Below are 106061 nucleotides of genomic sequence, written 5' to 3' on the forward strand. Positions count from 1 at the left end.
TCAAACCCTTTAAAGAACTGTTATGCTAGTCTGTATTAAGCTCAAGATAAATGAAAATTTTCCACCTGATCATTTGTTTTCACAGTTTAGAGGGCAGATAAAGAGCATGCTCTTTAGATGCATGTGAGTACATCAGCACTACAAAATATTCCTGCTAATACCTGTGGGACTGTTTATTGAAAAAAAAAATTCCAGAGGTAGAGCTTCCAAGAAGTTTAATATGTGGCTATATGTAAACACAAATATGCTTCTGCTAAGAACAACCCTTGAAATTGCCTCCACTCTGTAGGTAATTGGTGTGGATATGCAGATAACACAGAAAAAAAATCAGTGGCAGAGAAGATTTTTCAATGTCTGTTTGTGCAAGCTAAAACAGAGAGTAACCCAACAGAAGAGCAAATCCAGGAAGCAATCTTTGGTGTAAAGCTGAATATTTTTTGCTTTGTTACTCTGAAATTTAGTGCATAAGATTTAAAAGAAGAGACTAACCTAAACATCCAGATCAGGGGTTTTATGGTATTTTCATAAAGAACTATCAGGTGTTTCATGGCCAGTTCTTGTTGTGCAAAAATCAAGAGGTGATAAGTACCAGAAAATGAAGACAAATATATTCAACTTATGTAAAATAAATGTCTGCATCATAATAAGAGGACAGGGGAGTTCTGTACTTTCAAGGTGTGCTTTGGTGGGTGGAGTATTGTGGGGATTACCCAAGTGTGTATGGGTTAATATTGAGTCTGTTAACTCTTGGTAGTCTGGGATTGGAGAGGAACCAAAAATATGTTTTGCAACAATGCTAAGAGACAACACTTTCAGTCTGGATTAATTCAAGAGGTAATCTACTGGTGAACTCCTGCAGTAATTTTCTAGAACTGGTGAGTTTTGCACCACAAAACAGTGCAGGACTTCAATTCTTTCCATAGCTAGAACAGTGTACAATTGCTAATTAATATAATGTTACTTGTTATGTAAGAAATATTAATCTCCATGTACATAGTGTGCTTTGAGAGAGGAAAAGGGAATAGCACAGGCAGCACCATGTTTTCTTGAGTTATCTTGCAAACAACCACATTGAAAGGACTCAACAGTAATATTTTCTAAAATTATAGGGAAAGAAGAGATGTCCTTAACTTAAAGGAAATAACTTACAAGGCTTATATGACCACCTGTTTTTCATGGGGAGAATAAAATTTTAAAAAGAGAAGTTTGAAAATCTCTCAGTGGAGAACTTCTACCCTGTATCACAGAGATGCATTGCAGAAGGCTGGAGACAAAACAAAGGATTTTGAAGCCTCCAAGTACAAGACACTGTTTAGTCAGTACTTAATAGTGGAGCATGATCCCACAGCCCCATTTACCACAAATTCTTCTGACTGTATTTAGCAGCACAAGGCCTTTGGGGTCAGGGTGCTCACTTTACAGTTTTGCCCTTGGAGTCTCAGAAGTAAGGAAGCATTTCAAACCTTGAGCTTCAGAAAGAATTTAAGAAATGCACAAGAGAGCCAACTTTTAAATGAACTGGAAAGATTTTATGAGGACAGAAGATCAACAAGTGACCAGAACTCCAACTGTGAAAGAAAATGTGAGAAACAAGCACCTCTTCTAGTGTGAAATTGGTCTAATTCTTGGGGCCTTTAGAGTGGCAGTATCAAACAACTGGCCAATATCGTGTACACTTTCTGCCATCACATGGCATCAAATCCATTACCACACTCTGTGAAGCAGTCCAGTCTGCCACAGGTTTGTTTAACCCCTCATTTCAAAGAGGAGATGGAGATTTTTTTCCCCCTCAGCCAGAGCTGAATTTGTCTTTCTTAATGCACCTGGAAGCCAGTCTTAGCATGCACCTAAGTGCTGCACACAAGCAACTGCAGAAAAAACCTCATCCAGCCAGGGGCTGAATGAAGTGGGGTTGCAGGAGCTCCTGATCTTAAAGGGGGTTTAAAAGAGAGGTGAGGAACAGACCTTTTCATAGTGCTGGTAGAGATACAGCAAGGGGTAATTATTTTAAATATACTGAATACATTTTTTACAATGAGGGTGGCCAAACATTCAATGCCAGGTTGGATGAGACTTTGAGCAACCTGGTCCAATGGAAAGTGTTCCTGCTTATTCCAAGGGGGTTGAGCTAGATGGCTTTTAAAGAGCCCTCCCAACCCAAATCAGTCTGTGATTTTATGGCTGCTGGTGCATTGGTGGACAGGAACTACAGCTGAGCCTTGAAAGAGGCACCTACCTCAACACAGCTCCGAGCAAGCTGCTGAGCTGCTGATCACCAACAAGGGGCTCACAAAAGGGGTGAAGGCTGCCACACCATTTTGGATATTTAGACATCAGATGTATTTGCTGGTTTTCATTTGGAACATCTGACAATGCATTTTTACAGTTTTGAGGGGTTTCTAGGTGTGATTAATGAAACAAACCAGAGTTTTGTCAAACCCAGCTGTGCATGGTGCTTTGCAGATCTATCATGCTTTTAACCCTGCCCTGCTTTGCACCATCACCTGGAGGAATAGGTGTCATGGGTCTGCTTGCTGGATCTGCCAGTGCTCCCAGCCTGTGCTTGTGTCGTTAAGAATTCAAACAAATCTGCTACTGCAAGATACCTTGATAGTGAAAAATGCAGTCTGTAGAATAACTCCTCCCAGCTCCTTCTAGTCCAGCTGCTTTTACTGCTTCAGTGGCAGCATGCAGGAGGAGCACTTTGAGGTGTGAGTGAGTGACTGTGCCTCTCTCTGCTGGGCAGGGCAGGTAACACTGCTCCTCAGTAAACAGAGACATAGATTTGCTAAACCACTGCTCTGATGCCCTTGCCAACACCAATTCCTATCAGATCCCAGTCCACAAAGCAATATTAATCATCTTTCTAAAGGGTGGAATTTCCACACTGACATTGTTGAAGGAAGGAGGAACATTTTTTTGAGAAGAGGTATTTCAAGGCAAATAACACTCCAAGGAGCATTCATTTTCAAATCAGTAACACACAAGTATGGCTAACTCACAAAACAGCAGCCAGTTATATATACAGATTTCAATGAGGCTTTTAGGAGAAACAATGGGGCTGGTTTTAAGGGTGGTTGGCCTGCTGAAGTGCATTTCTCTGAACAGATACAATGCTGTAGTGCTGAATGGATTCAATAGTGCTGTCTCAAACATGGCCAGGAGAGTCTGGAAGTGGGTGGAGGTAGAAAGAGCTAGTGGGACTCTTCTTATGGTTGGCTCAGGCTGCCTCCTCCAACCTTTTCTTTGCCCTGGCAGGGGCCATGGTTTCCTTCCCCTTTCCCTCTGTGACAAGTGTCCTACTCTGCATGAACAATCCCCATCTGGAAATAATAGAATGAAATTTTTAAAAATGTGGGCTTAAAAAATGCAGGCGTAACTTTGTCTGAACAAGATGTCTGGGCTGCAGAAGACTCTCCTAAGGGAAGTGAGTATATCTTGGTACCGTGGCTGTTTGAAACTGGGAAGGAAAAATACATACACGGATAGAATATAATGTAGGAATCAATCCTGCCTTGGCCTCTGTAAGGAAAACAAGTGACCTTAATGATCTATTCTCTCTCTAGAGCACTCACAGAGAAAGCCGTGCTCGCTCCAATTCAGCTGTGTGCCCAGCACATAACACAATGGACCTCACTCCTCGGGAAGCTCTAAGTGCCACTGAAATAAAAATAAACAAGTCCTGCACAAGATGGTGAGGGCACCAGCAGCCTACAAAAAGCAGCTCTTGGGGGCCACACAAAGTCTTGGAGTGGGGGGTTGTGCAGCAGGAGAATTTACGCAAGGAAATTCACTTCCCTCGTTGAAAGATACACTTCAATTCAAAATGCATGCCTCCTTTTTGCCATTACAAATTTCACATGCACATTCCTATCTATGTCAAAATAGAGACACAATGGCTGCAAGCTTATGGGTGACACCACTGAACAATGCCATAAAATGCAAGACGTGAGACAGAAATACACAAATAGCTGCAGGCCATGATCTGCTCTCAACTGTTTATGTGCTGCTCCATTAATACTAATAGGAGTTAAGTGTGCAGAATAAAGTGACAGCTATTGCCCCTCAGCTGTGCCAATGGTCCTTAAGGTCCAGCCAGCACTTCTTGGTGCTGCACTGCCACTGGGCTCTGGGGAACAGCACAGTCCATCTGCTCTAACACTGTGTAGGCTGTTTTTAAGATTCCTGTCTCCAGTCTCACAATGAGCTGTTGTAATGTGAAAGCAACAAACAACAGTAATAGTGCAATCCTGGTGTGCTCATACATTTTTCAGGAGAGGAGTACTTTGGCAGAGCTTTGGTACTGAAAATGGTGCTAAAAGGTGGATTTGGGTGTCCTGAACAATGTCTTTGAAATTTTTCAGCTGAGAAAGCCTCAGACAATACAGGCACAGGTAGCATTATATCCCAGCCATCTCATGGTTTAGGGGTTTTCTGGGGGAGGGATGGTAATATTGTTTTTCTTTTTGGTGACATTGTCCATTACCTCTCTGGGTTCTGAGAGGAAATTACAAACCCTGCAGGAACAGCCTTGGGATAGTCTGCTCTCCAGGCAGTAAAATGAACGACAATGATCTACAGTACTGGATAGTTCTCATGATGTGCCACTCTCTCCTTACCAAATTTCTGAAAGCCAGGAAGCTAAAATACTCCCAGTGGCACAGAGATGATGTTCAGCTAACCTCTCCTTCTAGTTACTCCTCTGTTCCTAGTCCACATTTTCCAAACAATTTTCCAATGTGTGTTGAAATAAATTTTTAAATATAGCTCACCTAAACCTCACTTCAGCCTCCACTGCTGGCAGCAGAAAGTTTCTATCAACTTCAGATGCATGGAATCAGGCCAACTGCAAGAAGTTACCACCATGTGAACCACCTGAAGCTTTTATTCCTCCTAAGGTTTGAAACACATAAGTGTGTGTTCACACATGCAGAAAAAAGTATCTTTTGCCTGATCCATCTTAGAACAGATTTGGATTTTTTGCACACTGGGCTATCCTTGCTCTGCTGCAAGCTCAGAGCTGAAGCAGTGTGGGAAGGATGTTTCCCTGCTGCTCTCTTTGCTGGTTCTATGCTTTGCTAGCCCCAGCTCAGCCCCACACCATCACAGTCCTTGCAACCTTGTAGAGCCTGGATTTTTATGTAAAAGCAAACAGAAACACTCATGGGCTTGGGGCACTGTGCACACTAGCACTCCTTGAGGGGTTCTCAGGGACCTTAAAGGAGACAGACACTGAGACAAAGCACTTACTGCTAAATGAAAACTAAAGTCAGACCTGCAAGGTAGATTTGCTTTTAATCCACAATTTAAAGGGAGTGATTTCTCTCTCTTGCCCTACTGTGCTGCCCACTGTGCAAGCTGGGCTCTAGAAGCAGAACTTGAAGCTTACTGTGCCTTTTGAAAGAAAATATCTGAGGGCCTCTTTTATCTCTTTATTAATAGGTTTTGACTAATCCTCTATTCATTGATGTCCATTATAAGATTATACAGCTAAAATTAAGTTAGTGCATACAGTATGTCTACAATGAATTCGATAATTGTGTGTTTCCAAAGCAAAAAAAAATTGTTCAACAATTATGGCTGAGATCAGCAACTGGCATGACGGTCTTTGTTGCTGAAATGTGGCAGCATTTCTTTGCCTGCACAAGTTAAACCCCCAAATCAAGGTGGTTGTGCTCTCTGGCAAGCAAGAGTGAGAAGTGAGTAGCATGCACAGGGTGCAAACGTGTATTTTGAGGAGGAATCAAAAGCCCCAAGCTGGCACCAGTGATAAGTGTGGTGTCAGGAGCCATTCTCAGAGAAGAGATGTATTAGCAGCTCTATTCAAGATTTATTTCTATCAATAGGATTTGATAGATGGCAGCAGGTCAGGAAGGCCAAGTGGTCCAGGGCACTGCTGCTTTTTTATGAGGAGGTACACTGGATGATGCTGAGTTAGTTACTTCTGTTTATTTTGTATTCAGAGCCTATTATCAGGCTTGACAGATACAGGAGTCTCCCATGCTTCAGACATGAGAAGATGAAAACAGCATGCCTAGTGTATTCTTCCTGCCTGGTCATTACACAGGTAGGTAAAATCTGGTTACAAGTGCTCACGTGAGGAATTTCCAGGAAAGGCAAAAGTTCAGCATAAAAATTGGCAGCTAAATACAAAAGGGGAGTTATTTTTTCCAAGAAAAGTCAATACATTATACTTCAACTAGTTACATACTGTGCTGAGCAGGTAAATTTTAAGAGCTTTACAGGACACCTGTTTATAACTAAAATAGCTTTTTGTTTTTAAAAAAATCTCCCCTGTTTTCACAAGTTTTCCAAAGTTTTTCCCTGGTCCTGACTGGCTGGTCCTGCTCTGCCTACCTTTGCTGCCTATAAAACAATTCTCTTGGGGCTGGTTTGTCAAAGCACAGGGTCACATCTGCGGCCCCTACTCAAGCAAAACTCACATTGGCTCACCCACACTTCACAGAAATCAGGTCTGCAGAACCTGGCCTTCCCTCACAGCCAGAGTAATATGTCTCATTAAAAGGGGAATCACTGAAGGAGCTGCTCCAAAGAAGCCAACAATGAGACCTTCTGTCCTTCTGTGTTTATAGGGAGTGAAACTCTGCCCTCCTCAAAGCCAGGGACATAATTGACTCTGACGTAAAGAACCAGAAATTTCACATTTTAGATAGATTTGATATGATCTCTGCAGATGCCTAGAAGAGCTGCAGGACCATCACAAATGATTTCCCTCTCTGAATATGATATATTGAGCAGACTCATGCCACTCACATTAGCTGTGCTTCTTCACAAATCCAATCTTCCCATTTCATGTCCCTGGTATATATATCAGACCTGAATGGGTCTGGATTTTATCATCTGTTCCTCCATCTATCCTTGCACTTAGAATAGAGACTGATAACTCCCAGACCAAAGGATGGCTTTGAGACAGTGCTTCCAGACTTTAAGCTGGGGGTTCTGTTTAAACACTAGCTACATTTTTCTCAGTTACATTCTGCTACACAATATTTTGCTTTCATTCTGGATTTTTTTGCTGGCAATTCAGGGCATGCAGAGCACCACAATCTGTCTAAAGAGCCCCTTAAAGAGAGAAATTCCCTCCCAAACTCATACAGCCTCTGAGCTGTCAAAGCCTCCTAAAAACCAGGGAAGAGCAAACAAGGAAGGAGTGGATCAGACCAGGCAGCTCACTGGCAGGGCAGGTCTGGGTCCTGCTCTGCATGGCCTGGAGGATATTTCCCTTTCACTCAACTCCTCCATGACAGTGATATCTGCCCCATCCAAAGATCAATGCTTTTCTGTGGGTGAATTTTACACTTTCTGAATTAAATAAAAAAAAAGGAAAAACATACCAAAAAAAAAAAAAAAAACCAAAAAAAAAAAAAAAAAAAAAAACCCCCAAAAAAACAAACCAAACAAAAAAAAAAATAAAAAAACCAACCCAAAAACAAACCAAAGCAAAAAATACCAAAACCAAAACAAAAAAAAAAAAAAACAACAAACCAAAGCAAAAAATATCCAAACCAAAACAAAAAACCCCAACAAAACAAACAAAACAAACAAACAAAAAAAAAAAAACCAACAGAAAATTCTCTCAGAACCAATACTAAATGATATGAGATTTAAATAAGAACTAACCATTTGGTTCTTTGTGGCCTGTGTTTTAGGAATATAGGGAAAGGGACATTGAGTTCAGTAACAAGGCTGCCTGGAGCCAGCATTTCACCCCCTGTCCCCGTGCTGGTGCTGGCAGTGCCTTGAGACAGCCTGCCAAGGTAAGGCTGCACAATTACTGGAGCTTAACTTTTACAGCCATAAAGTGTCAGATGGTGATTTGCAGTTCCAGGATTGCTCTAAATATTCTTTATTCTTGTCCTACCACTCCAAAATCTGGAGCAATTCAAAGCATAGCAGGTAGCTGGAGCTCCCAGTTTCCTTCCTTATGATTGCACTGACTCAATGAGATGTGGTGGCACTGTGTTTAACAGTGCTGGTGAACACTAAATCCCTGCCACATGCAGTATCTGGAGTGACATTCATGCAATAGCCACTCTGAACAGCAGATTAACTTGAAAAATAGAAAGGCAAGTACTTTCTTTCCTGTATCCATGCAAAGAAAGAGAGATGAGGTCCTTTTATTTCATGTTACTGGCTATAAACTGGCCCAGCCTTCATAATCACACACACACAGACAGAGCAGAGAGGGATAAACACAAGTGATGTGTGTCTCTGTTTGTAGCAAAGGGGGAGTACCAGAAAAACAACTAGGAAAAAATCCATTATGAAAATATTTTACATTCTGTCAGCTTTTGCCTTTGTCAGGGAAGAAGTAAAAAGGCAGGAGAGCATGATATTAAGATGCCACTACCTAATAATTTCTTGATAATTGCCCTTCAAGAGCAAATGACAATGAAATGAGTAAGGTAGAGCTTTCACCCACTCTATCCTGATTTAGGCAGCATGCTTTGGTACACACTTCCTTTGAGTAAACAGTACCTATAGTTATACAGGATCTATTCTCCCATTGATGTGCCAGGGATTTATGTAGGTGAGCCCCATTAATGTTAATGGAAGTTATGTGTGTAATTCCCCTTTTTCAGCAATGAGAGAATAGACCTTTATGTTTCTAAGGTAATTACAGCCTTAGCTCTGGCTAGGCTGTTCTGCCCACCCTCCCCCCTTTGATAACTTCCTTGCTTCCCTCCCCAGCATTGACTCTGGGAGAAAAAAAAAGGGATAAATTCCTCCATTCAGAAAGGAAAATTGGAGAAATAGCTGAAAGGTGAAACAAATGTAACTAGATCCACTCATTGTGTGAAGGAAATGCAAATACAGGAAGCCAATCACATCCGCTACCTTTGCTGTGCTTTTGGGGACAGATGTAGATTGATTTTCCCTAAATTGTGTATTCACTGGGTATTCACTTTTTCTAGGCATGTAGGTTATTTAGAGAGAACAAGGGTGGGTTTTTTGGTACGGCATTGTTAAGCAGTTTTAGAAAAACTCCACAGTTTGATACTGCCAGACTTCTGCAGAAAATGGTAAAGTGAATAGAGATTTTCGGAGAAGGAATTAATTGATTCACAAAACCACTGTTATCATCTGAATCCAAGCTGGAGGATGGTGTATCCCATGTGTGAGGCTAAACATTCTGGAGTTTGGTAAGACCCCCTTTAGGAGGTTTCTTAGCCCTGGGTTCAAGGCCAGCAGGTTTCAGAGGGTGTGCTGTAGGGTCAAGCCCCCCCAACACCTCTCTGAGATTTTAAACGTTATATTTGTGATTATGTGACACATTATCTCTGAAAGCCATGTGCCAGCTTTTGTATTGAACCTCCCCATTTCTAAAACACAGATACCAGTGTTTTCCATTTGGAGTAGAATGGTAGATGTTTATCTTGCTGGTACACCCAGAGTGTGCAGAGAACACCTGTAATATTTGCTTCATCTTTCTAGGCATTTCTGACAATAAAATCATGGAATATTCTGCATCCTTCTGAGGAGATCAGGTTAGCTTTGCAGTCCTGCTGCCTCTGTTTTGGCCCCTGCCACTGCTCTCCAAAGCTGGCCGCAGGTCTCTCACAGGGGATGGGGGCACTGGGGGTCCCAGCATACCTGGCTGGGGCTGGGGCAGGACCCTGGGGGCTCTGAGCTCGCTGGTTCTCTGCCTGCTGCTGCTGGTGTGCCTTTCTTCCCCCAGCACAGCAGCTGGCACCACGCACAGCACGGCCCCTCCTTCCCAGCCCAGCGTTTGCTGGTTGCTGACATTGACAAAAAGAGGAACAAGGACATTTTTTACACCCTGGAAATGCGCTGCCCTCCCCAGCTCTGCTCTGCCGGTGCCTCCAGCCAGCCTCGATGCCAGAGAGGTGTTTAGATGAGCAGCATCCTTTGAGTGCTGATGTAGAGAGGGGTGAGTGTGCCTGTGATTTCCACCAACGCCCCTCTAAAGCCTCAGATGCAAATTCAAAAGCAAAAGCTGCAACTTTGGAAGTTCCTGGAAGCTCTGCAGCAGACAGCTCAAAGTTTTGTGGGTGCAGCAACAGGGGCAAGGAATGCCACTGCATGCTCTCACTCATTTTTAATTTTTCTCCCTTTTGTTAAAATTCTTTTCTTCATCTTTTTTTTTCCCCAGTTATTACAGAATTCAAGGGGGACAGACAGGTGCCCATCAGGATCAGGCCCTCATTTAGGAATCCTTCTATTTTACTAATCTCCTGCAAAAAGGAGTTGTATACTCTTGTGGTTCTCTGCCACCTGGCAGGGATAACAGAAAATATCCAACAGTGTCTTATAGGCTCACCCAGAGTTTAATATCCCTCCTGCCACATCAGGAAAAGAAAGGAGGAGTGGGTGGAAACTTTTTTTAAAGTATCAAATCAGTGAAAATGCTGATTTATTTTCTTAAAAGCTTGGTGGAGATTAACCCCTGTGACATTTACAACACTGGATTACAACATTAACTGGATTGAAATACCACTAGAGCTGTAAATGTGAGGGGGAGTGGAGGGAAATGATTGGAATGGGGAGAAAAAAAAGTTTGACATATTCACCATACGCTCACCTCCCAAAAGAGGAAGGAGTGGTTTTCAGAGGCTGCTTCTCTCCCTTTTTTTTTTTTTTTTTTAGTGCAGGAATACTGAGGGGAAAGTACAGATTCACACACACCAACAGCAACTCATAAGCAAGGCTTCATCTGAAAGCTTTCTCTGAGCAGTCCAGTGAAAAACGAAAACCATTTGGTGCCCTGGAGCAGTTAATTTTCAATCCCCTTGAAAATAAATACTATTTTTTAACGTTTCTAATGACCTTCTCTGGTTTCCCTTGCTATGAGGTAAGGTTTGTCTTCTGCTCTGACCCTGTGCAGTGCCAGAGAAGCCTGCAGAGCTGGGGGAGACAGAGTGGGGTTTGTAGCAGGATTTTTTGGGTTAGTTTGTCCAATCACTTCTGCTGCCTCAGTTCAGGGCTGTTCTATAATGAGGACTCACATGGATGACCCTGGAACAAGCCCTGCTCACCTTACTCATGTGAATAATCAGTTCGGGTCAGGAGACAGAGCATGATTCACCTGCAGATCACTCACAGACTGAGGTCTAGGTCTGACTCTGATTTTTTAAATTAAAGCTCCTCAGAAATGCCACCTTTTCAACCAGCAGATGCTCTGTGCTTGCTGAGCAGCTCCTGCAGCACATCTTAGGGGGTGCACATGGGAACACTCACCCAAATCCTGTTTCCCTGTGTCCCTTTGAGTTCCTTCCTGTCTTTGCTTTCATTGCAAAGAAGTTATTTGAAGCAGAAACAAACCCATGAAACATCCAAAATTATTAAAATATGTCTGTATACTTTAAAAAGACAAATATATTTCGGGAAAATGAATGTTATCAGCATTTTTACTCTGCATTGAGGTTTTAACATTTCCCTTCATTTAACTTTTCAGCTTCCAAGGGAAATTTTTTTTTATCTTGATCATCTTAATTTTCATCCATTTTTGAGGTGCTTTTGTGGTCCCACCTTATTTCTGAGATACACTTTATCATAACATTTTTAAGCAGCTGACCCAGAAAATGCCATGCCAGAGACAGACTAATTTTATCATGATGAGAGCAGTGAATCAGGCATTCAAATCAAAAAGGCACCTTGGGATAACTGACCAAGATTAAATTCTGATAGCTGCCCTTTCCTAATTTGGCATTAAAATATACTCATATTTTTAGATGAGTCTGGAAAATGCTAACAGTGTGATTTGCAAACTTTAGCTGCCCAGAAGTGCTTTAAGAAGTCAGCAGGAGAATGCAGCACTTTTTGCTGCTCTCTCCAAATGGATACTCCACATTTCTTAGGCGCTTTGTGTTCGGGGGCTTGGTTTGTTTGTTTTACAATAATTGTGCAAGAATCGTGGCTTTGTCTTACCTTCCAACTCTAACCATGGGCCCCTGTTCTTTGAGCAGAAAATCTCTGCTGATTAAGGAATCCAACATTTTATATGCCCTTTTTTTCCCCTTGTACTGCAAAGGCTCATGAAAAAGTACATCTGAGTAGTTGTTCTTTGGTGAAAGAATTGCTACTGTAGCTTTTTTTCTGTGTACATTAGTGTGCTATGGAAGCTTTTATAACTGGGTTTTTGCATTCAACACCTTGAAACACTTCCATGAAAAGAGTCTCCTAAGTGTTTTGTCCTTGCCTAGAGCAGTGTCTAATGAAACATAATCGTTATGAACAAATTCGGAGATGAAAATATACCAAATATATCCTACCCAAAAACTTGCATTCAGCAAGATTATAATAATACACACAGACTGTATATCTCTCTACTTTATCAGGCTGTGGGAGGCAAACTCCTTTGACCTATGAAGTTGATCTGTGAACTGTGTCAAAAAATTCAACACCTCACGGTTGAGGTTTGTGCATTCTATTAGCATAATTTACCACCCAAGCTGTAAATGTACATTTTGCACAATGGCATGCTGAACAGATAGCATTTTACAACTTCCTAAGGGGGAGTGTTTATATCTAACGTTTCTTGTGTACATTTGATTATAAGTTTGCCATAATAGCTGCCTTTTTTCCCTTCCCCTGTCCTTCCCGTCCTCCCCCTCCGCCCCTGCCCCCGCCCCGGTTGCTCTGGAAGTACCTAATAAAAAATGTCCTCTCTGCTTCAGGTCCTGGATGCTTATTTGTGCCACATAATGGGCCAGCAGAATCCATAGGGAAACTAACTTTGGGCTGGATTTACCCAGCTCCTCCCGAGGAGGAGGACAGAAAAAGGAATGTCAGACCCTTGGGTTGCATTTGGGTTCCTTCAGCTCTCCAAAACAGAGTTAGTGCATTGGGAACAACAAAATGGAAGAAAGATCCAAACCTGAAGCTGAAATATAAGAATATCTTGGCTTTTTTTTTTTTTTAAATCTTTTTGCATATGTGTGTGTGTGTGTGTATATAAAGGGTGTTTGTAGAGCTTACTTCATGGTTACTAAAGCTTTGTATGACCAATTCAGAATCAGCAAGATGATGTGTGCCATCCCCCCCTCTGCCCTAACCCCTCTGGCTACACCCTCCCCTCCCCTTGCTTTTTCTTTTTTTTTTTTCTTTTTTTTTTTTTTTTAATTCCTGAAATTAAAATGTGTTGGAATGCTCAGTGCTGCTTTTCACTCTCTTTTCAATGGGCCCTTTAGTTTTTCACACCAAGGTGTCCTTTGGGGTGCCAGGTCAGGCTACCAAAACAGCTTCTAGGAGGGGATTAGGACCAATTAACATCTTTGTACACAAAAGCCACTGGCAGCTGAACAGGCGGCCTGGTGGCCTGCTCGGGAGCTGCATTTTAAATAGGGGCCTTCTGTACTTGAGCTCAAGTGGGAAGAGGCGGAGAAAGTTTTTATTTATAATTGAAAATGCTGCTCCTGGATAAAGTCTAATGAAAGGCAGAGTGGTGTTCAAAAGTATCTAACAAATACCATTTGAATATTGGCCTTTATTGTATGATTTCCATCAAGGATAGCATAACAATATAGTCATTTCTCCTACATATTGAGATGAAGTGATTTTTCTTGTAGAGGAAAACAGCTTCATCCACACATAGTGTCGGCCCTTCTGGTTTTCATTTCATGTTTTAAATTCAGCTTTATATTGAAGATGCCTGGTAGGATGGCTACTCAGGAGTGATATAATTCCATAAATCTGTTTTTGAAGGGAATTCTGTCCTTCATTTACCTGATCCAACAAAGCTCAAGTGCATGGAAGAAAAAAAAAAAAAAAGAGAGAATTTAAGTATATGCATCAGGATGGAGGGGGAGGGAGTTCTACAGGGAATCACAGTGCTTCATATGAGTAAATTTGCATTTATAACCCTTGGGTTTGTGCAAAGAGGGAAAAAAAATAAAGAGCTCCAAGTCTGAAGTGCTGAATTCAGCTGAGTCAGACCCTTAGCAAAGGTAATGGCCTCAGCAGCTTGGCTCTGGGTGCTTTGCACCTGACTTAATATCTTTACTTCTGCTCTGCTTTGTTTTCAGTGGATATCACTTCCAAATCATCACTCCTGCAATCTGATCAGGCATTAAAGCAAAGGGAAAGGGAAAGAAATATATGGTGTGAGAATTACTATGGTACAAAACCTAGCAATTTACAAGGGCTTGTAAGTGGGAGTTGTGTGAGCTCACAGCAATGCCACAATGCTTGTAATAAAACTGATTTCTGTGTTTTGGGGATGAGCTGCTTTCAAACACAATATTTCTAATCACTGCATAAGCATTCCTCCTCCCACTTTCATAACAGTAATAACAGGACACTTCTGTGTACTTTTATCACTCAGATAGAAAAGTAATTTCTAGGAGTTTTTTAACTGTGTGTATGGTAGGGGAAAGATTCATGGCAGGAAGTAACAGCACAAATGTGATGAGTTCACCGGGCAAATGGGTACTGACATCCTGATTGATATGATTTCAAATGAAAGAATTGTAAGGTGGAAGGATGGTGCACAGAAGCTTTAGAGAGGCTTGCAACTGGCTGGCTGAAAGCAAATGAAAGGGAGATGAGAACTTCAGTCAGCCTGTGCTGGCTTGGCTGCACTGCTGCACATGAAGGATGCAGTCTGCTAGAACAGCACTGGAGGAGTCATTTGCCACTGGTTTTTATTCACATATTTTTGGTAAGCAACAAAAATATGGATTTCTTTCTGGGCTGACGTGAACAGAAAAACCCTAATCACGATCATTTTCAACCTCCTGGTTTATACAAATAAAGGGAGATTCCACTTAGCGCGATGTTCTGCAGCAAACATTAATACACTCGCTATGTGTGGCTTTGCTCCTTCCTACCCCCTCTTTAGTTTCAGATACTGTATTGTATTTCTTCCGACATGTTGATTCTACCTAATGTTAAATGGTAATTGGCAGTAGTATAGGTGGGGAGAGAAACATTGTTATATTTTGTTCATTTTTCACACTTCAGCAGTTATTCCTTTCTCTCCACGGCTGTACGCTTATTAGTGTATGAAATGCAGGTGTGTGGGAAATGGCAAGCACACATTGACAGGTTATTTTGTTGGCCACTGCCTAATTAGTAGCATAGTGGATGCACCCTGCTAAGCTTTAGTGTGGTGCAGTAGAGCTGGTCTGTTCTAATTTCCTCACAGCTTTGATATTCAGCAAGAGATTGACGGTTAGCACAAAGAGCCAAAGCGCGACGGAGGCCTGCAGAAACAATGGCCCTTCTTGCTTGTAGACACCACAGATGTGAGAGAAAGCTGACTAAAAACAATTGGCCGACACTGTCTAATTGTCTCCAATGTCAGCATCATTAATGTTTTCCCATGTAAAAAGTAAAAGGCCAAGGTTGTATCCTCCCTTTATTTTGAGTCACATGATTATGTAACTTACTGAGATTCAGATTAAGTGTTAATTGTATTTGTGCAATAAAGAAACTGAAGCTACCTTGAATTTAATGAATATGTACTTAATTAATTTTGACAGCCTTTATCTTTATTATCTATTGAATAATCACAATCAGAATTAATAACATTTATAGGCAATTAAAATTACAGCCTATTTAATGATAATATATGTTTACATCTTTTGCTGAGATACAAATTATGAATACTTATTAGCAAAGAAGTTGTTTCCCTGCCAGGAGGGTTTCTTGTCTGTGTTAACAGCAACAAACAACAATAATCAGTTCAATGTGTAATAGTGCCTTTCACATCAGACAATCTCCCAAAGCACTGCACAAGGGCACATGAGAAAAGGCTTCGTGGAATTTAAAGGTAATCACTAAATGGCAAAAATTGTAGTGTGCCTGGAACAAATGCTTCAAAATTACATGCAATAAGGCAAGGCCAACAACATTTGAGTAGTTTCAAAGCTTTATTTTCTCGCAGAAAAAAATAATGAGGATAAAAAGGGTCCATTGAGGACGCAACATCAAACTCTTTGCTGACCCAATAATATCAGACCAAAGATTCAATATCTCCACTGGTACCAGCATGGCTAAAAGCCTTTTGGCTCTGAGATCTTACATAGAGATCCTACAGAAGAAGCACAGACACAGCTCTGATTCTACCAGTGCCCACAAGAGCAGGCAGCTTGATAGGAAAGAGAGTAAATCATACAAATAAAGATGCTTTGGAACAGTGAGTCCTCTCTGCCACTGTCCAGAACTAGTAGGGGGTTTTTTTGCAAAATTAAAAGAAAAAGGAAATAGACGTCCAAAGAAAGAAGGAGGTTCAGGCCTGGGGTTTGACAGGTATGACTCAAACCACCAAATGCAACAGAGAGAACCCAAGTGGTGCATGTGCCCACAGAGGTGCTGCACACATCTGCACACACATGCTCACTGTGTCTGCACAAGCCATTTTATTCCTTGGATGTTTGTTTTCTTAACATCTCTCCCTTGTCTTTTTCTCCCACCACACAGCCATTATCCTCAAAGAGCTGCACAACTTTCACCACGTGCTGGGACCTTGCAGAACCCAGCTCGGGGGAGAACTGGGTCTGATACCCATGAGAATCAAGCAGCTACCTCACCGGGCCTGAACACACAGCAGTGTGGTAAATCCCTGTGAAGGATTCAAAAGATGCATGTCCAGACTCTTGTGCTCATAATGAGCTTTGCTTTGCTTTCCCAATCTGCTGTCCCTGGTGCCCACCTTGATTTTGCAGGGAGAAACTTTCTCACTTCTGGCCCCAAATCATCAGGCACAGCCACTTGAAAAACCTGTGTCAGCAAAGTAACACTGAGTGCTTAAAATCTCAGTGCAGGAGAGAGCAGGGGGCTGGGTGATAGCTGGGTGACACCCATGACTCAGTCCCACTGCCCAACACATAGGCTGGTTTATGCTAATTAAAAAAAACCAAACCAAACCAAACCAAACCAATAAAACCCCAAAACCACCAAACTAGCGAGGTGCACCACAGCCCTTATGTTATTTCATGTATTTTGAAAGTTAAAGAGAAGCCCTAAAACTACAATTATTTCTGTCTCAAGGCACAGTGTACCTAAGAAATACCAAGGGCCACCTCCATGGCTCATCAAGATGACCTAGCGCAGAGCAGCAAGATTACAAGCCAGGCTGAGCCTGCTGACCCTGGGGACAGTGATTTATTCCTGGACTTCCTTTGTTTCTCAGCACAGATTCAGCCTTTGTAACACCTTCTGAATGGCCAACCACTAGAAACCAGCATTGCCTTCAAGGTAAGATTCTGCCAACTCCCTTCTTGCACAGGGAGACAAATAACCAGTTACTGCTGGGCACTGACAGAACAAATAAACAATACATCACTTTATAACAGCTACTGTGCATGAAATCATTATATTATATTATTTTATATTATAAAATCAATCTCTATATATTGTTATGTTATTTGTTAAGCTGTGAAGTGCATAAATAGTAGTTTCACAACACCAATTGCCTGCTGCATTCTCTTTATTCCAATGCAAGATCTGCCTCTTAAAGCCCATAATTCATCAACTTTATTACACTTAAGACATTGACTTCTCTTTTTCATCAGGCATAAGGAAGTGAATCATTCATCCTTTCATGCATCTGTGTGCTTTTAAAGCATCTTTTTTTAAAAAAATGTGTACTTGGTTATATTTAAGAAAATTGAGAGCTCAAAGCCAGATTCCTTCAATCTAGGGTTGAACATAACCTTTCCTGCACTGCAAAGATGCAAAGACACTGTGCTTCTCACAGAGCTACTCAGAAAGTGCAAACCCAGAGCAGATCCTGCCTGTAGCAGTAAGTGACCAGTGAGTCCAGGGCTTGTTTGACTTCTGATGGAATGACAGCCAAAGGTGAGACCTTGGGGGTGGTTCTACAACTGATTATATTCAGGAATTTGGGGGTTTTTACTCATTATAATGTACTGGAGTTCAGTCCTAGCCAAGTAGTTAATTTTCAGTTATTGGCTGCATGATGCTTTTCTCTACACACCCAGCAGGGTAACGTGCTGCAGGGTGAGCATGCCTGAAAGCAAACCCAGAGTGTCCAGGGGGGCTGAGGCCGTGCCCCTGCATCTGTCAGTGAGCACAAGGCTCCCATGGATAAGTTTGCTGCAGTTGGAACTACAGGGATGAGAGCTGGAACTTGTCACACAGCAGAGGTACTGGCCCATGTGGAGGGATGTGCCTTGCTGGCCAGCCATGGGACATCCCCAGTGCTCCCTGTGTGGCACAGCAAGCACGGGATAAGCAAGGTCTGCAGCACAAATGCACTGCTCAAAGCACAGCAGTGGGCACCGGCTCACTGAGCAGAGCTGCCCAGCATTACTAGCCCAGACACAACTTTTGTTCTTGCTGCAGAAGACATTCCAATTATTCTTTTCTCAGACACCACCTGCCTTGGAAGCCAGGACTCCTTTAATTGTGGTTTATATTAACAAATATGAGGTATCAGCTTAGTTTTCCTCAATTCATTTACTGGCAAAAGATAAACTCCAGGACTTTGCAAATTCCAGAGCATTTTCTCTCCCTTGTCGTGGCAATGTACTACTGAATGACTTGTTTGAAGTGAAATTATGCCCTTATAAACTACCTTTGCATTCCTCAGAGACATTCAGTGGCTGCACAACACACCCTGCTGTAGCCATACCTGACAACAAAATGACAGGGGGTGAGCACTTGGAAAAAAGGTCGTCATAAAAAAAGAAAAATCACAGGTTTTGCCTGAAGTGTACATCTACAGGAAAAAGGTCCTGATTAGTGCAGGACATTTTAAAGAAGTCTTTAACAGTGTCTTCACCATCTGCTTTGGGAGGCTCTGATCCTCAGATGTTGCTGCAGGACACAGAAACTAGGAGCTTTTGTACCTAAAAAATTCTAATGTTCTCCTTAAAAAAAATCATTGGGATATTTACAAGGTACAGATTACACTGAATTTCCTACCAAAATAACAAACTTTAAGCTATGTTTCAAAACCCAACCCTCCACAAATACTCCCCTTACCTGTTTTCAGTGCCTATTTTATCTTTCAATTCAATTTTCACATGAATGCATTTTGTTTAACTTAATAAAAGGAAGTTTCAATAAAAGGCTCTGTTTCATCCATTGCTATGGTACCCATCAGGGAGATCAATAAATGAAGCAAATCCTAGTAGAAATAAGGAGGCCAAGGAACAAAAAGTAGGTGAGTTTTGCAGTTTCATTCACTCAGATAATGGCAGTCTGCAGTAATGTATGCAAGAACAACAGTATCGACTTGTAATCCATTATGAACCAAGGTGTTCGTTTTGCTGCACGGTCTTGCTTTCATTTTTTAAGATTTCCCAGTGGCTTTTAGTACTTTACATCTTCATTAAGGATTTTAAAAGCAAAGATCCTTGCTTACATCTGAAATACTTTCCTGGTGCTGTGATGAAGCACAGCTAATGGATTTCTGAATGCCATTTTCATTATAATATTTTTATAAGACCCCTTTTTTTCTCTATTATTACATTTGCTTTTGTAAAATGATTGAGACTGCTCATCATGTACTTTAGGTCCTTTAAATATTGTTCCTGTTTACCATCACGGGAGAGAGTTGGTATTTTATTCATATAAGAATAAATATTCCAGTTTGTATTTGGCAGCTAAGTGAGTTTTTGCAGAACCTACATTTATCTCTGGGGATGGGCTAGGCCATCCTTCAGTAAGAATCAGTAATGCAGTTAACTTTAAACTATTTTCATGTAATATTGGCTGAGGCATTAGTCAATGCAGTCTTCATATTTGTAAGTGTCCAGGGTTCCATAATTCCATAATTCCATAACAGTAAATCGACCGCAGTGGGATAAATGATATTTAGGGCAGCTGAAGTATTGAGAACCTCACTGTGGTGTGTCTATGAGCAAAGGGAGGATGGAACACTGCAATGTCCTTGTCCAGCTAGAGACACCTGCTAAGAGGTGGATCCTGGTCTGAGCTCTGAGTTGCCAAGACACAGCTGTCTTAGTAAAGGTATTTTTGGGTAACTCCCTGTTCCCAGGTAGGAAGATCTCCCACTCAGACAGCCCTGCTGGTCTATAAACATAAAGATGCCCTTTATTTAATCAATCAGACCACAGATCTGACCCCAGTCCAGCAAGACTCCACCAGCCCAAAAGCCTCTCCTGGGGCTGCTTTGCTCCAGCCTCTTCAGGCAGCCCTGCAGCTCAGGGGCTGAGGGCTGAGAACCCAAACCTCCCTGATCCACACAGTGGCCAGGAACTGTGAACAGTCCCTCCACTACTGCTGGCTGTGTTGGACTTCTTGGCGGCTCCTCCAAGGTGTCCACTAACCCCTTGAAAACACAGTGTTGGATTCTCTCCTGAGAAAACAAAGTGGGAAGGCAATCGAGCTGGTTATAACACCACCATTTCAATGGCAGGCTCTCTGTCACTGTCCTTTACTGCACTAATCTCTCTTGATTTAATTTCATGGGAGGAAAGACCTGACTTTTGTTCCTTTGATATATTTCTCCAAATTTATGTCAATAGAGACATACTTTAATAACCTAAAATGAGTATGGTTCCTGGCTGCCCAGGACACTGAGCAAACCTATGAAGAATGACTGCTGTATTTATCAATAATGTTGAGTTAAGATATAGAGGTTTATTACAGAGCTTTTGCAATGTTTTTTTACAAGTGTTTTTCAGTCATTTCTGCCCCAGCATGTCAACAAGCTGACTCAGAGGCTCAGGATTTGCTCCAATGGGTAGAAGTCAAGGAAAGAAAAGCATTTCTTGAGACTGATGTGTGTTATATTCTGCCTTAATGCATCTTTTAGCTGACCTGTCAGAAATATTTCAGACCTATATATCGTGAAAATCTTATTTCAGTTCATCTGTGATATTTGTGCTGATAGCTCTCCTCTCTTGGACCAATGACAACAATGCTTTATAGAATTCCTGCACAGTTAAAAGCAGATGCTACCCTTATGAGGGTGATGAATCCCACATGTTGAATGTGCCAAAGCAAGGACAAAAGGGCCAGAGTCATGAGCTCAAGGTCTGCTGACAGGCAAAAGGAAATGGGAAAAACAGCAACAGAGGCAGTCTAATGACAGCACTGGTATTGCCTCCTTTATACCAGTCTCTGCATTATCTACTGAAGCTGACTATTTTTTGGGGGGATTAGGATGGTTTAGCTGGTATAGTGTCTGCAAGAGTTTTTTATAGCAGTTGGGATGATGAGCACAGTGTTCAGCTAGGGTTGGTCAGGTGCCATTGCAGTGCAAACAGACTGAATACAGCCCTGAGCTATTCCAGGTATGAAATCCCATAGCTCCAAAGGGTGGGTGGTGGGCTTTATGAGCAGAGGGAAACTGGAATCTGAAGGGACATGGAAAATACCTCATCAGAGCAATGTTTTCCATTGGCTGAGCAGCTGAAAGAAATGAAGAAGACAGAAATGCAGCGGAAGACAAAGTACACACCAGAATGTTGATTTCCTATGCTAAATTCTGCCCACCTCATTGTACTCTCACTCCTAGGATTTGACCTAGTCTTTGTTTGTTTGATATTTCCCTTGCTACTCCCTTTTTCATACATTTCTGTCCAACTTGCATTACTTGACCATTTCTACCCACCTTGAACTTAATGCAGCTCCACTGAGGCAGATGGCTTCCTCCCACACCAGAGAACTGGAAAGCAATTGGTATTTTCAAGATATTTCCTCCTGAGCTCCTGATGGGAGGATGATTTTCCACTGTTTGATAAAATCCACTTGGTTCTTAACCTGGAACACAAGGCTAAGATATATTTCAAAAGTATTACTGAGATACTAAGAGACCAGAGACAAAGACAGTAGAGCATTAGAAACAGCACAGTTAGAAAATTTATATTTACTGAAAGTGTGGCTTTCAGTAGTTCTGCACACACAGGAATTTGTTCTGGTGAGACTGCATAGGAGAGGAAATTGAAATTCAAAATGTTCATCTTTAGATTGCCAACTCAGACTGGCTCAAGATTTATTTGTTGATAAAATAAATCTAGCTTCTAGAAAGAGACAGAAAGGTATTAGCATCTGCCAGCATGGGTAAATTGTATGAATGACTTGTGAGTGGGACAATTTAGAGTGTTTTTTGACTGCAGTCTGTTCTTCAGCAGAAAGAACACAGACTAAATCGTCATTGGTGCCTGCCAAGGACTTTATCAGATCTGGATGGGCCTGAGACTCATTACTGACCCTGATGCTGGCACCAGAGCCAGGGCTGGAGATCTCATAGACCCACAGTGCCAGCTTTCCCCAGATGGGCAGCAATTCTCACTTCTGCAAGCTGCCTTCATTTTCAGACCCCTTCTACCATTGCATTTGGTCACCCTTACTTCCATAAAATAGGGCTGGTTCCTTTAGAGAAGTAAAATAGTTTTTCATAAATTATAGGGCAGAACAGGCTGTTGAGACAAGCTTGGCAAGCTGGACTGTCTCCCACACAAAACACAATTGCCCGTGTTTTTCACCAACCACACCAGAATGCTTTCCTTACCAGATTAATAAGCACATGCTAGTTAAACAGACACCATTCTGAGGCACCACAGGAAGCAAAAATGTAAAAGCATTTTTTTGCCAAGCATTTGTTCCAAAGAAATCTGCTGTTCAATACAGACTGCCTGGTTTTGGCTCTTCTGATGCCTCTGGAGTGGCTTGGAGACCTGTGAATGTGTTTGGTGGAAGGGAGGGTATCTTCAAATGCTGCTGTGGCTGTAGGTCAGTTCATTCAGGGCAAGGACCCAAAGCAAGGGTGGAAGTGTGTTGGTGTGACATATTTGCTACAAAGCCATTCTATACCTATTTTCAATACCTAAGCCATTCCACACCTATTTCAACAGCTAGTCTGGAAGCATCTTGGAGCTGGTGGTGTTGCACAAAGTGTAAGGATGAATCTCTTGTCTCACATGAGCAGTGCCATAGGCATGGGAGACTTGATTTCAATACCAGCAGAGAGAGAAATGGCTCTGTATCTTCCCCTCTCTGGAGGGGATGCAGCTGCTTGGACTTGCAGCTGTAATCCTGTCCTGAGACAGGAATGCGTGTTACAGCAGCCTGGCCTAATAGAGGGGTTAGTGCCCCCTTCACAGCATTCCCTTTTCCCTTCCTTCATCCTGCACCTGCAGCTGTAAATTCCTGCTCCAGCGAAGAATTGCCAAGATTAGAATCTTTGTTTAGGGCACACGTGCCAAAATCTTTTATTTGGAAAGTGGAACACCTGACAGGTCATCTTCAAAAGAGTAGCTGTTTTGGGTTTGTCTTATAACATCACCTAGAGGTATTTCCTAATTTACAGCATATTAATTTCCTAATTTTATAATTTTTTAGGTATTTCCTAATTTATAACATCCTCGCCTTAGGGAAGGGAAGGACAGGAGGCAGGTAAGGATAGTGTTCAGCTCCCTGCTACATGAGTGATCATTGAGGATGGATTTTCCAGAGCCCATCTCTGGGTTGCTCTGACTCAGGGCAGAGGCTGTGCTCCCCAGGATGCCCCTGCCCCATCTCTCCCAATGATCTGCCTTGACAAAACCAAACCGTGTGGCCAAGAAGTCTCCCAGCCACCACAGGGATCCCTGGCTGGGTTTTTAGAGCTGCCACAAGGTGGTGAGGTGCTACAGCTTCCCAACCAAGCAGCAATAATTTGTTTTGGTTTAGGCTTGATTTTTTTTCCCTTAAGGAATGAAAACTTAGTGGCAGTGTAACCACTGAAACAAATCCAAAATTTGGTTTTACTGAGAAACTTGCCACTGAATGCTTTAGTCCACATCATTAAATTTTGGCAATTCTATAAACAAAATTAACCTTATAAAGACATGTATGCAGCACAGCTTTACAGTTAGTCTAAAAACTTTTACAGCAGGTACAGAAGTGATTCTCATGCATCTGTATATAAATAAAAGGTCTGAATCTTTGTAGGGAGTGTGCAACAATTAGTTAATTATAGGTTTTGGGGTTTTAAAAATTGTTCTACGGCTCTCTATTTGAGGACAGCCTTGTCTAAAGACAAATTCACATATACCACCCATCAGCCCAACCTTTTCCAATGCCTGAGGCCTTTGGCATTATATACAAAATCATTCACTGAATGGTTTAGAAACTGTTTTTTTCTCAATTATCAGTGGCATTTGGCATCAGCACATCCCATTGGTATCAACACTTTGGGATTCAGGCCTTAAATGAAAATAACTAAGAAAAGAAACACCGTCTCTTCAGTTTCCTCATTTGAAGTGTAAAAATTTTAAGATCAAAGCCAACCTATTCTGTGTGAGCTCCTCTGCAGTATTTTGGCTCAGGAATGTAAAAGCAGGATTATTATTTTATTTTTTTTTAAGTATTTCGGCTGTATTTCTGCACAACTCCTGTAAGTGGCTTCTACTGCAGAACAGTCTGATCTCTTCTCTGGCACCTTTTCTCTAAAGCTTCATCAAGTGCTGCCAATCACAGCTCGGATGGATTCAGAACTTTGCCTGTGGAGGTGTGGGAATGGCAGGAGGGGTGTCTTTAGGGAATGTCAGGACCTCCAGCTATCCTGGTGGGCTGTGTGACACCCAGGACACAATGACACACACACAGCTTGGTCGCTGGACATGTGCTCCCCAGGCTGTGCTGAAGTGTGGGTCAGAAGTACTGCTTGGGTCACATTTTGCATATGCATTTTCTCTATGATAGCCTGATAAGATCTTCATTTTATCCGAATATGCTTGGTATAGCCAATGCAAATTACATACTCATCTTCTTGCAGCAACAGAAGGAGAAAATAAGAGAATAAGGGATTGGGTGTTTACTTTGGCTTCTAGTGCAAAGTGTAAGTGGCTACCATAGCAATGTGAAGCAGATTTTAATATTTCTTGTAGTTTAGCAGATAATCACCAATGGCAAACATTGCTGCTTCACATGTAAGGCAGAGTGGGGAGCAGATGAAAGCAGGGGTTGGGGATATCTCAGGCAATGACAGTGGAACAGCCTGATGCAAACATCCAGCAAGATGCCCCAAATCCCTGAGCCTTACCTAGGCAAGAACTTCTCATTCCCTGCAGAGCAGGGATGTGGCTCAGAGGCCAGAGCTGCGAGTCTGAATGAGGGAGTGAAGTCAAAAACACCCATCACAAATCAGATCACAAGCCTCTCATTCGGGGTTCCTCGGCTGAGTGCGAGGTGCAGGGAACAACACAAGATGGCTCTGCTGAAGGCTGCAGTGGCACTGCCACACTATTCACATCAGCTGCTTGCAGAATTTCTTGTCTCCTTTCCACCTTTTATCCTTGGGAATAGTGTTCTTAATGAATCTTTTCTTTTATAAATGTTCATCATTATCTAAATTGCTTTTTGTCTTTCAGCTATCGCTGCCTCTTCTTGTAGGTGGTGTTCATAGGAACTTCTTCCAGGGAGAGAAAAATGATGAGTAACCCTTTGTTTGCCTTTCCATCTTTTCTTGATTTTAATAAGACATGAAAGGCAAAAATCTGAGACATCTGTTGTTTCTTTCAGCCATTTCCACAGAGACATTAGATAGCATTTCAAGCACTCAACTGACAAAACAACTCACCTTGTGAGAACACTCTGATTTATTAGATTGTTTCACTGCACTAGTTCTGTACAATGTAGGAAATAGCTTTCTTCTCTGAGACTACCTCCATTTTTTTGCACAAAAGCAGTATTTTCACACATCTTTAGGGTATTTTATTATATTTATTGCATATTTGTTATATATTTATTATATATGAGTAATTATATGCTTGATATTTGGAACGTGAAACAAGTCAGTTAAAAGTAATGCAATTTAGCCAGCACATAACTGACTGATCAGACCCAGAGATGTGGCTAATGCCCGATTTGTCATCTATTTTAATTAAAAAACCTTAATGTAGAAAAATAATACAAATCAAGAGCACTGGAGGAGTGAAAATATCATATACACTACTTCTGGTGATAGAAATCGTATATACTCTCATCCAAGGAATTTGTTTTGATAAAATGGGTTGAACTGAGAATAATTTTAAACTCAAGATGGTTATTGGGAACCAGCATGACAAGCAGGATTTTTCTCCTCAATGTCACTCTTAGGAGGTATTGTATGACCTGCTTTGATAGAGAAGACACACTGGAGTGTCCTGTTGACCAAAAGGCTCTGTGGGAGCAATCCCTAGTGGGCACACTATATTCCATTTTCACTGTCTGTGATTCTTGGTTTCAAACTCTCGTGGGAACTTGCAGCTTTTCCAAAGGCCATTGTATCCTGAGAAGCCACAGGGCAAAGCAGGGAGTTCTCTTAAATTTTAACATTCTGGGCCAAGTTTAGTACCAGTAAGCCTTTACTGGGAGCAGTTTTTTATCCTTCCTGAACAGCCCTTTATAATCTGCTCAGACTTTATAATTCAAGGTTCATTACAGAATTTCTTTATCTCTGTTTATAGCACAGCCAGGAGCAGTGCTGGTGTGAGATGTAGGAGCTGGCCTGTGGTACTGCACATCAGCAAAATCAAGTGTTGCAAAGGATGTATTTTCTGCTACCTGATGATGTACAGTTGGGCAAGTGGCAGGAACGTTGTGGGCTATTTTTATGGAAATAAATTTGCTTATTCCTTGGTGCCTTTACTTCTGCGTTGTTGAAGGACTTCCAGAAATGCTGGTTAAGCTGGTGAGAATCCTTATGGCAACTTTGAGATTTGTCCCTAAATTCTTATAAAGAACCCAATTTTCTTCTGACATGAACTGATAGAGTTCCACAGCACACAATAACGCCATGCTGATTTTTATCAGCAAAATACCTGGCATAATTATCTTAGTGTAGTAAGTGTGGTCAAGTGGTGTAATGTAATCCAACACCAGCTAAAGAATGCATGTGACAGCTTTGTTTTGCAAGAAGGGAGTAGAAAGGCTTGTTGGAAGGAGAGCCCAAATGCCTTTTAATTCAGGGAACTAGCATCTGACCCTAATTATGTGGAAAAATGGAGGTAGTGCAAGCACCAGAAAAGGGACAAGTCTGCAACAGGAACAAAAGCATCAACTGCTGTTGAGCTGTATGCAAAGTTCAACTGAGAGGGAGAGAGAGACAGACAAAGTGGCTCCAGTTGCACATAAATACTAGATGGAAAGTGTGTTGAGGAAGCAGGGCAATGGGTTATTTTTCATAAGCTGCAAAATTGCTTAATAAAAGTGAAATGACTTGCCCTTTCTGTAGAAATTAATTATGATGGCAACTTTGCAGATCAGCATAATAAAGATGTAGGCAAAATAATAGTGGCATTGAATTCAAAAGCTATGCATAATGAATGGTCTTTTAAGATGCTTATGATCAGTACCAAAAGACCTTGACTGTTGTATAGTAATGTATTTAAGTTCCTAACTAACTGATTTTATTATTTAGTTTGACATGATGTTAGTTGTTTATCAAAGGACAAGGTATGAAATAGCACTGCAAGCTCCAGGAATAACTTACTGAGGAATAAGTTTTTGTATTCAGTGACACATCATCAGCTTGCAGTGTGCTGTATCCCTAAGATTTCTCCCATCATAAACATCTGTTCACACCAAAGTCAGATTATGTCCATGTTTCACCATGAAATTATGAGCACAGATGTATTTCATCCTATATGCTTAAGGTGTAGTTTTTTTTCCTTTTTTAAAAATAGATCATCCCTTCCTCCTAGGGAAAAAAAAAAAAAAAACCAAAAAAAACCCAAAACTTTTTTGCTATTGTCATTTACCATCACGTAACACCTAGTGGTTTAAAGATTCCTGTACAACCTCTCTTCTTTTTTGCCCTGGGAGCCCAAATTGCTCCAAAGTTATCCAAATTGCTGCAGAGCAAAGCAAAGAACCCCAGAGCAGCACATAAAAGCCACTGCAAAAACAGCCTCCCCAGTGAAACTGGTGCAACAGGGTCCCCCCACTTCAGGTAAGGGGTCTGAAAAGTGACTCAATTTCTAACTCTCCAAAAGCATGGTATTTGTGTCTGACAGGCTGGAAGCATGGGAGATCCCATTAGTGAGTATTTGTTATCTCTAAAAATGTGTTCTTGCAGGTGTTGGCATATGTTCACACCTCAGTGGGTGAAATCCACCACCTGTCTGTGCTTGAAGATAGAGGATGCACCCATTTCAACCAAATTATATGAGGTGAGCATCCACAAAGTACAACTAACTGCTAGGAAGGGTGAGTGGATTTAATTTGCCTAGTTATAGTTTACAGTTGCAAATTTAATATCCAGGATTGTCAATTATGGTACAATTAGAGCATTTAAAAATGCCATGATAAATACTTAATCTTCCTCTGATTTATCCCCCAATCAATTTGTGCCTTTTTGCTGTGCAGAGACAGACATGTTTGCCATCCTAGATGGAGATGACTAGCAAAGATCATCCTAGTGTCTCTAATCAAATGGTTAAAGTTTTCAAATGAATCTGTATTATCTGAGTTTTTTTAAATCTTTAATCATACTTATACTCCAGTTTGAATGTGTGCTGATTAGTTAGTTTCTATCCTAGGGAGACAAGAAGTGCTTATATTTACCCTGATATATTATGCCGGTCATTATTCAGCACTGATTGGTTTGATGGAAAAATATACATTACCTCAGCAAGACAAGCTGCTTAGTCTTATTCATCCTGTTAATTAGATGCTCAAATAGCTACTGCCATTTCTCTCTTTTTTTTTTTTTCAGTTTATTGATGGTTGTTTATCTGTGCAGTGATTATGTAGTTTATTTTATCTTGTCCCCCCACTTCTCATAAAATCTGTCTTCTGGAAGTAGTAAACATATGGCTGTAGTGTTGCCCTGAGGGTGTGCACAGCCTGCAGTCATGGCTCTTTCCACCAGGTAGCTCTCCCTTCCTTGCTCTTTGTTCTTGGAGATGTTGAGGGTTTATTTATGTGAGAGAGGTAAGGCTGCCTTGGTATCCATTAGAAGGTCTGAGTAAATTTTATCCCAAAATGTGGAATGGGAATATGTATATTTTGATAGATAGATAGATAGATAGATAGATAACAACCACATCAAATTCCTGACTGTTGTACCTATTTGATAGGGTACCAAAATCTTTGCTTCTGTATGCCCAGTTATGAGTGTTGTAATGCTATACAGCGAATATATGAGAAAAAAAAATTCTAAGGATTTATAGATAAAGTTCACACTTTAATGCTTCCTGGTGGTCCCAGGACAAAATTGTTCATACATGATAATAGTTTCAAATTTAATTATTCAAAATTTCAAAATTAAAAAATTCTATTATGCTATGAATTCCTAGGTCTTCACTCTAGATTCTATGAATTTAGGAGTTATGTGACTAATCACAGCAACCTGCTCCAGTTTGTCATTATGTAATATTTTCAACTTGCCAAGCCCATAATTTGACTATTCATCAAAGCCCCATCCAAGAGGTGAACCATGGACAAAGTTGAAAAAATTATATGCAAGCAGGTACAACAGCCTGAGTTACACATACCTGTTGGGATCTGATAATTTGCATCAGGTACAAGCATTAGTCAGAATCACAGGAGGTGTCCAACATCTCACTAAGATCTATCCCAAAGTAAGACAAAGTTAGAACTACCAGTATTTTTTATTTTCTTTCTTTTTTTTCCCTGTAATTAGCCTACTTTATAGGACTGATGGCTACTGTGTAATTGAGAATATCAGACAGATTCTCATCCATTGCAACCACGAGTTGGTGGAACTTAGAGCTGTGATGAAACCATCTGAATTTTGGTCTCCCAAAGGACATCAGTTATTAGTAATAGAGTTAACTTTTCAGCTATCTCCTAACTTAGACAAATATTTGACAATTTATTAATATATTATTATTACTACTATAGTAATAATAAATAATACTACTGCAATGACAGCTATCCATTCTTGCAACCAGCAAGGTCTGAAACAAGGAGATCTTTGTTTAAAATGCTGACTTTTCAAAGTATTGTAACTGGATGTAAATATAAATGAATAAAAACAAAAACAAAAATTATAAAGCCCTAATATAGAAACTATGGAAGTGAATTCTTTTGATGTGGACATATTACTTTAACTTGAAAAAACAAATAAAATAATGGAAGAATTGACTTGCAGCCTCTGCAGATATCAAAGGGATTTTATGCCCTGTTCTGGCTGCATACAACAGACAGAACATTGTTGGAGGATGAAAATGTTCGGTGCCTTGGCACCGTTCAGGGATAAGCAACCCTACAATGACTCTTTTGCAAATCCTGCCACTGCACTGCATAAAGGAAATTGGTTTGGAAATGAAAGGGAATGATATCGGCAGTGGGAAGAGGGACTTGGAAGGAGACCTGTGGCTGAAGGGAAGCCAACAAGGCAGCCCAAGAAAGGACACTAAAAAGTAAAACACTGGCAAAACGGCTCTGACTTAAAGTGGGGGCTATTCAAAACCAAGGTCATCCCAGAACTCCAAGGACCTAAATAGGACCTCTGTGTTCCTTCAAACGGAGGCATTTATTGATGTGTGGCTTTATTTGTAGTTTTTATGTTCAGCTTCAGGTTACAGACACGGATTCTGGTTGACTCTTTTCCACTAGGCTGAAAAGCCCTCAAATATTGAAACTGCCTTAACCAAATAATTTGTTTCCTTTTTGCTCAATTAAAAAGACCAAGGGTTTGAAGTCTCTTGTTGCAAACCTTAGGTAATTTTTTTTTTCTCTTGTGCTTTCTTTTTAATTTTTGGTACCATTTTTTTCAAGAACTGGATACAGAAAATTTATTTTGGTCCTGTCAATGTTGCAGAAGAAACTTTTTACCCTGCTGTCAGCATCCCCCCCTTCTTTTGCAGCAGTAACTTTCTGACAGCACTTACATAATTGTTTGCACTTTGCCTCCCACTTCCTCTACAGAGCCTTCGTTTTCCAAGGTCATTTCCCATTCTTTGCATATGACTAGGAGCACAAATTCATAACTTTGTAACATTTGGTGCAGTTAGGTGTTTTGTGCTGACTAGCTCGAAATAAGCTGACTAGCCTATGAACTTGCCTCCTTTGCCTTACAGGGGTCATATCACGCCTCTGAGACATCAGCGCAGCTCACATGGTTCTTATGGCTTCTTTCCAGGATGTTCCACGTGTCATTAACTACCTGTAGGACAGAAAGTGCTGTAAATAATCCATATAGGGTCTCTTCATGTTTTAAAGGTTTAGTAGATAAAAATGTGAAAACTAGAGGATACTGTATGGGAGGAAGGAAGCAGGAGGACTGAGCAACTTTTTGTAGTAGGGATTTTTTTTCCTTTCACTCCGGTATTTCTAACTAATGTTGCCACATCGCTGTGTTCTGACCTGCCTGCCACAGGGGTTGATGGGTGCTTGCCAAAGAAGGAGGGAGGGAGGGTGGCATATGAACTGTACCTTTGCCCGTGCCAGTCTGGAGATAGCTGCTGCTCAGCTGACTGCTGCTGGAGCTCAAGGAAATGTGTAAACAGAAAGCAAACTCTGCATCGCGCTTACTGTCAGCCTTGGGGTAACCTGGGTAAGGTAACCGTTTAAATACAGACATTATCCCTGGATCCCCACCTTTTTCAGAAAGGGATCATCAGAGAATAGCGGAGAGAAGTGTGTTTTCCTGAGGTGAACACAGCAGGTCTCTGTCTAAGCCCTCTGCCATAATGTTGTACCAAAGTTTCGTTAAAGTGCTGGACAGTGGCATGCACTTGTTTTCCCTTGGATCCTCACAAACAGTAATGCAAGCTTCTAGGGGTTTCTTAAAATCTTTTAGTTTTCCTTGTACCAAGGCACTCAAACAGCCATTTTATGTCCCCCACTCCTCTGGGCAAGAGCTCCTCAGTGGAAAGCTGTGCTATGCAAGCTGTGCAAAAAGGCACATTAAAAATGCAGCAACACACGGGCAGCCGTGTGGGAGTGGAGCAGGAGGGCTTCATCCCAGCTCATGGGGGACTGACGCTGTGGGAGACTGCCTGGGGTCTGCAGCGGGACCTGGACAGGCTGGATTGATGGGCCATGACCAACAGCATGAGGCTGAGCAAGGGCAAGGACAGAGCGCTGCACTTTGGCCACACCAACCCTTGTAGCACTTCATGCTGAGGGAGAGCGGCTGGAAAGCAGCCCGGTGGAAATGGACCTGGGGGTGCTGGTCTACAGGCAAGAAGGCATCCTGGTCTGTATCAGGAATAGTGTGGCAGCAGGCCCAGGGAAGTGATGCTTCCCCTGTACTTGGCACTGGTACACACCTTAAGTGCTGTGTCCAGCTCTGAGCCCTCCAATTCAGGAAGGATACTGAGGTGCTGGAGCGAGTCCAGGGAAGGGCAACAAAGCTGGTGGAGGGTCAGGAGCAGATGTCCTATGAGGAGAAGCTGAGGGAGCAGGGGTATTCAGCCTGGAGGATGCTCCGGGGAGACCTCACTCTGCAATTCCCTGAAAAGAGGTTGGAGCCAGAGGGGGGTCAGGTTCTGGTCCCTGGAAACCAGTGACAGGGCAAGGGGGCACAGGCTTAAGGCAGGGGAGGTTTAAGTTGGACATTAGGAAGAATTTCTTCACAGAATGGGTCATCAGGACATTGGAATGGGCTGCCCAGGGATGTGGTAGAGTCACCATCCCTGGAGGTGTTCAAAGAAAGTCTGAACGTGGCTCTTGGTGCCATGGTGTGGTTAACATGGATGTGTTCGATCACAGGTTGGGCTCGATGACCTCAGAAGCCTATTCCAGCCGAAGCGATCTGCGACTCCGCTAGCAGCCGGGACCCCCGCCCTCAGCGCGTCCCGCCCGGCGGGGCTGCCACGGGCCGGGCCCGCCGTGCCCGCACCCGCACATGCTCACTGGGGCGCCGCGGGAGTCTGGGCATGTGCAGAGCGGAGCGGGCCGGGCCGCGCCCGCCCGCTGCCAGGTGAAGCGGCGCTCGCTGGGGCGGAGCGCAGCGGGGCAGCCGCCGGCCCGTGGCGGCGGGGCAGGATGAACAGCTCCGACGAGGAGAAGCAGCTGGAGCTCCTCGCCAGCCTGAAGGACCAAGGTAGGGGCGGGCGGCGCCGCCTCCGGCGCTGGAGAAAGCGGCTCCCCCGCTCCGCCGCGGGCCCGGGCTCGGCCGGTGGGAGCGCGGCCGCTGCGGGGCGAGGGCTCCGCGCCCGCCGGGGGAACGGGGCGCGGCGGGGCGGGAGCGGCCTGGGCGTCCCCCGGCCCCGCTCCCAGGCCCCTTGCTCTGCCCATGCGGAGGGAAATAATAAAAGCCTTAATGAAATAAAGCAGGGGAGTGGAAGGTGTTGGCTCTTCCCCATGTGGGCGCCCGCCGCGGCTGCCTCGCCGCCCCGCAGGTGCCCGCTCTGGCTGAGGATGGCTTGGACTCGATGATCTCAGAGGGCTTTTCCAGCCCAGCCGATGGAGCGGCCGTCGCGGGGGCCGATGGCGGTGGCGGGAGGCGGTGGTGCCGCACATGGGCCGTGGGTGCCCCGGCCCGGCAATGCCCGCTCGGTGCTGCCCTGGCGGGGAGCTCGGAGCCCGCAGGACCGGACAGCTCCGGGGGTGACAGTCTGTCCGCCTCGCTGTCCCTCCGAGGAGCTTAGCCTCACGTGGAGCTGAGCCAGGCCGTGCTAAGCTGTCAGCGTGTCCCATGTCCCGCTCCGTCTGCAGGGTCCGGTCCTGGCCGACCCATCGAAGCCCTGCCGTCCCAGTCCCCATCAGCGAGCAAACTTCTCGCTGATGGCTCAGGACTGTCCTGGTGCACTGTCGGTTTCTGTAGCACTTCTGTAATTCCATCCTGAGCTGGTTCGGTGCTGTGTGTGAGTCACTTTCGGTGCTTTAGTAGGAAAGGCCAGAATTCCAGCACGTTCAGTTTCATGAGTGCCTGACTCAGAAACTAGAACTCTGTAGTATTTAATCCCCTGCAAGAAGGCACATGGAAAGGAGCTGGGGTGCTCATGAGCCATTTTTAACTCCTCTGTGGTCAGTCTGTCCCAGAGCCAGGTTGATCCACCAAAGCTGCAGCCTTAGTTAGTCAGGTGGGCACATTGAAACCTTTGAAGGTCTGTTTGAATTGTGAATATCTTCCCTATATGTGCACCAAGCGGTCGGTGTTGCCTCCTGTGCCACAGCTGCATGTGCAGGAGGTGTGAAGGAGCCATGCTGGAATTCACATCTGGTAATTCCCACTACTGAGCTCTCCTGATCTCCTGCGAGCTGGGGAGGGGCAATTTGGAAAGGAACTATTGGACAAAGTTGTATAAAAGAGTGGGGTGTGATCAGTGCCCATCTTTCTGTCATTCATTCTCACCGTAAATGTGCTCCATCACTTTTGCTGTATAGCAGAAGCTTTTCCTAACCAAGTTTCATTTGAATATTAATGGACTATTTATGACCTGCTTTATCACTTTTTGGGTTTTCCTGTACGCTCAGCTTTGGAAATTCACGATTACCATCAGCACAAGATAGATTCTGCCTTGGAGGGATTCATTACATGTAAAATGATAATGTTACAGCTGAGTGTTTAGGTAATCTGAGACCAAAAAATAAGGCTCAAAATTTGGTTCTCTTGCTGACTTCCCTCCGGTACTGTTGCCTCCAAGAGAGGATTTAAGATGACAATAATCAGTTGCAAAAAAGACAAGTTTGTGTCACTCTTTAGAGAAAACAGCCTGTTGGAATTGTTTAGAGCAGTGCTTCAGTTCTGCTCTCTGAAGGTCTTCTCTTCCAGTGTGCTGGGTATACCTTAATGTCTAAGGAAATTTTACAGGACTAGAGGAATTAGTTCAAGGGAAAGTTACTGTAACTTGAGGACTGGCTGTCCCAGATCCACCTGAGCTGTTGAAACAGAAGCTGTACTTGGCAGACCCAGTCCTGTAAGGCTCTGTTCTTGGTGGATGTTCATCCTTAAACACAGGAGATTTTGTGTGTTGTTGTTAGGCTAACATACACTTTTGTGATGATGTGGCTGGTAAGAAAGTTGTTTTATGTAGGCAAAAAGTTAGCCAGTGGAAAAAAAAAATCAGTAGTTAAGTTGTGTTAACTGATGAGCTGGTGCCTAGAGTGAAAAACTCAAGCAGTGGAAAGGTAATGAGGTAAATGAAATTATTCTAATAGTAAAATAAACTTGTATAAATAAAATGTACTTATCTACATTGGTACTGTAGATAAGTAAACTTGCTAACTCTTTATAGACTATAATTTAGAATAGATAGTGTCCCCTCGATTTTTATTGATAACAAAACAAGACTATTTGAGATACTACCAACTTCTCTGAAGTAATTTTAGGATGATCTGTTGAACAGAGTCTCTTAATTTTCTTGTTTATTGCTTCCAAATGCAGATACCAGTATTATTTCGGAAATAAATGCAGTTGGTGGAAGGATCTGCTGGATCTGAATATTTGGGGTAATGGGTACCCAGACTTGTCCTGCTTTTGTTTTGTTCAGAGTGGTGTACGGCTTCAGGTTTTTGTAACATTTTCATGTGTAGTGAGATTTCTGAAAAATGCAAATGGGTTTGGAAAGGTTTCAGAAAACATTCATTCAGTAGACATTGGCGTGGTTTCTTTTCTAGGATGTGTTTTTCTATTCTTAAGGCTTGCCTGGCACCAGGTAAATGAAATGTCTGAGGAGTGGTGCTGAAGGTGGGTAGCAGCATCTGTGGCTGACTGCTGTCACATTTCAACTGCTGCTTTTACTTCTCCTCACCAAGGTCTGGAGATTGAACCTGAGGCAGGTGTTTTGTAGCTGCCCACTCAGTTCTCATGGCAGCTGTGAAGCTCTCTGGGGCTTGGGCAAATTTGCTTGGCTGCTTGGCAAAGCTCTGGGCAGCAACAAGGACACTGAAGCCGTCTGTGTGCAAGATACTCTTATCTTTCACCCATGCTGAATTTTCCAAGTCCTGTGTGTTAGACTCAGATACCTGATACTGATCATTCTTCAGCTTGCTCCATTACTTAGTTTAAGGTGAGCATCATGAAGAAACAAGATCTCTGTATTGATGATATTTTGGACTTTAAACTGTTGTTTAAGTTTTAATCCTCAAATGGTTTTCTGAAATGTCATGGTTTAATAAAGCAGTTTCACTATAAATATTACTATTGCTTCACCATACTTTAAGTGATGTTTCCAGTGATGTACACTTCTATTCAACTGGCCCTTATATTTCTATGGGTAAGACTTAAAACAAAAAAAAGCAGATTGGCAAAACTTTGTGTTATTAGTGGTTGGTTGTGGAACCTGAGGAATGGTAGCAAACTTGACTAACAGCTGAATCATAACAGTAGTTGATTACCTGCCTGGAAGATAACCTTGTTTATCTTTGGTTTTACTGGCACTGCTGGTACCTTGCCCTTAAAAGACAGAGTCATCTTCTGCAATAGTCCCTTTTTTGTTCACCTGGAAACAGGAGTCAGTGATCAAAGTGTCTGGAGTTACAAAGTAGGTAAAATTATACTTCAGTACTGTCATAGCCACATTTCTGGTCACTTTGCTAAATTACAGTGGTTAACAACTGTGCTAACCACACATATACTAAAGGTATTTATATTGCCTGCATTTTTTTCTTCATTTTCAAATGATCTAACTTTGCTTTGTGTTTGTTGGCTGGATTTGATGAAGTGTGATGATTTCCAATCTCTAGCACTGTGGCTCTGTATACTTTTCTGTATTAAAATTATGATCTATTTGATATCTTTAAACTTTTTCTTAAAATGTCAGTACCTTTGAATAAGGGAACATCTTATATGTGTCTTCTTAGGAACAGACCAGACTGCCAATCTGACAGCAATATCTCAGATCAGTACCTTTTAAATGTATGCTATTGACAAGCTCCTAATGTGGTCTGACAAATCCATTCTACTTTGTGGCAGATGGGTAATTTTTATGGCCAGAGGAATTTCTTAGGACACCTTCTTGGCTTCTGTCTTCCTTTCTATAGTCTCCTGCTCTATAATTTATTTTTTTCCCCGTGTACCTGTGTGTGTATCTCAATACACAGCAGCCATCATTCCCCAGCAGAATCCATCTTGCTTGACTGTATTAGAATTCAGATGTTTGTTCCACTTCAGGTTCTTGTGTTGAACCCTATCTTTTTTTTCAGAAACTTGTGAAGGTTTTTGGTGTGAACTTAGCGGTTGGTCTTTATCAGGCAGTGGTGTGTTTAGTTTTCCTGCCCTGTTTTTCCAAGGAAGGTATAAGATTGCAAGATGCAAATTCGGGGTTTAATGAAATTTACTTGTACACACTTTCACAAATTTGAGTAAAATCAAGGCATATGGGAACACAGATACAGGAGCTGACTTACAGTATTTGTACCTAACACTTACGTTTGTGTACTTACACAGGTGATTTTTTATTTATTTTTTTTAACAACTGTTAGGTAATTGAGCCGTGTAGGTTTCAGCAAATGCAGCTGATACCTGACCAAAAGCTTGGTTTGCCCTGCCAAGCTTTAGGTCTGATAATAGGTTTGTGTACTGCGAGTCAAGATTTGGAGTCACGGTAAGGTTCTGGGTGTGATGCTGTCCCATAGATTCCCCTTAACAGAAGGAGGTGTTAAAAATGCCACCCAGGCATTATTTGAGAATAGTGTGCACCTGCCTGGTGCTCCTGGTCCCTTACTGCATCCTGTTCAAATACTGATAAGTTGAATTTAGCAGAAGGGATATTGGAGCCTAAAATGGTCAACATGGGAAAAATTGGTCCCTTTTGGCTTTTTTTTATCCTTTTGACAGCACTTCACAGTCTTGTGCATGCTGTACATGTAGGAGGCCATTGTTGTTTGAGAGTTTTCACAGCACTCTTGGCCTGCTTCTTCCTGTTCCATGTACACTGGGAGCAGCAATGTGGTGGCAGCAATTCCGTTAAAGCTTCTCATGCTGACAGGGGTAATTATGTCTCTAATGATATATCCAAAAAGCCAGGTGTTAGTTTACTTCTACCAACAAAATATGACTCAATTGGGAGAGCTTTTTTCATCTGGAGGAGACTTGCACTGTCAGCTCTTTCTCCTGCCTGTACCAGTAAAGACATGCTGGTCCTTGGTATGGAAGCAAAAACAGTCAAGTGACACTTGCTTCCTTGGACAGTTCTATTTATGTTTTGAGTAAATGAGTAGATTTTAAATCCTGAAGTGGCATTACTTATTGATTTGGCATGGAATGGCTGTCAATCGCCTGGAAGGCTGCCTTGCTTTGCAGTGTAAATACTGAAGTATATGCATGTAGCATTTTTAAAGTTTGGGGTTTTTTTCTTTAACTTGTGTTTTTTATATGCAGCTTTAGGAAAGGGGTTGATTAAGTTTTTAATAAAAAGAGTAGGAAGAGTCACCACCACACTCTTTGTAAATGAAGGTGTCTTTCCTGTTGTTCATTGTGAATTATAGTCATTATATACTTTAACCCTTATGGCCTTGTTTTAGTAATAAGTCCTATTCAGCCATAGTAAGTACCTAATATTTAAAACATCTAATTTAGATAATACTTACATTTTGCTGGCAAATTCAGGTTCACAAGACACATGTTCAGAACTGAAAATCAAAAAACTAATTAAAGGAGCTTCTGCATACAAAGTTACCTGCTTAATTTAATACTGGTAAAAGGTATTGATATGTTTCCAGGACAGTCCCTTCTGGCCAGCTGAGCTGTGGAATGACTAGTTGGTGAATAAGTGAGTTGTGGGGAACATGCTGTGTTCACTCACGTTGGCTATTTTGGGGTTTTACTCTTTTACTGTAAGAACAAGCAGGGTTGGCTGAGAGTATTTGGGTGGGTTAAGAGCTATAGCCCAGAATATTCTGTTATTTTCTCCTTCAGGGCTAATGAGTCAGAGTTCTGTTCATGGGGCATGTGAAGAGAGCTGTCGAGGGTGGAGCAAATCTGTATTTACATTTTTCAGTCATTTGTCAAGTATTGAATGTCAAGAATGACTTTGCCTTAAAGGTGAGCAAACAGGAGCAGTTTTCAAGTATGAAGAAACTTGAATTGCATCTGTTGGTACAGTTTGCATTCCTTTTCTTGCATCTGAATGGTAGAAGCCTCTTTCCTTATTTTCCTGAAGGGAACAGGAAACAGCTTGGCAGTGGAGCAAGTGACCAAGAGGCACAGCCTTTGTGCTCCTGTGTAGGAAATATGTTGTTTCACCAGTGTGGGTTCTTGTTTGTTCATCTACCTGTTGGTTTTTTGTTGGTTTTTGTTGTTGTTGTTTTGTTGTTTGTTTTTCCTGCTTCTTGGGCATGGAATTTTGGGTACATAAGGAGAAGTGGGGACAAAATAAAGGGATGGATGGGAGATCCTGGTTTTACTGGTGATCAGCTGCTCTGCAGGTACCCATTTATTGCACCAACCATTCTTTCTAGGATTGATCTGTAACCTGAGCCAGTGTGGTTTAAAATGGTCACTGCAAACCAGTATATCCACCTTGTAATTTTTGAACTCAATCAATAAGATTGTTTAACTCTACATTGATCAGAAATTGATTGTTTTGGGAGCTACCATCTTTTTCAGACACTTCCTAATTGCTTCAATTCTAGAAGGCTATCCAGTTCATAGGATATTAATAGGCTATTAATGAAGTTTATGACCCATGTTATTTAAGAAGTCTGCATAGACAAACAGAAGAGTTTTCAATTTAATCAAATAGAGAGCTAATTTGGTAAGAGGTACTGCTATATTAACCTTTTTCTTTTTTTTTCCCCTTTTATAGCTATTGGCGAATATGAAGAGCTTAGAGCAGAAAATAAGAAAACGAAGGAAGAGGTTTGTGTGAATCAATTATTCATTTAATACTGAAATGCTAAATACCAGAATGCCTTGTGGGCTGTGGCAGATTGACTGCTTTTTTGAGTTCACTATTACTTAATAAGTATTACTTGTACCTATGTGTTTTATGGAACAATGAATGAACTCTCACAACTATTCTGGCTGTCCCACTCCAGAAAAGTTCCTGTAAATATATTTTAAGTGATTGCTGCTTTGCCTGTGATAACAGTGGGAGCATAGACCAAGTCACGTGTTCAGATAAAATTGTTTCTCTTTGATCTAAGTCTTGTTTTATTATGACTTCATTTGCACAGGGGACTTAATTACTGAAAAGAAAAGAAAGAGAGCAACTTCCCTCACCTTCTGAACATTCATAATGTAGGAGTATGATTTCTGAAGGTAGGGAGGATTGCAGGGGAGTCAGTGCTACACTGTATTGCAAGCAAAATTCTCCTTTATCCAGTATGAGTGAGCTGAACATGTAAGAAATCTGTTGGTTTTTAAATCCCTGTTAGCTGCCAAGACATGTAGGTTTAATTCAGCTTCTTCTGAAAGCATTTTGGAATGGTCATTTTTAGTTACAAATGTTTCAATTCAAGGCTGTGTTGAGAAGACCTTGTCCTTAACTCTTTTCTTACTGTTGAAGAAAATTTGATACTTATGGTCACTATGATTCAGCAAAGAGTATGTGTATTTCTACTGAGGTCAGCACAATGTGCTTCATTCCCTCCTATGCTCTCACCTCCTTGTCCTTTTCACTTTGGTTGTTGCTGCATTCCTGTTCTGCTGACCTTATCCCATGAAATCTCTTTGCTGTTTGGAAGAAATGCACAGAAGAAAGTGAGAATAAGACTGACTTGGACCAAGACTCCATCAAGCCCAGAATGCTGTCTCTGAGGCATGTAGGAGCATGGTCAACACCTGGGCAGGTTTCTCTTGCAGTCTCCAAACCATTTGCAGCCTGGAAGTGATTTCAGCATCCTGCCCTGCACTGCTCTGTTCCTTTAGTTTGTCCCATGCTGGCTGTTGGCTTCTGTCACATGTGGGGAGTGCCATGCCAGGACATGTGTACACCCCATGAAAAACAGGCTCCCCAGCTTGCCCTGAACCCAAGTCATATCAGCTTTGGTGTTACTTCAGCAAAGCTTGGTTTAGCTTGGGAAGGGAGGAATGGGGAGACTTCCTTTGAGCTACATTTTTATTCAATTTTTTTTTTTCTTCAAAGGGCATTTCAATGAAAAATTTTATTTCTGAAATTGAGATGGAATGAGATATTCTGAGGTTGTTTTTTTTCCATTCCGCTCTTTTTGCCTCCTTGCTCCTCTTTGTCACAAGGCTTCTTTCCTACAGCTGCATACCTCTAGTTACTTTCGTGGGTTTCATCTGGAGGCTGCTTTGAACTTTTGCAGAATTCTTGCATAACACCCAAAAATCCCCCAAGCCTGAGCCTATGGGGATTACATTCCCAGCTGAGCAAATCAGTTAAACACGTGCTCAGGGCTGGATTTTCAGTTGTTATGCAAGTTTTGTCCCTCCAAAAACTCCATCCTGCAAATTGGTGTGCTTGTGTAAGTAGTTCATTGTTCAAGTGCTTGGACTCAAGTGGTTAAGTGTGAGGCTCTAAAGTGCATTTCTTCCACAAAAAAAAAAACCTCCAAAAACCCCAAAAAAACAACAAAAAACCCCCTATTCCTTGTGTTACAGCAGGGCAGAGTAATCCTAAAGGTCCTTAGCATCTCTTGCTTTGTATCTGTTTGTGCTTTGCAGGATCAAACCTGCTGCTGGAAAAATGTAGCACAGACTTTCTCTGTCCGTGGGTCTGGGAAGTTGTGGGTGACTTCTGTTCCTGTTTCTGTCACTGTCTGTCACTGTGAATGTCAGCAAATGGCTTCCTCTATCAATTGTGGTCACATAATTGCATGGACAGGAGAATGAGATGTTTGTTTTTTTAGCAGGTGACTTGGAGACTGTGTGTGGAAAGCACCACAGAGGAATTAAATAGCAGTGTGTGTGTGTATGTGCTTTTGGTACACTTGGTGGAATACTTTCCTAAGTCACTGCTGTGCTTGTATGGCTCTGAAAGATGAGCTGTGCATGCAGAAATTGTCCTAGTTTCTATTAGACACACGGAGCTTAGTGGATAATGGGCCGCTAACTTAAGATATTTAATGTTAATTTTCAAAAATTTATGCTCTTAGTTCCATATTTTTTCTTAAAATTAGGAAGTAAATTGACTTTCATGTGGCTTGCTTTGTTCAAAGCACTGCTGCTTTGAAAGGGATGCTAATAACCATGAAAATTCAGGAGCAAAACACAAGATCTTTGATCCACAGTGTCTCTTCCTCATTGCCTTGCAAAACTGCCAATTTGGAGACCACTGGTGGAGTCTCTGACAACATTTCCCCAGACATTTTTTGTTAGTGTTCTTAAATACTTTTAGGAACAATGGAGGCAAAATTATATTGGTAGATTATGTCTCTTAGGTCACCTTTCTTTATTGATGCAGCCAACAAAACATTGATACCAGCCCCCCAAAAATGGATAACTAACGTTCAGCTGCACACAAATGTGGGTAACTTAATATGCAGTTCTGACATATTCAGAGTCAGATCATGAATAAATATTTGACTACTTGCTAATCAGACAGAAATTACTCTGAACGCTGGTTTTGACAGTGTTTTGTCATGCTGCCAGTAGGGGAAAAAAAAAAGCAAGACAGCTATCCAAAACAGTAGGTGTAATACTGTATCTCTGATACATCATTCATGGTGTTTGCTCTGGTAAAGCACAGGGATGGAGTGGATTATATGTTTTGTCACCAAGTGGGAATGGGAAAGGGATTCTGCCTTGATGACACGTTCATTGTTTCTCTACGTATTGCAAATGTCATTGGATACTTTTGAGCACTCCACCAAACTCACAATTTTAGAACAAGCATCAAATCTGCATACATTTCACAATCTGTGTAAATGGGAAAGAATTGTGTCTTGTGTTGCTTAGCAATGGTTTAATTGACTATATGACTACTACGTGAACTTCTTGCATTTTAATATCTGGGCTGAACAATCTCCCTGTTGTTTTTGCCCTTTGAAGACCTTTTGCTGAAGTCTGTAGGAGCTTATGTGCAAAATAGTTGGCAAAAAAGAAGCCTGTTAGTAGAGCATAGACAAGAAACTAGAAATTAAAGTATTGCATTGTGTCTTGGCTACCTAGAAGGCTGAAATCTGAAAGGAGTGGGATTGAAAAATCTTCTAAACTTGTGCCTGCAAAGATGAAGAATATGTAGAGTTATTAACAAAATTAATTTTGGCAACTGGACTAAATTAATTTCTAAAAATACAGATGCTATGTGTTTTTACTGCTAGGAGATTATCACTGTGCCCTGTAGCCAGTTCAGGACTGTACTGTTGTTTGTTTATATTGTTGGGGTTTTGTAAGTGAGATAATGGTGGTATAAATATTAGATTACTAATACTAGATATATTAAATAAAATAGAATAAATGCTTATTTTACATTGCAGAGAAGCCAGAACTCTTAATTAAGTTAAAAAAAGAAAATTGACTGGCAATCCAGGAGCTAAAAACTTTTTAATTTTTTTTCAAGGGTACTCTTTAGTTTGGAGCTATCCCTTAACACTGAAAAGTGGAAGCTTAGTAAATACATGGAAACTGTTTCTCCTCAGCAGTTGGATGTGCTTGAATGTGGAAAATGAACAGTAGATTTTACAGTAATGTTATGCTATTTGCCTTCTAATATTTAGGAACAGTAATAGTTGTGTCCATTAATGATTCTGTTGTCTATCCCTCAAATTGCCTTTTTGAAAAGTGAGATGGTTATGAACTTTTAAGACTTCTGTGGAGCATTTTTGTGGAGCATTTTATGAGCAGCTCATACATCTAAATTTTGATTTTTAATCTTTTCAGTTTTAAAGGTAAGGTCAATTTATTTTAAAGGGTGACAGTATTTTTTATTATGAAATAGTTTATAGGCTTTTTATTTTTGTGTAACTTTCAAATTTGAAGCAGTTTAAGAAGTTAAAGAAAATAACAAATTTTTCTAATTCTTAGAAGATAAAGTAGGGTATTTTTGGAAGGACCTGTAACAGCTCTGCTTGCATGGCTCTGATTGCAAGACAGAAGGCAAAGTGCTTTCCATTGATCATTTCAGCAAGGGCAGCAATCTCCCACTCTTCTTTTCTTCTGCTTCTTTCATTCTGAAGCACAGTAGCAGCAAAAGGAAGGTATTGAGAAAACTGCAACTGGGAGCAGGAATTGCTCTGCAGAGACCCAAGCCTAGAGACCCTGATTGTGCAGAGAAATGTCACAGTTATGAGGAGAATAGTCAGCTTGCCGTGGTCCAAATGGAGCTCTCTCTGCAAATAGCACTCGAGGTGAAGTGGAATAGGTCATTTAACTTCCCCTTTCTCTGCACAGGGAAAGCTGCTTTGCCTTACAGCCTGCTGCCTGGAGGATTTTAAAAGGAGGTTTTGCTGCCTGGAGGATTTTAAAAGGAGTTTTTGCTGCCTGGAGGATTTTAAAAGGAGTTTTTCCTGTTGTTGGGATAAGGGAGTGTGCTATGTCCTCTACATCAAGATTTCCATCAGTAGGAAAGTTGTTGACTTCCACAGGCAACAGATGAGATCCTTAAAATGCTAATGTTCCTGGTTTTTAAATTGCTCACTTAATGTGCAGTGGGCTGAAAGCTTGCAGTGTGCAGAAAAATCATGTGTGGGTGAAATATGTGAGTGTGGCTCCAGGGTCTTTCTTGGGAAACCCAAGGAGGCAGCAGCTCCCACCAGTTCCCTTTTGTGGCAGAACTGTGCTCTGCAGAGCAGCCAGAAACACCTTCTACATCTTTCACTGCCTTCTGCTCTTAGACTGCACTTCTGCCACGAAGGTAACACAGATTTTTGCTGGGGAAACGGAGGGAGGGCAGCGAGCAGCAAGATTCGTGCAGAGATTTCCCTTCCCCACCTCTCCTCTGCAAGATTCTCTTCACAGGTTCTTTAACAGGGCCCCAGGAAATGGTGAGTCCTCATCTGGCTCTGCTTGCTCAGCATGTCTTTGCTTCTTCTGCAGCTCTGCCTCATTTCACAGTCCTTGCAGCAGCTGGTGACTGACCTGTCCCCCTGCTCAGCCCCTGTCCCTTGAAGCCTCATCACCCCAGTGCCATGAGAAGAGAGATTGCTTGTTGAGTGCAGCTCCTTTTGCTCCCACGGACAGCCATCAGCTGCCCCTGAGCCAGCACCAGTGGCATCCTCGCCTTGCCCGAGAGCAGATCCTTCTTTGGGTCTCATCCAAGGTCCTCTGTAGCTGATAGAGAGTTCTCTTGAATTTTGCTGCCTTTGAATCAGACTCTCCCCGTTCTTGTTTCTTAACAGCAGGCTCCTTTCCCAGCTAACTCAAAGTGGCTCCTCATGTGGAAAAACCGAAAATCGAGCAAAATCATTTCAGGGCTGGTTTCTGGTTTCTTTTTTTTTTTTTTTTTTTTTTTTTTGCCAGTTCTGTTCCAGTGGTGAGCATCCTTGTAATTGGAGTTGCACTGTAAGGAGCTCAAACCTCTTCCAGAAGTTAACTCATGGTCTTAGGTTGATTTATTGCTGTGAACATGCCCAGCCGCATGTGAGGAAGGATGTGTGTGTAGGGCACCTTGTGTGCCAGTCATACTTCCCCCTGGGTCATGTGTTTTTCACACTGTGGTTAATCACTGACTGTGCCTCTTGTGAATTTTACTCATTTCTTTGAGTTCTTTCATTTACTTACAAAATGGGTTTTCTTAGAGAACTCTATTTCACATCTGTTTTATTCTTTCTTTGTGAAGAACCCGTTCCATCATAAGATCAGTGATTGCAGGCCTGTGTAGTGTTAGCAATAACCACAAAATTAATAAAACTGAGGTGGTAGGAACTCCTTAAAGCATGAAAATGAGTGCCTTTCTACAAAGCTGAAACGTTGCTCATGATGTAATGAAATTAAACAGCATGTCCCTGATGATTGGCTTCCCTGCACAGGGTGGGCATAGAAATGTAGACCTCTTTTCTGAGTCTGTTTGTGTTAAAGCAGCTAGACTTAAAGCCTATTTTTGACATGCAAAGTATTGGTTCTGCTGTTGGTGTTACATGGATGACTGCTTATACTTTTTTGGATAATGTGTCTCTTCAAAATATTTTCAGAGTAGCTCTGAATCAGAACCTAAATCAAGTACAGTGTGCCAGTTTGGCTAGGAAGTATTCTGAGTAATGAATTTTTTTAATGCATAATTTCCATTGATCATACATGGCTGAAAGGAAAAAGAAATGCTTTGGTAGGCTTCTGTACGTTATTGTGCTGGCAATTGATCTTGGTTGATTTTGCATGTTGTGACTGACTGCTAATTAAATAACTGGGATCAGTGTTTCATTTCAATTTTCTCTGTTCCTACAGTGTGACAAAATCAAGCAAGAACGAGATGAGGCTGTCAAAAAGCTGGAGGAGTTTCAGAAAAGTAAGCTGACAATGTCAGTGGGATTTTCTTGACGTAGACAATTATGAACATAGTTCTGCACACTCTACAGCAGTGTTAAGTACAGTGTTAAAAATGCTGAGATTCAGGTCCACTTGCTGTTTCTCCTTGAAAGCTGAGTTTAAGGAGCTAATCCAGTGAGACTTTGCCCACAGTAGTCAGAATAAATGCTGTTACAGCATTTGTACTCTCTGGCACGGGTAGTCATTCTCAAGGTGCAACGTGGTGAAAATACAGTGGTGCAAATGTGCCTCTATCTCACCTGGATTCTGCAGGTGACTTTTGGAATGATGCATGCTTGAAGTGGGTGGGGTTTGATGCTGTTGCTGAGATTCCTAATAATTATAACCATAAAAATGGCAATTCTTTTCATGAAGGAGTAATAGTACTTTAAGCATAGACACACCAGGAAAGGTTTTTAGGACGAACTGCTCTCACCTGCTAATTTTTTAGAGCAAATTCTGTCTCGTCTGGGCTGTGAGAACCTCAATATTCAGTTTTGCACTTTTATGGTAATGGTTCTATTGAAACTGTATGGTGTCTGGAAGCAACAAAGCACATCTAATGGGAGTGGAAGTATCCTAGTGGAATAGCTCCTTAGAAGAGACAATTACAATGGGATTGTGGTCTGTTACGTCTGGTTTGTGCCAGTACAGTGAGCTGCACGATGAAGCATCAGAAATGTGGATGAAGTTAATGCAGGAGAAGGAAATCACATGGTCTGTACTTTTGTGTGACTGTGTTAAAGAGGAATTTGCTCACTTCTGTTTTATAATAGTTCGTGTGATACAATTATGGAAAATAATCTGAAATCAACAGGAATTGTCTACTGCCTTGAATGATCTTAGGTAACCAAGAATGTTCTCTAAGAAGTACAGTTCTTCTAGAAAAACGGCTGCCTGTTTTGTTTTTGTTATGATATGAGGAATACTGGAGTGTGGCAGAAAATGTCAAGTAGTTAAGACTTAAAATTTGAAGTAATATGTGATGTTGTGAGATTTTATAGGTTTCTTTTATCTTCCTTTCACATTTTTAAAGGACATACCTTGTAAACATAGTGATAAAATGCCAGGAATATTAGGATTTTAAAGCAATAATAGAGCCCATTATTTAAACGACAATATAAAAGGCAATTATATTGATGAAGAGCTACATTGGCTTTGTGTCTGTGAATAAACTTGGCCTGTACTCAGCTTCTATTTGTTCTCCTGGCATAAACACATATTGTGTGTGATTCCAGTTTAATGGGGCCCCGTTTGTATGCCAAGCAGCTGCATTTTAGGCCCTATTGCGTGATTTCATAGCTCTCTGAAAATTGGTTCTATTGAGCACAAGAGATAGAAGGTGGTGGTGGGGGGGAAAGCTTCAACACACAATCATTTCTTTTCAATTGGAGCCAGCAAGGTTGATGACAACATGACCATTGTGTTATAATGATAAGACCACTAAGGATCTGTACCTCTTATCAAGGCTTTCACACAACAGCAGATACAATTTAATTCACTGCTCTGTCAGCAGTGCTGATACCATTATGCCGTCTGTCTCCACAGTTATAATCACTGTCCTCCGAGAAATGCAGTTGAAATGATCTTGAGCAGTCAAAGAAACTCTCAATTAAGGCTGCCACTTCCAATGTGTCAGATTGTGTCTTATGCACTTGGTACAATTTTCACTTCCAATCCTGTTTATTTACAATGTCTACCAGTAATTATGCTTAACATGTCATTTAGTGAGGGTGCCCCTGCCAAGGAGATTGTTGGGTGCTGCGGTACCATTGAGGGGGAGTTTCTCGCAGTCAATGCCATCAGCGGCTTTTAGTCCCTGATGGGATGCAGTAGTAATGTTGATAATGCAAGTATCGTGCTCATCAAGTCATAATTAGATGCCACTCAAATGTGCCACTTGTAATAACAGTGTTGATTCATGTTTTCTCGGTGACTGCAACTACTAATTAGTTAAGTGGTTTTTGGTTGGCCTGCATTTGCTGCGGATTATTATTACCCCTGAAAAAAACTGTCAAGGTTAGAGATGTTTCAGGCCACTTAGTGCTTCTTTATGAATATTAATATTAACATAATAAGAACTTTGGACAGACTTAGGAAATAATATATTTTTTGTATTTAATTTGGAAAGACTTTTTTCCCCTGAGTTAATCATAATTGCAGGTTAATTAAGTTTAAATGAACCAAGAGTAATCCCTAGTTCTGCCATGAGAGCCCGATCCTTGTTTCCTAACTTCAGCCTTGCTTGAGACCCTTAGATTCCTCTCTGTAAAATGAGAGCAGCTCTGTATCTCCACTGCTCCCTCATCCAGCCCAAAGCATCTCACTGCTTAAAGCTCCCAGGGCTCAGAAGAATAAAACCAGAAGAGACAAGGAGATGTACTGCCTGAAACTTTTCCTCTCTCAAACTCTATGTATTGTACGTCTCTCAAATGTAGCAGCTGGTATGACCCATTTGGAGCAGATAATTTCTCCATAGTCAGGAGAAATGGAAATAAAAAGACAATCAAATAAAGAGATCTGGTTGCACTGCTGGTAGAAGATTCATGTGAATATAGGTTTTAGACCAAGATTTACCAGTACACTGTCCTGCCCTTTCTTTTTTGTAGATTTTGGGTCTTTTGTGCAGCTACTCAGCAAACCAATGTGTTGGTACTTTCCTCTGGTAGCAACAAAACTTCAGTAACGAAAACTTCAGTTGATGTTAAGTACAAAGCTGCACAAATAACATTTGTTAATGACCTTCTTTTTCCTATCATGAGGTCCAGTTTTATAGTCATTAGGATGACCTCTGTATATCAGAGATGGCTTAAATATCTCTCTTCAGTCCTTGATCAAACTCTTGGAAGAGGGCAAGGAGGGTTTTCTACCCAGTGGTATAAAATCCCTGGGTTTTAAAACTTACCTTGATGAAAAGGAGAAGAAATACTAGGAAAAAATTCCTCTGTATTTACACTGTATTTTCCAGCCTTGTTCCTGCTCCAAAGTGTTGTTCAGCTGCAAGTAGTTCCTGTCTGAGAATTGAAATCCTGACACTAGGCTGAGGGGGAATTTGTGCCATGCAGAATTAGAGTCCAGGCTCCTGTTTAGGATTGGATGAGGGTGCCAGGAGCCAAGGGGGAATTGCATCAATGAGCCTGAGAAATGGAAAACTATTCTTGGGTTTTCTGCTTTGCTCCCCTGTGCAACCTTAAACCTGTCCCTTAAGACTTTTAATACTCATAAAGTACATATGTACTGCTGGAAGATGAGTGGAATTGCAGGCCAAAATGTATCTGTGCTTTTAAATTCTTTCTGATTCCCATTGGTCTCCTATGTTATAAAACAAGATTTGTTCTAGAACTTCTTGTTCGCTCTTTTGCCTGTCTTTGGCAGAGTGATGTGCACCCACAATTGTAATAGGGATTCTCTAAGTGCAGAGGACAGATGTGTCACTTGCTCCTCCAGCTGTGACCTCAAACATACAGCCATGCATTGCAGCTGCAGTCAGACAGCCCAGTCTTGGTTTCAGGGAAGATTTTGGGAGTGTGTTGAAATCTGTGTTCTGAACAATGGAAGTAAGTGAGACATTGGTGCTCATTTTACGGTCTGCTCAAGCACAGAGAGACTGGGAATGAAAAACAGACCAGAAAGTGAAAAGGGGCTTTGTAATACATCTCTTAAGGGATTATCCTAAAGGTGTCATTCTGATTCCTCAAGTGTTAGTGAAATGAAGATGATGAGTGAGGTTTGCAAGGAGGCTCCTGCTGGTCCTCTGCTTCCATAAGTTTATGCTCAGTGCAGTTGCCCCTCTAAAGCTGCAAACACAGCATGAGAGAATTGCTTAAAGGGACAACCCAAATATCCAATGCTCAGAACAGTTCCTGTCTGTGGAGATTATCTAAGTATGTACTTCCCTGTGTTTGAAATGCTCACAATGAAAGTTAGCAAAAGAAGATATGCTGTTTCTGATCATGGGAGGCATGTGTCAGTCTCAGGAAAATACTGACTAATTTTTGAACTCTTTCCTTAGTTTCTCACATGGTTATTGAGGAAGTGAACTGTATTCAGAACCATCTTGAAATTGAGAAGACATGCCGTGAAAGTGCTGAGGCTTTGGCTTCTAAGGTGAGAAGAATTATGGTGATGCTGGGTTTGTTTGTTTTTTTTTTTAATCTATGTATTCACCTGTTTATCTATTTATTTATTTAAAACTTGAAATTGTATGCATGACCCTTATATGTTTCTGTATAATCTTGTGGAGCTGTGAAATAGTTTGGAAGTGGTAAAAAACTAACAGCCAGATGTGAGATGCAAAATACCATTCCTGCCTTTAAAGGAAAAAAACCCCATTTTAATGTAATTTCTATTTTCATGGACCAGCATCCTGATCTCTAGTTTTCATATGCATTTAGGTTAAATGGAAAATAAGTTTTAGAACTCCTCTGTGTGAAAACAATAATGAGCATTTCAGTGTCTAAATCAAATGGAAAAAGTCAACCACTGCATTACATTTCAGGTGATTGTTTATGAAAGCAAAGCAAGGGCAGGGGAAAGGTGACCTCCACTGCTCTGTTGATTGCGTCTAGTCTGATGAATTTAGCAAGTGTGTAATTTTCTATATTCCATCTCATCAGAAGTGCATTATTATTAAAGAATGTTTTTATCTCTCTTATATATTTTTGGTTGTGTAAAATGCATCTGAGCCACTTCATCAGAAAATGGATTACAGCAATTTTGAACCAAATTTCATTAGCAATGCTGACTGCCTTTTTTTTTTTCTTTTTTTTTTCCCCTCCCTCCCCATTCCCTGCCCAAAGTACATCCTTAGATATGGTAAAAATCACACCAGCAAGAAATCACTTTAATTTAGATGCATTAGCAATGTACTTTCTGGAGGTATTTACTTAATTGTTTGCATAATGACACTATATTAGAATTCATAAGATAGACAATCAGCATATAAGTAAGAAAATGAACACATTTATGCAACTTGTCTTCTTCTCTGCACTTTCCCTGTAATGCAGGGACAAGGGCAGTTCAAAGACTCTCTTTGCTCCGTGGGGCTGTTGGTCTGTGAGCTGTCTGCACCATGTAGGGCTCCTCACACCACTCCCCACTTGCTCACTTTCATTCTTTAGGAAGGAGATAAGACATTCCTGAACAAATCTCCCATAGTTGAAGGGCTGAGGATAAGGGGGATCAGAGATGATTGCTTAGGTGAAAATTTGGGGTCAGATGAACTGTACAGTGTATGTTTTCTTTGAAGGTGCATATTGGAGTTCTGAAGTTCATGTTGACTTTGGCACGTGGTGTGTCATTAGTGGAAAATTGAGTTTCATTCTTGAACCTGAGCACAGGGAATACATGGCTGGTGGGTGAGCAGTCACCCCAACATTTACCTGAACACTCCTGGGGTGTCTGGATGCAGGACAGTGAAAGAAATTATGATAATTAAACATTTGCAGTGACTCCAATTCAGTTTTTCTTGATCAAGACAGGGATGCCATGTAGAATCTCTTCTGTACCATCCACCAACCAGTCATGTGCTCAGGCATCCAGCCTAAAGTGGTTTCTGACTTGTGCTCTGTCCCATGAAGAATTGGTTCATGAGATGCCTCTCATCTTACGTATGTTGACTCTACAGTAATAACTCCAAAGAATTTTGAGATAATTCTGTTGTGACTAGAAATACAGTAGTGGTAGTATTTGTAGCTTATAAATATATCTATAAAATATGTAATTATATATATAATTATATAATATCTAGTTTGTATATTTATATTATTTATTATTATAGTTTATGTATTATTATATCAATTTGTAGTTTATATATAGGAGAAGGTAAGAATTTTTATTTAACCAATTGATCCAACTTGGAAAACCAGATGAGCTTTCAGGGGCACAAACTCTTCCTCAGGTCATTCATTTGGGACTCCTGGTACATGTTTAAAGGTGAGGAGCTGAAGCAGCTGTCACAAAGCCTGTGTAGCATTAAGTCAGCTTGATAGTTGATTTGATTGATTTAAACCTACACAGCATTTATTAAACAGAAGTACCAGAGAGGAAAAAAAGGCATGGATAAAGCATCGTGTTGAATTCAAGCGTCTCAGAGGAAAAAGTGGATAACCACCCTATCTTCAGCCCATTCTAATGTTGAATGGAACTTAATCTAATGTTACTTTTGACTTCTTTGTTTGATAGCTTTTTTAATGATAAAGGACAAAAAACAGTTGACTTTTGTTTTCTTGCCCAGCAGCTTAAAGACAGACTAACTAGGTTCTTAATGTTTCTATTTCTCACCTTTCAGCTGAACAAAGAAAATAAAACCTTGAAAAGAATTAGTATGCTTTGTATGGCCAAACTGGGCCCAGAAATTATCACTGAAGAGATTAACATTGATGAGGATGAGTCATCCACGGATACAGAAGCTACCTCTGGATCATGCAATTCTGTGCACTGTCAGCAGCAAATAAAAGGTGAGCATTGCTGCTGATCCTGCACCACCTGCAAGGCAGAAGTTATCTGAAGAACAGCAGTGTTGGTTTGACCAGAGACTGGTCTTTTTCCAAGTCATGCTTCTGGGAGTGGTCAGAATCAAAGGATTTCCAGGAATGACTGAGAACTTGGAGGGCTGGTAGTGTGTAGCATGAATGGTGGTGGTACACAGCCTGCAGAGGAAATTAAATGCAATAGGAAAATGAGATCTACCCAGCCAAGAGAGTTCAATGCTACTGAATCTGTCAAAGAAACATTTCCTATAACCCTTAAAAAAAAAGTGAAGTAGAAGGACAAGGTCACCTTCAACTGCAACGTCATTATTTCAGAGCTTGTCAGACAGAACTCTCCATTTCTGTTTCCATTCCATACCTTTGTATGCAGAAACTTCATTCATGTTCCAGAGCTATTACCAAGCAAGCAGCCCAAAGAGGCTGTTGTACTGGTTAAAACAGCAAAGCTGGAGAACATGGAAATATATTGATAAGACAGATCTGTGGGATTTTTTTTTCAGAAATTTCTGGTTCTTTTTTGAAACACAGTTAATATTCCCATTGTCCAAAATCAGTCTTATTTCTCATCCCTGTGATGAAGTCATCATGGTTTTCTATACTGTTGTGTCGTAGTATCCAAAAAAGGGGAATGCCAACAGTCTGGATTTTGTGACAAGATTAAGTGTTTAACTTCTTAAGAAAAGGGCTTTCTTTTTTTTTTTTTTTTTTTTTTTTATTGTAACTTGGAGCAGCACAGGATGTTTAAGTACAACTTTTTTGAACTTTCAGTTTGACCTTGTTAATTGTTGTCTTGTGAATGCAGTAGCTGCAGTAGAGTAGTACAAAGTATCACTGAGGTGTTGTAAAAATGCTTGTGAAACAATCCCACTGAAGAAATAGGGTGTCATAGGACCCTTCTGTAATCAGTTTTCCATCCTCTAGATGTAGGAAAAGACAGCAAATGGTGTGATGCACACTATGCAACCCATCTGAATGGGAAATGAGACTTTAGAATACCTCCTGCCTTTACTGGAGAGTGGTGTCAAGAATATATTTAGAGAATAAACACTGGCTGCAGATCAGATGGGAGAGTAGCAGGGTCAAATTAGAGAAATATTGAAGAAAGGTTTTGATCTATCTGCTTTCTGTCTTGATGAGCAATTCATTAAAGCACGAAAAGTGCTGTTTTGGGGATCTTCTAAGTCCTTAAGCCTTCTCACCATTCCAGAAAGTATTGGATGTTTCTTGGAATGATTCCTTCCCTCCCACCACTTTTCTGTAAGGATACACAAATAAGGTAGTAAAATCTGAGGCTCAGTGTGGTATGTGGATATGATTTCTTCTCTGCATAGTGAGGATGATGTATGCATTGTAAAACCAGAATTAATCCAAGTCCCATAAATTTCAGTGACACTTTTTTCCCCCGTTAATTTCTCTGGAGAGCACAGATCCATAAAATGGACAATGTGTATCAAGAATCTTCTAAGAAAACAGGTCTTTTTATTTACTTTAGAAAGTGTATGCTTTTAATTTAGAGGACAATAAATCTGAGGCTCCAGAACTGGGAGGGGAGATGCTGGTGTAGAATGGACATTTTCAAGATGTGAGACTTAGCAGAATGACATCCAGCATGTCATCATCTGCAGTTGATTAGCCACAATTTTCTCAACTCGTGGCTGGTATTCAATGAACAGCAGTGCTGTGAAATACTGGAAGCAGGTGGGGAATGAGAGCACTTACTGAAAGCTAATATATATCAATAAATTTTGATTTTTGTGGTGATTTTATGTTAACCTAAACCTTGATATATTATGTATGCAAACTGATCTCCTGTTAAGAAGTGATTATAATCAAATGTTTTATTCCATTGTGAATTTAATTTATTTCATATTTTAATAATTAAGGAACAAAAATTCTGAGGGGAAAATTACAAGCATTAGCTCTTCCATCAGTAAAGGTTATATTCTGACTCTGTTCACATAATGTTACAAAGGCTATAAATTGGCAGCTGTTCAGGACAATTTCTTCTGTGAAAACCTCCCAAGTATTAACTGCCTGTTGTTTATTTCCCTTGTGACAAGAACTCGCAATCCAAAAAGAATTGAAGTGCATTAATTTGTTTTAAAGGATGATTCTTAAAAATTGCTTTCTCTTGCCTCCATACCAGAGTCTCTGTGATGTGACAGTCTCAAGAGCAGGACTGAGGACCCTCTGTAGTGGCAGGATTGGCCCCGTTATAGCAGGAAATGAATCATTCAAAATGCAAATAAAGACAGCAGGACTGAACAAGGAGCTTACCTCAACAGAGTAAATCTGAAACTGTGACCCAGTTATAGATCTGTTACTTGACACTTGTGCAAAGCTCATAAATTATTGAGGCTGTTCCCTGATTACGACTGGTGCTTGATACGTAGTTCAGGTGTTTCATACTCAACTGTACTTGCATTGCTGTGACATTTCCTTTGTTGTTGTTTTTCAAATAAAATATATTCTTCATTTCCTTCCTCAAACCGTAGAGCTGCGAGATCAAATTGTATCTGTTCATGAGGAAAAGAAGACCTTGGCCATTGAACTGGAAAACCTGAGGTGCAAACTTGCAGAAGTAATTGAAGAAGTATGTATTGTACCATGGAAGGCGAGACCATGTTAGCCTGGAGGCTGTCCTTTCTGTAACTTTTAGCTTATTTTGCTAAAAACACTCAGTTGTGAAGCTAATTGAATACTGTCTAATCTCAAGTCCTGCCAGTGATGGATCACTTAGGGCATGTCCCTGGAAGGGACCCTCTGCATCACAGTCCAGTCTGCCTCTGTGGCTGGCACATGACTCCTCCTTACCTGTTTGATCTGTTCTAAAGCCCATATTACAGCTGTCACCTCCCCTTCCTGACTGCCCCTCACCCATCACAGCTTGCAGGGTTTTTTTTTTTTATTTCCTTAAACCCACAGATGTGTAAGAAATACTTTTGTAGGACACACAGTTTAATCACTGGTGCTACTTCATTGAGTGTATCCTTAAGTTCAGCCATTGGCATTGCCATGTCATGATAGTTAGACCAGCAAATTGACTTTTCAAGCCAGCAGAGTTTCATTCCTGCTTGAAAACTGGATAAACCATGTACTGATGCAAATGGACATAGTCCTGTCTATGCAGCACTTGCATTCAGAAAGACACAGCTGACAGCACTTGGACAATAAACAGAGCCCAGGGAAAAAAAAAACAAACAGAACAGGGGTCTGACTATATCAAAATGCAAGCAGTCAAGTAACTTTCCAACCAGGTGCTATGGCACCTGATCCTGAAAGGTTCCAAAGATCATGTATTTGCAGCTGTGACTGGAGTGTGCCATGGGAGGGTTAATTCATAACCCTTTTATGGCATCTGTTACAATATCTGTAAGGTGGGGGTAAAAATGCTTTCCATCCCACTGGATCAAGGCAAACCTAGGAAACAGAGCTACTGACAGCAAAATACTGCTTGAATTATGTATGTGCTGTGTGCCTTGTGCCATTAACTGAAATGCTCTTGTGTTCTTTATACTTTTCTAGGTAAATAAGTTGAAAGAAGAAAAGGCTGTTTTGACGACTGAAGTTAATAAGCAACAAAAACTGTTGGAGAAATGTAACAGAGGTGTGTAGTCTCAGCAGGTTCTCCAAGAGTTTGCTGCATCCTTTGCAGAAGCTGCAGAGCTTTTCTGCTGCAGTACAAAGAGTAGGTTACAGCGCTGTGACTGTGGTCCAGATCTGACACTTGACCTGATTGCTGCAGGTGCTGTATCAACTCATGGACTGTTCCAGACTCTGTACTCCAGGAAAATGTGACAATGTGAATAGCAGGTGTTATGTGAGAATATGGAAACCTTTTCCTGTGTGCCGCAAGGGGAAACCAGGGCAGGGGCACGGTCCTTCACAGAGATGGGATTTAAATTCAATCTCCTGGTTTCCTAAATCATTACACCAGTCTTCCTTTTTGTTGGGATGCAGCTTCTGATTTTGTACGTCTAAGGTCTTGGGAGCAACTTGTTTTATGTTCAGAGGATTATGAGAAAAAGGCAGGAGTGCTAGAATGTGAGAAATAAGATTTCCAAGTTCTGGAAGAAAATCACGAAAGAGAAAGAGAAGAGAGGTAAAACCAGGGCAGGGAAAGACTAAAAAGAGATATAGCTCAAAAAAGCTTCTGCCTAATGAAGGTGCATGCTTCTACATGAGTAATAGTTGATTCCAAAGGAGTTTAGAGGAGAGGGAAAGGTTTTTAGGTTTTAGATTACTCTGCCTTTTCCTCTTGTTGCTTACTAAGCCTTAAAAAATTAAAAATTGTTTGGTAAATAGCCTCATTGGGTGTTTCCCATTTTCCTGAAGTAGCTGAGATATAGTAGGGCATATCCTGTAAGCTTTCTCCAGGTTTAGGACAAATACTACAAAGAAAATTATATATGGAAATGTAAAACTAGGTCATGCTGTCAGTCAAGGATCCATGGTACTAGGGAATAGCAGCTTATCTGGGAAAATCAAACAGTACTTCTTCTTTTGATCTGTTCCACTTTTCCTTCTGATCTTGTTTAATTCACATACACAGTGTCTGTGCTGGCAGTAGAGGAATATGAAGAGCTTCATGAAAACTTTGAGCTGGAAAAGAACCTGCGGAAGAAGGCAGAGTCATTTGCACAGGAGGTGAGTAGTCAAGGGAAAAATTAAGACATTTCACAAATGTCTTAAGACATGCAAATTAAGACATTGCAAATGGGCAAAACCTTACCAGCTTGGATGACTTGATTTAAATTCCCAGCTCTCGTCCAGCCCCAGATACTACTTAGGTAACATCTGTATTTCATCCATAAAAACGAGTTTACTGTTTCAACAAGCATTTATAAAGCACTTTGGAATTATTCATGCAGTCTTATCTATGTCCCCTTTCAAGGCAAGGCTTTAAATTTATCATGGGCTTAGTTTGCTACAACATCCCAATGTGGAATATGTACTGGTTGGAACTGTGAGGGATTAGCTGTCTTTCTAGTGATATAATTTGAAGCACTGGGTTTTTTTCCCTTAAAAACATGTGGACTCCTAAAAAAGGTGTTGAAAACTACAGTATCAATTTAGGGACACATTTTGAAAGATTATATTGAAAGTCCTTTTTGTAATTGACTAACAAGCTGACAGGCAACTTAGGTACAATGCCAAAGAAATGCTGATTATTTGCAAACAGCTATTTCTTGGGTTTAGTCATTATTTAGTTGTTGCCTCTTCCAGAATATGGGCCCCTGCTGGTGCAGACTGTCAGAGTAGCTGTTCACTTGAAGGTTTTAATTTAAAATTCCCTTATCCAAAATGGAATCACTACAACAATGAACTTCAGGCCTGTGTTATTCTTCCCTTTCTGTACCTGTTTGTCTTCCTGTGGTATTGTGCTGCTCAGAAAAATTTTTACAACAGTTCTTAAAATACATGTCCATATGACAACAAAGGCATTGCTGATTCATGTTTGGGGGGACCAATATTTAAAATTACTTTAAAAACCTGCTCTCATTGGCCTAGTTTCCCACTGGTGGTGTCCCTTGAGTGACCTGAGGCATTAGACAGGCTCTGGCCACAACTGCATCCACAGCAGCACAGCTTTCTGCTCGAGTGAGGCTGTGTCAGCTTCCTCTCACAGGGATTGTGCTGCAAGGTCACAGCTGTGTTTGGAGAGCTAAGTTTTCTAGGATGTGCTTGCAATAGCTGTGTTTGGATTATGCTAAAGATGTTCAGGGATTTTCTGCCTGCTTTCATTAGCCTGTTTTCTCTGTCTCTATAAAATGTTTCTTTTAAACCTCAACATTTCTGCAAGATTTTTGCTTGGATTTTGCAAAAGCCACAGTATTTGGTTGTGATAAACTGTGCAGTGTCAACAGAAGGAAGACCTTTGAATAAAGAGCAACACTGCATGTGCAGTGCTTTGTTCTTGATTTGTTTGGAGCACATGGAGAAAGGAAAAAGGCTCCAAGTAATGTGGCTGTCACTGCAGCTGAAAAATGGCACATTTTAGTGTTTTGTGTTAGTGTTTGTGATGTCTCAAACAGCCAAATGTGTGTTTTAGCTCAGTAAAATTCAGAACTACAGCCTGTGGAGGTGCCTGTATGGTGCTGGGCACATTGTCTGTCCAAGGGGCTGCAGCACCTTAAGTTTGCCTTCATGGTGTGGTCAGCCCATGCATTCAGACTCAGCCCTTTCCCTTTCTCCATGGCATGGATTCATCTTCTGTGTTTGCATTACAGCTGCCCTGGGAGGGGCTGCTTTTCAAAGGGGTGCCCTTGGCCTCCTGCCCTTCTGACAGATGAGGAGGATTCTGCCCAGAACAGGAGCACTTGGGAGTGCAGGTGTGAGAGGGAAGGGCAGGTGAGCGTTTGTGCAGAAGCGAGCACAGATGGGGGAGAGGAGAGACATGGAGGGAGCAGGCACATATAGGAGTGAGGGAATGCTTGAAAATCAGAGCTTTTGATTAAAATTTAAAAAAAAAAAAAAGCCCAATACAGCTTTAATTATAGTCATGCTGCTGGCACTACCATAATATATATTTAATTAATCAAAAGTGATCCAACTTCAAACATTAGAATTCATGCTCTTTAGAGGTTCTAAAGAAACTGAGTAAATATTGCCAGCTGTGGTGTGGAGAGGGGGAAGGAAAAGGAGAAAGGTTTTGAAGTGAGTCACAATCCATTGTGAAAGGTACAGGAATCTGCATAAAAGAACTAAATAAATAGAGTGTGTAAGGGGCGGAGGCATGGAAAAGTCTGTACCTACCTGAATAAAACAGGGTTGTTAACACAGGAATCTTGGCAAGCTTAACCAGAATTCTAGTGTCAGGTTTTAAGAGACACTTGAAGATCTCTCAGCTGTTTGTGAAGCAGTTTATAAGAAAACAAAGGAAGGCAGAGAGTATCTTGAAGGCCATTGCAATAATATAGAGGTAGCCCTGAAAAGCACTCTCCCACAAAGATGAGCAAAATGCAGTACATGCAGCCAAAGCAAGCCAAAAGGGGAAGAACATGGTGTGAGAAGCAAATTGAAACTCTTAGCCATGCAAAAATCTCCTGAGTTTAACAAAATAATCTTGCATAAGTTGTTTATTAAACATACATCCTGCCTTGCAACAATATTTTGTAAAGTGATGTTGGGGTTTAAGCCCAGCTTGGCGACTCAGCCCCACACAGCCACCTGCTCACCTTCCCCAGGTAGGATGGGGGAGCAAATTGGAAGTTAAAAATGAGATAACTCATAGGTTGGGATAAAGACAGTTTCCTAAGTAAAGTTAAAGCTGCACCCAAAAGCAAAGCAAAACAAGAAATTCATGCACTGCTTCCCATGCGCAGACATGCTCAGCCTTCTCCAGGAAATCCGGGCTCTATTAGGTAAAACAGCCACTTGGGAAGACAAACACCATCACTCTGAGTGTCCCCCTCTTCCTTCTTCTTCCCCCAGCTTTCCATGCAGAGCATGGTGCCACATGGTCTGGACTATTCCTGTGGGCAGTTTGGCTCGGCTGTCCTGGCTGTGTCCCCTCCCAGCTCCTTGTGCACCCCCAGCTCACTCACTGTGGGGTAGAATAAGGAGCAGAAAAGGCCTTGACTCCATGCAAGCACTGCTCAGCAATAATGAAAGTATCTTGCTGTTATCAATACTGTTTCCAGCACAAATCCAAAACGCAACCCCATACCAGCTACTGAAGAAAATGAACTCTTCCAGCCAAAACCAGCAGAAGTCAACAGTTTATTATTAGTGTATGCTGGTGGAGAGATCATCCCTGCACCTGAAGTGCTCTGGAAACCTCATGAAGAAGAAGCAGTGTGCTCTCAAAGTTGACATTGAGCTGATTGTTTCCCTGCCCTCTGTATTTTGGACAAATAGAAATGAAGTGTCAAACTCTTGAGCAGTTTGTTGGGGTTCCTTTCATTTCTGAGGCTCGCGCAGGCTTTGTGCTCAAAATGCACAACTGGAAAAAGAAAAGAAGGGTTTCCCAAGTGTTTATGATAACCTGTAAAATAGTTGGCAGTTAAGAAGTTGAAAGGCTGCATTCAGAGGAAATATGATCCAGATGAATTAAAACAATTCAGTGAATCTCTAATGTGCATCGTTCATCTTTTCGTTGACTTTCCCTCCTTAGTGCTTACACCATCCTACAGCTGTTTGTGCTTTTAAGTAACTACTGCACAACAAAATATGTGTATTTAACTTTTTTTCCTTAAAATTCCTGCATCCCATACCTGGGCCAGTGCACAGCTGACTTTACTTAGTTTGGGACTGAATCTTCCCATGTGAAAGATGAAAGGTGGATGTCAACTTGGGGAAAATCATTGTCACTCTTAGTAGGTGTCTGCACTGCTCATGAGGTTGAATGCAATGGTTTGGTTATCTTGATGACATGAGCTCCCAAAGACCTCTTCCCGAGATGCATTTGTAACCTTTTGGTTAATTTGTGAGGACCTTTGTAGTAACATATTACATCTGTGAGAGGATACTGCAAAATCAGTGCTGGAGAAGCAACTCCGCGCTTGCAAGTGCCACTCTCTGTGCTTTACCCAGGATAGTTCAACTGCAACTGGTATCTGAAGATAATTAATTTGCGGTCCAGCTGACTGAACTGGATTAATAATTAAAGAGACATAAGTAGTTAGTACTTGAATTCTCCTGAGCTTGGATGTTACCACTTGAAGCATGATGTAATTCTAATTTGTTTCATCAAGCTTTTTCCTGGGAAGAGGCTTGGGGAATGGTAACAGATGTATGCTCTAGGAAACTCTTTGGTCTCTTTCTTCCCCTGCCACCATCTCTTTTTGTTCAGGCAATTAGTCTATGGGGAAAAAAAGTGAAGATGTTTTGAAGATGTTTCCTCCTTTTTCATGTGGTGTGTTATCTACTTCTGAATCTGTTAGATGGTGTCTAAATGCTGTAAGGCTGTGAGCATTATAGAATGTATCACTATGCTTCTACCTTGATAAAAAGAAAACTGCAGGAATTTAAGAAATAAATAACAATAGAGATTACATTTCCCTTGTATTTTGTGCAGTTATGCCTCATAAGTGAAGAATGAGTGCTGTAGTTTGAGAAACCCTTTTGTAGAGAGCAGGCTGGTAAAATAAATAATGCTCTGTTTTTAAGGAAGTCACATTGTTGATGGGAGTACAGTCTGCTCACACTCAAAAGTACATGCTCCAAGCACCTCTGTGGTGAGAAGCAAACAAGGGACAAAAAATAGGCTTAACTCATCTACTCCAGTTCTCACATTCTGACTGAATTAGACCTCTTCTTTTGAGCCACAAAACTTACAAACTTACAAATGCTGCAGCTTGTAGCTCTTTCAAAACAGTCCCTTCAGAAGCTGTCTGGCAGTTAGCCAGGTAACTAAAATCAACTGGATTTTATCTTTATTGGTCAGAAATATTATGAACCATCTATGAGTGACTCTTGGCTGTCCATATTACGCCTATGTCCTTTTTCGTGGTCACACTGCTCATTTAATACAACTAGATTAGACTTTGACTCCACTAAAGCAGTTTTTTGGGTTTCTTTTCCTGATTAGCCATTGAACTGAAAACCATACCTGGAGTTGTATTTTAATCCTAATTTTAGAGCCACTTAGTGGCTGTCAAGCCATAATTAGACATGATCGCTCTGTTCTCCGCATCACATAAAATACTTCAAACAGCCTCTTCTTTTGGGGAGATACAAATGCCTTGATCCTACCTCTCTTGGGACTTAGTTGAGGTCTGAACACAAGCTGTAAGGCTTTGGGGTACACATAATGCAAAAGGCATCAGCTCCTGTGACAGATGTGAATGGGTAACCCCTCTGTGACTCACTGATTCCTCACTAGGTTGTGGAGGGGATGGGGCAGTGCTGCTGAGGATTGAAAAAAGGACCAGCTGCTCAGCTGAGTGATCTTCTCTTCTGTTTGACACTTCCCAAGTTTGACTCTGCCTTACTACTTACCTTTTTTCACTCTATATATAATGGACAGCATGCCACTGATTTTTATTTTACTTTATGCAACCATTGATTACCTTATTAGAACAACACCTGCTGTACTAGGACATTTTTCTCCCTTAAACTGTAACTAAGACAAAAGTTTATTGCTCAAATACCCAAAGGATGTATAGATGGAAGTGTAGCCGCACATGGATATTAAAGAATTGCCTTTGTCATTGTTTTGCTCTATTGTTTTTGCGAGAAGGGTTGGTTGGAAAGTATCCAGTTTTATCCTGAACCTTACTTGAACAAGGCTTGGTGTTCCCAGGGATTTGACACTAACAGAGTTGCTTTCTAACTTTTTTAATGAGGAAGAATTCCTTTTTCAGCCCTGCTGTAAACAAAAAACAGCTGCAGTGAACACTCTGTCGGGTAAGGGCCCAGAGCAGAGAATGAGCTGTGGCCTCACTGAGGTCGAGGGAAAACCTTCTATTATTTTCACCCCCTTCTTCCCACCTTCCCATCTCTTAGGAAGACTCTGATGGAAAGTGGCCAGCTCCCAGATTTCCTGTACTTTGCAGCTTCTCTTTGTAAACTCAGGGAGAGGAAGATAAATAACTGGTTTGCACAACAATGGGTGATGTTAAAAATGAGACTGATAGGTGTAAGCAAATTGGTTTTGTTTGTGGTCTGCCTTCAGCTGCAGGCGTGGTTTTCAGCAGATTCCTGGACTATTGGCTTGTGTTTCCAGCATTGATTGGGATGCTCTGCAGATAATTGTCTAGCAGGTGGCAAAGTCGGAACTAATCCATCAATTGGTTAAATTCCACCTAGTCCAAGTAATCTTGTTAGTAGCTGTTTTGCCCTTTCAGCAGTCATTTTAATTAATATTCAGGGTTGTGCAGATGGGCAGGTTTCCACCCTGCTGAAGCAGAAATTGATTTTTTTTAAATTTTAAGTTAGAATTAATTTGCAAGGGTCTTTTTTGCCCTATGTCAAACAGTGCAGCCTCCCAAAAACTTGGAATCAGTACCACCAGCTTGCTTGACACAACTGTCCTGTCTGGTTTTGTCTCTTCCACTTACAATATGTTGGCACTTTGAGAAATTATGTAAGTAACTTCTGAGATGGATGGGACTCCCTGTGAGAATTTAGTTCCCATGTGTCTGATTGCAGCATTACCTTACAATCAAAAATTTTTTTCTTTGTACACTTTCTTTTTTCTTTTGACGCTTTCATATTTATGAGCAGGAAAATATTTGCAATATCAAGAAAGCAATTTATAAAGCTAATTGAAAATGCAGGACTTGATGTGAAAGCTTCTGAATGAAAAAGTTTTCATCCAGGTCTTCAAAAGGATTTTTATCATTCTGTTGCAGAAGAACATGAAACAAAGTGAATATGAATTTTCTACACTTGGTGAAGTATCTGCTCGAGTTGAAGAAATCAAGTTGCTCTACTTGATTTCTTCTTGTTTTGGCAGCTTTCTGCTCCCTCAGGCTGGAACAACTCTGGTTGGATTTAGTAGCAGAAACATGGTGAATAAAAATCGGGAATTGATCACCTTAAAATATTTTTCAGATTAAAAAAAAAATCAAAAAAATTTCCAGGTTTTCACTTTGCTTTGAAAGTTAACAGTGGGTAAACTGTGATGTTTGCTGAAGTTGGCTTCTGGAGAGAGGTTGTTTTCTGTCAGGGTTAAATAACTTCTGTGAGTGATTTGACAGGAACAAGAAAACTTTGAGACAGTATTGAGTTGTTTTGCAGTGATTTAGAGGCCTTTCTCAAGTATAATGTTCAAAGATGCTGTTTCTTTTAAGAATATTCCCAAGTGTTAAATGAACCAGCTGCAGTACAAAGGCAAACCTTTATGGATTGTTGTGGATGGCTTTGATTCTGAAAGTCTCTTGCCCTTGAAGTGTTTTTTGAAGTCCTTCCAGTAAAAGATAACATAAGCATAAATTGGTTTGACTGGCAGAATGTGGGGACAGAGAGCTGATGTCCAGTGCACATTTGACTTTGCACTGTCAGCAGTTTGCTGTATTACAACGTGCAGCACCAGCACCCACGGTCATCATTTCCTCTCCATCACCTGCTTCCAGTCCTTTGCTGCCTGCCTGCCCCCATGGCAGAGCTTTGCCCAGTGGAGTGTTCACTGCAGGTTTTCTTGGTGTTAGGGCACTCCTCCTGGCATGCAGGGTCACACAGGCTGCGAGGGGAGGTAAAAGTTCAGCACGGTCAGTGCTTTTCTCAGTCTGTCTGCACAGAGCTGCTTGCTGGGCAGGCTCAGATGAAGTGTCTGGGCAAAGAATGCTTGCCACAAGCATCAGCTCATACGTAATATTTAATTGTATTAAAAGAAGTAAATCACAGAGCATTGCAGTGGCACCAGAGGGGAAGAATCCATATGTTGTATCTATAATTCTGTTTTGTGAATAAACAGAATGGAAATCTGAAAAGATGTCATAGCACTTTTATATTTCTAATACTTTATTCTTAAAATACCTCCTTGCTTTTGCTGAGCTCTACAACAGTGTTTTTGCAGTCTGAGGGAGTACCTGCATTCTCAGGCTGTTCTCTGTTCTGCTGCCAGAAGTGGCTCTGCTGACCTGTGCACACTCACGTGAAACCTCAGCATGACCCAGTCCCTGTTTCTGCTCTAAGAACAGGCACAGCTGAGTTTGTCGAGTGGAAGCCCTTGTTGCCTGGGGGCAAACATCTACCTGAAAGAGATGTCAAGGTGCAGAACAAATTCACTAGGAATTTTTTTTTTTGTTGGGAAGCAATCTTTTTTTTTTCCTAGTTCCTCCTAGTCTGGGAGGAACAGATCTCACAGGGAAACTGTACATATGCTGACAGCTTCTGCACCTCGTAAGTGAAGCATACTGATGTGTGGGATTGTTTTATCAATGTCAGGTTTCTAGGCCTTTTGATTTTTGCCTGCCCCCTGCAATGTATTCATTTGCCACATCAAAAATGTAACTTGGGAAGAGGAAGGAACACAAGGATCAGAGCAAAAAGGCTGAAATTGTCCTAAAAAGCCTTTTCCCAGGGCAAGTGCCTACACTGATTACACAGACATGAACTGAAATTTGTTTCCTGAAGAAATGAATTCCCATCATTCACATATCCAGCTAACCCTCAAGTGAGTGGCTTTATGCCAAGGCTTGCAGATGTGTTTGAAGAGATAGCCTGTGAATTCATAGATATTTTATCTTCCACCTAGAGTTCTTTTAGTCTTTCCATAGCTCCCAGAATGGGGCTCATATTGTTCCCATTTCCAGGAAACAGAATTGAGAGATGTGTTTAAATTCTGAATGCTGCCAACATGTGGGTAATTGAGGTGTAGCAGTGGGTGGTTCTGAGCAAACACCTGGTTCCTTTCAGTGTGAGCTTAGCTCTTGTGAATTTTGCTCTCAAACTTCCTTTCCCCTTCCTTCTCAGCTTCTTCCTCATTATCTCAACCACATTAACACAATGTTAATATCTCATTTTCTTTCCAATTACCATTTTAGCATCAGACTGTGCCTGCCTGACTGTTGTTTTTGTTGGGTGTGGGCTTGTTTTGGCAGATGTTTATTGAACAAAACAAGATGAAAAGGCAGAGTCAGTTGCTTCTGCAAAATTTTGCTCCTGATCAGCAGCTTTTGAAGGCTTTGGATGACAATGCCAAGCTAACCCACACATTAGAAGAAGAGAGGCTTCAACACCAGCAAAAGGTAAAACAGAATTTCTTTTCATCCCATCTGGAAGTCTTTGAAAACCTTCTGAATTTAAGGAGTGCTGTGTCTTAGTTAGGTTCATAATTATTTGAGATCATATCCCCTGTAAGAGCTTCGAGTTTCAAAACTAAATTTCAGAGAAGGTTGTGATTCTCTTCTTCTGAGTCACTGTTCAGAGAAGAGTACAGAACTGAAAGGCTCCTGAGCCTGAGGGCTCTGGTTTAGGCAAGTGTTTTATTCTGGGTGCCAGTGAAGTGCAGTTACAAGCAGTGACTCAGATTCCATTAAGTGAAGAGATGGCAAGAGCATATTTTGGACATTGAGTAATACAAAGGTTGTCTTGGGGGTGTAAGGAAAGAACAGGAGGTGAGAGGCAGGCAGAGCTTTGGGTCTTGCTGAACAAATGGGTGGGGGAAAGCCAGACAGACACACTGCAGCAGGGAAGTGTAAGGTGAATCTGGAAAGTGCTGTGAGATGATCCAAACTGACAGGATATTAACAAATTTATTCTCTGAAACTAGACAAGATCAATCTCTTTACTGAGAGAAATCACCATTGCTTCCCAGGAAAACCTGAAACCCAGGAAAACCTGAGCTTTGCTTTAGCCCTGAGGCCTGTTCCTAAAATGCTGTTAGTTGAGTAAGAGTAGGGATAGGTAAACAATTCCTGTCTTTTCATCAATGCAGCAATACTAAGACTGCAATCTCACGTGCTCTGAATGAGTATTTTGGAAGAATCATTTCCAGTTCATAGAAAACCTCTGCATCTTTGGCTACTTTGAAGTTTAGAACAAAATGTATATATTTAGGGAGCTGTGAAGTTACTGCTGCTCTGCATCTGAATGCTGCCTCTGAATCAGATATTCCGTAATTTCTCCACTAGCATCTGCATGAGTTGAGACAAGGGAGTTTAAATAATGAGTCTGTCAGTGGAAGCAGTAAAAGAACACAAATGTCAATGTTCCGTGCTTCAAATGAGGAAATGTTCTGAAATTAATTATGTGATAAAAACTCCTCTATAAAAAGAAATGAGAACAATGTAAAGATAAAGTACTTTGGAGCTAAAGACATATTTTAAAGAAGAGATAAAGCAAGTTGGGATCATAACAGAAAATTCTGACATCTCAGAAGAATCTTTCCAGCTCTCATTCAAAAATGAGAGAAAATTCAAAAATTTTCCTTTTTCTGGGACTTGTGCTTCACTGCTGTACTGTAACATGATGTTTTCAGGCATAACTGTGCCTAGTGGGTTATTTGTCAATGGGAGGACAGAAAATGCCTTTTATTGTGACAAATGCTCTTGTTTGCCACCTGCAGATTAAAGAATTAGAAGAGCAGCTAGAGAATCAGTCACTGCATAAGGAGATTAGTCGCCTTAAACAGCAACTAGAACTTTTGGAGGAAGATAAAAAAGAACTGGAGCTGAAGTGTCAGCATGCAGAAGAAAAAGCTAGGGACCTAAAGCACTCAGGTAAAATTGTGTAATAACTTTCATTTTAGGGGTAAGGTGTATATGTATGGGATGGTTGGTGCACATCTACATTTGAGACCCTAGAAGCTTTTTTGTAGCAGTGACCCAGACCTTTGCTTCACTAGACAAAGTACAGCAGCTTCCTTCAGCTGCAGAACAACTGTGTCCAAAATGTGTGTGAAGGAATAACCTTGTAAAACTTCTGTAAGGAACAAAAATCCTGTAGTTAGGTTGCCCTGAGTCTTACAGATGAATAAATATATGGGAATAGGTGTCTGTGTGAAAGACACAAAAGATTATACCTGGACTTCAAAGTCACTCAGTTGATTTTTATTTTTTTTACCTTTTAAAATTTAAAAGCAAGTTTAAAATACTGCAATTTTAATTTGAATCTATCACTGCAAGAACAAAGAACCATATCCACTTTGGAAATAATTTTCTTACTTCTGCCATAACCTACTGCACATAAAGCAGTTGCTAAGGATTTTTGTAACTAAAAGAAATTCAGGACTTTTTTTTTTTCTGTTTCTGCTCCTCCCGAATTAATTATATTTGACAGCATTTCAAGTGCAGAAAAGCAATTTCCACATTTTAGGTCTGAGATGAAAACAGGAGAGAAAAAATCCATTCTGCCACGACCCAATTTTGACCATTTTTATGGGGAAAGCCCACACCGCCAGCAAGAGAGAGACAAGTCTGGAGGTTGAAATTGTTAATTTCTTTGATCTCTTGTTAGTTCATTCTCAAATACAACCTCTGATACACCATTGCAGAAATGGGATCAAGTTTTCCCTGCTCTGTCATTTTATATGGAGAATCCTGTGTGAGGGAGAGTTTTAGTAATAACTCAGGTTGGAGGCAGCTGTTTTAATGGGAATCCTGTGCATTGTTCTTGGTAGAAAATGTCAAAAAATGGCCTTTGGGCAGTTGTGTGGTTTAGTCTTGTTTGTTCTTTAGTTAATCAGTAGAGGGTTTTTTTCTCAAACCATCAGAGCTGGTTTTTAGAGGGGATGAGAGAGCCCAAGAGCTGACTGTGGGTTGTTTCTTTGCAGTTGATGAGCTTCAGAAGCGAATCCAGCAGTCTGAAAATCCTGCCCCGCCTCCTCCGCCGCCTCCGCCGCCGCCTCTCCCTCCTCCTCCTCCTCCCAACCCCATTCGGTGAGTGCTCCCAGCCGGGGCAAAGCTGTGCTCTCTGCAGAAGCACAGCTCCTTACATCAGCTGGCATCCAAGCAGAAGAGTGTCTTTAAAGGAAAAACCTGTCAGGTTTTTCCTCCTGAGCTGCAGGACGTGCTCAGTGCCCCACCTGCCCCCAGACTTACCAGCCTGACCAATTCTGAGCAGTGCCTGCCTTGCCAAGCCTAACAGATTGTCTAGACTGTGATTTTGGAGGAGGAGGGATACCTGTCTCCTCTAAATTTAGGAGATTATTTTTTTTTTTCTATTCACCTGATAGCTGTAATTATACACTTGTGAAATGCTTTCTATTGCCAAGAAAACTCCTTTGAACCAAAGGATATGTTAGATTATTGTGTGTCCCTTCATGTCAGATACTGATGATGAAAATGCAGACTCCATTGAGTTCCCACAATTACTTTCATAAGTTAAAAAGGAGAAAAAAAAATAACAACTGAAAATCACCACCCAGTCATCAAGCATTTTTGGGCAAAATTATCAAAATTTGGCTTGATTTCGACAAAGGACTACAAAAGAGGATGACCAGTCTATGCTGATGTATCAGGCATTAGACCCAGATTAATCAGCAAAACACTAAAGGGTGCTTAGTTATTTTTAAAAACTCAGCTAATCTTGATGTTGTCTGCTTGGTTTTAAAAATAAATGGACTTGGATGACAGTTTGCTGCCTTCTGTAATAGAAATGACGTCCAGGAGTCTCGTTAACTACTGTGTTAAACTTAGGAATAGATGTGAGTATTGGGGAGAATTCATCCCTTCATGCATCTTGCATTGTTTTTAGAAACGAAACATGTTCAGGAATATTGTGTTTGGCCTTTTGCTTCTTTTATGTCCATTAACTCATTTGGCCTGCTTGCTCCTTTCTCACTGATAGATAGCATGAATTAACTGTGTAGGGGTGTCGTGGGATTTTTGTTTAAGTTTGTGCCCTTTGCTGTTTGGAGTGGGTGAAACCATTAATTTTCAGCCCTTTCATAGCAAAGTCAAACTGTTTCCTCATGCACTGTGATGTGGTTGTGGATGGAAGTTGTTTTAGGACATAGGCACTGGATGCTGCATTTCTCTGGGGCAGAGTTTTGACCTTTTAGGCAGGGATGTCATTCTGCTGTGTAAGGAATGATGTTCAGTAGTGAGTGACTGGCCTCACTGGCACATCAGATGTGCACAGGAGCTTGTACTTGTTCTTGAAGATGAATCATTTGCTGGTGTGGACTTTTACATTGTGAATATAGTGAGGGGATAATTATTTGACACTGTAAGAAGATTACAAACTTGGAAATGGTGAGGAGATACTGATCACCATATTTAAGTGTCCTCTGGAGAACAATACTTCAACATCTACAGCTCTTCTTTCTATTTATTATGCCAGAGCAGCTTCTGTTTGTCGTGTGTCACAATGAGACCCTGGCTTTTAATATTCTAATCTGGAGTGTTTTGATTTGTGCCTAATGTCTGTTAAAAAGAAATAAATTCCTCTGGTGCATTTTGATGGGAGGCATTGTGGGGGGTAATTCAGTGCATCTGCATTCAAGAACCATTAAATGAGTCTTTTGTAAGTGCTGTATAATCAGGTATAAGCAGGCTGGTGGTGTGTCATGTGCAGGCTCATTCTGACAGTGGGGACCCAGGACAGAATGACAGTGGGGGACCCAGGACAGAATGACAATGTGCAGTTTCATTTCCCCCCAAGGTCTCTCATGTCAATGATTCGCAAGAGATCTCACTCCAACACCAACGTGAGCAAGAAGGAGAAACCTCCTCAGCAGGAGTCAGGTATGGCTCATCCCTTCTCAGGCTGTGTGGGTTATCCACTGGACTGCAGGAAAGGAGCTGGGGATAAAGATGTTTTGATTGTCAGCATTAACTACAGCTCTCCATGTCCAGCACATTCCTCTGACTTGCAGTCCAGAAATGGGATTGCAGCCCTGGAATATGTGCACCAAGATGGGAAGTGATATCTTTGGTACTATAGCTTTGGTATTGCTAGGAGGGGTGGCTGAGGACTCTGGGGACTCAGAGAGAAGGAGGCTGAGGAGTGACTCTATTGCTCTCTGCAGCTCCTGAGGAAGGGACAGGGAGAGGGAGGTGCTGAGCACCTGGGATCCAGCGACAGAACACATGGGATTGTTTAAAACTGCATCAAGGAATGCTTAGACTGGACGTAAGGAAGAATTTATTTATGGTGAGAATGGTCAGACACTAGAAAAGGCTTCCCAGAGAGGTGGCTGGTGCCCCAATCTTGTTAGTTTTTGAGGCCCTTAAGAACATGCTCTAACTTTTGGTCAGCCCTGAAGTGGTCAGGCTGTCAGACCGGGTGGTCACTGCAGGGCCCTTCCAGCTGGAACATTTTGTTGTATTCTACTCCAAACTTCTTTGAGATCCCAAATAAATTTGTGTGGCCCTCATGGGCACCTCTGCCTCTACAACTGAACTGGACATCAGCATCCAATTTACTTCTTCCAGAAGGCTTTGAGTATGAACTCAAATCCACAGTCTGAGGCTGCAGGTCAAAAACCTCAAGGGAGCACCCAGCACTTGCTGTAACTGGAGAAAAGTTCTAATCTTCCTGCCTGAGCTGCAGCATGTGCAGGGCTTTGTGCTTCTACAAGTTACCTGGAAGAGGCAGAAGACCAAACCTACGAGCATTAAACAGAGAGCAGGTTATATTCAGCATAATACAGGGAAATTTCTGAACTTCCACATGGCAATTTCTTCAGTCCAGAGCCTCTCCACAGAGCTTGTTTGTTAAATACTTCAGTTTTTGTCCCTCAATTCATATCTTGTGAAATTACCACTCAGAGTTGACTGTAATTCTAATCCTTTAATAACACTGAAAACCTAAAACAAAACAGTCTTGCACTAAGGTGGCTCTGCATGCAAAGTAACAGCTGAAATTGCATTTTATTGTTGTTAATGGAAGCTGGAAACTTAGTAGGTTGAGAACAGGAGTTAAGTACAGATTTGCAAATGACTGTGAGTGCCTGAGGAGTCAGGGCTAGTTAGACAGGCATTGCCAGTTAAATAACCAAGGGTTTTCTTGCTGTTTCTCTCTTCCTTCTGAAACAGCAGGAGTTTGTTTTTAGTGAATTGCTTAACTCATTTGCTGCCACTTAAACAAAGAAGGGAACCTGGCTGAAATTATAGGATATAACTGTTAAAAAAACCCCTGCTGTTAGCAGACTAATGGTATGTAAGTCAGGCTGGATTGTTGCATGGAACCAACAGGCAGGAAGTGGGGAAAGAGAGCATTACTCCTCCCATTCTCAGGTGAGGAGCTGAGGAATGGAGTGACTTGGGCAGGTCCCTGGGGGAAGTTTTGGGAACTGGTTACCAGTCTGAGAGAAACAAAATTATTGGTCTGGATAGAATAGTTAGAGAGATGACCTTGTCTGAGATCTCTGATGAAGGGTCAATCTTATCTTTCAGTAGAAGTCCAATTATGGTGCCTTGATTTGTCAGGGTTCCTTACCTTGAAGCATCCTAGATGTTTTGATTACACCTTTTTGTTGAGACTGTCACAAGCAGTGATTGCAGGAAATACCATGAAATTCACTCTTAGGTTCTCAACTCCCCATTCTTTCATTATTTATTAGTAAACTAACAGTTCTGACCTTTCTTCAATTACATATAAACTGCTTTTCCTCTTAATAGTTGAGTTGTCCTTAAAATAAAAATAAAGAGAGAAAATTCTTTCTTGATCTAATTATGATATCAAACTTGAGTCTTGTTTTAACCCCTGTTAAGGAATTAGAATGAGTGATTCCTATGCCATACCACCAATTAAGCTTTTATATTTGAAACAGCCTGTTTGTGAAATTAAAGCCTGACATTAAATCAGCTTAGAATACATAAACCACATTTCTATGAATCATCAATAGTACCCTGACAAGTGAGAGAGCAGAAGTCTTTTTAAAATTCCTGTTACATAAGGTACAAGGGTGCAGCTTTGAATAGCATCAACCCTATTTCTCCAAGTATTTAAGTGCTCTTCCCCTCCCTCCCCTTTCTGGTATGTTAAGGGTCTTTTCTTTTATTACCCAGAATGCTGATAAGTTAACAGGTATTATTTAGGTTCATCACAGATCTTCCTATGTCATCTGAATATTTTGCAGTCCTGATACCAAATCTCTTGGAAAAGCAGCCATTTCCTTTCATGGTATTTCAGTTTTTCCCTTTAACTCGATGCAGTGTTTTTTGGAGGGGTGGGTTTAGGTCAGGGTGAGGTGTTGGTGTGATGTTCTTGCCAGGTCCTCAAACCCGTGAGAAATGGGGGAGTCACTCTCATGGGGCATTAGCAGCTTCTCCTGTGTCAGTGCAGCTGTGGGAATTCCTGCTGGGCCACAGTGGAGGCAGAGCTGTGTTCTTCCAGTCCCTGGTGCTTCAGCCTAGAGCACTGAGCTTGTGCAATTCCCAAACAGGTCCTGGAGCTTTGTGTTTCTCAGGATGAGGGCCCTGCTTCTGTCCAAACTTCCGCAGTTGGGCATTTGCAAAGTCAGGATCCTCAGTGCAGAGTGGCACTTTATCCTTGAGGAGCTGGGGACAGCTGAGCTGATAGCAGAGATCCCTGTATCCTGAATGAGAACGTGGTTTTTACTTTGTACCATTTCTCTGAAGTTCTTTGTTCTTTGACTTTTTTAGCAGGTGAAGAAGTTACAGATCTGAAGAGGCAAGCTGTGGAAGAAATGATGGACAGGATTAAAAAGGGAGTTCACCTGAGACCAGTCAACCAGTCAAGCAGGCCTAAAACAAAGGTTTGGAATAAGTAGCAGACCAATAATTTTAGCTAAGTACAGTAATTTACACTGAAAGTAAACTTTTCTGTTATATATTCAGAAGAATACATTTTCCTCCCCTCATTTACTTTGCTTGATTTTGGATAAAATGAAGTAGAGCAGCATATAACTGAAGAACAAAAACAAAACAACAAAAAAAAAAAAAAAAAAAAAAAAAAAAAAAAAAAAAAAAAAAAAAAAAAAAAAAAAATAAAGGCAGCAGTAAGTAAGCAAAGGCCAGTTTCTTTGACACAGAAAAGAAGCTTGTAAACAAACAGCTGCTAAGAAACAAAAAGCACAGAGAGAATACCTGAAGTGGTTAAAGGGGATGATCAACAAGTAGACTGCATTAACACTTTGTTTTTCTTTTATGCAACACTTACCCTTGATACCTTAATACCTACTGTAGAACATTGCTTACCTCCTTCACAAAAGCATAATCTTTATTTGTAGTCCGTGGTTCACAGTGCTGAGAGCTGAGGCTTTTCTCTTCATCTGAGTAAGGAAATAGATGGAATTTTAGCCCTGTGCCACGGGAGGAGGGGACAGAGGAATGTCACACAGCCACAGGCCTGGGCAGCAGCCCCTGTGTGAGGTCTGTCTGCAGGTACAGAGTCTGTCCTGGGCCACTTCATGTGACTTTTAACATTTGTGTGTTGTGTTTGCTTACAGCCAGAAACACCAAAGCCCTCTGAAAGTGCAATGAAAGAGCTAAAAGGGATTCTGGTAAGAGGAATCTTTCATATTATATTTCATTTTCTTTTCATTGAGCTGACGGGGCCTTCTGTGCAAACTGTGAAACTTCTGCATTTTGGGTTGAAGCAAATCCCCCAATTCCACCTTTGACTGTGGTTTGACTTAAGGACTCAAGCTAGGAGAATTTGTTTCTGCACTCTTCTCTGGGTTTGTGTGCTCCTGCCACTAGAGGGGATTTTGTGGTCTGTGTCTGCCATAGATTCTTTGGAAAATTTCCAAATACTCACAGTGGGGATGCTTAGGGATGGAGAGGCAGCTGAGTATCTGTACCTAGTCCAAAGTAAAGCCCCTGGACTGCACATATAGTAGATGCAGAGTTGTCCTCATCAACTGGTCTCTTTCCTGTGGCACCAGATTTCTTGTTAGCATAAGTGAAGCTTAAATAAAGCAGTAGCTCTGGTCATTTATATGTAGAAAAAATGGATTCTGAATAGCTGTCCATATAACGCCTTATCACAAAATAAAAAAATTAGGCATGTTTGATCCAGCTGAGAGCAGTGTGCTACTGTTGTGTCTTTTACTCAAGTCATTGCTTGTTGCTTCTTTTGCACAAGAGTTAAAATTGTGTCAGAAGGAACTGTAGTTCTTGCTCCCTGACTTCTGTAACCCTGAAACTTTTGAAGTGCCACTTTGGCACATCAGGTGAAATTCTTCAGTATTGAAGCAAAATGCTTCACTGCCACTGTACAAGGTGAAGCTAATCATTCTCATCACCCTGTGGTTAAACAAAAACAGTTTAGTGGTGTTTTGGGGGATGCAAGACAGTACAGCAGAGTGCAGCCACAGCCTGTGCTGTGATTTAAAATCACCAGTGATGGGTTAAAGTTGCTGTTCTCCAGTCATGTGAAAGCAGGGGAAGAAGGGAAGAAATGGTCTAGAGAGTCACCAGACCCTAATGCTGAGCCCTAATTAGGGGGACAGTTCATTAAATACAGCAGTAGATGGAAAAAGAATAAAATGCAACAGTGAGACTGTGCTTTAAGCAGAATTCCATAATTACAGGAGTAGTGGGATGTGGTGTGCTGTTTGCACCAGTGAGGACAGGGCTGTCCTGCCCAGGCTCCTTTCTCTAATAGCTGTTTTATTTCTCCAGCACTGTGTCACTGACATCAGAGACTTGATTGTGCACTCAGAGGGAGCAGGGAGAAACCTGCAGGCACTGCATTTCTGTGTCAGGCTCCTTGCTTTTGAGCCTTTCAGGGTATTTGCAGTGCAAGACAAACTGTATAAAATGCAGCTCCAGTCTATTCTTGAGAGCAGTGATTATGCACAGTCAGACAACAAACATGGGGGTGGAATGTGATGGAGTAAACATTTGTTGTTACTATGCTAATTATGCATTTTGTGTAGACCTCCATATAATTGTTACAAACAAAACACATTTATGTTGTGCAAATTCCAGAATTTGAGTGACTCCCTTTTTTAAGTTGCTTTTGTACAGATCTGGAGCATCCTACTAATGAAAAACCTGCTCAGTTAAATTTCAAATACTTTTGAAAGAAATCTTTTTAACTTCTAGGCAGGAGTGAAGAATTAAGAGTTTCTTTGCAGGGCTCCTGAAAACAGCGCAACTTTTGCAACTTGCAGTGCTATTTCCTTTTGTCCTTGACTATTTCTGGTCAAAAGTTATGTGCTTATCAACAAAAGATGTCAATAGAATGTTATTTATGGTCTGGAAAAATGCTGTATGAGTCTGACATGTTTTGGAAGGCTGAATAAATAAGATTTATGGGAAGACTCCGAGGGAGAATGAAAGAGTATATGGGTACCAAATTTCCAGTTGTCTTATAAACATTTTGGGGAAATTTTACAATCAAGTAGGTCCTGATCCAACAACTGATTGCTGTGAGTTGGGAAATGTGTGCAGTATGCACTAAATGTGTGTTTAAATTCCTGGAGGCAAGGTTGTGAGGTTTCAGCCTTTGCTTAAAGCCTCTTTTCCACCCACTTTAAGAAAAGTGCTTCTGGACTTGCAGCTTCACTGATACCACATGCTAGCCTTGGCATTTATTTATGCAGTAATAGCATTTATTTATGTCCTGTATGTATAAAAAACTGTTTCAGCTTGAGATCTACCTCTGCGCAAAAGAGAAACCTTGAAGAATATAGACATAGGGTCAGGTTTATGGCAGATCAGCTACATTATAGGATATAATCTGCTGCAGTTGTAGCTGATAAATACTGACTTCTGCAGATACATGTATACACCAGGATGCAGCAAATCAGGACCATGCTAAAACATAAAACCCACTGGAGCAATAACAGAGGTTAATTATGTGCATAATAACTCCCTAGCAGTTTCTTAAGATCCTTCACATGTTAAGATGGAGGAAGTTGGCAGTTTCCCACAAACATCAGAATTTGTTCATCAGTGGCAGGGCCAGGGCATCTCTCTTCAGCCTGATATCAACCCCCTCATGTGTAGTGAGTGTGGTTTATCCCTGTATCACTGATCCAGGTAGGGCTGGGCTGGTGAGTGGATCCCAGCTCCTCCTGCTGTACCGATGGGAGAACTTGGCACACTCCTCTGGACCTGCAGTGTGAAAGATTCTGAAGTTGTGCATGTGAGCTGCTTGGCATAATCTGTCCTCAGAGAGTTTCTCATGCCTTTCTCTTGCTGTAGGAAACGCTGAATAAATCCACCAGCTCCCGAAGCTTGAAGTCCCTTGAGACAGACAGTGGTGAAACAGAGCTGGAGCGAGTCCTGCGACGCCGGAAAGTGACCACTGACCAGGACAGTGGCAGTAAGTGCTGCACTTCAGGAGCCCTCTGCCTCTCCCTGCATTTACATTCTCTTCCAGATCACTGCCATTGCAGCCACTATGGAGTACTTCACCTTCTTCTACAGTGACTCCCTTCCCTGTCTCACCTGTTGCTTTTCATCCCATTTTCTCCAAGAGATGGCTATGTCGGGATTTTCTGCACACACAGACACATACACTCAGATGCCTCTTTCTATCCTGGAGCTCAGATGTTATTTGCTTGAACCTACTGTGAAAATACTCTTGAAAGTAATTCTAGCCAGAGAAATGAGATTTAGGTCTGGTGATTTGAATTAACCTCTCTGCAGACCAGGGGTCTCCAGTTTTTATGCTGTGCTTTACTGTCACCTTCTGTAAGAAACTGTTATGTTCTGCTTGGCTATAAACACAATTTGTGTAAGTCCATGGCATAGTTGGTGCAGGTGTGGCTGGTTTGAATGTCATTGTAGAGTTTTATCTTGGACTTTACAGACAGCTCACTGACTCCTCATTAGTACTGAGAGCAGGCTTTTCTGCAGTCAGGCTGGGAAGGCACCAAAGCTGTGCCTGGGTGGGCTGTGTGGGCAGCAGAATTTACCCCCAGAAGGTAGGAGGATCAACACAGCAAGTGCTGCCTCTGGTACAAGGAAGGGAGAGCAGGAGCTGTAAATGCAGTACTTTGATATTCTCTTCCACTGGATGCTGTTCATTAAAATTCCATTTTGATTTCTGCAGTTAGCTTGAGTTCTGCTCTGCTCTTGTGTTGTTTCTAGACCAGTCTGCGTAACAGAAGCATTAAACTTTCTTTGGATTTTAGGTCCCACTGGAATCTTGGCCACATCAGAATCAAAGTCTCTGCCTGTGCTGGGTTCAGGAGCCAGTGCCCCACAGGCAGCACTGAGCAAGAAAGATGTGGAGACAGATTTCACTTCCAAAGTACCTAACTCAGGTCCTGTCCCCAACCAGCCTAAGGGTGCTACGGGCTCCAAGCCTACTTTACAGTAAGTAAAATATTGTTTTCTAGATATATTGTAGTACAAGATGTGTTCAGCTGGTGTGTTTGGAAAGTGATTTAATATCAGTTTTGGTTAACAAGATAAATGTACAGTACAACTGTTTAACACTGACTCCCCAAATAATTTGCAGTCTCATGTGAAAGGAGAAATTAAATTCTCTCTAATAAAGTTCTTTTCCTCTAAAACCTGTGAACATTCTTCAAAAAAACCATCCATTTTCTCTGTCAAAAAATAACCCTCAAGAGATTTTGAAGAATAACAAGGTTAAGGGCTTTTTCCATATCCTGAAGAGGGATGATAGTTACATTGTTAACTCTTGATGAAAAGTAGTTCTGGCAAATACTTTAAGAAATACAGTCATGTGAGTCATCTTGGTCTATATGCTGGTGTGCAGGGCAGTTTCTGTTGAACCAAAACAAGTCCTGACTATTACTCTTAAAAATTTGTTGGTAAAAATTCAGAATTACCTTGAAATCTCAAGTTTAAAAAAAATATATAAAAATGCTGCATTTTCACAGATGGGCAGCAGAATCTTTCATCACAGCAAAGAAGACCTGAAACCAGCATCAGAGTTAAACCTACTTCAGCAATTTTATTTCAGATTCCCTGGAGGATTGGTTTGTTCTCCAGCAATACCAGGCTCCTTTTGGAATTAGGCTGTGCACTTGCTTCTCTTGCCTTACCAGGTTGCTTGTCAGTTTGTCATTTCAAGAAAAGGAAAGTGATGAGACAAATCAGATTGGCAAAACATTGTAGTTATGCCTAATTAAACTTCTGATTTCCTGCTGTCAGTTAGAAAATACTACCAGTACCAATTCTAGCAAGTCTGCATTGCTTTGTTCAGAGGATTAAGTCATGACAAATGAGCTGAATATTCAGTTTGCATTTATTTTTATGAACTGATACTTCACTCTTATCCAGGTACTTTCATTATTTATTTTTGAGTGGATAAAGAGCCCAGTTTCCTTTTGTGCTCTACAGTTGTATTTAATTCCCACAGAGAATTAAAAGCAGAATGCCATTTTCAATCATATGTATCTTCCCCTTTTATTTCATTTAAGTATCCTTAGAAGAAAAATTATCTTCATTTTAATTTAATCAGAAAGATTAAGATATTTTCACCAGTTGTTTAGACATGAATAATGCCATTGCATTTTCTTGAGCAGCTACCCTTGACAGAAAGGTGAGGTTGTTCCTGAAAATTGTGTTTGTAGTTTGTGGATTTCTGTGATTTTGAACAAACCAGAAAATACAAGACAACTCCTGCCACCTTTTGTGCACCTTTATTCCACCGAACTAAGTGGAAATTGCATTTACAAGAAAGGAAATGAAATAATTGCAGGCCCCAAGGTCTCACAGAATGCGTGGTGAATTGACTGTGGAAAGGATCTTGTGCTGACAGTCACAGTTGTTATGTGTTATAAAAGCATATGTGAAGCTCAATTTATTTCTCAGCTTGCCTATTCAGTGACATCCCGAAAGACACATTTCACTTTAATTTATCTGTTTAAAGCATTAAAACAAATGTGGTGGGCCAGAGTCCTTAGTGCTGCAGGGCTTGCTTGCACTGAGTCACTGGTGTAAACCTGCTTAATTGGGAACACTCATCCTTGGGGATGGATTTCCAGTGAGAGAGGAGGTGCTGGGGCTCTCCTTCTCTTGTGTGCCCAGGCTGGCAGGAGGAGCAGGGATAACCTGCAGGCCCCACACCACATTACAGAGCAACTGCTTTTCTTTTCTCTCCTGGGTGCTGTTTGCAGCAGAGGGTGGTAGAAGCAGCCTCCAGACTCTGAGGTATGAAAGCTGTTGGAAACAGGGCTCCTTGGAAGCAGGCAGCAGAGGGAAGTTCATCTGGCCAGCAGGCCTGACAACTCAGCTCTGTAATTAGGCAGTTTTCTGGGCTTCCCTGCAAGCAGCTTGGTTTGGATCAGCAGAGCACTTCTGAAGCAAATCTCACTATTGTCTGCGTTTGCTATGCTTTGATTTGTAATCTGGAGTGCCCTCAGTGCATCCTGGATCCCTGGATTCATGGCATGAGTGAAGCTAAACCAGGGCATGTGATCCATCCATGTTTTTGGATGTCCTGGGGGGCCACACAGTGAATCACCCTGAGCCTTGTGCCCTGCAGCAGGGGCTGCTTCCCTCCACACTCTGCTCCTGTTGCACTTCATTCCCTAAAGAGCACTGAACAAACAGTGCCCTGCCTGGACTGGATACCCTGAGAAAACCTCTTCTCCTTATTCCCACTTGATGTTAAAGGATACAGCTCCCATCATTTGCAATTCCTTGAAATCTAACTAAGGTGTGACTTCTTAATCTGTTTGCAGCAGCTGAGCAAACCTTTCCCATCACAGGGGAGCACTGCATGTCTCATAATTGCCAGGTGTCTCTTGCAGGGCGGGGTTTATTCTTTTTTCTTCACCTAGATTTTAATTTACAGCTTGCTGTAGAAAACCTTGGTTTAGAACTCCTAGGTGAGGTGTTATTTCAGTGCAAGAGGCTCTTGTGTGTCTGAAGCCATCAAGGAGATGGTTTGGAATGTGTGAAATTTTGCTGAGGTGGTGCTTAGGGGCGAGACATCAGTAATTGTGTCCTGTAGAGAAGCTGAGGCCTCACCTCAGTGTGCAGGTAACTTCCTCTGCAGATCTCTTCCCCAGTATTTAACCCAGCATGAGTGTAATTTTGGGACAACTGTTTAGAAGAGATGACAATTTATTTTCCTTGGCAGCAAAGCCAGTTCCTGTGACCCCCTGCAGTGTGTAGGCACAGAAGGAGAAGGTGTGTCTGGCTCTGCCCCCAGGTTTTGGATTGTTTGGTGCGGTTTTTTTCAGTACTTGGTAAACATTGTGTGTCTGGGGTGCAGAGTTCTCTGCTGACAGTGCACTACAGAGAGGGTTAGTCTTAATCTGATGATTTTATACAATTAAAGGATTTGTCCTCCCTCTCCCAGCTGTATTCTTAGTACCCCAAATCTTCTACCAGCTCTGCAGGGAGCAGCTCAGCCTCAGCTGGAATGAACTGCAAAGGTTTTCCAGTGCAGCTTGAACGTGGGCAATTTAGTTTAAACAACAGATGAAGAAAACAATGGGATGTTCTGGAAGTTGGAGGTCTCCTCAGTTTTAACTATTTTAAAAGCTACTGAGGCATTTTTCTTAGCTTGTACTCTTTGTGTCCCCTCTCAGTGCAGGCAGAAGCACTCCAAGATTCTTCATTTTTTGAGGTTTTTCAAAAGAAGCACCTGAAAGTGGGAACCATGTCCATGCTAAAGATTGTGTGCAGTTCTGTCCTGCTGGCTGCTATGCTGACCACCTTTGCACTCAGCTGGGCTTAGCAGGGGCATTCTGAAATGGAGAAGGTTTCTTGCACTTCTTTCACAGATGTCTGGTGTTGCAGGTAGCACTGGTACTTCAGTAGGGATCAGAGGGCTAATTCACCGGAGTCACTGTTTATATTCCCTGTAATCACTGCTGGACAAATACTGGTAGTGCTGTGATGGAATTTCTTGTTCATCTCAGACTTTCAAAACTTGGAATTGGTGTGTTTTTTACTGTTGCTCAGTATTAGCCTGTGCTTTTCACTGGTTTATTCTCCTACCTTGTTAAGAATTCTGAAATAATACACACATATGCAGTTTTTTGCTTTTATTCTCAATGAATACTGACATAAAACTCTGTTTTCTAATGGATACATATTACAATGATTTTACAATAGTTTCATGAATAGAACACCGACCCAGGTTAAATAATGCCAAGGTTCTAATATTACCAGAGGAAACAAAGGAAATCCAAGTCTCAGTTGACAATCTGATCCTTAGTTTGTCCTTTTGTACTCCTACTGTACATTTTATGCAAAGGTCAGAGCAGTGCTACGTCACAGGCTTTAGTAACCCTTTAGTATTTACACCTTCTGTAGGTTCTGTAACTATATAAACAGAACAGATTGCTTCTGATAATCTTATATAACAAAGCATGGAATATTGCCTATCCCATAGAATTAATCTCAAATGCATTTCTCATCTAGATCCATATTTCACAGTGCAGATTTGATATGTTTAGTCATAAAAAATACATGCAGACTTGTGAGCAACTGTGTGTGAATGAGTACAATAGAACTAGGTCTCAATTTCTGGTTTAAATATATAGCTGGACAAATAACAAGAATAATGGTAACAGCATTAACAATCTCAGTGAGGGAAGAGCTATGCACTGAACTAAATGCAAATACCTTGGCTGGACAAAATTGAGTTTTTCAGAACTGTAGCAAACTGTCTTTGCTCTTTGCGTTTTCCAGCTTTATTTGTACCAGTAGATGCTGTTGTTTGAAAAGGAGCACCAAAATTATGTTCATTCTTCACACTGAAACATTCTGCTCTTGGCAAACTTGAAAGTAAGCTGTGAATAACTGATAAATAGGGTTAATAATTTTTAACAATGCTTCAGCTGTAACAGCAGCATTGTCAGGCTGGTGCTGCACCAGTGTGAAGGATTTGAAGGAGGCAATACTGGTACAACAAAGTCGGATAGTAATTTGTATTTTTATGCTGCAAACACTGATTTAATCACCGGTTTTCTCCATTAAACTACTTTATATCGACATCTTTCATTTTTCTGTCCTTTGAAGGTGGTAAATATGATTGCCATTTTATCCATTTTTGTTATAAAATGAAACAGACTTCAGAGCGTTTGGCTGTGCATCAGTTGTTGGAATGCTGCCATACACTAATGCAGACTCCCCACTGTGAGCCCAGTGAAGAATTATACTTTGATTCACCAGATTGTATTAAATAGTCCAGCTGTTGGGATTTGAAAGATAGTTACCTCCAAAGTGAAATAAAAATGAACTTGGCATTTATGGCTTTGACCATTTTTATAGTGTTGGGCAATCAGCTTTTCAAAAGTAGCACTTTTTAAAATAACCCTCTTCTGGTTACACTGCTTTAAAAAGTTTAATTTGCTGTAACATTCAAAATACCCCACCTTGTATTTTTCTGGAATGATTGACAACTTTTGCATAAAATAGGCATTATTTTCCTTTTGAAATCACTAGCTTCTGATGATAATCAAATGAGTCTGAAACTGTATCTATTAGTGCCAATTTCTGCATTAATTAACTTATACCAAAATTCTAATGTTAGAGACAATTCTTGTAATTAAAGCTTGAACATGGAATTTCATTTGTTCTATCCAGTGCTGCAGCAGCAAGCTAAGTAAATTCTTTCTGAAATGGAAAGTGCAGCAACTGTTGTTTCTGTGATTATTTTTTTGTTTTTAACCAACCTGTTCATTTACTCTCTCCCCATCAGGTGGGAGCTGGTGCAGTCCCCACCCAGTGTTCTAATTGTTGAGTGGGGTGACCTCTTTCTTCTTTGTCGTTTTCTTTAGGACAAAGACTGTCACAACAAAGGGCAGTTCATGGCAGATGGATCCTGTAGCTGAATTTTTTTCTCTGGCCTCCAGTTAATTCTACTTTTCCTCTCAAGGGTGTTACCTTACCAGACTGGAAGACTGTTCCTTAAAAATAAACATGTAAATTTAGAGGGAAAAAAGGAAAGCCTACAGTGCATGTAGGACCTTCCAGCTTGAGGGATTCCAGCACCTGCCCAGTTTGGGCTCTGTGGGTGTGGATGGTGCATCCATAGTGGCCTGTAAGGCTGAGCCTAAGGATGGGCCAGTGGCTGCCATCCCTGAGTCTGCCCAGCTCTGAGCCCACAGGCACTGGGCTGGGGGCTCTGGGGGATCAGAATCTCGGGGCTCAGACTGTAGGGAGCTAGCTCTGGGGGATCTGGTTCTGGAAGGCTCAGGCTCTGGTCATTTATATGTAGGGGGCTCAGGCTCTGGGGGGCTCAGGCTTTGGGGGACTCAGGCTCTGGAAGGCTCCAGCTCTGGTGGGCTCAGGTTCTGGAAGGCTCAGGCTTTGGGAGCTCAGGCTTTGGGGGCTCAGGCTCTGGGGGGCTCAGGTTCTGGGGGCTCAGTCTCTGGTGGGCTCAGGTTCTGGAACGCTCAGGCTCTGGGGGGCTCAGGTTCTGGGGGCTCAGTCTCTGGTGGGCTCAGGTTCTGGAATGCTCAGGCTTTGGGAGCTCAGGCTCTGGGGGGCTCAGGTTCTGGAACGCTCAGGCTTTGGGGACTCAGGCTCTGGGGGGCTCAGGCTCTGGAGGGCTCAGTCTGTGGGGGCTCAGGCTCTGGAAGGCTCAGTCTTTGGAGGCCCAGTCTCTGGAGGGCTCAGGGGGCCAGGCTCTGGAATGCAGGGTGCAGGAGGCACAGCCTGTGCTCTCAGGCTCTGTCTGCCCACCCAGCAGGGTTAAGTTGGCAGTGGGAACACCCCAATCTGCCACTTGTTCAGGCTGAGCATTCCCAGTGTTTGCCATGTTCTCTGCTGGTGCATTCCAGCTAATCTGAGGATTTGCCTGCATGTTTTTAACATCAGTACAAAGCTTCTGAATACACACAAGTGCTTTTAGTGTTTCTAGGCTGATGCCAGCTTTGACAAATAACCCAGGTGTCTCTGACCTTTCCTTCCTCCCTGCTCAGAGGTTTTTATCCCCACGAATCCCTGCACTGCAGACAATGGTGGTGTAACCCCATTTCTGCAGCACAGAGCGTGGGTCAAACGCCCTCGATAGTTCAGCAAAGCCAGTGGGTGAATTTCCAGAAATCATCAGTGCTTGCTCCCAGTGAGACCAGCAGCAGCCAAGGGAACACCTGGTTATGCTGTGCCTCCATCATGCAGTGCAGCCCCCGGGCAGGTGGCTCTGGGACAGAGGTGTGGAGAAGCCATTTTTCAGTGCCTTGTGAGTTCATTTTTCATCTTCCATGCCTGGCTTAACAAATGATCCAGGAGGGGGAATGTGACTGTTGTATTTTGTGTGTTGCTATCTGTACATAACAGCTGTTAAATCCATAAATCTATTTATTAGCTTAGCAGACCTGTCTTGGTTGTATGTGCTACTAATAGAAATGCTTTTCTGTGTTTTCATGCTCTTCTGAAGATGTCATTTGTATTTATATATTTATTCTTTTTCTTCTAGATCAACTAGTCACACAGAATTGACAAGAAAAGCTTCTAGCAGCGAAAAAGAGACAGAATCCGTGGTAGTTTTAGATCCTGTGTCCACCAGTGGGGATCAAATGTCTGAAAATGCCCTGAACCAGAACAGAGTGAAAGAGGAAAAAAGCAAGCCACTGCATAAAGAAACTAATGTTGGGAAAATAAAAGAAACAGATAGTTCTAGCTGTTAATTGTTACTCTGCAAAGCTGTACCTTTTGGGAATCATTATCTGGACATGTGAATTGCTTAGGTGTGTTACTATGGGCCACGGTCTGTACTCCAGACAGAAATAATACAGATTGAAATGGTCTTTTGTATGCAGCTTTTGTTACATGCACTGAAGTGTTAAATTACTGTGTGTCACTCAAAATCCCTTTCCCATTTTAATTTTGCAGGTATGGTTATTAATTTCTTAGATTGTGTCAGTTACCTTTAAAATTGGATTTGAAGAGGCTTTTTTAACTCTTCTTTTATTGAGAAAATGCCTTGTTGAAGGTCTGTTCCAAAGCTTGCCAGAAGCCCCTTGCCTCCCTCTTGAGCTGGACAGTTTGGGTTAGACCCTGTAAGTGATTACACCCTCATCAGCTTCAGGGGGTGTTACCAATTATTAATAAAAATGTGTTTAGACACATTGCTCTAAAAATGTTTTGATACCCACTTAAACCAAGATCTCCTTGGTCCCCTGCCTGCTGTCCCCACACAGGGAGGAAATGAAAAGCACAAGCACAACCCTTCTGTCTCAGATTGTCAGGGGACAGAGACTGAAATGCAGAGGCAGTGCAGCATCTCATTGTGGTAACAAGATTTTTGGCAGTGATAGCCAGAATCAGGGGTTTGTGGGACTGGTGCTCTCAGTTGGGTTAAAAGCTTTGCAAAGGAGGACTTGCTCCTGAGTTTTGTTTTAATGTTACACAGCAGCTTTTGGAACTGCTGCAGCTGGAGTCTGTTTTCACTGCTGCACAAAAATAACTTGCCTTAGGCTCCAGTGGGTATGAGCTGCATTTGGGATTCATTCTAGGACTGCAAGTTATTGGGAATCATCAGCATTCTGAGAACTCCCAGCTGAAAGCTCACAGTGCTAACAAATGAGCCCTTGCTTTGAACCTGGCACACACTGGTGGCATTAATTTCTTTATTAGGTGACACTTCAGGTGTCTGTATTTGATCACACAAATCCCAGTTTCCCTCAGCCCTTATTTCCTCTGACAACGGTGAGATAGGAACATCATTGATTTGCTCCACTGCCAATTCACATTCCATTGTAGTCTCTTTAAATTCAGCACAGTATCTCATTCTTTTGTAATGAACAAATGGAATCAGGGATTTACCTAAAGATTGGTGTAACTGAAATTGGGTGGGCACGTACTTGAATGCACTTGGATTCTTTTTTATTTAATTATTTGAAACAGTGATAGTATTGAAGGATGAATGTTCTGAGTTTGTTGGTTTGGCTCTGCATGCAACTGTCTGGTGCTTTTCCTAAAAATAAAATGATAGTAATGAGTGTGGTGGTTTCACATCTATTTTGGTGGTTTTTGCATGTTTGCTACGAAAATCTTGAACTTGATCTAATGACTGAATTACATACTGTTCTTAAACTTGTGGAAATTTGTCTCTCATTGATATTTTTATTTCTTGGGGGCAGTTGGTTCTGGTTATTAATTTTTTTACTTAGTTGTCTGTTACACTGAACTTAAAATGCAAAATTTCATACATGTATTTTTTCCTCAAATTATTGCTGCTGTATTATATGTTCAGATTTTCAAATTATGCAAAACCCAGAAGTTTTTCAAGAAGCATTTCTTTTACTTAAACTGTTTTGTTACCTAGAACATAAATTATTTCTTTAACTTTTCATTGTTGCTTATTAAAAAGACTCCTGACAAGTTTCCCAGACCTTGTGGAATTGACTTGTTACTCACTGCTGCCAACTGGAGCAGTTCCTGCTGGTGCCAGTCACAGCTCTGTGCCCAACATTTGGGGTTTGCACTTGTCTTGAGGGCTGCAAGTGGAGCAAAATCCCCTTTGCAGGCTGGATCTCAGAGCAGCACCGAGGGGGTGGGGAGGATGGAGCAGCATAACACTCAAGGCCTTTGTTTTTTTTGTAAAATGTGGTGTTCTGTTTGTGTTTGGGTTTTCTTTTTACTGTTTGTCAACAGCTTGCTCTTTGTATGGAGGGAGATTCTGATTTTCTCAAAACAAACATTTAGTTTTGGACTTAACACAGCAGTATTTGTTTTGTCAATTTGTAAATGCAGCACAGAATTCTGTGGTATTTTCAGACTATAGTCACTGCTCAGTTAATTTGGTTTCAGCTGAAGGCAATGGTCCCTGGGAAGAGAAGCCAGTATTTGAAATCTCTTAGAGATACTTGGCTCAACTGCTCGAAAATAAATGGTTTTAGGAATAGTTATATGTGAGTCTCCTGGTAAAATGTTTTTTCTTAGAAATTTATCCCAAAGTTAATGTTGCCAGCCTAGGTTAGTGTGCTGTTCTCTGGGAGCTGAGCAGGCAGGCTGTGAATCTGCAGGGCTGGCTGTGGAGGAAACTAATCCTGCTCTGGCACAGGAAGCACATCAGGAAGTTGTCCTGGCTGTGATTCTTCAGCAAAATCAACAAATTCAAGTTTTGCTTTACCTGAAATAGAAGAAAAAGAAAAAAAAAGCAGCTCATGTTTGCTATAATGGGGTTTGTTGTAATGTTCTCTGGTGCACACAGATGTTTTGAAAATGCCACATGATGCTCACAAGACTGGACACACCTTTGAAAGTCTGGTCCTTCCTTAGAAAGGAAGAACACTTTGATTACAGGACATGGTGCACTGCAGCCTGAGCTGGGGTTTTTACTGCATTCCTTTCTTCACCGATCACCTCACCTTGCTGCCTTCTGCTTTCCCCCTGCACTGGTGCCCCTGCCCGGTTCCCATCAGCTGGCTCTGCCCGTAAGCTCCTGTCCCAGCGCTGATCCCGCAGCTGGCAGCTCCCTGCTTGTTCCCCGCTCCGGGGGAGCAGGGCCCGGAGCTGTGGCGGCTCTGAACACCCAGCCGCGGGGCCGGGCAATGCCAGAGCCGGGTGGATGCTCCAGAGCCCGGAGCTGGCTCCTCACACATTCCTGAGGCCCAGAGTCACCTCGCAGCCGTGAGGCACCTGCAGTGCCCTGCTCGGGCTCTCCGGGCATTCCCAGCCCCAGCCAGCAAATGGAGCTCGGCATGCAGCTCAGCCCTGCTCCCACCGCTGCCCTGCTCTTCATTTAGCCGCTGGATCTTATTTCTGCCAAGTGATTAACGGTGCCAGGGATTGTTGCTGTTTCATTTCATCACATATAGGTCTACATATTTGTCAGACTCGAGAGCTTTTGCTTAGACCATACTATTTGAGGAGGCAATATATTGATACTGCTGAGGCATTAAAATTCATCGTTCTAGAATTATCTGTCTTATTTTTGAAAAGTGCATTCTGTGAAACTTATTAGCAAAAAAAAAAAAAAAATCTATGTTTCTGTTTTTTACAATGGTTATTTACGAGCAAGGGGGAGATTTCAAAAAGCTCAACATATTTTCAATTTTAAAAAAATTTCAACTAAAAACTTTGTTCTATAGTGTGCATGTCAAGTGCTGCTACCCTATGTGTAGAACACTGGAAATTATTACAAACAAGAGGGTAAAATGTCTTAATTCGACTTCGTGTTTCCTTTTCTTAGGCATAATACAATTCCTGCAAACCCCTTCCTTCCTTTCTTCCTCTCCTTGTCTCTCTGCGTCCCCTTTGGACTGCATGTCTTTATTCTGGCTTGATTAATACCTGAGCAAGTGAGAAGTGGCTCTAATGAACTGTTAAGCATTTAACGGTGCCTTGGTACAGTGTAAAAAGAAGATGCAGATCCTGAAACAGGCAGGCAGATGCATACAAGTGGCTAAAGCTGAATGTGCATCGTCAGCTTGGGGTTTTCTTGGGTTTTATTTAAGGATTACCCACGCAATTGTAGCCTTCCAAACACATTTTGCTGGAAATGTAACATACAAAAGAGGGTTGTGAAATGAAGTTTTGTTAGCAATATATGTTTCGGGCCTCGAGGGAGGTGGGGTATTTGGCCTAAAATTCCATTTTGGCAGCTTTTCGACACATTATATGCACAGGGTTTTTTTTGTTTTGTTCCTTTTGCACCGTGGGCTTCAAGACTCCAACCAATTAATTCTGGCAAAAAAGCTTAATGTAGGCTACTCCTCAAGAAGGGGTCTATTTTAACATTCAGTAAACAGATAATCCATTAGGACAACAATATACATTGTGGCAAGTGCTATCCTAGGCTTTTTTTGTCAGCCCTTATTTATAGCCTTTTGATTCCGCTTCCCTCCTGGGGTGCAGTTTCAATCATTCTCCCTCCAATCTTTGTGCCCGTATTCATGGCAGGCTGAAAACAAAGTAAGAAAGAAGCTCGTACGCGGCGCTCCATTCGCGGCCAGCTCCTCCTCTATAGCCAGCAGCCGGTTGTATTTGGCCACCCTTTCTCCGCGGCAGAGACCTCCCAACTTGAGGAACCTGGCACCCAGGCCCACAGCCTGCAACGAGAGAGGGCCCGTGGTAAAACTCCTCACTCGGCCAAGTGAAGTCATTCCCAAAAATTAAACACGGTATCCTAAGCCTAACTGAACACCCTCGTCTCTCCGCAGGGGAAAACGGGGAAATAAATAAAACCTCTCCGTGAAAGATTTGCCGGATGCAAACAGTAATTTTCGCTGGCGTATGAAGGGAAATTTTATTTGCAAAAGATTAAATATAGTAGTGTTAAAGATATTTGCTTAAAATGTTGTTACTATGCAGGAATGTTGTAAGTAACTCACAGTTTTTTTGTAAACTAATGCAAGCAAATGGATCATACACACTTTTGAATATACTCCCTGCTTTGGCAAATTTCCTGTGTGCTCTCTTTAAACCCAAAAGAATAACCACTCTCTGTGGGAGAAAAAAACCCAACCCCCTAGAAAAAGCCCATTTTGTAAAATGTTTCTTTCTCAAGCACAAAAAGGCTTGCTCCTTAAAAAATAGTACATGTTAAAAGCAGTATTTTTGCAATTCTGCAATTGAACAGCTTTCAATACTTCCCAGATCCACGAGGCTCTCATCTGAAGATTCTCTGTCTGGACTTCCTAATATGGTAATATGTCTTTGACCTGTATACAACAGGAGGGAACACCTTCATTAGGGTGTATTTTAGATATTTGACACAGAAATTGTTTGGACTTCTCATTCTTTTTTTACCCTTGGTCTATCCAAGCTTAAATACAAACATGAATAAACCCCACCTGATAAAAATGTGAACTGTAGTGCTAATATTTGCTATTTGCTACATTAGCATTCTGTTTTATTTTCAGATGGAGAAGGGAACATTTAACATCCTGTCCTGGTCTCTGCCTCTCACTGATCTGTCTGATCAGGCTGTGCTATGTATTTTAAATGTGTTCCTCACTACAGTAATTATTTTTCTCCTATTCAAAAAAGAATTTACCATCCTGACTGAATGGAATCTTTTAGTTGCTATTTACTCACTTAGATACAGCAATTCTGGGTGTTTTAAGGAAGAAGAAAAAAACTAAGCTATATTAAATTTGTCCATCTATTCATTAGGTATAAAAATGAATAAAGAAAATCTGATACAAAGAGAAATCTTACATATGAAGCTGCACAGGTTCTTAATACTCACCACAAAGGCTCAATAATAGGTAAACAACAATCTATCTAAATGCATTTTTAAACAGTTTACATGTGTCTGAATTTTTAAATTACTAATGCTAAAATTATTCAAAATTAAGATGAATTAATCACATCTCTCTTATTTTCTTTAATTCTGATATCTAACTGTGTGACACTTAGCTGCAGTGTCAAAGGACACACATTCAAAACATTCACAGTGTATTAACTGACAGTAGCTGAAGCCTTGATTGCTGTTTTAAGCCCCTTGAAAGGGATTTTTGAATCAAAACTTGAATTTCAGTTTCTTCTGACAAGTGCCTTCTAAATTAGAATTTATTTAATTAGAATAATGAAATGAAAACATGAAATATTTACAGGTGTGGCTTGTCTGGTTTGGTTTCAGCCTTTCCCCCCTCTACTCACCATCCAGAATTCCAGTCAGTTCTATGAGGTCTGACACCTTGGTTTGGTTAATGTACTTTAGGACAACACCACTGCACATTGCTATGTTTATGTTTTGGTCGCTTTTGAGTTTGGAAATCTGCGTGGCAGCATCTTCAGCAATCAGGAAACATTTGGAACCAAGGGCACAACAGATGCTACTCCACTGTTCTCTGTCCTGCACAAACAAATTGCGCAAACAACTGGAGTTTAAAAAACTAAACTGAATGAAAACTCTAATTGAGGAGGTAAAAATTAAATAATAATTTGGGTTTAATCCTAAATATGCCCTTCATATAAACATACTACATTTTATACTGTATTTTAAATCTGTCTGCCTAAGAAAAACATACCACTTGGATTTCCCTTGGGTTTTAGGATTTTGCTAGAAAACATAAATTTCAATCTGAAATTAATCAACACCCTTTGCACAAAATATAATTAAAAGATTTAAATTAAATTAAGTGTAGGGGTCTGCTATTTTGATTTCCCTACTGAAATTTATTTCACTTTGATGGAACATAAAATAATTTTTTATTGTTTTATTCAAATGACTCATTTTTGTGTTAATATTTCAAGTGTCATAGTTGTTTGAACATAAAATAATGAACAGGAGACACAGACTCAATGGCAGGACCCATAGGGAACATAAGAATACAATGCTCTCTTTTCTTGCAAAGCTCCATTTTTCAGGGTCTTTGTTTCTTTTTTTTTTTTAATGCATTGTCCACATGCTACATGGTCCAGGCTAAATAAAGGACAAGGATATGTAAAGAATTTGAAAGAAGAAATTTACGAATTAATTTGCTTGCTTTGTATGCACAGAATGCAAAGTTCTCACATTAAAAACATCTCTATTTCACAATTCTGCCATTCTTGGGCTGCAGATCAGTTTTTTGTACTTATGTACTTGCAATCAACATCAGGTGCCATTCCTGTATGGATTTCAAGCCTGTGCATAAGAGAAAATGAAGTTTCTGACACCTGAACAAATGTTTAAATTTTAACACCAAAGTGATCTGGTGTCTGGCAACGAATTATTGAATTGGTACCAGAACTAATCCTCAAGGATCTAATTATCAGGGGCAAAGATGTGGCATGGGTAAACCTTGGAGATTTGGGAGGAGGAGGAGAGGCATTTCCCTTAACTCTGTTCCCCACTGCCCTTCACTGTGTGCTGTAATTCTCTTGCTGATTCTCATCTTGCACACATTTTCCTTCATAAGAATTCTCAAGGAAGTTTGCAGCCCTGGCAGGAGTGGGGAGTGACCTGGTGTTTTGGAATGTGGTAATTCAGGGAGTCAGACTGAAACAACACAGGGAGGCAAGGCTAGCCAGAGTGAGGTAATACAAACACAGCTATTCAAAAAATGAACTTTTAAAGTTCCAGTTAAAGACAAAATCAGATAGATTTTGCAGTTCATCAGTTTTAGAATTATTGATTCAGGCACTGGGCAGATTCACAGAGCCAACATCACGTTGCTTCTCCCTTCAATCAGTCTTTGTGTTTTGTTCATGAAAATGAACTCCCTGTATTTATTCTTAAGAAGATAAAGTGAAATTTGACACCAAGAGCAAATTTTCTATTACGTTGTGCAACTGCAGAATCTCAGTCTACAACTGTAGGTTCTGCAGCAATTAAGTTTTTATTCTTTTTTTTAACAAATGGAAATTTAACCTCATGTATAAATGTGAATATTTAAGGTTATACAATCTCTTTTATCCATCTACAGCTTGATAAGCTGCTTAATATTATTGTGCTTTATTGTTGTAGTTGATTGGCCACACTAATTAACTCCTCTAACTTTGATCACAGAGGTGTCTTACTCCCACTTGAAAAATTCTGCAGAGCAATGTTGCCAGTGACAGGACTTTGGTTATAAATATCCATCACAAAGAACTGCAGCAATAACATATTCTGGTATTTCTTTGTCTGAATATACAACAATGTTCAAATGTTTGCTTCTCCAGCCTAATATAACATTGCATTACACATCAATTTTTGTAATACACTTGCATTTTACAATTTCACCTTATAATTTGAATAGTTTACATAAAGAGGAAAATGTAATCAAAATAACAGTGGTTTAGCAAGTAGAATCAGATTTAAAAGAGCAAATTCTTGTAATTCTTTCAGGTATGTGTACTGACCATATTCTGTTAATGCCAGGATTTTCCATCAGAAATTATGTAAAAAATACTGAAAAATTTGGATATTGCCAGTAAAATATACTCAAAGAAATTGTTAGATGCATTTTCTAGTGATATTTTTGTGCTTAAAAACCTGAAAGTCAGAAGCTTTGTATTTTATGTTTAGTAAAAATGAGAAAAGCTCAGTGATACGCCACTGAGCAGCACCACCAGTTTTTAAAGGACTGCACTGTGGTATCTTACCTCTTTTCTAAAGGGATCTATTAATGCAATAATAAAAGGAAAATTTTTAATCATTTCCACATACATGGCAACCATTTCATCAGGACTTTTGAATGTTCCAGTGAGTATTTCGTATTTTTCTTTACCCTAGAAAGCAAAGTAAAAAGCATGAACGATAAGGAAAGCAGGGCCCTGAAAAGCAGAGTGTCCCCATCTCTGAAAAGGCAGGGGCTGTGTGTGCTTCAATCAGGAGGCATTCACTCATCTGCCTCACCCTGTGTCTGAGCTGTCAGCACGTTGTTACAGAAAACTCTGCCTAAAATGACTCTGTGGGTTCCAGGGGGCTCATGCCAAAGGCTCTGAACAATGCCACTGCCAAAGGAAGAGAGATCTATTTCAGCTTTTTCTAGGCAATGCTGCCAGTTTGACAAAATTGCAGCATGAAGTTAGCAATATTTGGTATTTTTATTGAATCTCGTGTGAAAAAAAAAATCTCATTTTTCTCTTTTAAAAAAAGTGATTTTTTTCTCCTCATTTTCATGAAGAAAATATTGCTGGGGCAAGGAGTGCACCCTCAGTGCTCAAAACCAAGATACTGCCTTTCCCTGCTTCTTTGCCCTTTAAAAAAAAAAAATAAAATAGACTCATTGGAAACCATTCTCATCATTTTGGGAAGCACAAACTGCAGCCTGGGAGGAATTTTAAGAGCACACTGTGAAACTGTGCCAGGATATCCACTGCTTTAGTGGCTTTGACAGTTCAGTAAGAGAAAGTTACAGCATTGTTGGTAATTCAGTGGTTAAGATTTTGCACATTCTGGTATAGGACACAGATATCACAGCCAGGAAAGCAACTGCTTCCACAAAAGATATTGGTAATGGAAGCTTTGGCACTACAGAACACCCAAACACACAAAAGCTCACGAGGTACCAAATGGAATTGGAAGTTCCTTTTTCTGCTTAGAGAAAAACCTGATTGATCTTGGAATCAGGGGCAAGAACTGTAAGACTTTGCCAGGAGATAAATATATTTTGTCAAATAAAAACATTAAAAAACTAATGTTGATGAACTAATGTTGATACACAATGAGATGGGCACTAATTTGTGTATAAATATACCATAGGAAAAATAAAAAAAAAAAAATAAAATAGACTCATTGGAAACCATTCTCATCATTTTGGGAAGCACAAACTGCAGCCTGGGAGGAATTTTAAGAGCACACTGTGAAACTGTGCCAGGATATCCACTGCTTTAGTGGCTTTGACAGTTCAGTAAGAGAAAGTTACAGCATTGTTGGTAATTCAGTGGTTAAGATTTTGCACATTCTGGTATAGGACACAGATATCACAGCCAGGAAAGCAACTGCTTCCACAAAAGATATTGGTAATGGAAGCTTTGGCACTACAGAACACCCAAACACACAAAAGCTCACGAGGTACCAAATGGAATTGGAAGTTCCTTTTTCTGCTTAGAGAAAAACCTGATTGATCTTGGAATCAGGGGCAAGAACTGTAAGACTTTGCCAGGAGATAAATATATTTTGTCAAATAAAAACATTAAAAAACTGGTATTAAAAAACTAATGTTGATACACAATGAGATGGGCACTAATTTGTGTATAAATATACCATAGGAAAAATACAAGCAAATGTTAGGATAGTTTGAAGAAAACAAGAGATGTATCTTAATATAATGGAAAGACAAGCAGATCCAGCCAGAATTTATAAATGCAGAGATAATTCTTTCTGTTTGCTTGATTGCTACCTTAAAAAAGGGGAGTTAGGAGCTTGTAGGTGAGTCTACAACATAATAATAATGTTAACTAACAGCTACATTTATTTTAAACCCCAAGAAAATAGAAATTGAAGAATAACTTACGTAATCCATTAATTCATGAGCAGCACAATTTATTGCTAAATACATGTCTTTTCCCAGCTCCAGACCTATATTGTTGCAAGCTGTTTGCATTTGGAGCAGCAGTTGTTCTAGACTATCATATCCTGTTGTCACGCAGCCTAAGTGTGATATTCTTAAGGATGGTGGCTGAAAGCAAAACAAAATATCCACTTTATTTACACATATATGTATTATACATATTTATGAGCTTTTTTTCATTGTCACTTCAGTATGCATTTAGTCATCAAATTATAGATTTGTTCTCACAAATCTCCTTAGCAGCTTTAAAGACAATTCTCTAGGAAAGAGGGATTATCAAGTGCTAATGAGCAGAGAGCAACAGTCCTTGGAAATATGTCTAGTCATGATCTCAGTCATGTATGGCTAGCACTGGTTAAAAAAATTATATAAAGGCACTCTTAACAACCACAGGGTTGCCATAAATGCTGTAGTGCTATGGACCAACCCTTTGCCACAAGAACATATCCTCCCCCTTTAAATAGCTTTTACTCATTAATCCTCAACTACATCATTGATTTACTCATTAATCCTCAACTACAACATTCTGGGGAGTGTTCAAGAAACTTCAAGAATCTCCCAAGACTTCTAGAAGGAGCAAATTTCACAGAGGGGAAATACCCCAGCCCAGCTGCACACAGTTTTCTGCTTCTTAGGGACAGTACTTCTGGACATCAGCCACATTTGTAAGTATTGAGCAAATATTTCATGTATTTCCTTCTGTCGTCAGTTTTCTGTAGGTTTTCCAAACGGTGATTTTTAACTTTAAAGTCTGGGAATTTTGGATTATAAAGATGCAGCAACAGACAGCAAAAAAATGCTGCAGTCTTCCTACACTTCAGATAGAGATTAAATCTTCAGTTTCATGTGGTTTTCAAGATGTCTTTTTACATTCTATTAAAAGCATTGTGTATATAAACATTTTTCTCTGTTTAGTTTTTATTTCCTTAACCAAATAAGTTCTTCTTCACTGCCTACTTTGTAATTTCTCCTTTTTATCCCCTCACAAAAAAATTCAAACATGGTGCCTTTATCAATTTTAAATTCAGTTTCACGACTGTCTCCTTTAGTTTTCTCCTACTGAAATAAATTGAATTTTTTTCAGAGAATCTAATGAATAGTTTCCTTGTGTATATCTTGCAGAAATATTCTACCTTATGATTGCAGTACATATTGTGGTACTGATATGGAAACTACCCACCAGGAAAACATTGGCCAGCATCTTCATGATGATGAGTTTTTACGTTGTTTTAGCAACAATAAAATAGGAAGGCTTTTGTTGGTCCTTTCTGTTTTATACTTCACAACAGTAATGACTCTCACCTGATAATATTTAACTCATCTCAGAATGAAGAGCAAAACCTGCATGGCATTTCCATCCCACTATTTGGAAAACTCATCAACAAACTACCAGTTTTGAAGGGATAAAAAAGATCATTTGAGCCATATAAAATAATGTCCTGTGCAATACTGTGAGTGCTGCCCTTTAGCTACTGGCTTGTATCTGCCATTATCTATAACCTCAGACTGGACCTGGGCACTGAATGCAGAGGATACAGAGGAGTGATGTTCCCAGGGTTGGGAAACTGCACAATCCACAAATCTTACAGGTAGCAGTTTTATGGTTCTACACAACCAAAAGTTCTCTGCTGGTGCTACAGGCCTGCAAAATGCTCATTTGGATAAATTACTAGGATTTCTATCTGAGAAAAATTATAAGATCCCAGAAATTTTACCCCTATTTCATCTACTGCCCCCAAAGGGAAGGTACAGTCAGAAGAATTTAAATTATTATGTAAAATATGAGCATTTGGAATATTTAAGTCTTGCCTTGACCTTTCCAAAATGGTGATGTGGATTAATGCTTCCTTTCTTAAGAACATTTTAAGTTCCCTGCTGCTGTTAATACCTTGTTGAAGGCTGAGAGTAAAAATCTCTTTTCTTACCGGAGCCTTTTGTGCTTTTCCTTTCCTACTGTCTGCTCGTGAACCAGGCTGTTGGCATGAAAGAAGATAGAAATCAAAGCCATGGAAAAAGAAAAGAAAAGAAAAGAATTGACTGAATTTTGCTCAAAAGAAACCAAATATTTCAGTTAGGAAATAGCTTTATTTAATAGTTTAATAGTTTTATTTTGTGCTGGTTACTAATTTAAAATGTTTATTTCTATGTGGACATCTGTCCAACCATCATTTGTTTTTCAAGACATTCTCACCCAGCCCATCAAAAATACAGGGGATCTCCAAAATGAGAATCTAGACTCTGTACTTGGAGAAACACAACAACACTGCTTTCCAAAAAGCACAGGCACACACTGAGACTGATTTACTGCTACAGTAATAGTACCTGGAATAAAATATGTTCTGTGTGGGAGGTGTAGCATATATTGTATATGCCTTCTGATACCATTCACTCCCAGTATATTTCTTCAGGTTAACAGAAAGCCTTATGCTTAGAACAATGATTTGTTCTAAATTTTCTGATTTAGTATCACCAAATGGCCAATGTTTTATCCATCTGTCAGAGAAACACATCCTCTGTTCTGTGTCACGAGTCTGTAACAGGCTAACTGTTCCATGTGGATGTTTGAAAGGACAAGGGTAGTAAAAGATCAAATGAAGTACATCTCACTGTAGGAACACATTTTTTTTGTACCGTTTTGACTGGAGACTCCGACTTTCTTGTCATTTCTTTCTGAATTTCCAGAACTCTTTCTATGCCCTGAAATTAAATAACAGTAATATTCAAAGAAAAGTTATATTAATTCATTTTAGCAGCTTAAATCAGAAGAGAGACATTTATTCTAAATGCAAATTTTAATATAAAGTCTTCAAAAAAGCCCAAATCATTACAGACTCCTTAACACAATCTCTCCATCCACACAATGCTGTCATGTCCAATAATAAAGGATTAGTAGCAGTGGAATGAGCAGGAATATTTGATTATGGAATGTCAAGGAAAGTGGTCTCCTCCCCAAAAGTAGCCCTTCAGATATCTAACTAGTAAAAAACATCAGGGTCTGCATTTATATCTAAGAAGTGGGAAGGTGATAATCCCTGTTCCCAACTGTGACTCTGCCTAAAACTTCCTAAACTCTGACAAGACTGAGTGCATTTACTTTCAGAATACTTCCAAGAAGCAGGGGAAAAGAAAAAAAATCACTGTCTTGATTTTAAACATTGGGGAACACTCCAATTAAATTAATTCATGGCTTTTAATGCAAGGCTCCTTTTCCTTTTCAGCTGAGCTAGTAAATGTTATTAGTGTGAACTGTGTAAAGGACATTTCAGATTTTCTCAAACTGTGCCAGTAAAGGAGTACTTTAGGGGGCAGAAGTCAGTCACAGCTGGCAACAACACAGGACAAACAGCTTCGAGTTCTGCTCTGCAGCAAACCCCTTCCTCCTCTCCCATGGGCACTGGGAGGCATCCTGGCTTTGAATGGGGCAGAATTAGGGACCTTGTTAACAGCTCTGGGGGACAATCCAGAAAAGTTAAAGGAAAAGCAAAAAGAAAGAATCAAGCTCAGCTATTTGTTCAGGTCAGCAGCACACAAAGTAGAAATCACAGCCCTAATGGAGGCATCTTGTGAAGATACATCCTTTAATGCAACACACGGCCAAACAAAAAGAGGGCTGATCCCATCTGTCTCACCCATCCTTCTTGCTCTTTGTATTCCCTTCTAGTGTCACAATTTCATTTTAAAGCAACTTATTCCCAAATATTTAATGCTTTCCTGTGAAATTGTTATGGGTTGTTTTGTATGCCATATCAAACAACTGGTAATTATAATCTACTAATGCAAAATCTATTATTGTGTAACACAATTCCTTGACATCTTCAATGCACTGATTTTTCCTCTACACAAACATCCATTTTTAACTTAAATCTTAATGGTTCTTCTTTTAAATCATCTTTTTACTTAATGTTATTAGTGATAGAATTCTGCACCAACATCTGTTAAAACTTTGGCTTTGTAAGCTAACAAAAAATGAAAAATATAGTTTGTAAGAACTATATTGAAAACACCTATATACTTATGTACATATGTAGTTAGCATGATGTCTATAGAATACCTTTATTAAAAAAGGAAACAGTACCTGCTGGAGTGATAACTCAACTGGTGGTATAAGCATAACTTCTTTGACTAATTTCAGTTTCGTAGGTGAATTTTTTTCACAGTTCAACACAGTAACCATTGGGAGTGGTAGAGTAATTTCTTTAGGTGACTCCTGCAATTGGGAGTGCCAGTTGAAAATAAAAATGTAAAAATCAGAATAATTTCTTATATATTTTAGTTATGGTACAAGGTTAAAAAACTGCAAACACAGGCCGTGGTGTTAAGGCTATATTCTATGAGGCAAATTTATTAACAGTCACAACTGGCTGCAGTAATTATGATAACTGGGACAAAATAAACCAAACGACCAAAGGCACACGTACCTGATTGTGTTTCAGCTGTGCAGCATGTAAGTACAGTGGCACACAGCTAATGGTGGCCCCAGCCTTTGCTACGGCAAGTGATGCTCCCCCAATGGCCAAGCTGCCACACAGCACTGGCTCAGCAGGTTCTGCAGCTGGGATGGTATTCCCTCCCTCTGACACCTTCTTTCCTGCAACACAGAGAGTAGTAGCTAAACATTTCCTTGGTTCTAAATATATGATTGTGGATCAGAGTTATGTGAGTAAATATGGTACTGTCATTTCAGTGTGTACTCAATGCACGAAAACTAATGATTTATTTTTTAAAAACTTAATTTTGTCAGCTGTTATATATGGAATGACCTTACAAGTAAGAAGAGTACCTGTCCTCACTCTGGTTTCAAATGTATTTCAGGTCTGTTTCTTTTGGAGATCTTTCAGCCAATTAAATATGTATTTTTATTTATCTGTGTTTGAATCCAATAACATTATAGCATTTTTCATGTTCCTTTCCAAAGCATGCTATCAGTCTTCTTGATTGTCCCCCTTAAATGCTCAGATTTTGCATTAAAAAATGGCAGATTACATTATAACCTGACTGGGAGCACAAACACTTGATTTCTTCTAGTAATGACTGTGAGAAAAAATTCAGGCCTATTACAATTGGAATTCCCAAAGAGAAAACAGTCTTTTAAATATTACACATTAAATTTTCATAAGAATTTATTTCCCTTTCAGATACAATAACTTTGTTCAAAATGCTTTAAACCAAGCAGTTCCCACTACCATATTTATTGTCTATAGTGCTTACATGAGCACTTAGAGGGAGCACCTGCTGAAGCTGCAGTAAGTGATCTGATTCCTAAGAACCACTGCCTTGGGGACTGTTTGATACTGGCTCCAAATAGTCAGGCACTGAGTCTAACAATAATATTACAGTCAATGCCACAATTAGTGAAAACACATAATAGATGTATCAGCAGAAGCTTGACTCAAATATCACGTACACCTCGATGCTATCTGGATAGACCTGACAACTGCAGAAGTTAAATTTCAGGTGAAAGGTGAACTTGCTGTGCACACATCCAACCTATGAAGTGGGAAGTATTTTACTGACAGTATGTGACAGTTGCAACTAAACTGGAAAGAAATAATAATTTGCCAAAAATTTCTGCCCTTCCAACAAATGACAACAACCCTTTTTTGTCTGAGTTTAATGTATAGATGGAGGTAACATATGGTGGTTTTTTCTTTGGGTTGTTTGGTTTTGGCTGTGTATTCTTACCTTGTTTTTCTAGCCTTACACCAATTTTTCCTTTTTCCTCTAGTAGGATGTTTGCTTACTTCCTTTTACTCTATACTACCCCTCACTCTCATCTCACACTCTTCTTTCATTCTCTTTTACTTTTCTCTGTATTTTCTCATTTTCTCAGTGTTAGAAGGAAACTTTCCTTCCTCTTTCAATTGTTTTCATCTTCTATCTTAATTCTATTTCCTTTTTACTACTCAGTTCTGTGATTTCCTTTTCTTTCCTTATCATTTTCATTTTCATTCTTCATTTGCATCCTCCTCCATTCTTATTCCTCACTCTGAAGAATAATAACCTCCTGTCTAAACCAACAGTAAAACAAAGGCAGAAACTGTTCAACCAATGCATGTGAATGATGAGGAAACTGTATTTTCCCCTCCCTCATTTTACTGCAGAAACTGCTGTGATCAAAAAGGTCAGGAGAGAATAACCAAATCCTTTGAACATGAGACAAGGTGTTGTTTAGGACCTTTTTCAATATCAATGTATTGCAGAAAATATTAAAATGAAATAAAGTAAAACCTGATTTTCGTCCCTTTTTTTGCTTAGGTGTTGAAGCTGAACGGCACGAAGCAGGGGAAGTAGTGACTTTTTCTGCTTCTTCTTTCTCTTGTTTTTCTTTTTCTTGCCTTTCAATTTCCTTTTTTTCTTCTTTCTTGTTTGCAAAGTATTCACTGAGGGAGGATGCATAAAAATTACTGTGTCAAAATTTTGTTAGACATGTGACAAATAGACAGATGTGATGCAGGCTAAAGAACATGCTAGGAGGTAGGTTAAGTGCTTGTGTTTGAGCTACTGCCATAGATTTCCTGTGTGAAGCTGGAGAAGTCCATAAATTTATCATCTCATTCTTTATTGGCAGTCATCTGCATCACTGATTAAACAAAAAGGATCACAATGATCTCAAACCTTGGTACAAGCTTTATAAATCACTCTGGTTTGAAAGTCAGCTCTGAGCAGACAGCTTGAGCATGAAGGATTTATTTCCTCTGCATGGGTAGTAACAGATCCTGTCATAACTTCATCCATCAGCCTGGCCTAGGTTAAGACAGTAGGTGAGTTGTACACTGGCTATTGTGTGGCTGCAAACTCAGAGGTGGCTGAATTTCAATTACATGCATCAAGTGAAATCTTCACCCATGGGTCACAGAAAGCCAATTCAGGCAAACTGAGTATGTGAGATGTATAAAGCAGTGTAAACAATGCATTAAAATCTTACTTAGACTCACTTTCCAACTGAGTCCTTATTCCCTTTATCAAGGTTTTCCTAAATCTAGTCCACCTGGAAGGCAATTAGGTCTGTTTGCTACAGCCTGTGTTCAGTGTTGCAGCCCAAATCAGCATGCTTTTTATATCATAATTATGAAAAGCAGGCAATAATGTAGTGAAATGGGTCTGAGACAGACCTTGTATCCTGAAAATATTTCGAATATTCAAATGCAATAATTTTCATAATATGCAAGACCTACCCAAGAATCTTATCAGCTTGACACTGGTCAGTAGGGTCCAAGTCCCTTAACATTGTGTTCAGTGATTCACTGACCCATTCCACAGCAGTAAGAACAGAGTCATTTCTTTCTTTCTCATCAGCTTCAATTGCTTCAGGTAAAACATTTTCAGGTATTTGAGAATGAGTAGCCATTACAGTGGAACAAATCCTCTGGGGGAAAAAAAAAACAACCAAAACAAAACAAGAAAACCTCACCAAAACAATGTAAAAGGGTTAAAACACTATTTTAATTTCTAACGTGGAAATGTCATTTGAAAGACTAAGAGGTATGTCCTTACCAACTCTACAAGTACATATCTCCAAATCTATTTGCTCCACTTGCCTTTTCTCATCCTTCTTTTTAAGCTCTTATACTTTGGTAATTGCAGACATTATTCAAGCTTTTTGACCTAAAATTATAACTACATTGGCAAAACCCCTCTGACAGATCTGCCTTATGCTATCAGAACAGAATGGAGTTATTTTAAGGACCATACAGTCATTAGGACACCTTTTACTGCAGCTGTTGGTAGCCTCTTGTACCATGATTCATCAGCATTCATGCTTAATGCCATCCCTCATGATCAATTACTTTTGTCTTACTTAGATAATTCAAACCTATCTTTCTGTACTGATGAACAACAAATGGTATTAATAAAATTCACTTAAAGGAAGACATAATTTACAAATTTCGCACAGTTGCCTGCATTAACAGTATTAACTTTATACTCTGTGAATATCTATGAGGTTACACGTAATTCAAGAATTAAGTGAACCAGAGTTCAACTGAGGGAAAGTAGAAATAATTACTCCACAATAGCTAGAGCTGCAAAGATGTAGTTTGAATATTTCAGGTTGGGGAAGAGATGAGCCATCAATTCTGCACTGCAGGTGCTAAATGGGTATGTTTGACTTTACTGTCACCCACATCAACCTATTAGCTCAGTGTAAAAGAAGTGCCTTTATCTATACTGTTTTCCAGCTGTACTGTATTTTTCTGAAAGTGTCACACAAAGAGAAATATAAAGATCTGAAAATTAAAGAAAAAGGTGAAATGAAAGTGAACATATAAGGTTAGTATGGGGTGTAAGGAAAACCTACATGATCATTAAGATAGGAAAAATAAATTAACATACAGAGATAAACTATCAGGTCTCACTCACAAATTACTGTCTAATTCCTGGAAAAGAAAGCTTTCATAGCTGCTGCCACTGTCTAACTTTTCACTACACCTTTTTTTCCAAGTTACAACATTCAACTGGGATTTATGTCTTGTCCAAAAGATAGAAAATAAAACATTCCTTGGGATGTGAGAAGAATAGTACCTCTCTCAGATATTGTCCTAGTAAAATAAATAAAACAAGAAGAAGTAGCTCATACCTTCTCATAGTTTTTAACTGTACAGTATATTTCCACTTCTAATGTTGGCTGACCAACTCCATCAAGAACTTTTCTTCCAACTAATTTGCACATTACAGGAGCTTTTGAAAATTTAGAAAAGTAGTTAGCCTTAAATGAAAGAGAAAGAACTCAATTACAAGTCAATTTCCAGGCAATGATGCTTTTATTCCATGAAATTCCACTAATCAAATCCACCACTAAACAAATCCATTACGGGTCTCTTCCAACCCAGCATATTCTATCAATCATTCTATGATTTGTATGTTCCAGCAAGCTTTGAGCCCTGTGAGAAAGTGGAAACCATTCTTCTTCCAACATGATCTTTATTGGGCCTGATGAACTATCATAACTCAATACATTTGGGTCTGTGTTCGTAGTTAATAAACACTAATGTTGGTTTAGAAAAAGGATTGCATTTTTACCTGAGGTTTCTACATACTTCCTTACTAGTTTCATTATTTAATCTGGAGAGTTCATTATTTAATTGGAGAGTCACCAAACCACAGGTTACCAAACAGGAAAAGTACAAAACACTTTGGGCCATGAAGAAGAGGAACACGGCAGCTACCAAGCAAAGCAAAGAAAGGTGTTACCAGTTCCAGTCCCTTCCACTGATGATGGCAAAACACTTGGAGATGGGAAACAAATGGAAGAAGGAAGATGGAACGAAGTATTTCCATTCCACAGCCACTCTCCCATCTAAGACCATACTAGAAATCTTTTTTTTCCAAGAGCTGCTCACTATTCTAGTATTGGCAATTCCACCATTAATTGAAGTTTCATTATGATTACTGTCAACAGTACTTTGCCAAGTGGGAACAGATAAAATTGGTCTGTTCTTGACCCTTCCACGGGGGCCCATTTGCCTTTCACGAGCAGCTGCAGTGTGAACAGCACCCAGTCTCTTGTCACCCGGGAGTCATCTCTGCTGAGCAGCGTTTTGTTAGGGACAAACACCAGTCCATCTCTGGACTACTCTGTTTTTGTGTCGAAACAAGCAACCAGCAGAGGACAAGAAGCCCGGCTGCTGCAGACACGTACTAGCACAGCACCCAGCAGCCACGGGCCGCAAACACAGAGCCACGGCAATGCTTGCCCGGGCCAGGGACAAACCACTGAACTGTCACCACGCCGAGCTCCTCGCTGCACCCCCTGGCTGAGGGCAAGGGCCGGGAGGGGGCACGGGCACGGCGGGCACCCACACGGCCCCTCCGCGGGGCCAGGAGAGGCCGCTCCGCTCCCCGCCCGGCTGCTTCCCCGCCCCGCGCTACCAGCTCCCCGTAGAGATCCTCGGGGTGCAGCGGGAACAGGGCGTTCAGCGCGTCCTCCATCCGCTCCGGCACCCGGTGCCCTCGGTAATACTCAGCCGCCTCCCGCCGCAGCCGCCGCCGCTCGCCCGCCTCCATCGCGGGGCCGCGGCCGCTGCCGGGCAACGGAGCCGGGGAGCGCCCGCCCCTTTCCCCGCTCTCCGCCAGCTCCAGGGCGGGCCAGCGGCACCTCCGGGCGCTCTGCCCGGGCCTCACGTTCCTGAGGCGCTGCTCCCTCACGGAACACCCCGAGTTGGGGGCAGAGCTGGCTCGGTTTGGCCCGGTTGGGTTCCTCGGTGCCGCGTGGTGCTCGCACTTCCCTCAGAGCCCGGTCACCGCCTTGCGAGTCAGGACGCCCCGACCAAGCGCTCCTCGGTTTTAAAAGCGTCCGAGCAGCAAAACTCTGTAAGATTGTGGTCCTGAAAAGAGGGACAGGCTGTGGTTTGGGAAATGTCTGGTGAAGATGACGCTGCAAAGCGCCCGC

The 106061-nt window shown here is 41.0% G+C and overlaps 2 protein-coding genes across 3 annotated transcripts; one reads left to right on the forward strand and one right to left on the reverse strand.

Moving 5' to 3' along the window:
• The first annotated feature begins 46030 nt into the window (after window positions 1–46030).
• On the forward strand, window positions 46031–86994 carry SHTN1 (shootin 1). 2 transcript variants are annotated; one of them, XM_041461311.1, is made up of 15 exons: window positions 46031–46091; window positions 50124–50218; window positions 52401–52569; window positions 55098–55195; window positions 56128–56209; window positions 57155–57249; window positions 66093–66239; window positions 67559–67712; window positions 68765–68870; window positions 70597–70679; window positions 73545–73657; window positions 74351–74404; window positions 77058–77178; window positions 77993–78176; window positions 85216–86994. In XM_041461311.1, the coding sequence occupies exons 2-15, from the start codon at window positions 50132–50134 to the stop codon at window positions 85424–85426; spliced, it is 1704 nt and encodes a 567-aa protein (XP_041317245.1). In that variant the 5' UTR covers window positions 46031–46091; window positions 50124–50131; the 3' UTR covers window positions 85427–86994. The 2 variants fall into 2 exon arrangements, with proteins under 2 accessions (XP_041317245.1, XP_041317246.1); XM_041461312.1 differs by having other exon boundaries at window positions 73548–73657.
• Window positions 86995–87784: 790 nt separating this feature from the next.
• Window positions 87785–104588, reverse strand: ENO4 (enolase 4). The gene is made up of 14 exons (XM_041461494.1): window positions 104579–104588; window positions 104250–104380; window positions 102850–103040; window positions 101903–102054; window positions 100093–100262; window positions 99750–99881; window positions 98306–98371; window positions 97600–97647; window positions 95618–95782; window positions 93762–93887; window positions 91350–91545; window positions 90340–90406; window positions 89677–89795; window positions 87785–87873 (listed from the first exon to the last, which is right to left on the reverse strand). Exons 1-14 carry the CDS (start codon window positions 104586–104588, stop codon window positions 87785–87787), a joined length of 1662 nt encoding a protein of 553 aa, XP_041317428.1.
• Between the last annotated feature and the right edge of the window lie 1473 nt (window positions 104589–106061).

The sequence above is a fragment of the Pyrgilauda ruficollis genome, unplaced genomic scaffold (genome assembly GCF_017590135.1).
Source record: "Pyrgilauda ruficollis isolate IOZ18807 unplaced genomic scaffold, ASM1759013v1 scaffold15, whole genome shotgun sequence".
In the NCBI taxonomy this organism is placed as follows: Eukaryota; Metazoa; Chordata; class Aves; order Passeriformes; family Passeridae; genus Pyrgilauda; species Pyrgilauda ruficollis.

Excerpts from the sequence above, each read along its gene's own strand:
- ENO4 (XM_041461494.1), bottom strand. Across the intron at positions 99,882-100,092 it reads CACAGCTGAAACACAATCAG|GAGTCACCTAAAGAAATTAC; the intron begins GTACGTGTGCCT and ends TCCCAATTGCAG. Across the intron at positions 89,796-90,339 it reads GATGAGAGCCTCGTGGATCT|GGCTGTGGGCCTGGGTGCCA; the intron begins GGGAAGTATTGA and ends TCTCTCGTTGCA.
- SHTN1 (XM_041461311.1), top strand. The coding sequence starts at position 50,132 with ATGGTTATTGAGGAAGTGAACTGTATTCAGAACCATCTTGAAATTGAG. Across the intron at positions 66,240-67,558 it reads GGCTTCAACACCAGCAAAAG|ATTAAAGAATTAGAAGAGCA; the intron begins GTAAAACAGAAT and ends TGCCACCTGCAG. Across the intron at positions 77,179-77,992 it reads CACTGACCAGGACAGTGGCA|GTCCCACTGGAATCTTGGCC; the intron begins GTAAGTGCTGCA and ends TTTGGATTTTAG.